This window comes from Thamnophis elegans, chromosome 2 (assembly GCF_009769535.1).
Source record: "Thamnophis elegans isolate rThaEle1 chromosome 2, rThaEle1.pri, whole genome shotgun sequence".
NCBI classification, from domain to species: domain Eukaryota; kingdom Metazoa; phylum Chordata; class Lepidosauria; order Squamata; family Colubridae; genus Thamnophis; species Thamnophis elegans.
In genome coordinates, this window is record NC_045542.1 from 27464846 (window position 1) to 27609024 (window position 144179).

The 144179-nt window shown below is 41.3% G+C and overlaps 2 protein-coding genes and 1 pseudogene across 2 annotated transcripts; 1 reads left to right on the top strand and 2 right to left on the bottom strand.

Annotated features, from left to right (window-relative positions):
* The first annotated feature begins 13262 nt into the window (after positions 1–13262).
* ANKRD52 (ankyrin repeat domain 52) lies at positions 13263–77860 on the top strand. Its single transcript, XM_032209870.1, has 28 exons — positions 13263–13409; positions 27032–27115; positions 31785–31863; positions 33880–33950; positions 38152–38352; positions 39896–39983; positions 44835–44977; positions 47351–47563; positions 47704–47782; positions 48517–48631; positions 49237–49319; positions 50241–50358; positions 51785–51853; positions 52516–52656; positions 53654–53731; positions 54363–54474; positions 58956–59027; positions 59214–59415; positions 59568–59655; positions 62449–62566; positions 63948–64167; positions 66063–66150; positions 68042–68125; positions 69173–69318; positions 71094–71176; positions 72836–72918; positions 73630–73721; positions 75799–77860. Exons 1-28 carry the CDS (start codon positions 13383–13385, stop codon positions 76041–76043), a joined length of 3222 nt encoding a protein of 1073 aa, XP_032065761.1. The 5' UTR covers positions 13263–13382; the 3' UTR covers positions 76044–77860.
* Positions 77861–93679: 15819 nt separating this feature from the next.
* LOC116504472 (zinc transporter ZIP10-like) lies at positions 93680–106279 on the bottom strand. The gene is given in 14 exon segments (XM_032211485.1): positions 93680–94052; positions 94055–94103; positions 95546–95736; positions 96177–96257; positions 96565–96831; positions 98484–98852; positions 98959–98981; positions 99108–99532; positions 100018–100186; positions 101998–102149; positions 102152–102214; positions 103635–103793; positions 103840–103855; positions 105696–106279. Coding segments are annotated over 14 exon segments (2484 nt in total). The 5' UTR covers positions 106118–106279; the 3' UTR covers positions 93680–93954.
* A 31164-nt stretch (positions 106280–137443) lies between these two features.
* Positions 137444–144179, bottom strand: part of LOC116504475 — a 14484-nt pseudogene continuing 7748 nt past the window's right edge.

Genomic DNA, 144179 nt, shown 5'->3' on the forward strand with positions numbered 1-144179 from the left:
TTAATTTCTGACCTACCACTTATTAGATCGGTTTGAATAGCAACAGCCATCTCCCAGACATTCCCATCTACTGGATGACATAACTGTGTGTTTAGCTAATCTGCCATGCCTAAAACAGAGGTGGGTTGCTCCCAGTTCAGCTGGACCAGTAGTGGAATTCAGGCCTGGGTGGCAGAACCGGCAGCAACCCAGGCCTGCCATGCATGCCCCCCAACTGGTTTCCTCGCCATTGCTGGGCCGCCACTATTTTGGTTTTTAGTGACTGCGCAGTTCACTGTAAATTGTTCTGCGCATGCGCGAAGAACAATTTACATTGAAGAGCGTGTGTGCGCACATTGCGCACGGGTTGCGAACCAGTAGTAAAACCAGCAGCAACCCACCTCTAGCCTACTGCTTACTGCTGTAGGAAGTTAGCACCCACCCCTCTCCTAGGAAAATGAGATATTTTAGGAAATATTAAAAGGACAGAATATTTCCCCTAAAAGGGAGGCAGAAACTCACCCTCCCACCTTTGTCAATGGGCCATTAAGGCCTGGGCCGGTCTATTCTATATAACAAAGATCTACATCATTCAGGAAAAGCCATAATAGGAATTGCCCAAAGCCTTTTCATTACATCATCACCAGCAAGAGTCAACCAAGCTTGGGACTCAGGAGAGCCTACAGAGTCGCCCCTGCATGGCCCCATGGGAGTTTACAACCAATCAGAATACAAACTCACATTCAAAGCCCAACAGAGGGTATACAAAATCTCTCTCTCACCCATGTTCCTTTTTGCCAGGACCTCAAGCCAGGTGGTCCTGTTCACCATTAAACCTTCTTTCCAAGCAACTTCCATGAACCCAGTGTTTTTCCCCACTTGGAACTGAACCCAGATTGACATTTCTTCCAACACTACAAAAGAAGGACATCTCTTTTTTGAGGATATGAATACACAATTCCATCCGCAACCCCAGCACATTGTTAAGGAAATCTCTGCTTATATTTTCTTGATCTGCATTCTCAAAAAAACAAAAACAAAAAAAAACCCCAAAACAAAGGTGCTTTCCAGGTTCAGATCCAGTCATTTGAGTTGTACTGTACCAAGAGAAAGTTAAGAGTGGGAGCTCTGCTCTGTTCCCATAGACATCTGAGACTGCTGGCACACATACAAGAGGGCAACAAAGAGAATCAAAATGAACACAAATAAGCATAAATAGCAACCCATCGTCAACCCTACTACAGATTCCCCGCCAAAGCCTTGATGCTACATAACAACTTTGTAGTATGTTGTATAAAAGATCTGATCAGCAAGCAGAGAATCAATATGGGAATTGTCTGATTGTCCAGAGTTTGCTGCTAAAAGAGAACAAAAAAAAAAAACGCTGCACCATGGAATAATATTGGTGACTCTACTTCTTGTGAGGCCAGAGGAGGGGCCTTGGGCTTTTGAGAGATCTGCTCTGATACTGTACAAAACAAGGGTCTTACAAAAGCCTAGCAGTAGTTTGAGTAAATTGGGGAGTAAATAGAGAGCTACGCCTCTTGGAAAAGTTGAAGCTCTTGGCTTTGATAACAGAAAAGCTGGGCAGTCAATTCAAATTATACTGCAGCTCAATTTTGTGTAATGGTTGGGGAGATCAGGTTTTTAGCCGGAGACCACCCAGGTTTACAGAAAATGATTTGAAAAAGGCCATATGAATGGAGCTTCTGCTTAAGAGACGTCTGCCAAGTGGGCTGGAAAATATCATTTAAAATAGAATAGAGCAGTCAAGTGGGATGATCATCATGATTTGTGCTAGAAGGACCACTATGAGAATTCATTCACATAACTCCCAGCCTAGCCTGCTTAGCATCTGAACCAAAGATTCTTTAAAGTGCAATAAAAAATGCCAAGATGTTGGCCATAAAGGTGCAATGCATAAAAGCAACAACATTGCGACTATCACTTGACATTTTTGACAATCCCCTGCAAACATTTCTAATCTGAGACATTGTCACCTGCTTGTACAAAAGGTGAAACAACAAGGAGGAAAACCATTGAGAAATTCCAAAACTGTAAACTGCATAGGAAATTAACTGAGCAGGAGCAAATCTCCAGAAAGCCAATGGAAGTAATTTATACCAGCAGACTGCACAGAAATATCAAGGAGATTCTCGGGAATCAAATTCAACCTAAGGTGTAGACATACTTTTTTCTTAGAGCAAGGAACATTTTGGTCCAAGTATTCTCTACCATAAGGTTTTCTGGTGGGGGGAAAGCGGTAGTTTTGGCAGTCTCCAGCCAGATGCTGCTGCTTGGGAAGCAGCCGGCAAAGAAGCCAATGGCCACAAAAGGTATTTAAAGGGGATACGTGGTGAAGAAAAAGTTGGGAACTATTTCCTTAACATATTGAGCTGATGAAAGAAATGTCCTTCGGGAAGGGAAAGGAGAGGAGGGTGAAAGGGAGAGAAAGAGAGATAGTAGGAAGGGAAGAGGAAGAGTGGAGGAGAGGTAAGGGAAGAAGAAAGAGGTAAGGAGAGGTGAGTGGAATGGAGAGAAAGAGAAGGCGAGGAGGGCGGAAGGGAGAGAAAGAGAAGGAGAGAGGGCAGGAAGGGGAAGAGAGAGGGTAGGAGTAGGGGAGAGGTAAGGGAAGAAGGAAGGGGAAGGAGAGGAGGAAGGAAGGTAGTAGAGAAGGAAGTGAGGGAGAAAAGAAAGGGAAAATAAGGTGGTGTTACAACAGGCGCTAGGGATGGTAAACAAAGCAACTCAAACTGTATATTATAACTTTTTAAATGGAATAACAAAAGTATAAGAATGGCAAAGAAAAAGAATAACTATGTGAATGTATACCTATAATTGTATGTAAGAATATAAAGCACAATATAGGTAAACAATATTTCGTTATAAATACCTAAGTATAAATAAATATAGAATTGTACATAAAAATGGATAACAAATAAGGGGACCATGAATGCAAGATAGAAATGTATAGAAGGGAAAACACTAACTGTAAAGAAACCGATACGGAACTGCTGTATGATATACGATGGAACTTCTTGTTCCTATATTGTTTTAAGTCATGTGTTCGTTTTTGTTGATGTGTTTATGTGTTTAAAATAAAAATTAAAAAAAGAAAGAAAGAAATGTCCTTCAGGGTTCGGCTCCAAGTGGGGAAAAAGACACTGGAGACATGGAGGCTGCTTGGAAAGATGGTTTATTGTTGGACAGGACCACATAGTTTGAGTCCTGAACAGAAAAGGTGATCACATGCTTCAATGTTGGTGGAGAAGAAGAGAAGGGCTGAGGGAGGGGCTTACTAGGCTTTTTATAACCTGTTCATTCCCACCTCTCTGTTTCCTGTTCCTGTGTAAGAAATGTATTCTGATTGGTTGTCAGACTCCCATGGGGCCATGGAGAAGCAACTCTCTGGGCTGTGTTTTGAATCCAGGTGTGGTTGAGTTCTCAGATGCCATGTGCTCAGTTGGGGCCAATATTATCATGCTTTCCTGTAGCTGAAGTGGAGAAGTCTTTATTATGTAAAGTGGACTAGCTTGGCCTTCTTAATGGCCCATTAACAGAGTGGGAATGGGCAGGAAGCTACAGGCATCTATTCTGTCTTTTAAAACATGTTTCTTTCTTTTCACATCCAGAGAAATATCCTGCCTTTTTAATATTTCCTAGGATATTTCATTTTTCTGGGAGAGGGCTGGGTGATAACTTCCTACAGAGCCATAGAGTCTATTTGGGTTTATTCAATAAACTCAGGTTACCATGATATGCAATCTCAGCCTAACATTCTTTCTCTTAAACAGATATGTACCGCAACTGGATTAATGTTGGTTATTAGACTTTTCATATTTCCAGACAAGGCTTTTGATGCACAATTGTTCCCCCGTATGCATAAATATTTTCTATTACTTTTTTCCCTTTAAAGACCATGTTTTTCCACCATTAGAGAGCAGACAGATCTTGAAAAGCTAAGTAGGGTTGACTGTTGTTAGTACTTGGATAGAAAACAAGAGGAAATGCCAGATGGAAGACTAATCTGGGAAGAAAAATGTGGAATAAGACAATAAAGAGCCATATCTCTATTGTTGCCAAAAATCTATATGGCCATAATGAAGCCATAGGAATTGAGTGGTATGCATGTCTATGGTATGCATTAATACTTAACCTTGTCATTCACTTGAAAGTCTGAAAATGAGAAAATCAAGAATAAAGTTTTATGTTCACTGTGACATTGATCACAAATACCTGCACTAAATATGCATTCAGAGTAGTGGTGAAATTCAAATGGTTTTACTACCGGTTCTATGGACGTGGCTTGGTGGGTGTGGTGTGGCTTGGTGGGCATGGCAGGGAAAGGATACTGCAAAATCTCCATTCCCACCCCACTCTGGGGCAAAGCCACAGGTGGCATTTGCCGGTTCTCTGAACTACTCAATATTTCCACTATCAGTTCTCCAAACTACTCAAAATTTTTGCTACCGGTTCTCCAGAACCTGTCAGAACCTGCTGGATTTCAACCCTGATTCAGAGGCAGGATGTTCCTTAATTCTTAGATCGGAGTATGAATTTGTATTATGAACTAACTTTGTTCATCTCTATTGATCAAATGCATCAATCTTACCTCAGGTGCATAAATACTTGGGTGGACAGGATAGGATTAGACATCCATACAGAAGTGAAGTGGCAAAATCATAGAGAATAATATTACATTGATCTTGTATTACAGTATATTCAAATTGAACATAGTGACCTTTTCCAAGTGTATTGTAGAATCGTCTTAGTCTACTTGTGTTTGTGTACCTTTGTATCAGTGTTGACTCCTGGTCACTGCCTGGAAAAGTCCTGCAGTTTTCTTGGCAAGATTTCAGAAGAGGTTTCCCATTGCCTGTTTCCGAGAGCTGAGGGAGAATGATTGGCCTAAGTCAACCAATGTCTTTGTGCTTAAAGCAGGACTAACATTCAGTCTCCTGGTTTCTAGCCTGATACCTTAACCAGGAGATCAGGGCTCGGCAACCTTAAACACTCAAAGAGCCACAAAGAGCCTAACTGGAAGTCCCCTGTTCAATTCTGTAGCCAACCAGCAGTCCGGTTCCCCTATCATAGGGTCTCCTCCTAGTGCAGCATCTTTTTTCCTCTCCAACCAGAAGTCTGGTCCGTTGCCCCCCCTAGAGTCTCCTTCTAGCACGGTGTTCTTTTTTCTCTACCTGTCCTAACTGGAAGCCATATCAATTGTGGACCTGACTGGTGATAGGGAGCTGCAGCAGAGGGATGAAAGAGCCACATGCGGCTCCAGAGCCAGGGGTTGCCAACCCTTGCATTAGACCAAACTGGCTCTAGTGTTAGTGCATGGTAACTCCACACCAGGAATCAGCAATCTATAGTGCTAGTGCATGGTAACTCCACACCAGGAATCGGCAATCTATAGTGCTTTTTCAGACTAATGATGTTATACTGTTTTATTTAAAAGCATACATCTCTATAGTATGAAATGAACTGCCGTGAGTGAAAACTTATGACTTTAAATAAAATGTTTGAATCCAAAAAAGGTGCTACCAGACTTCATTTCAACAAAGAAGTCTGCCAGCCTCCAAAGTTGTCTGATATGCATATTATATGAAAGATGCAGTATTGGTATCAAATACACCATCTGGTTTAGAACGAGCCTTTGCCCTTTAACTACGTATCATCAACAGAAAGGTCTGAAAACAAATTATTCTAAAACTAAAATTTTCATACTTGTCCAATGCCATAGAATCTGTGCTTGGTGGGTGATAAACACCTAAAGAATGTTTCAAATGTTAAATATTTGGGGATAATACTTTACTATTCTAGTAAATATAGGGCACATTGAGTGCAACTTCAAAATTCCCCCCAAATTATCAATACCCTGCATTTTTTCTGTTATTCTACGTGAGCATTATTTATGCTGGGTATTCTTTACGTATTTGAAGCAAAAATTCATCTATGTCTTATTTTGTGATCCATTTAGATCCTTTAGGTTCTTTTGCCTCCTTGAGCAAAGCACAATCTAAATTCCCAAGGGCTTTTCCAAATGGCAGGAAATGTGCCTAATGTGATCTTTTGTCATGATTCTGGGTATGATTAGAGAAAGGGTGTCAAACTCAGGTTGTCACAGCGTCATCACGTGATGTATCATAACTTTTTTCCTGTTCGCTAAACCGGGCATGGCCAGCACGTGACGCATCTGTCCCACGGGCTGGGAGTTGGCAGCCCTGCATTAGAGTGAAAACCAGCATTCAGTTATACATATTTTGGTTGAAAGTATTGTTTTTCCTGTGACGCATCTGAATCCTCTTCAGTTGTGTTTCAGGCCAGTGGTGAAATTCATTTTTTTTTACTACTGATTCTGTGAGCGTGGCTTGGTGAACATGGCAGGGGAAAGATACTGGGTTCACCCACAAAAGGGTGAACGACAAAAGCGCGCCTGACTAACCCGCGGTGACAAAACCGCAAGTTCTAAAGCACGCCGACGAATGAGCGCTGAAGCGCGCCAACAACAGCACGCCGACAGAAGCATGCTATAACCCTAACCCTAACCCTAACCCTAACTCTAAACCTAACCCTAACCCTAACCCTAACCCTAACCCTAAACCTAAACCTAAACCTAAACCTAACCCTTACCTTAACTTAAATCACGCTTCTGTTGGCGCGCTGTTGTCGGCGTGCTGTTGTCGGCGCGTTGATGACATCGCGGTTTTAGCGACGCGGTTTAGTCGGCGCGGTTTTGTCGTTCGCCCTTTTGCCGGGTCACGAGGATACTGCAAAATCCCCATTCCCTCTCCACTCCTGGGGAAAGAACATTGCAAAATCTTTATTCCCACCCCATTCTTGGTCCAGCCAGAGGTGGTATTTTCCGGTTCTCCGAACTACTCAAAATTTCCACTACCAGTTCTCCAGAACCTGTCAGAACCTGCTGAATTTCACCCCTGGTTCAGGCCTAGTCATAGGTCATAGAAAGCACTAGTCACTTTAAAGCACTGTTTCTCAACCTAGGCCCGTGATGGAGAACCTATGGCACACATGCCACAGGTGGCATGTGGAGTCATTTGTTAGGGCATGTGAGGCGTTGCCTTATCAGCTCCAGCGCGCATGCGCATGCTGGCCAGCTAACTTGGCCTTCTTTTTCTGCCATTTTCGCCCTCTGGAGACTTTCCTAAAGCTTCTGGAGGGCGAAAAACCACCCAATGCGCAAAATGGAAATTCGGGAATGGACTTCTGGTTTGCCCGTAGGGCCATTTTTCGCCCTCCAGAGCCTTCAGTTCCCGAACTTCCGGTTTGCGTAGGGTGGTTTTTTTGCCTTATGGAGCCTTCAGGAGGCTTCCTTCAAGCCTCAGGAGGGCGAAAAACGGCCCTATGGGCAACCTGGAAGTTTGGGAAAGGTGACTTCTGGTTTGCCCATAGGACCATTTTTTGCCATTGGAGGCTTCAGGAGGCTTCCTTGAAGCCTCAGGACGAAAAACGGCCCTATGGGCAACCTAGAAGTTTAGGAATGATGACTTCAGGTTTGCCCATAGGGCCATTTTTCACCCTCCGGAGGCTTCAGGGAAGCCTCCTGAAGCCTCTGGAATGCCTCCAAGGGGACAGGGGGGTTGTTTTCACCCTCCCCAGGCTCCTAGAAAGCCTCTGGAGCCTGGGGAGGGAGAAAAATGGGTCCATCGCACACCAAAAGTGGAGGGGGTCGCATGCGGGGTCACGCTTGCATGTACGGGGGGGTTGCACACATAGCATTATGGGTGGGGGCACACCTGGGCACACCTGCGCATGACCTCCCCCCCCGCACTACCCCCCGCTTTTGGCACATGATCTGAAAAAGCCATCACTGACGTAGGCCATTTGAAAATGCATGAACTTAAATTCCCAGAATTCTGGGAATAGAAGTCCACTCATCTTTAAGCAGCTAAGGTTGAGGTTATCTATAACTAGGTCCTGAAAGGAGGAATATCTGCCTCTCCTGATCATTTCTCGATTGTATTCAGGTACCTTTCTGGACTGTCTGCAAGGTTGGGAAATAGAGACCCTGATTTGGCCTTATTCCAAAATCTCAGAGCTCTTTTACCAAGCAATGGTAAACAACAGCATTTCTCCCTTCCTCCCTCTATTTTTCATCAATGATCTAATTATGGAAGCAGAACAAAGTAGGAAAAAGGTCATGCTAGAAATGGCCAAGAGCAACAATGCTTGACTTGAGCTAGAACTCAGGCTTTTGTATACTCTCTATATTTAATGAAGGGCACAAATCACGTGAGCCTCCAATAGGGCTGCTTTGCCGTTTGAATAAATCAAGAGGCTTTCCTCCGCTGCTGTAGAAGCATAGGTTGTCCAATCCAGGAAACCTAGTTGAGCATTCCACCCATGAGTTTTGAAAGCAGAAGGATAAAACAATATGTTTATGTTTTTAACAGTGATTGCTGAACGACATCATTTGGAGAGGGCTACTACTCTCTAATCCAAGCTTATTAAGTTCCTAAAAGCATCCAGCTGGCTTTGGAGTGACACAGATTGTTAAACTAGATGGGGTTGTGGTTTGATTCAGCATGGGCTCTTGTCTCAAAGTATATAACTCTTTCTAGCACAATATTTTAGGCAGATACCGTGTTTAAAATAAACATTTGATTTTTAATAACTTGTTTTTAAAACAGGTGGAGACAGACTTTCCAAAATGAGACCACCTTTGTTCATCTCCCAGAGATATAATATGGCCATGAGAACTGGCTATATATTGTTGGAAGAAATATCCTTCTGGGTAGAATTCCAAGTGGGGAAAAAGACACTGGAAGCATGGTGGCTGCTTGGAAAGATGGTTTTTAATGGTGGACAGGATCACATGCCTTGAAGATCTTGGGTGAAGAAAAAAGGGAAGAGATGCTGAGAGTGCCTGCCGGGGTTTTATGCCTTCTCTGGGCTTTTGAATTTGAGCTTGTATTCTGATTGGTTGTCAGACTCCCATGGGGCCATGCAGGGGCAACTCTGTAGGCTGCCCTGAGTCCCAAGCTTGGTTGACTCTTGCTGGGTGATGATGTAATGAAAGAGCTTCGGGCAATTCCTATTATGGCTTTTCCTGAAGGAGGTAGATCTTTGTTATGTAGAATAGACTGGCCCAGGCCTTAATGGCCCTTTGACAAAGGGGGAGGGGATGTGTTTCTACCTCCCTTTTAGGGGAAATATTCTGTCCTTTTAATATTTCCTAAAATATTTCATTTTCCTAGGAGAGGGGTGAGTGCTAAATTCTCACAATATTAAATAGCAGTAATTGCTACTGTATACTAATCTAATCTATCAGTAGCTTTATTAGCACAAATTAATGGATGAAACTTTTACAGTATGAAGATAAAGCATCATTACCTGGACACATCTGCTTATTCAACAAGCATGAAAGGTAAACTAATAGGAGTGGATTTAAGAAAGATAACTATAAAACTAGTAATTATATGGGACACTTTTGATCCATGATGCTGGAAGTAAACAAAGAATGGACAGTGCCCTCTACTGCATTCTGCACAACACTTCACAACCTTGAAAAAACAGCCCCTTTAGTCCCCATAATCCTTAATCAAAATAGTGCTGTCAGTGCTAAATGGGAATTATGAAAACTAATCTAACATTGTAAAAGGCATTAGTGGCAATTTTTACCATTTATTGTACTAAGATCCATTTAGAACAGCAATTGCTCTCCTTTCATATAACACTTGAAGTTTGGATATTAACCATCAGTAACAGGCAACCACAAGCTACAAGGCTTTAGATAAGATGTACAATGAAGATCAAGTCTTACCTGCATTGTAGGACTTCAAAGGAGTAATACCCTGTTTCCCTGAAAATAAGACCTCCCCGATAATAAGCCCAATCAGGCTTTTGAGTGCATCTATTAAAATAAGCCCTTCCCTGAAAATAAACTCTCCCCTAAAATATTTAAACACATGAGCAGCCGGTCCCTGCCATTTCCTGGGAGGAGAAGGGTGGAAAACATGCCCCACATGCACCTGCCATCTACGTGGAACGGCCTTGTGGAGGGCACTACCATAAATTCTAGCTACCGTGCCCCTTCTTTTAGTGGCGGGCACAAAAAGAGCAGCAGGTCCAACAATGCTAGGGCTGGCAAGAGTGTGCCAGAAACAGAGACAGAACCTCTGGCTCTCTCTGGATCAGCTGATCTGCGGGCCGTAGGCCAAGGTTAAGGGGCCTCCTGCACCTCAAAAATAAGATCTCCCCGAAAATATTGCAACACAGCAGCAGCCATGAGGTGACCACGCTTGCTGTCTCCTGCACTTCAAAAATAATAAGACCCCCCAAAAAATAAGACCAAGTGCTTATTTTTTGGGGGGGGGTGTCAAAAGAAAATAAGACCTTGTCTTATTTTGGGGGAAACGTACATTCTCCAACCTTTCTAAAACATTGTTAAGTATCAATAGCCAATAATGAAAGGCACACCAAATTTTATTCAAAATTCCAATAAATCAAAATGAAATAAAAACAAACATTCTACATTGTTTTTAATAATGCAGTATGAAACAACTCTAATGTTATTAAAGTTTAATAAAGACAGCAACTCGGTATTTTTTAACTTGAATCTCCACAAGTATGGAATGCAGTGATAAATGGACAGAAGATCAAAGACTCTTAAAACATGTTGAGCAGAGGCCTATCCTTAAGAAACACAAGGGAAGTCTATAATTTTATATTTGGGCAACAGTCATAAACATTTGTCTGTCATTGGCTGACTTGGTTATAATTATATGCTTACACAGAGTTAAACAGAAATTACAAAGGGAAGTTCTTAATTTCTTGAATAATTATGAAACTTTTTATGAGTTGTGGATAGCATTTGAGACCTTTTATCTGTATCAGCATAACTTTTCACTTGAATGTAGGCCTGACTGAACACAATTCCAGTAAAATGCAAAGGATTAATATATATCTGGCATTTTCCCATCTGCATTTGTGCAACACATTCCAGGCAATTTTTTTTTCAATCTTGAAGATGTATGGTATTTTTGTCATATATATTTTAAAGATATATGGACAGAGAGCAGAGAAAAAGTATACTCTTTAACATAAATTATCCACTCTACAGCTTCCAAATCCTAATCTGTCCTTATCAACACAAAACAGATTAGGGGGAAAAATCATTTTTATGGTTTCTGGTAGTTTTAGGAAGCACCTAATGCGTATTGTGTCTTAATGTAAGGAAGATTCTCACAGATCAAGTAGCAAAGATCACAGATGATCTTAATAACCATTCTCCAGTTCAGAGAAAAGAGCTACACATATATTAAAACACCTAATGATCTAAAAAAGCATTGCATGCAACACCATTTTATGAAGAAATCAATATTGTGGGCAGGGATAAGCAATGAAACTGCTTACTTAAATGATACATGGAAGTGTGTGTGTGTGTGTGTGTTCAAATGCATTTTATAAATCACATAAAGCACTCTAAAGGGACCAAGTCTCAGATGAAGTTAATCCCATAAATGTTAAAATTTGGAGCTCTGAATATTTTAAACTCTCATCCATCTATCAACACTCCACTTTAGCCTAAACCAATGGTGTGTGGAGATACCACATTCTCATTTTTCTCAGTGGAAACTACTAAAGCCACTTTAACTAGTGATTCATATTTCTACAACTCATGACTACAAATTTGTGTTTGTACATTATGCTTGAAGGCGAACTCTTGAAAGGGAAATGAGGTAAAGCAACAGTTAAATAGAGGAGCTTGTCCCAGGTGTGGAAGTGCCCATGTGCTGATTCTAGGGTGACACTTGAGATATGTGTATATTCTTATGAACATTCAGTTGCACTGGAAGCCTAATTTAATTAACTCTATTTGTGTTTGTAAACCTTATCCTTTGAAATGTAGATTAGGTCTGGGTAACCTATTTGGGAGTTTGAAAAATTTTGGGTAAAGGATTTTCCCTGTTTGCTATTTTTATTTGATTAATTTCGTTTTATCTTGACTATCAATCTAGCGGAGACACTGATTCCAGACCATTGTGGATTCTGTTAATGTTCTAAAAAGGGAGATGGTGTAGGACATTGATGTCAAACTGGATTGTGTCACGTGATATATCTTGACTTTTTTTTTTTTTTTGCTTTTGTGGAGCCAAGGTGGGCATGGCCTGCATGTGGGCCACCAGTTTGACACCCATGGTGTAGGAAGAAAGAAAAGATCCACCTGGTTCAGTTCCAAGATGGGAGAAAGGTGCTAGAAATAAAATGGTGGCTGAGTGGAAAGGATTCCATTTATTGATGAACAGAACCACAGCATGCAGTTCTGGAGCAGCTGACAAATTAGCTGGATGAGTGCAAGGATTTTTATAGTTTCTGAAATGCTTCAGGGATTGTGCAATATAATGAGCCTGGTGTCTTTCTTATTCTAATGATGGTGGGTTAATCCTATTATGTCTTTAAAAGGTTATTATGTCCTAAAAGGTCCTGTCCTTAGAATCTGGGTGGGAGAAGGATGTAAATTTTAATCCTATCACTGGAGGTGAAGGTGTTTTGTTTGTGAATAGGCTGGCCCACGATTTCTTAATGGGCATTAGCTGTAGGCGCTTAAGAAAGATTGCGGGCTGCTTTCTGTTTCTCCATTTCTTTTGGGGAAATATAATATTTTACCTCTTTTAATATTCCCCAAAATATTTCATTCTCCAGGAGGGCAGGGGGGCTTCCCACAATGGAAACAGCATAAAACTTCACACAAGGTAAACTGCAGGAACTTCACAGAAAACTATTATAGCTGTAGTTTTCTGTCAATATACTGGTATGGGAATTTTTTTGCTACTGGCTTTGCTTCGAAATGTTATTAAACTTTTAAAAACTTCCCATTCTACCCCGGTCTGTCATCCAAGCACTATCCACAACCGACCCGGCTTAACTTTTCGAGGCCAAACATCAACCCAATGTAGCTGGTGCAGCGCATAGCCACGCGGCGTTTTTTTTTATTTGCCCGGGTTTGGATCCGCAGATGTTGCACGGCACACGTGCGTGGCCATGCTTCCCGGAATCAGGCTTGGCTCAACCCCGTCTCTTGGATTTCACGCCCCAGGAGTCACTGGCTAACCACGCAAGCCCGGCGGGTGAAAAAGCGACCCACAGGGGAGCCGGTGGAGACAGGATCACAGCCTGCAAGGGAGAGCCGGTTTCAGGGGCTCCCCGCGGCCTGGTCCCCAGGGGCTGGGAGGAGCGGCTGGGCGGGCTTCCCCGGCAGGGGTCGCTACGTCGGCACGGCCGGCCTGCTTTCCTCCCTCCGGTGGGCGGGCTGAGTTCTTCCCCGTCCGCCGCCCCACAAGCAGCCGGAGGGCGCCGCGGCAGCCGAAGTGCGATCGATGCCGGGAGCGCGGAGGAGAAGGCGGCGGCGCTGCTGAGAGGGGGGGCGGCCCCGCCCGGAGATGGGGATTCTCAGCATCACGGACCAGGTATGGCGGGCGTGGGGAGAAGACGCCTCTGCCTGACCCTTTTCCTGGCGCCCAGCTCTGGCCTCCTCCCTCCCTCCCTCCCTCCCTCCCTCCCTCTCTGCCTCGCTCGCTGGCCCGCCGCGTCCGCTACGCCAGCCGGAGGATGCACGGCCTAGTTGCAGAGCCGCCCACTTGGCTTCAGCAGGAGCAAGGTCTGGCTTCTCCCTCCGGCGTGCAGCGGCTGGGGCCTGGAGATGGAGCTGGGGCCAAGCGAGAGTCGGCAGGGCTGGCCTAATCCCGGCCAAACGCCACACCAACCTCCGAAGAAGGGCGGCGGCGGCGGTGGCCGGGTTGAGAGCCCGGCTGTTTCCCGCCTAAGAAGCAAGAGTTCTTGCCGCCCTTTTCGCCGGCGCGCCTCGCCTGCTTTTCCCGTTCCCCCAGGCAGCCCTTTCCCCCACCGCCTGCCACTGTTTTGGGCCCTCGTTTCTGCCTGCGGACTCTCCTCCTCCTCTCCGTCCCTCTTTCCCTCCTTGCTCCCTTCTCCCCCACTCCGGTTTCTGGAGCGCAAGGACTTCTCCCCAACCTAGGCAAGTCCTCGTCTTAGCAGCGGCCCCCAAAAGGGAGATTTGTTTTTTTGCAAGCCGTGTAATTTTTTTCTCCTAGCATCACACTGGAGGGGAAAAGAGGATTTGGGCCTAGTGGGGCTTAAAGTATTCTGCATTAGTTCTTAAAGACACAGAATCCTTCTCAGCTCGTTTATTTTATGCCTTCCCTTCCCTTCAGGAGCTGGAGGTGGCATATATAGAGGACTGGTGGTGGCATAATAGAGGACTCGCTCCTCCAGTTTCCCCCCTCGGCAATAACCCTCTTGTGTGTTTGTCCATGCGCCCGTGCATCTGCGTGTATTTTGCGTCCAGCAAATTTGTCGTTTTATCCTTATTCTCTCCATCGCTGCATCCCTTCGACTGCTACATTCCTTTTTTTGATACTCTTAGTACTTTGTTCACATGGGTCAGGATACCACTACAAGATTCAAGCTTTTTACTTGTCCCCAAATACATGTTTAAATCAGCAGATGAGGTCAAATAATTTGTTTTTTGGTTAAATATTTAGTCATACTTTGGGTGAAGCTGTATGATTCAGCCGGTTAGAGAAGTATGTTTTGGTGGCCCTTTCTGTTTTGGAACACTTTTGGAAGATACAACTTAACTCTTTTCTTTCTCATTAGGCTGCTGCCATGTTTGTGATTTTCTTGGTACATTACTGGTATGGTTTCCTGTCCCTTTGTTTCTCTCATAATCTGCATTTCTTTTCATTTGCATTTTTCCTGGGAGTTTATTCACATGGTTTCTTCTGCAATATCCATATATCTGTAGCACTTTGGGCTGTGGTAGTACCTGAATGTTAACCATTTCCTTTCATGGTCTTAAATGGAACTCTTTGACTGTCTTTTGTGGGTTCCTTTGAAAGTTGTAACTTGTCTAGTTTTTATCATAGTCTTGATTGTATGTAGTCTTCAGTTGTTCATCTTTCAGGATTCAAATGAATCTTCCAAGTAGTATGATTTCATATTCACATCCTATACTACTACTCTTTCTTAATGCAGAAGACCATGGCTTGATTTTAGCTTAACATGTTATGTGAAGGCAGCCATTTATCCACTAAACTACAAGTCATGTTCATCTTCTCCAGTGTTCTGCTACTTTGTGCATAATAGAAACATTTTAATATCAACCCAGTTTCAGGGTCTTTTTCTTTTTCTTGGATGGACATTTTTGCTACAAAGTGGTTTTATTACAGTGTACTGAGTTTTAAGATATGCTTCATATAACTATGTTTTAATTAGGATTGTGATGAAGGGATTTCTTGTCCTGGTCACCAGTGGGTTTAAGGTTCTCCTGACTTGTTTTCCTACATTATATAATGGAAAATATTTAAATGGAATTTTAACAGAAACACATGTAGACCTCTTCATCTAGATAAAAGAAGTTTGATATTCAAAAAAATATAATAGAAGAGACTTGTTTTGGAGTGGTAGTTGAATATATAATAATATGTGACAAATATGAGTCAGCAGTGTGGTACAAAAAGACAGGCGTAATTTTCAGCTGCATCAGTAGAAGTATAATTTCCAAAACACAGAAAATAATGTAATGCGCTCTGCACTTGTCAGACCCAATACTGTGCTTCTGGGAATTACACTAAGAAGGATCAGAGAAGAGTAAACAACATGGTAATGAAGCACGGAACTTAAATCTGACAAGAAGAATTTAAAGGAAATAAGTATGAGTTGGATTGTTGCACCAGAAGGGCCTTGCTCTGTGTTGTCATCCCAACATGCAGGATACAAAGTAATTGTAATAAAGCTATAACAGATTCAACAGTAAAAAAAAAATATGTTCAGGCAATGTTGAGCTCTGTTTGGTGAACGTGTTTAAATAGAGGCTGCATGATCATCTGTGGAGACTGCTTTATATCTGCTGGACTCCTGCAAAGAGGAGGTTGGATTCAGTGTTATAAAGTCCCTTTGAACTTTCTGATTCTACTTCTTTGGATCCCATGGCCCCCAGCAGATGGAAGCAAAGTCTCAGTTTATATCTATCTTGTATGAGTATTGATATTATTTTGTGTCCTGCCTTTCCTGTCCCCAAAATCTGGAAGGCAGCAGGTTATCTACCCTATATGTAGAGATTAGGTATTTCCCTTATATCAGCTAGTTATATTGTGTTTCCTCGAAAATAAGACAGGGTCCTATTTTCTTTTGTCCCCTAAAATTAGCACCTTGCCTTATTTTCGGGGAGGTCTTATTATTTTTGAGATGCAGGAGGCGGCGTGTGTGGTCACCTCATGGCTGCTGCTGTGTTGCAATATTTTCAGGGAGGTCTTATTTTTTGGGGAAGGCTTATTTTAGCACATGCGCTCAAAAGCCCAATTGGGCTTATTATTCGGAGAGGTCTTATTTTTGGGGAAACAAGTAGATCATCCTTGACTTACGGCCACAATTGAGACTAATGTTTTTGTTGCTAACAACTGTGTAACAAGGTAGTTGCTGTGAGCTGTGCCTCATTTATGATCTTTTTGCCACAGTTGTTAAGTGAATCACTGCAGTTGTTCAGTGAATCTGGCTTCCTCTATTGGCTTTGATTGTTGGTAGCAGGCTGGGAAGATTACAAATGGTGATCACATGACTCCCAGACAGTGCGGTTGTCTCATATACATGCCATTTTGCCAAGCACCGGAATTTTGATCATGTGACCACGGGGATGCTGCAAAAGTCATAAGTATGAAATATGGTTGTGACGTTCTCAGTACTGTTGTAACTGGTCACTAAATGATTGGTTGTGATGAATACTTGTATACAGTATAGCATTCATGAGGGGCTTTTTATGCACAAACAGAAATATCGCCTCGTCCATTTCTTTGAGCTGGAAGTCAGAAAGTGGCTTTCTAAAACACAGATTGCATTGACTAATAATCTCCACAGTATAATTAGAAAGCGTGTTACAATAATTCTAATTTAGCTACATGCCAATTTTTTTGAGTTAATTTTTAATTCTCAGTCCTGGAAAATCCTAGGTTTCTAAATTATATTGTCATTAGATTCTCCACCCCACCCCACCCCACCAACATGCACTTTCTGGCTGTCTGGTTTAAAACATCAGTCTAGAGTTTAAAATATTTTATTCCATTAACCTGATTTATATAGATGGAGATTTAATGTGAAGGTTTCAAGGTTTAGCATATCTGATAAAACATATGCATTTAATTTAGTTTTTTTGCGGCCAGCATTTATCTTAAGGACAGTGGGCAGTACATCATACCAGTTGCTCCAGGAACTACATGGCCCAAGATTGTAGGGCATAATGGGCTCTATTATAAAAAGAGACATATTTTTTTTAAAAAATAAGATGAATATTGAGTCCACTGCATTCCATATGGATGACTCATCTTTCCCCCTTTATCCTCCCTCCTTTTGCCATTGTGTCCAAGGACTTGGAGGGAAGTATACCTGAGGTTAGTGGAATTGAAAGATTTTTCTGAAAAGAGATGTAGAAGAGGCTGAAGGTTTTCCTCTGGAAGACAAGATGAACAGATGGGATTAGATCTGCCTTGTACTAGCCTGTGCTGAGCGTGTAGGAGGACCAGGAGGGTATTCAGTACAGTTCTCTGTTGTATATGTTTTTTTCTCTTTTTTGTGTGGAGGATTGAAGTTAGAGGGATGCCAGGAAGATAAGGGAGTTGTCTTGTTTGTGTTCTTTGATTGCATTTCTCTTTGGTGTAGGATATGCATACAGTAAAGTATTTCTTTGTTGTTGTTGATGATGATGATTTTTAAATCACCACAGTAACACAACTCTTACCGGTAATGGTGTATAGAGATTATATGCATAACATCATAATGTAACAATTACAAACATTAAAAATATGGTAAACAAACAAACACACACACACACACACACACACAACCCATTCCCAATAAATTGCATTTTAAAGCCCTCAAGAATAATTTTTCTTTTAGAAGGACAACAACACCTTCCTTCTTGGATGAGACTGTTCCATAATATGAAGCCATTAGTTAAAAAAACCCACAGCTCTCCTGGCAAATACACCGCACCCCCCACCAAAATCAATTGCAACTGAGTGCCAAGCCATATAGGACTTTATGAGATAAAAGCAGCTCTTTAAACTGCCCCCAGAAATCTATTGCCAACCAACGTATTGCTTGTAGCATAGGTGTAATGTACTCAGGGTATCTAGTGCTGATTAACCTACAGGTGGTTCCATTTTGTACTAGTTGCATTTTGAATGATCTTTGAGGCCTCTTCATACAGTATTGCACCTTGCAGTAATCTAAGCAGGCCATAATTGGGAGCATTATATCACTGATACAGGGCCCTCTTATTCCATATAGGGCTACAGTTGGTTCATTAACCAAAGCTAGGCCCAAATGTCCACCTGGTCAGTACTCCCACCTCCCTTTCCATATGCCGTATTTTTCAGAGGATAAGATGCACCTTTGCCCCCCCCCAAAAAAAGAGGGTGAAAATCTGGATGCATCTTATACACCGAATACAGCATTTTTGGAATCTCGAAACTCCGCCCCCTTTGCCAAATGGATGTGCAGGGAGTTTGGGAGGCCTGCAAAGTGCTCCTGGGGGCTGGGGAAGGCAAAAATGAGTGAAAAACAGGAGATTTTTTTGCTCATTTTTGCACCCCCAGCCCCCAGGAGCACTCTACAAGCCTCCCAAAGCCTCTGCATGCCCTGTTTTTTGCAAAAAACAAGACATGCAGAGGATTTGGGAGGCCTGCAGAATGCAAAAACTTTTCTTTTAAATTTACCTCTTCAAAATCTTGGTGTGTCTTATACTCCGGTGCATCTTATAGTTCAAAAAATATGGTGGTTTTGCAATAAAACATCCAAGCTGATGGAGATATATATGAATAAGCCCCCTCCTGGCTTTTTATCTATATTGTTGGACTCCACAGGGGAAAGGAAGTGCAGGTTAGCATGGCCATATTTATTTTCTACTTTAGTCTCTATCTGTGCAGAGTCAAAAGTTTGATAAATCTGGGTGACTATTGGCAAAATGCTGGGGATGAGTAAAGCATATTTATGGATCAGCACCTCTTTCTCAAGGCTTAGTGTTAATGAAGAACCCAAAACCCAGGAGGGCAGATTGCTGAGAGTGTGGCATTAGTATCTTGCCCAATCATATCTCAGTGTTATAGTGTATATCTGATCCAACTGCTCATCTTCCATCAAATTCTGGATAAGCGTCATGTTGTTATATCAGATTCTGGCATTTACTATCACCAAACATTTCTGTACAGTGTAGTGTGGTTTGTATTTTGTCTGTAACAGGTTACACTGAGTGGACATATGTAGCAGTGGTGGGATTCAATTTTTTTAAATATTGTTTCTGTAGCCATGGCTTTGTGGTGTGGCAGGGGAAGAACACTGCAAAATCCCCATTCCCTCCCCACCCCCCTAACCTCCTTTCCAGCTCCGTTCTCCTGTTGAGGGCAACAAAATAAGATCAGCTGGGAGGCAGCAGGGGCAGGGCCAGCCTATTTGCCGGTTCTCCGAACTACTCAAAATTTCTGCTACCGGTTCTCCAGAATTGGCTGAATACCACCTTTGATTATAGTCATAATAAAATATAAAAGCAACAGGGTTCTGTCTGAGAATAATATTAAAAGATGCTAAACCAGGTATTGCATTTTGAAATCTGTGCACATCAAGACAATTGAATAATATCTTTAGACCAGTTTTGGGCCATTTCTGAAAATGTTGGCATTTGAAGATTGTCAAGATTATTTAGAAGAAGCAGCTAGAACAGAATCCAGTGTTTTAAGTATTACATATTAATGGAATTCAACTTGCTATTAAGATGTGTCAATACCCAAAACTAATGCATGAGATACAGGCTGGTGATATCTCAGCCACAAAATTTATAATGCTGTAAGCAGATAGAACTATTCTGCTACCTTTCTGCAGTTTTCGACTATAGAACATAATAACTTACCTTAATTGTCATTAAACAAAAAAGCTTATTGCCTTGCCTGAATTTATTTTGAGAAAGCATAAATGATAAATCTTTACTAGAGGACTGTAGAGGCCTTTTTCTTTGGGCATTTGTCTGAAGCCTAATCAGCATCTAACAGATTTGGCTCTTCATACAGAAACTAAGGTGTGTAAATCCTCACAAATTGCCACAGCTATGTTTTGGATAGGCTACTGACTTTTGGGAAGGTTCCAGACACTCAGTTTTTAAAAATTCCCCCAAGCACTATCTGAAAACCTAGATGTTCTTGTGAACATACCGTATTTTTGGAGTATAAGACGCTCTGAAGTATAAGACGCACCTAATTTTTGGGGAGGAAAACAAAGGGGGAAAAAAACTGCCGTCTCCCTCCCAGCAATTTGCCTCCTTGCAACAAACAGCAAACAGTACAGAAGATATACACTGTTTGTAGTATTACATTTCAGACTATACTTGGCTCTCTTCAGATCAAGCATTTATTTTAAAAAGCTTCTTCATTTTGTTAAGTTGTCTAGAACAATAATAAAGCAGTCTTAAAAAATATAATTATAATTTGAACATTCTATAGGCATTTATAGTTATTGACTTACCTCCTTGCAGCCTGATTAGCACAAGAAAAAAAAATCTGCCTGCCTCCCAGCAATTTGCCTCCTGCAGCAAACATCAAGTTTCACTTTCAATTTCAACATTCTCCATCATCAGCTGTTTCAGGCTGCAGGGATTGCCATAGCCTATTGCCGCCTCCGCAATTCCCATTTTCCCTGTTTGCTGCAAGGAGGTAAATTGCTGGGAGGCAGAGGCCAAAGGGTGGGGGCCGGTGGGTGGGTGGGTCTACATTTGGTATATAAGATGCACCCAAATTTTCACCCTCTTTTAGCAGGGGGGGAGGTGTGTCATATTCTGAAAAAATATGGTATTTGGCTACTTGGTTTTACTGAAACCTTCTCAGAAATGAAACATCAGGAATGATACCTGGAGCACTGGTAGAGAAAGATAAAAAGCAAGCCCAATCAAGAATCGGTAGGTATGTGCCTGCATTCAGACCTCCACAAACCATCTTCACTTCTCCTTTCTTACTGCACTGGCTGATTGTCATCCAGCAGATTTGCTTAGGGTGACTAATAGAGAAGAATTATCATTGGAATCTCCTGCCTGGCTGCTGCTTATCAGCACTTTGCCGATAAAATCATTTAGTTTCACCAAGATGTTGAATCCTCCTGGATCTAATCAGCATCTATGATGCTGATTAGATCAATGTTTCTCAACCGTTTCTTCACCACTGACCCCCTTTAAACAATTTTGTGACCATGGACCACCAAGACTTAACTCAAGATTTAAATCATAACTTTTCTTCAAATCTTCTGTGACAGTGTTGCAGCCCTTTGGGTCCACGTACCGTAGGTTGAGATCCACTAGATTAGATAATTACTGTAGATAATCTTTCCATATTATGTGGAACTTCTCTTGTCCTATGAGGATAAGGAAGTGGGTAAGGTGCATTTAGGTTATCTTTTGTGACTTGTAGCTTGACTCTTTGCCTGTCCTGACTTTTGGAGTACAAGTAGTCCTTGATTTAGAACTCTCCCTTTAAGGACTGCACAAAGGCACAGAAAAAAGTGACTCATGACCATTTTTCACACTACTGTTGCGGCATCCCCATGGCCACATGATGAAAATTTGGACACTTGGCAACTGGCATGTATTTATGATGGTTACAGTATCCCAGGGTCCTGTGATCACCTTTTGCAACCTTCTGAGAAGCAAAGCCAATGGAGAAGACAGATTCACTTAATAGCTGCAGGGATTCACTTAACCACTGTGGCAAGAAAGCTTGTAAAATGGGGCAAAACTCAAGTGTCTTGCTTAGCAACTGAAATTTGGGCTCAATCGTGGTCGTAAATCGAAGACTACTGTAATGGAGATACATATAGCTACCTAGATCTGTGAAATTCCCATTGGGTTTTTATGGGAGGGGAGCTGCTAATGTTTTGAAAGAAGCTGTGGTGTGCCCCTTAAACAGGCCACCCCTGGATCTGATACACTCGGACAATTACTACCCAATCTCTCACTTCAATTTGTGGGGGAAGGTACCGAATTTTTTGGAATATAAGACACTCCAAAGTATAAGACACATCTAGCTTTTGGGGAGGAAAACAAGAGAAAAAAAGTCTGCCTTTGCCTCCTTGCACCAAACAGCAAACAGTACCGAAGATACACACTGTTTGTGGTGTTACATTTCAGACTATACTTGTGCAGATGCTGTTAAAATTGATGTGCCTTTCTGGAAGTATACATTATTCTCTGCTATTTAAAAGAAAATACAATAGTGCTAGGCCTCTTCAGATCAAGCATTTATTTTAAAAAGCTCATTTTGTTAAGTTGTGTAGAACAATAATAAAGCAGTCTTTAAAAAATAAGTCTAATAATTGTAAATTGTATAGGCATTTATAATTATTAACCAGGGGGCTCCTCATGATCATCTGTTTCAGGCTGCAGGGATTGCCATAGCCCCGGGATGGCGAACCTATGGCACACATGCCGCAGGTGGCACGCGGAGCCATTTGTCAGGGCACGCGAGGTGCTGCCTTGACAACTGAGTTCACCCTTTTTGAAAGCCATTTTTCGCCCTCCCCAGGCTCCAGAGGCCCTCCGGAGTCTTCATGAGGTTCCCTGAAGCCTCCGGAGTGCAAAAAAACAGCCCTATGGGCAAACTGGAAGTTTTGGGAACAGACTTCCGGTTTGTTCGGAGGGTCGTTTTGAGCGCTCTGAAGGCTTCAGGGAAGCCTCCTGAAGGTCTCTGAAGCCTTCGGAGAGCTTAAAACGACACTCCGAGCCGGAGGGCCTCCGGGGGGGGGGCTGTTTTCGCCCTCCCCAGGCTCCTATAAAGCCTCTGGAGCCTGGAGAGGGCGAAAAAAGTATACAAAAAATGGGGGGGAGCACCTGTAGTGCACGCATGCGCATGGGGGGGTCCTGCATTGCATTATGGGTGCGCCATGCCCGCACATGACCCCCCCCTGCGCTCCCCCCACTTATGGCACGTGAGCCAAAAAAGGTTCGCCATCACTGCCATAGCCTATTGCCGCCTCTGGAATCCCCATTTTTCCCGTTTGCTGCAAGGAAGTAAATTGCTGGGCGGCAAAGTCCAAAGGGTGGGGCTAATTCAGTGTATAAGATGCACCCAAATTTTCACCCTCTTTTAGCGGGGGGGGGGGGAGGTGTGTCTTATACTCCGAAAAATACAGTAGTTGAGATAATGGTGACAGATCAGTTACACAGCATCCTTGAAAAAGTGGATTATCTGGACCCTTTTGAATCTGGATTTAAGCTTCAGTGCAGGTCCTAAGATAGTATTTCTCACACTCTTGGATGATTTGGGCTTGGATAATATAGTGTGCCTCTTATGGTTGGAAGAAAAGGGAAGATAAGTGAAGACAGAAAAGAGTTTTGGTAGAAAAATGTTCAAGTTGTTATATTGGTTAAAAGTATTTGCTGCTTCCCAAATCTTGGTGCAAATTGTGCTGTCACAAATCATACTATTTTTTCACTTAAAGGAAGTTTTGGACCTCTAAAGCTTCTTTTTTGATTGCTGTCTAAGTAGGCCTACTCCGCTTTGAATTGTCCTAACTTGTTAGATCATCTAGGAAGAAAATTGCCACAGTTCCATATTTCCAAGAAGCAAGAGGAATGGAAGATAGAGATGCTGCTTTGGAACAGCCTTCCAACAGAGATCAGGCTGACCTGCTCCTTAATTATTTTCAGCAGCAGGTTAAAAACTGGGTTGTTGTTGTTTGTTTGTTTGAAGAGCATTGCCTATCAGTCAAGTGAATTTTTCCATCTTTTTATTTTTCTTGTTCTCATTCACAGTTTTTATTTGGTTTAGTGTTATGATGTATTTTGTCTTATATTTGTTTTAAACTTCGGTGGTTTTCATCTTTTTCATAATGATGTTAGCCATTGTATGGTGGGATGTAATTAAATTAATATAATAGAATAGAACTTTTATATTAATAGTTTTAGTAGTAAACACACTGTCATGTGTTTCTTTGATATGCAAATATACCCATTGTGGCATAGCATTATGTGCAATCATTTGCTCTTTGTGTGTGAATGTAGCCATTCATTTTGTCTGTGTCCAACATTTCCCCAGGATCAAGAATGCAGAATGAGGCCTTCCAGTGACATGTCTCCAAAGTTTAGGATGAGACTTTATTTATAAAAGTTGTTGCTGAATTGTAGTTTTTAAAGTGACTAAAAATGATGATACACATGAAGAGTAATCATATAATGCAATGAGTACATATGATTTATTGATAATTATGTATTATTCTGTATTTGTTTAATACTTCTTCCATCACATAGTTCCATTGAGACTTGTCCAGATATCTTTCACTTGGTGTATAACTTGTTTGCAATTGCATAACCAAGTGTGCAGTCTATCAGAAAAAAAACATTGAGCATCATTAGGTTAGTTTGTACCTAGGAAGAAAATGAAGTATATAATCAGGCTGCTGTGTGTTGCTGGCATATGTCTGCCATCATGAAGAAAAGCCAACAATCACATGGAAGATGTAGTTGTGGATATAAACCACTAATTATTCTACTGCATTTGTCAAGTTTGGTAGCCTATAGTCTGCATAGGTATTGCGTGTGGGCTGTTGTATAGGATAGAAGACCTTGTGTTCACTGCCCACATAAATATTCATATTCCTGGAAGGAGGCTACAACAGTGAAGTAAGCAGTTGCAAGAGGATAGAAGTTGAAACTGATGAATCTTCACTATGTTTTGCATCAGAGGTATTAAAAAGAGCTTGAGGGTGTTATCTTACGCCATAATATTTGTTTAATTTTTACTTAGAGTGTTGTGTAAACCTCACTATGGTGATTTAGAAACCGTGATATAACTTTATGTGATTATTTAAAATATTTCATGGAAAGTTGCAATTCATAAAAAAATATAACACCTTAAATTGCAGTATACTTAAGAAACAAGCTGATTCTAGGGTTTGTGCATGGTGGAATTGATAGTAAGAAGTAAGAAAGGAAGTCTCCATTTTAACTAAAAGGTTTTACTGGCAATTTGACCCATTTGGCTTTCTGATTCATAAACTGAGGGGATAAGAGGCCAAGTAAGGTTGATTTGAGCCCAAAATTTCTGTTGCTAAATGAGATGGTTGTGAGTTTTGCCCCACTTTACGAACTTTCTTGCCACAGTTGTTAAGTGAATCACTGTAGTTGTTAAGTTATTAACATGTCCATCAAGTAAATCTGGCCTTCCTATTGACTTTGCTTCTTAGAATGGACTGCTAAATTGGCAAAGCCCAGCCAGTCACATGCCCACCTAGCCACACCCACCCAGTTACATTACCGCCTAGCCATGCTTACCCAGCCGGTCCAGCCCCTCAACAGTCTGAGGGATCATAAATTGGCCCCCTGTTTAAAAAGTTTGAGGACCCCTGCATTAACAGATTGTTGCATGACTGAAACTATTTCTTCTTTCCCTTTCTGGAAAACTAGGGGGAGTTTCTTTTGAAACATTTCCCATGCTATTCCCTCTTCTATAGCTGAGACATCTTTTACATGCAGTTGTCTTGTCTGTGGCTCTCTTTCCTTTCTCCCAGCATCATTCCTGCATACCATTATAGATCTTGATGATGCAGACCAACAGATGCAAAATCCTACCTTACCATCCCATGGTCTTGGCAAGTTGCACAAGGAAAGTCTATGCCGAAATATCTGTCTGCTTCAAAGATCCGCATGACATACAGCTTCCGTTTTCTCTTTCTTTTCTCTTTTGGCTTGAAGGAAGGATTGAGGCCTTTTATTGCAGCATAATCCGTTGCTTTTGCGTGCTACAACACATTTATTCCTTCTGCACTCTTTGCAGGCAGGTTATTAGAAAAGAGCAGAATACATAGTTGCCGGAAATAATGAGATTGCCAAAATGATCGTGAACCCTTGCATCTATAGTGGGAAAAAGACCAAAAAGATCTACAATAGTTTTCTCTTCTGCCATCATCTTAAAGGAACTTGTGCATACGCTACTTCATCTACTGTACTCTCTTCATCAAATGGTGGTATAGGTTATTTTGTGACTAGAGGAATACAAGCAAAGATGATCAGAAAAGACTGGCAGATTTGCTTTCCGGTGCATTTGGAAGTGGAATTTTGATTGTAAGTCGTGATGGCTATAAGTCGAGGCACCCATGTGATTGGACCCAATTTTACAATTGCAAATCACATAGATATAAGTGCGAAGGCATTCTCCCAAATGGGTATCTTTTGTGGAAACTGGTCATGTGAACACAAGATGCAGCAATCAGTCATAAAATGTGAGCCAGTGGCCAAGTGCTTGAAGTATGGTCATATGACTGGAGGAGGGAGGGGGGGGTGTCTGACATTTTAGGATAGCCAAAAGTGTTTTGCAGAAGGTAGAGCACCCTTTCTGAGGCTATCCTAACTCTGAATGGTCTTTAAACAATCAGTGGTAAGGAACATATCCAGAATTCCAGTTATTTCGTGTGAGCAGCTATGACAGTGATGGTGAACCTTTTCGGCACTGAGTGCCAAAAAGGGAACACTTTGCATGTGCTTGTCTGAGCTGCAGAACGGAAGAGGAGCTGGCCAGGGGGCATGCGCGCACCGGAAAATGAACTTTGGTTTCCGGCACATGCATGTGCACCGACCAACAAGTCTTCCAGTTACTGTCATGCATGCACATACACCGATCAGCTGGCCGGCACGCATGCTTATGCCGGAAAACGGAAGACCAGCTCTTCCAGTTTCTGGCACTGCCGCACGGACAAAAGCCAGCTGATCGTCGTGTGCGCATGTGCTCCAGAAACCCAGAAGAGGAACGGACGATGCTGCATGTGCCAGGCAACATGGCTCCGTGTGCCACTTTGGGCACAGGTTCCCCATCATGGAGTTATGAGATTAAAAGTCAGTAGCTGAGGATTCAATCACATCACTCCTTCTGCCTAAGGATACAGTGGATTTTTGAAAATTCTTTGCTCAGATTTGTGGGTTTCTGCTATTAATGGTTGATTTTTCTTTCTTCACCATTCTTTATTCAATCTTCCTGTTTTGTGTCTTTTGCAGCCTCCTCTGGTCCAAGCCATTTTTAACCGTGATATAGAGGAGGTACGGTCATTACTGAGTCAGAAGGAGAATATCAATGTGTTGGTAAGTCTTTCTGTAAGTGTTTCTGCTTCTCTTGGCTATGCGCACACAGTATATTTTCCCAAAATTGGCCTTTCCTTCCAGCTGGCTATTTTATGTCGTCTTTATTGCCTAAAGATCACATGTAGGACATTAGATATGACATTCCCACATCTTAAGAGAGTCTGGGTTTGGGTGGGTTTTCAGTGGGCCTTTTTCAAACCGTTTTTCATATCTTGGCATTGGTTCCAGATTTGTAAAACTATTATAATCATTAAATAATTCTAAGGTTGTGGTAGTTATAAATAGATAAGGATAGCAAAGCACTTTGTATATTCAGAATTAGTGCATAGCAGAGGGGATTGTTCATTATTGGTAAATAGCGACTTTGTTGGGAATTGGCTGCACAGTACCAGATGTATTGGTCTAGTTGTACTGAGCAGTGGGTGGTACCGGAATTAGCAGTTGTGTTTGGCATGAAGTGTGTTCTGGATTAGTCTTGTGGTCTCTGAGTGAGAACAGCTTGTGTTATAGGTTTTTAAATTTTATTCTTGTACATCCCATGAAGCTGCATTTGGCTTTTCATTTCATTCTGGCTCACTTAGTGGAAGCAGATACACAATACATGCTTATTTAATACATAAATCTTGCCACAAATTGTGCTACTTATGAGCTGCTTTGACCTTGGAACAGATGAAGAGTGATATTTGGAGAGCCCAAATCCATCTGTATTGCATCTACTTTGAATAAAATTCTTTTAATTGGCATTGAATTTTCAAACCTTGGTTGCATTTGCTTCTTAGGGACACAGGTAATCCTTCACTTACGACCACGGTTGGGATCAGAACATTGGTTGCTGGGTGAAGCAGTAGTTAAGCAAGGTGCCATGGATTGCTTTATTCAACCACTGCAACCCCAGCAGTTTCCTGGGTTGTTAAGTGGAGAGAGTGAAAGAGCTGCCTATCAAAGAATTTCAGCTCAAAAGCCTGCAGGGAGAATTCCAATTCTGTTTCTGCAGCCTGCCAAAGGATGTCCCCTCCCCTCCATGCACAAAGCAGAAATCTTTCCTGGGCTAAAGGGACAGAGATTTCTGCAACCCACGGAAGGACTTCAGCCCCTTCTTTTCCAATCTTTCCTGCCTGCTTCCTAACCAATTTCTCTGGGGAAGTCTGCAGAGAAGATTGCAATTGACCAGATTGCAAGTGGTTGAGGGACACTTGGCAGTCTGTCGCTCTGGTTGGCAGTCTGGTTGCCAAGCAGTAAATCTAGTTTGCAGTCTGGTTACCAAGCACTTGTAATGCGGCTATGTAATTAAGGCGGGTGAGGGGGGGGGATGCAGTGCTTTGTGGTCCGTAAAGCAGCCTTTACAGCTGGTCGTAATTTTGAATGGTCTTTAAATGACCCGTGGCAAATTGAGGACTATCTGTAATGAAAGCTAGAGTTACTGAAGTAACTGCCAATTACAGATAGTCCTCTATTTACAACCATAAGAGACCAACATTTCTGTTTCTAAGCAAGGCAGTTGTTAAGTAAGTCATGCCCCATTTTACGGCCCTTTGCCACGGTTATTAAGCAAATCACTACAGCTATTAAGTGAATCGTGCAATATTAGGCAAATCTGGCTTGCCACATTGGACTTAACTTGTTAGAAGCTGCCTAGGAAGGTCGCAAATGACAACTCCAGGACCCTAGAACACTGCAACCATTATAAATACACGCCAGTTGCCAAGCACCTGGAGTTTGTTCATGTGACTCGGGATGCTGCACATAACTGTGAAAACATCTTATAAGTCATTTTTTCATTGCCCTTGTTATTTAACAGTCATTACGTTAGTGATTGTAAGTCAAGGACTACCTTTGGATGGTCTGTCACGAGTTCAGACAACTAGTAAGCAGCCACATGTTAATTCAAGGCCTACCTGTACACACTTGTAATATTGCATGTTGAACAGTTGCATTGTTATTTAACACAGTGGGATTGACTGTAATTTTCACTACTTGGCTGGCTAGTTAGATGTTGATTTAGATACGTCAGAGAGGAAAGCAGAGATGTGAGTGGAAATGTTTTCTGCAGAAGGTTTTCCAGAGCTAAAGTTCCCTACTGAAAGCTTTCTAATTCAGGTGAATTTGGGTATTCAGAATTGTATGAGGTTTTGTTGTTTCCTTGTCTATTGCTCAATATTCTTTCCAACATTGCAATAAAGGTATTGTTCACTGTACGTTAAAAAGTTTTAGAGCTCTTTAAAGCTATGATTGCACTGTTAGTTGCCTTACATTTAATTGTATTTTCCATTCTGAAGTGAGCAAACTGAGATTAACCATCTTGCTACCAGTACACTTGCATACGTGTTTTATAATATGTACTATTCTGCTTTCTGGGAAATTTGTGTATATAATCCTGGCACATTGACAGAATGTCACTGTATTGCTAAGGATTTAAAAGTATATACTTAACTAATATCAGGGATTGAACACTTGTTAAGCTTACTCTTATTTTCTTTGAATAACACGCAGTTGAGGTTAAATCATGATTGTGCAAAAATGTCAGTAGTTGTAGACTAATTGGCTTTTACAAAAAACATGTTCACAGTTACTGAGTTTTATTCACTGATGAGCCATTGGTAAGTGTTAAGAAACCCTAGAATTTGCAGGAACAATTTGAAAATACTTCGAGACCTTTACTCAATTCTTGGTAGTTAATTTTTTCTTGAAAGTCATCAGGAAGAAAGCATCCTAATAAAAGGTAAGATTACATATTCATGACAAAACCCCTTCCTTCTAATTAAGCTCATTGAACTTGGCTAAGTTAAAATGAATAACTGGATTCAAAAGCGGCCCAAAAAAGCCAACTTGACATATGAGTTGAAAGAAGAGGTCATGATGACTAGATAGTGAGGGGCAGTTGGATTAATTTGTACTTTATGTCATCACAGGAGAAAAACAAGAATAGTTGGGTATACATATAGGTAGGCCTCGACTTACAACCATTCATTTAGTGATTGTTCAAAGTTACTATAAAAAAAGTGACATGGCCATTTTTCACACTTAGGACCTTCGTAACTACCCCAAGATCATGTGGTCAAAATTTAGATGCTTGGTAACAGGCATGTATTTATGATGGTTATGGAGTGATACGATCACCTTTTGCAACCTTCTGACAAGCATAGTCAATGGGGAAGCCAGAGTCACATAACAACCGTGTTTTTAAACAATTAATACAATAGCAGAGTTGGAAGGGACCTTGGAGGTCTTCTAGTCCAACTCCCTGCCTAGGCAGGAAACCCTATACTGTTTCAGACAAATGGCTATCCAACATCTTCTTAAAGATTTCCAGTGTTGTGGCATTCACAACTTCTGAAGGAAAGTTGTTCCACTGATCAATTGTTCTAACTGTCAGGAAATTTCTCCTCAGTTCTAAGTTGCTTCTTTCCTTGATTAGTTTCCACCCATTGCTTCTTGTTCTACCCTCAAGTGCCTTAGAGAATAGCTTGACTCCCTCTTTGTGGCAACCCCTGAGATATTGGAACACTGCTGTCATGTCTCCCCTAGTCCTTCTTTTCATTCAACTAGACATACCCAGTTCCTGCAACCGTTCTTCATATGTTTTAGCCTCCAGTCCCCTAATCATCTTTGTTGCTCTTCTCTGCACTCTTTCTAGAGCCTCCACATCTTTTCTACATTGTGGCGACCAAAACTGAATGCAGTATTCCAACCCTAACCCTAACCCTCTGTTTATGTAGCCTAGAACTGTGTGTTGGTTTTTTTTTTAATTGCAGTGATTCACTTAACAACTGTGGAAAGAAAGGTCACAAAATGGGGCAAAATTCACTTCACAACTGCCTTGCTTAGCAACAGAAATTTTGGGGTCAATTATGATAGTAAATCAAAGACTACCTGTATAAGATTTACTGTTATTAAAGTTGTATAATGCAGTTTATATTCTGTCTACTCAAAGGATCCTCAGTTATTCCTGACTTGAAGCAAATTATTTAACTAATCAAACGTTACTGGCTTTTGGCAGATACATTGAGTATATATGGAAGATATGTTTACTTGTAGGCAGATGAGTTTAATATGTTTGCTACCTAGTATCTAGCATGTTGGATAAAAATAACTTCAAAAAACCCCTCATATAAATTGTGGAAATATACAGTTAGTTCTTGACTTAAGACTGTAATTGGAACCGGAATTTCCATTGCTGAGTGATGCAATTAAGTGAGTAGCAGATGATATGACAACATTTTTGCCATAGTCATTAAGTGAACCACCATGCTTGTTAAGTGAATCACATGTTTGTTATGTGAATCTGGCTTTCCCCATAGACTTTGCTTGTTGGAGCCACAAATGGTGATCATGTGACCCTGGGATGCCACCACTGCTATTAATACATGCCAGTTACCAAATGCCCAAATTTTGTTCATGTGATCATGGGGATGCTGTGATGGTAAATTGTGAGGACAAGTTATAGCAACTTTTTTCAGTGTTGTCATTAAATGAATGGTTGTAGGGTAGGGACTACCTGAATTGCAGATTTAAGCACAAGATGATTGTAACCACTCAGAGTCACTCTTGATAGCAAGGGTGGAATAGATATTTAGTCAATAAATAAATATTCTTAGATTATGCAGAATATAGAATGCACAAATTTGTGTGTGTGTATGTATATATTGATTATTTTGTTTTCCCAAATCAGGACCAAGAGAGACGAACCCCTTTGCACGCAGCTGCATACTTAGGGGACACCTCTATTGTTGAACTCCTAATACTATCAGGTAAGGATGGGGAAATGGTCCCATTTTTTTATTTTATTTTGGACACACTTATTTTATCATTGGCCAAACTGTCAGGGATTTAATATTGGAATGGTAATCATGTTTCTATAGATGTGGTGGCTCAGTGGCTAAGACACTGAGTTTGTCGATCAAAAAGGTTGGCAGTTCAAATCCCTAGGAAATAGGAACCACCTTTGGTGGGAAGGTAACAGCGTTCTGTGCATTTAGTCATGCTGGCCATGGAGATTTGTTTGGACAGCGCTGGCTCTTTGGCTTTGAAACGGAGATGAGCACCGCCCACTAGAGTTGGAAATGAGTAGCACATATGTGCGAGGTGAACCTTTACCTTTATAGAGTCCTATTGTTGGCTTTGAGTAGGGGAGATCCAGAGCCAGACTTCGGCAAAGCCTCTGGCAATCTTTTTAAGACAGGAAATATAACTATCTGTGCCTCGGGTGTCACAAAGAATGAATGAGAGAGAGAGAGCTCATAAAGCGTTTTTGTGTTTTCTACCTTAAAAGTGCTGTAGCCAGCAGATTGCTGTTAGTAATATTCTTATTGCTAGTCATGATTCTCAAGCAGCGGAGATTTATGAAAATGTTCTCATTCTGTTCAGTGAAGCTATTTTAAAACTGACAGCCCTGTATACTGTAACTCTTCCTGTGTAGGTTGCAGGGCTGAATTAGCCTTCTGGACAGCAGAGCCAACACAGATGGTTTTTGATCCATGTGCTAAATCTTTCCAAATTAACAGCCATAAAAAAACACTGGCTCATGATAACCTAAAGCAAGTGATAGTCTTTGAAGTTGCCCACATCGTTTTTCTCTTTTTTTAAAAAATCTGCATGAAGATTGGAATGAGCTTTGATCCTCTCAGTCCCTTTATTAGCCTGGTTTTCTAGTTACTGATGCTTACTAAATGTTGAGACTCTGGAAAGAATGCCGAAAAGAGCAACAAAGATAATTAGGGGGCTGGAGTCTAAAACATTTGCAGGAATTGGAGTTGTCTAGTCTAGCGAAAAGAGCTAGAGGTAACATGATAGCAGTGTTCTAATATTTGAGGGCTGCCACCAAGAAGAGAGGGGGGGGTCAATTTATTTTCCAAAGCACCTGAAGACAGGACAAGAAACAATGGATGGAAACTAATCAAGGAGAGAAGCAACCTGGAACCAAAAGAAATTTCCTGTCAGTGACAACAATTAACCAGTGGAACAGCTTGCCTTCTGAAGTTGCCAGTGCTTCATCACTGGAGACTTTTAAGAAGAGACTGTGCAGTCACTTGTCTTCAATGGAATAGGGTCTCCTGCTTGAGCAGGGGATTAGACTAGAAGACCTCCAAGATCCCTTCCAACTCTTATGATTCTATAAGAGGAATTGTGTGGAAATCTATGGAAGTTAATTCTGGAGATTACATCTTTTTCAGATGTGATTCACACAACTCCTCCCCCCCCCAACATTTGAAATAAATAGCAATGACACTTCTATACTGCTTCACAATCTCAATAGCCCTCTCTAAGCTGTTTTCAGAGTCAGCCTATTGCCCCCAACAATCTGGGTCCTCATTTTACTGACCTCGAAAGGATGGAAAGCTGGGTCAACCTTGAGCCTGATGAGATTTGAACTGCCAAATTGCAGGCAGCCGACAGTCAGCAGAAGTAGCTTGCAGTACTGCACTTTAACCACTGTGCCACTGCAACTCATGGCGCTGATTTAGCATATAGAATGTTTGGCAGGTAATGGGACAATTGTTTTAATTTTCAACCACATTTTTAAAAGACGGATGCCTCTTAAATGCAGTACTAATGTTCTTTCCTTATTAATCAGTTGGCAGTTTCCTTGGGAAACAGCTGTTTGCTAAATAAGAACTGGGATTAAAAATTAAAAATGGTCTTATTGTTAAGATGAAAGTCTAAGGAATGCCTTGCTATTCAACCAGTTTAATATAATGTTTGTTTTCTTCTCTTAATCAATCATGCTTGAGAGAACTTGCTTCATCCCCTTTCTTTTCTTTGGATAGGTGCTAACGTCAATGCAAAGGACACTCTTTGGCTAACCCCGTTACACCGTGCTGCAGCTTCTCGTAATGAGGTAAATGTCAGGCCTTTCACAGCGTGCCATAGTCATGCTGCTAGTAAAGTGACAAAGTAAATTCCAGGCACTGAACACAATAAACTGCCATGTTTAGGGCCAAGTTCATTTCCCCTCTTGTCTTTTTATTCTTCGTTGTACTAAATATTTTGAGAATCTTGTAGAACGGTCTTTATCTCCTTGGACATATTGGGTAGCAACACCTTTTCGGAGGGTAGAGTTGAAAGAACTGCAAAAAGGCTTGCAGGCTGTTACTAGCAGTACATTTTCCCGTGGGACAAAGGTGTGAGGCAGGAGTATAATGGTGAGTGGCTCATTCCTGAGCCTTCTGGTTTACTGAGGAAGCTTTGTGTCTGCATTGTCACTGTATGAAATGTAAAAGAAGATAGACTTGTTTGTTGTATCATAGACTGCCCAATCACAAATTCTATGTGGCTTATACAGTTAAAAAACAACAAAACACCTTCCTTAAATATTAGCAACACTGTGATTAAAAAATCATACCTTTCAAATACCCTAAAAGATATTATGTGTGTATGTATATATGTGTATGTGTGTGTATGCGCGCGTGCGATATATGTATGTATGTGTACACACACACACACACACACACACACACACGGTCCAAAACCAAAATAACAAATGCCTAATTAGAGCAGAAAGTAGCAAAGCAACAAAACTCCGCCACTTATTGTGTCTGCAGACAGCTTTCTGGTGGCCTTGTTACAGGTGGCCCACAATTTGGGATAAAGGGACTTTGGAGAACCCCCCTACAAAGCCATGTAGAAAAAAATTGATAAGCATTTGTCAAAGTATTTCAAATTAATTCTCAATTGGACATGGGGCTTGTTGTAGATCCTGAGTAGATGCCTGGGATAGTCTTGCCTTGCTATCTGGGAATGGTTTGAACTGGTTGGGCCTGAGGAAGTGTACAGGTTCCATATGACTGTGAGTTTTGCCACTTGTTCTTATGATCCATACCCATCCTGGCTATCTAAAGCTGCCTTTGGGATGTTGTGGGAGTGAATTCTACAGGTGGACAATTCTTCCTTGAGTGAGGAGGTTGTTCCTCTGGTTCTTAAGGAGGAGCTAGTCTGCCCCTCCTCAAGAAACCCTCGCTGGATCTCATCATACTGGACAATTTTCTAAGAAGGGGAGGAGGTGATTAAGGTGGTTGCAGAGGCCTATGGATGGAGAGTAATATGTGGACCCCTTTCAGTCAGGATTTAGGCCCGGATACAGGATGAAAATGCCATTGGTGACATTTTTAGGGGATCTCACAGACCCACAGCTGATCTTACAACATCATTTGTCAGCTGTGACCAGGGGGGCCTTTGCCCACGTTCACCTGGTGCACCTGGTGCACCAATTGCGACCCTATTTGGACCGGGAGGCCCTTCAGATAGTCACTCGTCACCTCAAGACTGGATTACTGTAACTCGCTCTACTTGGGGCTGCCCTTGAAGAGTGTTCGAAGACTTCAGTTAGTCCAGAATGCAGCCGTGCGAGCGATTGTGGGTGCACCTAGGTACACCCACGTTACACCTATCCTCCGCGAGCTGCACTGGCTTCCCATTGGTCTCCGAACACGCTTCAAAGTGCTAGTCGTTACTTTTAAAGCCCTACATGGCATCGGACCTGGCTACCTGAGAGACCGCCTTCTGCCAATTACCTCCTTAAGACCAATTAGAACGCACAGACTAGGCCTTCTCCAGATCCCATCTGCCAGCCAATGTCGGCTGGCGACACCCCGGGGGAGGTCCTTCTCTGTTGCAGCTCCGGCCCTCTGGAATGAGCTCCCCATTGAGATCCGGACCCTTACTACCCTTCCGGCCTTCCGCAAAGCGACTAAGATCTGGCAGGCCTGGGGCTGTTGAGTTGTCCAGCCCCACTTCAGGTTTGTGACTGTTGTGCAGTTTTAAACTGTTGTTCTTATTTTATTTTTTATCAACCCCCCCCCCCTTTTTTTTTTACTGTAAGCCGCCTTGAGTCTCTTTTGAGAGTGGGCGGCATACAAAATTTAATAAATAAATAAATAAATAAATAAATCTCTGGCAAGAGCAGGACGAATGCGTGGCACGACAAAACTGCGCTCGTCAAAATCGCGGTGATAAAATCGCGGCGCTAAAGCCGCGACGTCATCAGCGCCACGACAACAGCGCGGCAACAGAAGGGCGCTTTAAAACGGCGCCACGGCAGAAAGCCGACTTCAATTAAGGTAAGGGTTAGGATTAGGTTTAGGGGTTAGGTTTAGGGTTAGGTTTAGAGTTAGGGTTAGGTTTAGGGTTAGGTTTAGGGTTAGGTTTAGGGTACTGAGTGCTTGGGAATGTGCGAATTTGCCCTCCGCGATTATGTCATCGCGGTAGGGTCACGTTTTTCCTTAGCGCTTAGAACGGCGCGAATTAGTCTTCACGCTTATGTCTCCGCGGATAAGGGCTTCGCGGATTTGTGGTGGAACCGGACGAATGTTGTGTATCTGTCTTTGCTGTCCTTGATTTCTCAATGGCTTTCAGTATCATCAACCATAGTATCCTTCTGGATTTAATCTGTTAATTGTGGGTGGGCAGCACTGAACTGTGCTAGTTCTGCTCCTTTCATCGAGGTCAATAGCAGTAAGCATAGATTGGGGTTGAGAGATTTTGTGCTTGGGCTACTATAAGGAGTGCTGCTGGGTTTGATGCTTTCTCTCCACTTCTATTTAACACCTGCATGAAACCACTGAATGAGATCATCTATTAACATGGGGTAAATTGCCATCAGTACATTGATGATCCCCAATTAAATGTTTTCTCTCATGGAGAATTAGCCCAGGCTGCTGATATCCTACCCCAGTCCTAGAGCCTGTGGGGGCCTGGATGGGAAACAACAGGCTGTAGCTAAACTGTGGCAAGACTGACTGGCTTTGGGTTTGGGGGCCTTCCATTTCTGGGACTTTCCCATGTTTGAGACTGGATGGGGTTGCACTTTCCCTAGCAGACCCAGTGTGCAAATCTGTGGATCCTCCTGGACTTACAATTCCTATTCAAGTATTGTGTGCCATTGCACTCATTCCTGAAATTGGAGGCTCTTCTCACAGTCACTCTTGCTCTGATTACCTCCCAGGTGGACTGTTGCAATAAGCTTTTTATGGGGCTACCTTGAAGAGTATTTGGAAGCTTCAGTTGGTACAGAATGTGGTGGGGCAGACAGTTATGTGTGCCCCTAGATTGGTTCACATGACACTTCTACTCCACAAGCTGCATTGTTTGCCAGTTTGCTTCTGGATCCAATTGAAAGTGCAAGGTTTTTACCGTTAATTGGGACTGCCCTCTTCCCAATTATATGTGCCTATGCCATCCATCCTGCAAAAAGGGTATCTTGCAGATCCCATCTATTAAGAAGTTATATTTGGGGTGGGGGGGATGACGACAGGGACTCTGGATGCCCTCCCTGTGAAAGATCATTGCTCTTAAGGTGAGATTGACCCCATCTCTGCCAAATCTTCCCAAGGTCTCTCAAGACAAGGTTATGTCAGCAGGCTTGGGGATCTCAGGTGGAGAACTGGCGAGATGGCTACACAGTGTTTACCATTGAAGATGCTCCCTCCTAGTCTTCTAAAATAATGGTTTTTACTATGAAATTATTTTTACCATTTGTATCTTTGATGGTCTGTTTTTATTGTACTCTGCCCGGAGTCATGTTCATGAAACAGGCAACTATACAGATGAAAAGAATAAATAAATAAATCAAAGAGAAGCCAACGAGATTCAACTAACTTATTACAAACCTAGCTGTTTGCAACTTAATTGGAAGGTTTTGTTAATTGGGGTTTCACCATTCTAATAACCCATGCCTCCAAATGTGGGACTGCAGCATCAATTATTCTTCATGAACCTGTCCAAATTTCAGGATATCTGAAACTTTAGGGAGAGGTACTCTTAATATAATTTGAGTCTGTAATTGAGGCTACTGTATTGCCCTATATGAAGTTGTTCACTGTTCTTTCTTGGAATTGCTAGATTACTCTAAATTGTAGCATTTTATCTCTTCTCAGTACTTTCCGCATTATGTTACCTATTCTCTCAGGTTTTGCAGACTTTCTTTATATTTAAACTCCTCCTGTTCATAACACAGTGCTATCTCCTCACTTCTTAGTGCTTACTTCTTTTGTAATAGTACTTCATCCAGGCTTAATAGCTGTCTTATGTTCTTTCCTTGGCAGAAAGCACTTAACCTCCTCCTAAAGCACTCGGCAGACATCAATGCTCGTGACAAGTATTGGCAAACACCACTGCATGTTGCTGCTGCCAACAGAGCAACCAAGTGTGCTGAGACCATCATCCCACTGCTTAGTAATGTTAATGTGGCAGACCGCACTGGCCGCACAGCATTGCACCATGCTGTACACAGTGGGCACCTTGAGGTAAAGGACGTCTTCATCCTTCCAGAGACGTTTATCCATGACTTCTGCATGGGGTAGAGATGAGATGTAATGGAGCAATGATGGACATTTGTTTTGTTGCAAACAATATTTTCCCATACAAAAACCACTCAAGAGTCTTTTGTTAGACAAATAGTTACACTCAAACTCACATAATAGAGTCTCCATCTGCTATGGTTAATGTGGGGTCCTTGGTACTCTCTGAGCTTAGTTGTTTTCTTGCAGACGTTTCATTACCCAAAATAGGTAACAGTATCAGAGTAACACTGGGTAAAGAAATGTCTGCAAGAATATAGCCAAGCTCTGAGAACACCAAGGACCCTTCATTTCAACACTGAGCTACAAATATTTCCCCTATATTGGTGCTATGGTTAAGGCAAAGCCCTTTGGAGCAGTCCTTCATGGCAATGTATTTGAAGCAAAGAAAGAAGAAGAGGATTTTCTCATTTTCTTTTAATGGATTTCAATTTTATTACAATATTTTATTTTATTTTACTTAATTTCATTTTATTTCATTTTACTTAATTTTATTTTAAAACTGCTCATCTCGCCCACAGAGTAACTCTGGACAGTGTGCAAATAGTTCTTACTGCCGCCTTTCTGCTACTTTTCCATGTTAGAAACATGGACATATTGCATATGATGTGAATGAAGCGTTGGCTTTTAGGATACTGTAACAGTTGGACGAGGGATGTGTTGGCTCAGTGGCTAAGACGCTGAACTTGTTGATCAAAAAGGTCGTCAGTTTGGCGGTTCGAATCCCTAGCTCTGTGTAACGGAGTGAGCTCCTGTTACTTGTCCCACTTCTGCCAACCTAGCAGTTCGAAAGCACATAAAAATACAAGTAGAAAAATAGGGGCCACCTTGGATGCCGGCTACATAACCACGGAGACATCTTTGGACAGAGCTGGCTCTTTGGATTTGAAATGGAGATGCACACTGCCCCCTAGAGTCGGGAACGACTAGCACATATGTGTGAGGGGAACCTTTACCTTAACAGTTGGACAGAAGTCTTTGCTCTTCTAGTAGTAAAATATTTTCTTTCCCTTCGACTTTTAAGCTAGTAAATATGAGACTATTGGAGAATCATGGAGGGGTTGAGTTTCTTTTTGGGTAAAGAACACATGGTGTGAAACAGACCATTGGATGCATGTGAACTTGTTTTTTCAGACTGTACATCAGAATATAACTAACATACAAATAACATACTGATGAATGATTCATTAATTAATATGAATAATAACAATATCCAACAGCCATGGGCTATTTTGTTTTCCATAGCAAAGTTTAATATACAAATAGGTAACATCTGATTTGCAGGCAAGGTAAGGTTTTGTTATATTATAAGAATGGACTTCCAGATTATCTGTATCTATATCTCGTTCCATTTCTTTGTGAAGCGTAGATCCAATATTTTACATAAATAAAGTGAACCAAAGCATCCATAGGGGAAAGTGGCAGGAAAGACCAAGTTGATTGCCTTGTGTTTTTATTTTAGATTATTTAATGTCTATCTTCTTTCTAGATGGTAAACTTGCTCTTAAATAGAGGGGCCAATCTGAGCACATGTGACAAGAAGGAGAGACAGCCAATACATTGGGCAGCCTTTCTGGGTAAGTCCCCCTCCCACGTTTTGCATATCCCCTCTATTATGCTTGATATATTTGATACGTAGGGCTTTCACAGAAACTATATATAAAAACATACACCCAGGATATTTGCCTAGTAAGAACAAAGGATGCCCAATAGTAGTGAGCCAGAGGTAGCACATTGCGGTTGGCATAGGGCTATTTCCCCTCTCCCATTTTGTTTATTAACATTTTTATATATTGCTGTACCTCAGTTAACATTAATAAGATCCAGAAACCAGTCAAGAATCTGTAATTAATGGTAACAAGTCAAAATCTTTATGAAATGTTTCCATCTTGACAGCCTTCTTAAATGGGAGGGTGCTGTCTGAATGTCTGCTGTTTCAAAAGGAGTTTAGAACCTGTAGATAAGTGAGTTAGGAGGTTAGGACCTCCCAACTCACCTATCCTTCACCTACCACAACTGCCACACCAGCGGAAGCTGGCCAAAGGCTTCTCAACTTGTGAGTCCAGAAGAATCCTGCTCTGTTCCTTTGGGGGCAGTGCAACCCCGTCTAGGGTCAGAACTGGACCTGGCAGGGAACAAGGCAGTGGTGGGTTCCGGATCCCGTTGCAACTGGTACGGTGCAACGGAGCCCGATGTCCTCCACATGAACGCACGCAGCGCGCACATGCATCCTTGCCTCCTGCGACCTTCCACGACGCTCCAGCTGCTCTTGTGCAGGCGTCGTACACTGCGTGCGCGGAAGCACCAAAGAGCTCAAATACTGGTAAGGAGTGCGGGTGGGCCCTCCGGAGCACCGTACCAGAATGGTACCCGGTGCTCCTGGCAGGCACCGGTACACCCGTGTTGGGGGGTACCAATCGTAACCCACCACTGGAACAAGGGTTCTGGACCAACGAGACCACCTTCGGTCAAGACTTACACTACATCTCTGGTTTGGCCAATGAGGAGGCATATATCTAATGCATACTAATAAGTATAAGTATAATTTTTATTGTCATTGTACTTAAATACAACGAAATGATACCTCGCTCAAACCAGGGGTGGGATCCTACCAGCTTCACTACCAATTCACTGAGAGTGCTGCACACATGTGCACAGTTAAGAGAAAATTGAACTCAGCATTGAAAACAAGAAAAGGAGCAAGGAAAACAGCTGAGGATCATCAATATAGCAGTAGACTTATATACCGCTTCATAGGCCTTTCAGGCCTCTCTAAGCGGTTTACAGAGAGTCAGCATATTGCCCCCAACAATCTGGGTCCTCATTTTACCCACCTCGGAAAGATGGAAGGCTGAGTCAACCCTGAGCCGGTGAGATTTGAACCGCTGACCTGCTGATCTAGCAGTAGCCTGCAGTGCTGCATTTAACCACTGCGCCACCTTGGCTGCCCCGATCAGCTGGGCTTCAGAAGCAGAAATAAAGGTTTGTATAACGCAGGGACAGGCGGGTGGGCCCATTTTCACAGAAACAGAGAACTGGTTCACTCTTGGCTTGAAGTCAGAGCTACCTGTTTGGGTGAACCTGTCCAAACCGGTAGAATACCACCTCTGACTCAAAATAACTGATGATTTCATCCAGGGATTTCACATAGAGGCCATCAATACTAGTCCAGGGGTTCTTAATCCATGGGCTGCAACCTGGTACCAGGCCATGGTCCACTGGGAACCAGGCCACGCAAGTGGCAGGTGAGTGTATAAAACTCCATTTGCGCAAGCAGTGGGCATGGGCACTCGACTCCATTTGCACAACAGTGCCTACTGCTTGCACAAATGGAGCTTTGCATGTGAACCTGCCCACTGCTTGCGTGGAACCAACCCTCTCTCACACACCGCCACTGCCGCCACCACTACCAATCCACAGAACCGGAAAGATTGGGGACCACTGCAGTAGTGCGGGTGTCGGCAGCCCACGGCTCCAGACCCGCATGTGGCTCTTTCATCCCTCTGCTGCGGCTCCCTGTTGCCCTGTCGCGACAGAGGAATGAAAGAGCTGTTGCAACAGTGACGATGGCCAGAGCCTTAGTGTTTCTTTTCTGTGGGAAATGGGTCCAAATGAGTGTTTTAAGGCTGCAGACCCCTGCACTAGTGGTAAGAGAACCAAAGACTCTGGAACCACCCAGGAGTAACCACAGATCACAAACCACATGTTTGCTAGTGGTATGCAAAATTATCTTCCCAGAAAGGTTAATGGAAGATACATTAGTAGGAGCAGAGATCCAAGGCACAACCAGGGTGGCCCACATAGGCAGGAGCCCAGTGAATCTGCCTCATATCAGAACAGTTGTCCCAGTTAAGTAACTCTGACTACCACTTTGTAACTGGCACCAGAGACAGAATTACCTCATAGGAATCTCTTTTACCTTCAGCAAGGTGTAGAATGTCACACTAAGGTAATTACTACTGTTATTAGATCTGCTACTTTTTATCAGATCCATCTTTTAATTCCTATCACCTGTTGATTTCATTACTCTTGCCACATTCGGTCTGCAATCAGTAATGAATTATATAATCCCCTCCAGTTGGATGGAATTTAATTATACACCGAGGCATTAAGATAACACAAGCAGCTGTTAAACTGCTATTTGGATCCATTAACTCCCCAGTAATCTCGTTTTATACTTCAGCTGAGAAGCAAAAATTTGGGACAGGAAAAGTTGCCTTTTTAAAAAAAATGTCAGGGAACAAACTTGTCTTTTGTATTGTAATTTCTTATTGGAAGCAAACTCCACATCTAATGGAGTTTGATATATATTGAAAGTGGGGCATCAAATTAAAGTACCTTTCCCTCATGAGCATGTCTCTCTCTTGGGACCTTTGCTTCATGTGAATATGTTTATGGGAAATATAATATGTAATACCTGTCCATCTCCTATTACAGGTTTTCTATGCTTATTCAGTGAAATGATTTCATTCTACAGCAGTAATGGGTGGCATTAATCTTGCTCTGTTTAGCAAGATATTTATTAGATTTGAATGCCACCCATCTCATCTAGAGGTGACTGCTATAGCAAATGCTATATACTATCACAGACCTCAGCCTTATTTTCCAGAGGCAGTTTCCATAAATGTATTGCAGAAATTTGTGTTACTTGATGTTTTCACTCTTTATATCCCGTGACATTCTTTTAGAATTTTGCTTCATTTACTCCTACCTTGTTTTCTTACTATTTTATTATAGTTGGGACTATAGAGACATCCCTAATAGAAAATATGTGATGATTCTCCCTATCTGTCACATATATGTTATACCTTTCTAAGACTTAATTCAAAACATTCACCTTTTATGGTCTAGTTCAGGGGTCAGCAACCTGTCGTTCTGGAGCCGCATGTGGCTCTTTCATCCCTCTGCTGCGGCTCCCTGTCGCCGGTCAGCTCCACAATTGATAGGGCTTTCAGTTAGGACAGGTAGAGGAAAAAGGATGCCGCGCTAGGAGGGGAAGAACCGAACTTTGGGTTGATTCCAGAATTGAACAGGGGGCTTCCAGTTAGGACCTGTGTGGCTCTTTGAATGTTTAAGGTTGCCGACCCCTGGTCTAGTTATCTTATACACAGCTTTGGTTACTTAAAAAAAACAAAAACATTAACAATGCAACTTGGAAGTCAGTAGAACAATTCACTTTTTAAATTCAACGGATGAATAAACTGGGTACACAATAAAGCATATTCTTTAAAAATATTCTTTAAACAAGGTTATTCTCTTTTCAGCTGTGTATTTATTTCATATATGAGGCTGCCAATGGCTTCTGAATTTTGAACAGAAAACATTAGGTTTTCAGGTCGCAACCTAGGACAGAGTAAACCAGCACACTTACTTCTTAAATGTTACACTTGCAAACTTTTGATCATGACATCTTTTTGAACTCTCAACTACCAGTATTTGGTTGGATGGAATTGACGGTCAGAAAGCAAAAAAAAATAGTAACAAAGGACTGTAACAGATGTGTGTACTTTGTGCAATAGACAAAATCTAATTTGCATGATGAATGCAGTCGACTGGAGCTAAATTAATCCACTTGGCCTTGGGAAAACTACATTTTCTAGTTAGTCAGTCTGAGTGGGAGTAGCTCTACTGACTTTGTGCAAAGTAACATTGAACTTAATAAGTATTTCCTCATATGCACACATACAGACACACACACACACTGAAATTATACATTTCCACACACGTACAACTTTTAAAACAATAAAACAGCAGACCTATAAAAGAATTATAGATCCTTTAAAGCTAACCAATATCTTTTATGTGGAATAAATCAAAAGAAGGTGAAATATCAATGCTGTAAACATATTAAATGCAGGATGCTAAAGTTGGACCACAGTGTTAAGTTGTTTCCAGAAAGGTTAATGCTGCTTAAATTCTTGTCTTGGTTAAGAGAGTCATTGGGCTGCTGGAAAACATGTTGCTACTCTTCAGGGGGGGGGATCTTGACTCCCTCCACCAATTAAATAATTTGAATATTGTTGCCATTAAACTAATTAAGTTTTAACCCCAAGTATTATTGATCCTCATTTAATGTTGCACTGTGATTAATAGGATAGCCGAAATTCATGCTAAAGCAGAATCTTGTTGGGGGGAGAGAATTTACATGCTTGCATGCTACTCATCTTCTATTCTATCCTGCTTGAATAATTTTATAGTAATGTATTTGGCATTCAGAATTTGAACCTTGCTTCTACTGCATTCTGTATCATGCTCCACATATGAAAAATGGAATTCCCAAACCTTGCAAAAATATATGATCATTTCATATATTCATAAGATTTGAGTAATCCTTTCAGACTCTTTTCTTATCTATACTATTGTAAGCCCATTTGCTATAGCGTGGAAGCATTTGAACGGTTTCAGTCTTCTGCATTGTCTTTTCTTAGGGCATTTGGAAGTGTTGAAGCTACTGGTAGCCCGTGGAGCTGACATCACGTGCAAGGACAAAAAGGGTTACACACTGCTACACACAGCAGCAGCCAGCGGCCAGATTGAAGTTGTGAAACATCTGCTGAGGCTTGGAGTTGAGGCAAGTGTGATGATAGTACCAGTTTTAGTGCACGCTGGGTTGCTCTGTAGTGTGCTATCCTCTTTTCAGGCTTGTTCCCTTCAGATGTGCACGTATATAATGTCTGGCAAATTAGGTTTACTGTAATGAAACATATGTGAGTTTAGATTCAGCTCATGAGTCAATTTTGTATGCTGTTTGTTTTAAGTAACTGATAGTCCTTGGGTTACTACAGCTCATTCAGTGACTTGCAATCATGCTAAACAAGGGGTGCTTATAATGTGTCTTGGGGAATTCTGGCTGTCACACTGTCTCTGTAATCATGTGAGCACAATTTCTGGCATTCTCTGCTAGCCTTCTGTGAACAAAGTCAATAAGAAAGGTGGCAGGAAGTTGCAGTCACATGAGCTCCTTGCTGAACTATTGCAACCCAGGTTCTTGTCGCTAGGTGACACGGTCATATGATGATGTGCTTTACAACTGCATCTCTTAGCAATAGCAATTTCCTGTCCCAAATGCTACCTGTAGTGGTTAAAAATTGAGAGTAGCTTCCAACAGCAAATATTTTAATCTAAGTTAAGATGCAGTATACAGATTTTGTAAGTATTACAGCTTTTCAGATACAGTAATGCAAATCAAGGGAGTTTTATAGTATAATCCTATATATAATTTAAGATTAAGACAGTTTTTTTTAATGGCGTTGTTGAGAATGTAGGTTGCAGAATTAGCCATTAATGGTTCTTGATTATATACAGAGTCTCTTTACCCAGTTCCTTCCTCTGAGGGAGATTTTAAAAAATACTTGATTCTTTTAAAATCAAGGGGGAAACTGGGCAACAACTGGAAACAGAGTTAAATCCATCAAAGAGCTGGGTGAGCACGAGACTAACTTGCGCAAAATGAGAGCACCAAAATCTGGAATGGCAGAATATTTTTTTGGCAAGCATGCTCTGGGAGAAAGTGACAGTGTATATGTATAAAATATATATACACATGTATGTATGTGTGTGTATGTATGTATGTATGTATGTATATATGATTGTGCGTGTGTATGTTCCAGCATAACTCTGGAACGCCTTTAGCGATTTCAATCAAACTTGGTACACAGATGGCTTACTCTCTGGAAAAAAGTACTGTGGGGGTAAGACACCCCTAACACCCTTCAGAGTGTGTGTTTTGTTAAGATACAGCCTGTTGTGCCTTAAAATGGCTTCTACTGTACAGTGCACTGGAGTTGCCATGGTAATGGCTTTCCAGTACTCCACAAGAGGGCTCCCTCTGTTAATGAGGCGGGGGGGAATCCAACATTAGAAATTACGTTTGATCCGGACATTTTCCCCCTATAAATAAATACCCGGAGAATGCCGGGTTATCATCTAGTGAGAACTAAAAACCGCTTGTGAATAGCAGTCTCTGAATTATTATTTTTGAATCCCAAAGAAACTGGAGAATTCCAGGAAGTTAAGAGCCTTGCTATTTCCATAGAAATAGATAATATATCTAGCCAGAAATTTGTGCTAAATCTTGATCTCTAACTAATTCTCTATTATTTTATGTAAGTTAGAGAATTAAGGGCAATAGCGTCTATTCATTCTTCAGACTATGTTCAAAGAGAAATGTTTTTCTTTATGATCCCCTTGTGATAAGAATAAAAAGAGGAATGCTATGAAACATCTCTTGCCTTTGCTTGGATAAAGAGCTCTCAGTTTGTAGCTGAACAGCTGCTGTCTTGGACCATTGTATTTTCTTGTAAATCATGATCTGGGCAGTTCTGTAATGCAATCTTTAACATAACTGTAACATTTTTTGGTTGGCTTATTGCCAAGATAAGATAGCCTGTCTTATCAACTTATCTCCTAAAAAGAGGGAAAGAAAGGTTACAGGAAGTGGGCATGGCTAGTATAGTGAAGAGAAGGACCAGGGGAGGCATGATAGCCGTGTTCCAATATTTGAGAGGCTGCCACAGAGAGGAGGGAGTCAAGCTATTTTCCAAAGCACCTGAAGGCCAGACAAGGAATAATGGATGGAAACTGAACAAGGAGAGATTTAACCTGGAAATAAGGATTTTTTTTCTGACATTGAGAACAAACAACCAATAGAACAGCTTGCCTTCAGGAACTTTATCACTGGAAGCTTTTAAGAAGAGATTGGACTGCCATTTGTCACAAATGATGTAGGGTCTCCTGCTTGGGCAGGGGGTTGGACTAGATGACCTATAAGGTCTCTTCCAACTCTGTTAATCTGTTAAGATTTTTTGGAGAGAAGATGTGTTGAATATAACTGGTTGGGCTGTCAGACAGCAATAGCATATGAACTTTTATCCCCTTTGGCCAAACCCTGTGCTCAACCTGATCTCAGCCTATTCGAATGCTACCTTCCTGTCTTTTCTTACAGATTGATGAACCAAATTCCTTTGGCAACACTGCACTTCACATTGCCTGTTACATGGGCCAGGATGCCGTGGCGAATGAACTGGTCAACTACGGCGCCAATGTCAATCAGCCCAATGAAAAGGGCTTTACCCCCCTGCACTTTGCTGCCGTCTCCACCAACGGAGCCCTGTGCCTGGAACTTCTTGTCAATAATGGAGCTGATGTGAACTTTCAGGTATGGCCAGAGGTGCTGCATTGAATAAATAGAGCCACGGGAAAAATGAAAATGACTTAAGTATTCTTGGGGCAGCAGTGTAGGATTAAAAGCAAATGGACCTCCTTGTTGTTGGCTGACTAAAGCTTTGATGTTTGCAGAGTAAAGAAGGGAAGAGTCCTTTGCACATGGCTGCCATTCATGGACGGTTTACACGCTCTCAGATTCTTATACAAAATGGTAAGTTGTCAGTTATTTCCTGTTAAGGAAACCATCCTAATATTTTACAGTATTGTTTTCTCAGCCTGAGATCTTACAAGACTGAGGCATCATATAATTTTTGGGGATCCTATTCAAGATTTCAGTTGTTTATTTGTTGACACTCATTGCCTTAACAAAGTTACCAGTCCCTGCAGGTATTCGAACTTACTTGTATTTATTACTTTCAGTATTTTGTTTTTGTCATTTTGAATTACAGCAACTTTGATTTCCTCCAAATTAATTTCTTTTGATTGTTCTGAAAGTTAGGCACAAAGGGAAATATATGTAAAGTGATTAAAGAGTTACTCTCTGTGGATCCTGCACTGAACAAAGGGTTGGATTAGGTGACCTCTATGATCACTTCCAACTCTTATGACTTGGTCAATAGTTTTGTATCAGACCTGGGCATTTTATGGGCTGTGCACCACATCCGGCCCATGAGTGGTCCAATCCAGCCCGTGACAATGGTGTGTGTGGGTGTGGGTGTGGGTGTGGTGTTGGCAGCATCGGGGGCAGGGCGGTGGGGCAAGGGCAGCGATGGGATGGCAGCCCTCCACAGCAGATCCAGTTTCTCATGTAGCCCCATGTAAAAACAAATCTCATAACCCTGTTCTATATCGTACATTCTCATCTCTTGGTGGCTAAAGTGGAGTCACCTGTTGCCTCTGAGGGAATTGAAGAGAAAATATTGATGCAATCTGTTTGTTTCTCAGGCAGTGAGATTGACTGCGCTGATAAATATGGCAATACCCCCCTTCATGTTGCTGCTAGATATGGCCACGAGCTGCTAATTAGTACTTTGATGACGAATGGTGCTGACACTGCAAGGTGAGGGCATATTTCTCATCCAAATTAATGTTAAGGTCACAGATCTAGAATTCTGACTTATTTCCCTCCTAACTGATTAGAATTGTCAGGGCAGAATAAACCACACTTGGCTTAAAATAATGTTCAGCCAAATGTGTACTCTGCTAGTTAACCACGACCAGGTTGAAATGTGTCATTATTGGACTCTGTAGTAGAGCAGTGACTGACTGACAGTAGAGTATACCAGCATATAGTTAAGGATGAGGGTAGTTTAGAATTGAGGGTATGCAAGTTGTAAATCGCAATAGCACTTAGACATATACTGCTTCACAGTGCTTTACAGCCCTCTCTAAGCAGTTTACAGAGTCGGCATATGGTCCCCAACAAACTCAGTCCTTATTTTACCAACCTTGGAAAAATGGAGAGCTGAGTCAACCTTGAAATGGTCAGGGTCGAACTGCTGGCAGCTGGTAGAATTAGCCTATAATATTGCACTCTGACCACTGTGCCACCAAGGCTCTAAATGAAGTCAGTGTGCCCATGTGAGGGTGGAGATCACTTTGTTCCTGCCCTGTTTGCAGCCTTGGCCTTGTGTACTATCATGTTTTGATCTTTTATTCTTTCAGGCGTGGGATCCATGACATGTTCCCTCTGCACTTAGCTGTTCTCTTTGGATTCTCAGACTGTTGTCGTAAGCTACTTTCCTCAGGTAAGTTTTCTGTTGGACTGGGGGAGTGGGTTCATAAGGAAACAGTTGATTTTGTACATGTGGCTGAATTCAGAGCAAGCCAACTGTGTGAATGCTTAGAAAAATAGAGGAATTGTCTGAACGTATTACCTAGTAGTTGACAAATATGAAGAATTTTAAGAAAGAATCTAAATTCAAGGTGTAAGCCTGTGGCTTCAAGGCTGCCACAGGGTCTCTAGCTTTGGCAAATGACCAGCAAAATCCCTAGTCAAAATTGCATCCAAATTTGTAGTGTTTCATATGATGGAAGGGGTAAATTAGTAAGTACATAGTTAACTGCATTTATTAAAATTAATAATTAAAATTAAGTATAAATAGGCATTAAACGATATTCACTTTTTTATCCGAGCTTGATACTTTTTACAGTCCAGCGTATAATTTATCATTTAAGGGTCAGATGTATTGTAGGAGATAAGAAAAGGAAATATAAATGATCTAATTTCTACCAACCTTGTAGGTTGTGATGATCTCATAAATTCTATCCAATCAGATTTTTTTCCATCTTCCTCTTCCTCTCAATCTATTTCTGTTTTTTTATTCAATCCTCATTTAATTTCTCCACATAAACAAATCACTTTTATCTATTTCATTTGGCACTGATTAAAATCAACACAACCTTTCTTTTAGGATACTTTTTTTTTTACACTGAAGATTTTTTTTAGCTTATTATACCTCTCTATGCTTTCTGTTTTACATTTTTCTATCCCCAAAGGGACTAGCATAATATGTACCCATGAAGTGTGGTTTTCCTCTACGTAGAAGAGGTTGGTTGGTTGATAATTTCAGTAAATCCCAGAATCATAATTTCCATGGTATCTGCCACAGAGTCATGGTAAATTAATCCCATTTCCCAGTCACCCTTCACTTTCTTCTGATTCTCAGGTCAGTTGTACAGCATTGTCTCCTCACTCAGCAACGAGCATGTGCTGTCTGCAGGCTTTGATATCAATACGCCAGATAACCTCGGGAGGACCTGCCTCCATGCTGCTGCTTCCGGAGGGTGAGCAATTCATTTACTCTTAATGTGGCAAGACATTCCTTGGGATAACTCTGAAAGAAAGATTCCCAATCTTACTATCTTTAGATTAAGAGAAAGGACGGTTAAATTTCAGGTAGTCCTTGACTTAACGACTGGTTGCTTAGCCACCGCTTAGACTTATGACAAACTTCCCCAGAGGGGTACTTAAGACCCAGTTTCAAAGTTCTGACCGCTGCGTTCCCCATCACATGACCTCACTTCAGCCACTTGACCACCGGCTCACATTCATGGCTGTTTGCAGCATCTTACAGAAACATTACCAATTACAACATTTTCTGCAAAACCAATCTACAGCAAACATTTGGTTGGCTTAACAACTGCAAAAAAAAAAAAAAAAAAGGTTGTAAAATTGGGTCAGTCACATGGGTGACCAGTTTTATGACCACCAAGTAATATCTGTATGCAGTTGACCACTTCTGTCCAGTTGGAGAAAAATAGGCTTGGAGAATAACCAGTTCTTGGAATACTACTGTAGTCAGGTGGAGACAATTCTCTGATCAATGCAAATATTAGGCTAATCTTAATTAATATTAATTAATACAGCATTGCCTTTTGCAGAGGTAGGTTGATTTCTCCATGCCACATCATCTTCCGCTGTTACTGCATCATGCAGTAAAAGACTAAGAAATAGTTGTGGCCTGCCAGAGGCCAGTGGAGCTGGCAGCAGATTTGGACAGTGAAGAGGAACATGGGCCAGTCTTGGAGTCTGGGAAAGACTCTGATGAGGGCTCTGTGTTGGAGGCAGAGAGGGGGCCAGGGCCGTCTGACAGTCATCAGTTGCTGTTGGAGTCTGACATCAGTGAGGCAGATGAACAGCTGGAGCCTGTTCCCAGTGTGCGGATACTTAGAGTTGCTAGACGAAAAGAACAGTTAAAAAACAGGTGTTGATTTGGGAGTAAGACCATAGGTGGACAATGAATGGCCCCTCCCAGAGGAAATAAAAGAGGAGCAAAAGGAGTGGAGATGCAGGAGACAATTAGTTTGCTTAATTGGTTTGTGACTCTCCAAGACTCTTTGCCAAGTTTTGCAGATATTGGCCTGTCAGCTTTCCAAGCCAGATAAGGTCTGTGTAAATCCTCCCTCAAAAGACTTTACTGGATGTGAATGAGCAGAATTCACAGCAAATTAATAAAAGGGTTTTTTGTTGGGACAAGGAGCTTGCGTCATGGTCTTGGGAAGCCTAGGTCAGAACAGAAATAAAGCTGGCATCTTTCTCCATCCCCACCTTTCCCTTCTAGACTGGGCATCACTGGTACAAGGAGGGCATCTGTTGGGTTAACATTCTACGTTTGGAACTGAGACAGATTCTCAGCCTGTTCTTTCATCTGGAAAAGAAACCCACAATGTTATTCAGAGATATATTCTTTACCCTTTGGCTTCTCTGCAGGAATGTTGAATGTCTTAACTTGCTGTTGAGCAGCGGAGCTGACTTGAGGAGGAGAGATAAGTTTGGAAGGTAAATATAGAACACTGTATCTTTGAGACCTTGGGTGAGAAAGAAATGTCCAAGATTAAAAGCCACATGCTGGGCCTCCTTGAGAATGGATTTAGAGGTATAAATGGTTTTGTTAAAATACTACCGAGATTGAGGCGCTCACTTGCATGTATTTTTCTACCTGGCTGATCCTCAATGCTCTGCTTTTGGGAGTTGGGTAGTTGAATTTGGGCAATATTTCATTGTATGTCGCTTTTCAGTTTGCTGATGTAACTCAGTGGTAGCAGTTCTGGGATGCAATATCTGCTTTAAAGGTGGCAGGACTGGAATTTAAGCCCCTCTCGTCTCATAGACTGAATTCTGGATCTGTTAAATTAGCATTTCGTAGAATAATCATTAAAGGTTGCTTTGAGAATGAAACTCTACAATTGAGCAGTGCTTCTTTTGTATCAGAGCAGTTTTAAAAACGACAAAGAGGATTCACACTTCTTATTCCTTCAATATATTACTTGACTAGACTTGGCTGAGTAGCTGCTTCAGTATGGCCCCGTGGCCTTTTAATCCCGATCAGTTTGCTACATGAACTTGCCATTGAGTTGATGAACTGGTGTAACCTCCTTATATATCACCTAGGAACATTATCTGAAACTTACTTTCCTTCTCCTTTTTTTTTTAAAATCCAGGACTCCTTTGCACTATGCAGCCGCGAATGGCAGCTATCAGTGTACAGTGACATTAGTCACTGCCGGAGCCAGTATTAATGAAGCTGACTGTAAAGGCTGCACCCCCTTACATTATGCTGCTGCTTCAGACACTTACAGGAGGTAGGAATAAAGAAAGAAAGAGTATGACTTAGTTGGGTACAATTGGTTTCAATTTTCTCATCAGAGAATCCTTCCATGGATCTTATTTAGTTTCCTGGCACCTGAAAATAAGATTGGGGAAACAATTCAGCACAAAAGCTCTTCCTAAGAAACACTGTGAATCAAGGAATCAGTGTCTCCATTCTTACTGAGCTATTTAGTACCTCTTCAGTTTTCTATCTGTCTGAAGTGTAATGCCTTTAGTCTCACTTGTTCATATGTTTAGATCTCTAAACTCTGACATCTAAACCAAGCTCTAAATTACTGCTGCTTAAAAATATAATGGGTTTGAAGCTGTTGTGACTAGGCTTCCTGCTTTTATGATACACTGATTCAAAGAAAGATCAGCTTTGATTATCACGGTGTTTCTTGGAGTGAATACATTACTTTAATGTCTATAAGCCTTTCCCCCCTGTATTGTAAGGAAGGCAGAAGCCAATGATAAGCTCTGTCTCATTGCCTGGGATTTAGTTTAATCTCATTTGGGTAACTGTTAATTTTTGGTGAGATTCATCTATGTGGAGTGTGCAGTTTAATAATCCATTAAACTGTTGTTGCCATCAGTCCTGATTTAGTACATGTTCCTTTTTTAACAAATTATCATATGTGATTATTATAAAATAATTTTTGTAAATAAGATTCTAAAATGCAGAGTTTTACTGGATAATATAGACCTGGGCATTTACGATCCATGAACCACATCCAGCCTGCAAGCAGCCATAATCCAGCCTGCTATGGCTGGGGTGGGGTATAGATGCAGTAGAGGGGTCGATAGGGCGGGGCAGCGGCAGCAGCAGGGTGGTGGCCCTCCACAACAGTCCCAGTTTCTCACAAGGCTTCTTGAGACAATCAGTTGTCCACCAGTGGGATAATGTGTATATACTATGTACATAATATGTACACACATTCTTTGTCTGCTGTATATTGGCAAAACTAATCTAGTTTTCTGCTCTTGCAGAGCTGAGACTCATTCAGGAAACAGCCATGACACTGATGAAGAGCCACTGAAAGAGTCACGACTGAAGGAGGCCATCTTGTGAGTAGCTCATCCGAACACTCTTTGTTATCTCTTGAATAAACTTGGCTATCTTTTTTCTCCACACTACTTTTAATGTAACCCAGTTGATATTTTAGAGAACATGCATCTTCTCGAGATTCCATTAAAGTAACTCATATTGTTCAGCATTCAGCTTGCGTTAAACAGGGGTAGAAAATGAACTCTTCAGATGTTCTTTTGCTTTTCCTGCCTCAGCTTATAAAACAACCCTAAAGGGATTTTTTAAAATAAATATAAAAATAAATAAATAACTAAAAATAAATGCTCAATTAGTGTGCACACACACCTCAATTTTCTCTTCAATGGATTTTTGTTAAATGCCCAAGTATTAATTTGCTATGAAACAGGAAATCATTTGCGTTTTATATGTGGCGTGGTAATGATACAAGTTTCTTTTCTGGGAGCTTCCTATGGACTACAGCTACTTTTTGTTGTTGTTAAGCTGTATATCTCCCTACTACATGGAAGGAGCTACTGTATCTTCTTTACTGTGGTTTATGTGAACTGGTTTTATGATTTAGTGACCGTAACCAAATCTGGATTTCCACAGAATTTTTATAATTTTTATATGCATCTAATGCTTGGGTTCATTGAATTATATTTATTCCAGTTGTTTAGAGTTCTTATTGGATAATGGTGCTGACCCCTCTCTCCGAGACAAACAGGGATACACTGCTGTCCATTACGCAGCTGCCTATGGCAACCGACAGAACCTTGAGTTGGTAAGTCTGAAGCTTGGACAATTGGGCTTTAAAAGTGAGAGGAAACGTCTGTGGACACTTGAAAGGGTCATAGTTTTCTTTGTTGATGACTATTATATGGTTCATTTCTTGGAGGGCATTAGGAAATGGCCAGATTAGAAACAAGTCAGGTTGAGATACAGAATTTGGGTGGCTAAATAAACTCTCATGAGCTAGACAGTAATCTCCAAGACTGCAGATAGACTCCTTTCCCCCCAGTTTCCAGATAAAGCATTATATCTATGCTTTAAATACAAAGATGTATACACTGCTGTGTATTTTATTGTTCTTCTTGGTCTTCATTTTAGATGTGCTTCTGCATACATTTCTGTTCCTTCATTGTTATACTACTTTCTGTACCCAGCCACGCGTTGCTGTGGCCCAGTCTGGGCCTAGTGGGGTGGCGGGTGGATGCTGCCATTGGTCAGGACTCAGGGATGCTGGGCCAGGCGAGGCTGGTTGGGGGAGATGGCGCTGGGGCTGTCGGCCTTGTGGAAATTGTCGAGCATCTCCTCGGAGGAGCTGCACTCGGGCTCCCCCAAGTTGGTGGCCCGGGAGAGTGAGACATCCAGGATCTCGGAGGAGGAGAAGTCCTCGGTGTGCCACCTCACGAGGCACCCAGGGGCCGCCCCAGCCCCGCTGCCCCTCAGGCTGACACCGCTGCCGCCACCCCGTCAGAGCCGCCTTGGCGAGGTGGTAGCTGGCTCGCTGTGAGGGGGGGGGATGGAGAGCACACGCAGCCGGCCGGGCTGAGGAGACGCTCCGCCTCCTCTGGAACTCTGCTGGGCTGGCTGGGGGTAGGCCGGCTTAAGGGCGGGAGTATGCAGCCGAGGGATGGTGCAGGTAGCGCCCCACCGCAGACAGCAAAGGCCCAGCGGGAGGGAAGGGGGAGGCTGAAGGGCTTCAGCTTGGTGGAAATGGCCGAAGCTCATCAGAGGAGAGGCGGAAAGGGGAAAGGGTGTGGCCGCAGCCCAGCCACACATATAAAGGGACTGTTGGGACGAAGCTGGAGAGAGGCCGAACAGTTCTGAATATACTATACTCACTAAATGAATGCTATGGTAAATGACACAGCTCAATTCCAACGCAATGTCACATGAAATAATTAAATCAAAATGAAAATAAATCGAAATCTATGAAAATTCAATATAACAATACAATCGTATTGTATTGAAATGGAATCATGAAATATTTAGTATAGCGTGTGTTGCTTTTGCGTGCACCAGATGGCGCTGGAAACATTGGAATTGGATCATGAAACATTTAGTATAGCGTGTGTTGCTTTTACACCCACCAGATGGCGCTGGAAACAGTGAAATGGAATCATGAAATATTTAGCATTGCATGTGTTGCTTTTACGTCCACCAGATGGCGCTGGTTTTCAAAAAAGTATTTTTTACAAAAAATCATGTTTTTAACCTGTCACAGGTGTGACATCTATGTAATATACGTATATAAAAACATTCGCGTATTCGAATGCAACATTGTGTCAAAATTTCAAAGCAATCGGTGAAGCACTTTCGGAGATTAGCGATTTTGAACAAACAACCATTACATTTTTATTTATATAGAATTTGTATGCTTATTCGATACTCTGTCTTTACTTGCTCCCAGCATTATAAAATTAGTAACATTATTAGTACTTCATAAGATGCTTGTTAAGCCACTAAAGCATTCTTCATACTTATGCATCCTAAGAAATATAAGAAATATACTTAATTCTTCTTTTCTCTCATCTGAAATAGCTTGTGTTTTCTTTGCCTTTTTTAAAAATTGTACTTTATTAAATTTCTACAAAGAATAAAAATATTTTTTTAAATATAAAATTTAGGATAAAAAGATAGGGAAGAGCAAAGTATAAGGGATAAATGGAGAGCCCCCCTGAAAGAAAATGGGGGGGGGGGAATCCCAACTTTCTTTAATACAATTATAAATATAGAATACAGGTAGTTCTTGACTTAAAACCACTGAGGCCAAAATTCTGTTAAGTGAAACATTTGTTAAGTGACTTACGTCCCATTTTATGACCTTCCTTGCCACAGTTGTTTTAGTGCTGTTGTAACTTTGAACGGTCACTAAATAAACTGTTTTAAGTTGAGGACTACCTGTACATTAACCTTTTGATCTGAAATTCAATATTACCACACCATTTCTGTAATCATAATTCTGATAATCAAATTACAGAATTACTATAGCGTTTCTTTTGGTGTCAAGCAAAAAGTAGTTTTCATGTAGAAACAAAGCTAGACAATCTTTTCATAATTAGTTTTGTCACCTCACCACTTCCATTAATTCCAACATTTATTCCTCCATTGTGGGAATTTGTAGATCTTTCCATCCCTATGCATGCAAATGTCTCGCTGCTGTTACGATATGTAAAAACAAAGTCCCCTGTTTTTCCCCAACAGCTTATCCAACATGCCTAGAAGAAAATAAAACCTCTGATTTCAATTGTACACATATTTTAAAAATGTTCTGAATTAAAATATATATCTGATCTCAATAACTCTTATTTTTTTAATATGTCCATCAAAAGTGATAAAAGTTCCCTTTGGATTGATTACATTTCCAACATCTTGTATATTTGACACACCATTTATACCAGTTTTAAATTTTTAAAACCATTATTTTCCCTTTTGGATCCAGAAAGAATGTTGACTCACCAGGTTGAATCCTCCTATCCTGTTACTCAGAAAATCTCTCTTTAGATATACATTAATTACGTCCAAAAGTGCTTAAGAAGGCTTGTGCAAATGTTGTGTCCACAGAGGCTGCATCATAGCTGTGAGCTAGATTGGGAACTCTCAATTCCCAAGCATTTAACTCACCAGTTGACCGCATGAACCTTAGTTCCTACAGCATTCTGGAGTGCAAATGGGCAATCTCTTGTCTCTCCTTTGTATCTGGAAAGACAGTGCGAGCCAGAATTCATCCTCTGGCTGCTGATCATTACCACATTGCAATCCCCACCCCTGCAGGGAAATCTGGTTCACCAGAGATCTTCATTTGCAAGCCCCAGCGTGGATACTTGCAATGGAAAAACACTTCCTGCAGTTTGTATATTAAGGGATTTGAAAAATATACAGGTAGTGCTCAATTTACGCCCTCCATTGGACCAAAACTCCTGTTGGCTAAGCAAGACATTTGCAAAGTGATTTCTGCCCCATTTTACTATTTTTCTTGCCACATTTAAGTGAATCAGTGCAGTTGTTAAGTTAGTCTGGCTCCCCCAATGACTTTGCTTGTCAGAATGTTGCAAAACCCTTCAATCGTCATAAATATATGGCAGTGGCTAAACATCTGCATTTTGTTCATATAAACATGGGGAATCTGCAACATTCATAAGTGTGAAAAATGGTCACAAGTCACTTTTTTCAATGCTATTGTAACTTCAAATGGTCACTAAATGAACTGTTGCAAGTTGAGGACTACCTGTATTAAGTTTTTCCTAGGCAACAATTATTTTTACAGTGTAATGGTTTATATATTAAAATGCCTTCAGAAATATAGCCAAGTACTATAGTTGTAATGTGCTATTGAAGTACATTTGGAAAATGCTTTCATGGTCTGGGATTAAATTTAAGGTACTTAGAAACAAGTTTATTGTTGTCAGAAGCTTTGGGCCTTGTTCCTAAATTAAAAACCTATCTCATCATTTCTTAATACATATTATTTTAATAATAATTACCGTATTTTTTGGACTATGACAACTTTTTTGTCTCCCAAAAGGGGGTGAAAATGTCTGTGCATCTTAGACTGAATATTGCCGAAGCCCCGCCCACCCGCCAGCCATTTTTTGGCCTCCGCACACCCTCTTTTTGGACCTATTTTTGGCCTTTTTCAGCCCATTTTTTAGGCTTTTCTCAGTTCATTTTTTAGGCTTTTTTTGGCCCATTTGTTTTTGAAAAAATGGACCAAAGTAAGTCTCGAAAATGGGCCAAGAAAAGCCCCCAAAATGGGCCACAAAAAGCTTTGAAAACAGGTCCCAAAAGCCTAGAAAATGAACTGAGAAAAGCCTCAAAAATGGCCAAAAAAGTATCAAAAAATGGGCCAAAAGCCCCCCAAATGGGCCAAAAAATCCCTCAAAAATGGGCCAAAAAGCCTCTAAAGGGGTTGAAAAAAAGCCCTGAAAATGGGTAGAAAAAAGGCTGGAAAAGGGCAGAAAAGAGGCCTCAAAAAAAGGTCTGAAAATTGGGTGCGTGGTGGCTCAAAACCTTTTTTTGTTGTTGGTTTCCTCTTCTAAATTTAATGCTTCTTATATTCAGGTGCGTCTTATAATCTGAAAAATATGGTAAATTTTGGGGAACACATACTGTATAATTCCTAGACTAGGTGAAATGATAGAACTATTCATTATTCACAGAGGTTCTTCCCATACGCTAAATAAATCTCAGGGGTTACAAGAGTTAGACTGTTGAAGTGTTTGTATGGTTGGAATTAGATTCCAAGCTTTTTCATTTCAGCTCCTGGAAATGTCGTTTAACTGCCTGGACGATGTGGAAAGCACCATTCCAGTCAGCCCTTTGCACTTAGCTGTAAGTCTCATTATTATAAAACCATATTGGGTACAGTTGGGTCAAATTTAATTACACTAATTACCATTTGAATGCCAATGTTTCATTTGCTTCGGTGAGGAAAGTGGACCTAAGCTGTAGGTCTGCATCATTACATTAAATCCCTCTTGATCCCTATATCAATCTATCTGTTGATTGTGCTTTCAGGCCTATAATGGTCACTGTGAAGCCCTGAAGACGCTTGCCGAAACCCTGGTGAACCTGGATGTGCGGGACCACAAAGGGCGGACGGCTTTGTATCTTGCCACGGAGAGGGGCTCTACGGAGTGCGTGGAGGTGCTCACCAGCCATGGTGCTTCTGCTCTTGTGAAGGAGAAAAAGAAGAAGTGGACACCCCTCCATGCTGCTGGTATGAGCACGTCTTATTTCCTGTTGAGATGCTGGAATTCCTTCTCTTAGTTGCTCTTGCAAAACAGACTTGGGGCATCCACTGGGTCTTTAAAGAAACGACAGTTATTAAGAAGCAGGAAATCCTGTTCATTGTCATTTTATTTCTTACAGCTGCCTATGGGAACACAGATTCCCTGCATCTTCTCATTGATAGTGGGGAGAGAGTCGACATCACTGATGTCATGGACATCCATGGACAGTAAGTCTCCAGCTATTTTTATATATATAGTAGCCGATAACCTGGCATTGCCTGGGTATTTATTTATAGAGGGAAAATGTCCAGACCAAACATAATTTGTAATGTTGGATTTTCCCCCTTACCAGAGGGAGCCCCCTTGTGGAGTACTGTGAAGCGGTAACTCCACTGGACTGTACAGTAGAAGCCATTTTATGGCAGTACAGTAGAAGCCATTTTAAGGTACAACAGGCCGTATCCTAACAGAACACCCCCCCCAAGAGGTTTTTGGGGTTTCTTACCTCACAGTATTTGCTTCCAGAGAGTAAGTCATCTGTGTACCAAGTTTGGTTATAATTGCTCGAGGTGTTCCACAGTTATGCTGGAACATACACACCACAGCTATTTTTATATATAGAAGAAGGGTGGGGGAAGGAGGAAGAAGGCAGGAAGAAGATGATATATGTATTTATTTGGCCTATAAGTCATTCCAATGGCAAACAGGAATGGGCTTGTTCCTTACAAATTCCAGTTTACTATACAAATCCGAAGCAGGACCACATGTATTGCCAGCTGGGCTCTGAATGCGTCTGGGCAATAAAGGGCCGGAGAGGCAGATGAACCCCAGTACCGACAAGAGAGAGTTCTTACTCATTTGGGAGTGACTTCTATGTTGAGGGAGAAACACCTGAGATACATTTTCCCTTAAAGATTTGATGTTCAGTTGGCAAGTCTTTCTAAGCATTGAAATTGGAGAGTCGAGAAGCATCAGTGAAAAGGAGAATATTTTTTAAAAAATACTTCTGCTAGTAAATTCCCTTTCTTAGAGGGGAGACAGGTGACTTTGGTGATTTATGTGCTTGGGTAACCGCAGTGGTTTATTATTATGATATGGTTTTTATGGAACCAATCCTTCAAGCTATTCAAAAAATTTCATCTGGTCCGGGATACAGAGCACAGGTTAGGGTTAGCTCAGTGACGCCTCCATATTCAAACAGTTTCACAATTTCCAGTAATTAATTCAAAATTTCTGTAAGGGTGTATGTTTTATGTGGTCAAAGACTAAAAAACTGATAAGGCTGCCTCCTCTTATATGGCCTGCTCAACACTCTGTGATCACCAAGAGGCAGATTTTGTGCATCCTCCCATAGAGACATCAGATCTTTATAATATAATTTTCTATCTCCATGATGGGGCCCATATGTTATGGCAAAAACTGTTAGCAGACTTTTCCATTTTACTGTTAATTTATTATTAATTTATTATTAAATTAACTTGCTTTATTTTATTTTATGAGTTTTATTTTCTAATTATTTTAAAACATCCTATTTTGTTGTTTTAATCATTTTCACAAAATCTATTTTAAAATTGTATTTCTTTAAGGAGCAGATGGCATACAAAATATTCTGAATAAATTAAAATATTTCTTTGTAACATACATACATATATATATATATATTTACGAATAGAACATCATTAAAACCTCAAAAGTAGCTCTGTACAAACTGGCCCCAAGCCTAACTCCAAATTGTAGAAGTTAAACCTCTGTTTTTACAGCCTTTCAAAAAGATTCACGTGTACAGGGCACTAAACTAAATGTATTGGAGCACCAGAAGGGTGTTTAAAAAATGGCCAAAAGAATGTTTAGCTTTCTGAAAACCTCAGGGAAGAATAAATTACAGGGAAAATTATATGAGCAGATGATGGAGGTAATCTTAAGCCATGTCCCTCTGTTTGATCTACAAGGAGGTGTCCTAATGAATTCAAATATGTGCAGTTCTTTTTTTAGAGTTTTGAGGTTGGTTCGTTCTGCTAATCATCATTTTTAAATGCAAACTCCTTTCCTTCTACTTGCTATCTGTAATGAAAAAATCCTTAGAACTGAGAACCTTGTTTCTATAGAAGAAGATGCACTGAAATAAGCTTCCTTGAGTGCAAAGCTACAGCTAGAATCTTTCTCACTATATTCCACCCAATGGCTTTTTCATTTCTGCTACTTCTTCTTTTCAAAAAATGGCAATAGCACCTAGAAGCGTGATGGTGAACCTATGGCACGCATACCAGAGGTGGCACACAGAGCCCTCTGTGTGGGCATGCATGCCATCGGGAGCTGCTCTTCTGGTTCAAAAAACAGGTCATTTTCCGAACCATTTTCAGGTCCTTTTTTGCCCCAAAACCTGCCAAAAAACAGGCATGCGTATACTGGCCAGCTTGTCTTCGGGTTTCCGGTGCTCCAGCACACGTGCACAGGCATGCACATGCACACGCTTTCCGGTTTGGACACTCAGTGCCGAAAAGATTCGCAGTCACTGACCTAGAAGTTCTAACTCCTTTTGACCTTGATTTCTACGTGACACATTGAATAAGAATGCTCGATTTAAATTTGTAGACTTCTTACAATTTTAATGTGACTACTAAAAAAGGGAGAGTAACCATAGCAATAGTATTGAATTACATTTTAATCAGAATTAAATATATGACGTCAAATTTAGTTTAGACATATTGCCACACACTTTCTGAATTACAGTCCCTGGCATGATGTTTGCCAGTCCGCAGATTTATTATTATTTTTTAAAGTATGACCATCACCTCATTTTTCAGCCCTCAGGAGTAATCAGAACGGATTAATGAAACTGTAATTGTTTTTTAGAAACTTGGAATTAAAGATTTTTATTTTTGAGTTTCCCTCTTAGTTTAACATCTGGGGTACTCTCGGTCCATTCTGCCCTTCATAAAGAGAATGCTTATTTTCTAAATTAGGGATAAGCCAAATTAGTAAATCAGTAGGTAGCTGACCTATTCTTGATTTTCTCACAGGACCCCATTGATGTTGGCAATCATGAATGGCCATGTAGATTGTGTCCATCTCTTACTAGAGAAGGGATCCACAGTGGACGCAGCAGACAGAAGAGGCAGGACCGCACTGCACCGAGGGGTAAGTGGAGGAATAGCTCTATATTGAATTGAATGAACAAGATCGTGAAATAGTCTTGTAGTTTTGGATGTGGAAAATTAAACATTTAAGTGTTCCACATTTTAAGCCAATTGGAGCATAGTGAATAGATCGTTGTCTGTTCCTCATCTTTGAATTGTCGCACTTGCCATTGATTCCAGAGAGTGCTTTGAATTTGGTGTACTTTACAGGTACACTTTCCCATCATTTGTTCTGTGACCAAAGTTGCAACATTGCTGGGGGGGAAAAAAGCTTCACAGGCCATTTGCAACCTTTGCAACATCCTTCAGTCATGCAACTGCCATTATAGTCAGTGCAGGTAGTCTTGTATCTGACCTGTGTGTTTTTTCCTCCATTATTCCCTTCTTGCAGAGCAGAGAGATTGGAGACAAATCTCTTCTTGAAACAGATTTCAAGAGAGTACACTTCTATCCATCAAAAGTAGTGCAATCACACTGGCAGCAAAAAAAAAAAGAGTCAAACAAAGGAGAGATGGTCTACCAAAATAGGTTGCTTTTTTTGCCTCCCCTTTCTCTTGTAACAAAGTGAAGCGACTGGAGCAAAAAGGATTTCAAGAGCATGAGTGGGTTGCATACTGCATCCATGGCTCCCTGCCTCAGCAGTGGCACAATCGCATTGCTTTTTATGTGTGTAAGACTGGAAGCAGGCATTCCAAAGGGCGGGATGGTGGTGGTGGTTAGAAACCAACAAGAATCAAATGTGTGAAACAACAGTAATCTTGTCTCTTGTGCCAGAAAGAACAGTTGCGGTCATGTGATTTCCTACTTCCAGTAGCTATTGCTTTGTTTAATGGTGGAGTTGCCAATCCCAGTTAAGGTTGTTAAGCAAGGATTACCTGTATGAATACTGTAAACATGCTTGTGCTGGAAAGGAATATTTAGGCAAAAGAAAAGCTAGTTCGAGCAGCATCAGTTTTAATGCGAAAATAAAAGTTTCTATTGTTTATAGTGCAAGATTTATTGTTGTTATTGTTACATGGTACTTGGATTACAAGATTGGTTTACTTTGACCATGTCATGAGTGCAAATTCATTGGAGAGGTTAATGATGCTAAGAATGGTTAGTGAAACAAGGAGGAGAAAGCAAAGAGCATGCTGGTTTGATAACATCAACACTGATACAAAGATGAATTTCCAACAACTGGAAAAAGCCATGTTTGACAGGGTAGCATGGACAGCACTTACCTATGAAGTCCCCAAGAGTCAGATAGAACCGAATGATTAAAACAACAACTTGGTATTATTATTGAATAAATAGAATATTTCGAGTGCCTGCTTTGCAAGACTTATTTCTATTTGTAATAGGTAATTTTTTTTTCATTGCTTGCTTTTCTTTTTTTATAGGCTGTTACTGGCTGTGAAGACTGCCTTGCAGCACTGCTGGACCATGATGCCTTTGTATTGTGTCGGGATTTCAAGGGCCGGACCCCGATTCATTTTGCCTCGGTGTGTGGGCATTCTGAAATCCTGAGGACCTTGCTGCAGGCAGCGCTTTCTACTGACCCTCTGGACTCTGTAGTGGACTATAGTGGCTATTCACCAATGCACTGGGCTTCATACAGTGGTAAGAATGTAGAGATTCATGCACACCTTCTTTCATTATTTTCTTGCCCCAGGGAGAGACTACCATATCTGTCCTGTTAAATCACTGCTACAACACTGAGCAAAGTTAATTACTATAATATGACATGATGGTTGCAGCAGAAGGCTGTGATGGCTAAAACTATGGATGTTCAATAATTTATGCAGCCGTTTTACCTGAAAGGCGATTACGTCTCCAGCAGATTCAGTGGGTCAATAGATTGTAGGACAGACCTTTCCTTCTCCAAGTCATCTGTCAAGATCCTTTAGATTACTTGTGGCAAATATCTTATGGCTGGAAAGTGCAGTTTCATTTCATTGGATTCCCAGGTGCTGTGTATTGTATAGGAGATTGCCATCATGGTTGGTGTCCACATTTTCTGCCTACTGGAGGGATTTTGGTGGGTAAAATAGAGAGTTCCAAAGCCTCTCCATGCCTTCCAAAAATTCTTCTTAAAAGCTGCTCTCAGGCCCAAAAGGAATCCTGTGGTTCACATATGGTTGATAGAATAGTTTGTCCACTCTTGTTCTAGATCAGTGTTGGCGAATGCACCAGAAACCAGAAGAGCAGCCGTCTGGTGCCCATGTGCATGCTGGGAAGATGATCTTCCAGTTTCCGGTGTGCGCATGTGCACTGGCCACCTGATCTCCTGGTTTCTGGCACACATGTGCATGGGCAGACCAGCTGACCAGTGCACATGCATGCGCCAGAAACCAGAATGTCATCAGGCATGCACACTGGGCGACTGCTTTTCTGGTTTCCGGTGCTCATGGAGACCACCTGGCCAGCGCACCGGAACCTGGAACAGCAACGGGCGATGGCTCTACATGCCACTTCCGGAACTCGTGTCATAGGTTCACCATCACGGTTCTAGATTGTATCTTGTTCATACTGGCTTTAGTGGATGAAAATTGAAGACTGCTCCTCTTCCGTATCCTGATCTTTTCAGCTGTTTTATTGCAGGAGAATTCAGTGGTGGTGGGCAATTGTCTTTCTGGCAAGCATATCTGCTATCACTGATTTCTCATTGTGGATCATCTGATAAATATCTCCGAAAACTCTATGGATCCTTTGAAAACATAACATTCTTGTGAGGGAATAGCAGTAGATGCTTTATTATGATCAGGAACTTTATTTTATTGCAATAAATCATGGGATTCATGTACTGATTTTGATTAATTTGTATTTCCTTCAATTTTGGGGGGGGGCGGAATTCTTGTTCTGGGGTACTATTCTGAAAGGTATCTTACCTTTTCTTTGAACTTTTATTTGTCAGGATTTGTATATCATGTTAAATCTTGCCTTAAAGAAAGAGGGGGAGGCATGCAGCTACCCTATGTGAACAAATCCAACAATATTGATTTCTCCATTTCAGTGTCATTTAAATAGCTGGTATGGCTAAATGCTTGCAAAGAAGCCAAGACTCATAAGGCAACTCTAAACTTCAATTAAAATCTGACTTCTAATCCTACCCGGCCATTTAGAAGCTCTTCACCATAATTCTGAGTTGAATGGTGTTGAAGTGTCAAGTTCCTGATTATTGTAATGCTTAGGTGGAAGAAGGAACAGTGCTTCATGAACGAGCCTGTGTGTTTTTTCGTGCATGTCTTGCATTCAAACTTGAATTCATTAACCCATTTTTTCCTGTTACGATACGCAAACACTGCCTTTGTTACAGACTGGCTCATTTAAATCAAGTCTCAAATAGAGTGTGGCTATTAAACTTCCAATTTCAGCCTGCGTTAAAGCTGCCTAAGCATCTGAAAGGTTTAAAAAACAGCTCATACATTGATTTTGCCTGTCATACCCTTGATTTTGCCTATAAAAATGCCATGGGATTAGAAGGTGATCTAATAAATTCCCTTCTCTCTTTCCAGGGCATGAAGATTGTCTTGAATTGTTACTTGAACACAATCCATTTGCATACCTAGAAGGAAACCCCTTTACTCCATTGCACTGTGCAGTGTAAGTCATGGTAGACTCTGGAGAACAAAGTGTGTGTTTGTGCAAATGCATTAGGGATAAGCTATTCCAAGCAAAATGAGATGTGGATTTTGCTTTTCAAGTAGGGTTAACCCTAACCCTGCTTTGGATAACCCTTATGCCAGAGTATACCTCTCTTGATATCTCCCCCAACTTTTAAATTGTTAAGATATTATAATTTAGAGATAGCAGAATGAATTCTGCAAAGCAAAATGCCAGCTTCAAATATGAGTTCTCTTTTCTCTTGGCATCAAGTGGACTACAGTGGAAGTCTTTAAAAATAAATTAGCTATTACATGCAGCCCAGACCTATCACAAGAAATGCACATGCCCCACAAAAGAAAGAAAAGATAAAGAAACAATTTACCACTTGGCTTTCTAGGAAATAAGTGATTTCTTGCCTATTAATGATAGCCCTACTGTGTTTTTTGTAATTTTATATTCAGTAGAAATGCTGTCTGCATTTCCTAACCTGGGTATGCATACGCTGCTAGCTACAGTTCCAATCTATTCCAATAGCTAGCATAGCCAGAAGCTGGAAATTTTAGTCCAACCAGTATTAGGAAAAAATACAGACAGTACATTTTTGTTGCTAAATGAGACAGTTGTTAAGTGAATTTTACCCCATTTTACGACCTTTCTTGACACAGTTAAGTGAATCACTGCAGTTAAATTAGTAACACGGTTATTTAGTGAATCTGGCTTCCCCATAGACTTTGCTTGTCAGAAGGTCGCAAAACGGGGACACTGCAACCGTTATAAATATAAACCAGTTGCCAAGCATCTGAATTTTGATCATGTGACCATGGGGATGTTGAGTTCTAAGTGTGAAAAACGGCCATCAATGACTTTTCAGTGCTGTTGTAACTTCAAAACAGTCACTAAATGAAATGCTGTAAGTCAGTGGTTCCCAAACTTGGCAACTTTAAGACTTGTGGACTTCAACTCCCAGAATTCTCCAGCTAGCTCTTCTGGCTGGAGAACTCTGGGAGGTGAAGTCCACAAGTCTTAAAGTTGCCAAGTTTGGGAAACACTGCTGTAAGTTGAGAACTACCTGTATTTGACTTAACACCATTTATTTAGTGATTTTTTGAAGTTACAACTACACCAAAAATAATGACTGAAAACCACTCCTCACACTTATGACCATTGAAGCATCCTCATAGAGACATAATCAAAATTTGGGTGCTTGCTGGCATATTTTTTACAGTGGTTGCCAAATCCCAGGGTCATGTAATTTCCATTTGCAACCTTCCCAGCTGGCTTCCCCATAAGCAACACAATTGGGGGAAGCCAGGTTCCCTTAACAGTTGCATGATTCACTTAGTAATTGCAGTGATAACAATTGTGGCAGAAAATAGATTGTAAAATTTGAGTGTGACTCATAACAGCTGCCTTCAATAGCAATGGAAATTCTGGTCCTAAATGAAGTAATTAGATGAGGACTGCCTATATTTTGGAACCTACAACTTAGCTTATTTCTAGAATTAGCTTATTTTTGGAATACTTATTTCACATCACTAGCAAAGCATTGACATCGTTTTATTCCCCAAACCTACAAATTCAACAGGGAGTTGCTGGGCAGGACTGAACAGCAGATCCCTCTGGTGGCTTACGCCTTAGCTTTTATTATTTTTTTTCCACCCAAAAAGAAAGATAACGTATCATTAAAGTTAGTAGTGGGTTTACTTGAAGGAATTGTCCAAAATTTGGAGCATCTTGACTGGTGGGAATTTTCCCTACCTATTTTGGACCTCTGAAACCCAGATTCAGTAGAGAGATTTTGAAATGCCATTCTACTTGTTTTGTTACCCTGGAATAAATAAAATCAACCCGATGCTTGCTTGCTTCTCACACTTTATTTCTTCTCTAGAATTAACAACCAGGATGGCACTGCTGAGATGCTTGTTGAAGCATTGGGTGCCAAGATTGTTAATAGCAGAGATGCCAAAGGAAGGTAAGTGATTGTGTCTTCCTGTCTTGGTGAACGCACTAGTTATATTACTCGGTATCATTGATTGGACCATCATTTGAAATGGGAGATATCCCTTCAAGTTACACCAAAGAGGCTAAAGAAATTCAGCAGCATGAATTTTGGTGCCTTAACTCCCATAGTTTCTGTCTTACATAACCCAGATACCCAGGCTCCATGAAGTTGTAGGATCTGAGATTCAAGACAGCTTAAATCTGAATCGCCATTGTGTGTATCAAATGCAAGACAAATGAATTTCGATCTGATATGCTCTAGCATCCTTATATGTGAGTGGCAGGGATCACTCACTTTTTCCAGGCTTTGACCTGCTCACAAAATCCTCTGCGATTGCCTTTACACTCCCTTAATTTACTGAAATCTCACAAGTTGGAAGTCAGGCAATTATTGGGAGTCCGGCAGGCATTTCATTAATTAAATACAATTTGTCAACCCTGGCCTTGCACTTTCAAATAGTGCTTTAAAAAACCCTATTGCTACTAATTGTTGTTCAAGGGACCTACATTCAAGTTTACGATCAGTTTCTCAACATGTGTTTGTATTTATTATGGGAAATACGTGTCAATAGCAATGTGGTAATCTATAGTAAACAGATTTATGTCCTGCCATTTATTCTTATTATTGTTTTTCTACCTCTTTAATCAGTATTCAGTTAAGTTTCATTAGGGCGTGGCAATTGAGAGTGAGTTTTAATTTGGGTTTTACTATGCACTATTGGGCAAGAGAGAGAAGATACACAGAATGTTTGCTTTCAGTGTGGATACTACGCGCCTTCTAAAAATATAGAGTTGAGAGATCATCCAATGAGAAACTACCAAGCTTCTAAAGAAATTGAATGATATCAAAACACATTGTAGGAATGTGTATGCATCTTTAAAATGCCGAAATAAATGAAGTATGTAGAATAAAATTTAAAAAACTAAAAACAATGCTGTATGATTTTACAATTATGCATCTAAAAAACAGAGTTCTTTCTGAAAGCATGTCAAGTCCATTCTTTCCTCTTCTTCCAAGGACCCCCCTTCACGCTGCTGCCTTTGCAGACAACATCCATGGTTTACAATTGCTTTTGCAACACCAGGCTGAGGTAGATGGAACTGACCAATTGGGGAGGACCCCTCTTATGATGGCTGCTGAAAATGGCCAGACGGCAGCAGTTGGTAAGTGGTGCATTTTCTGTATTTATGCTTTTCTCTTTTTTGTTTTTCCCCAATTATCCTATCATATTAGCTTAAGAGAATCCATAAAAATAGGTATATATCTCTTGTCTTCTCTTGGTCCAGCATAGATCCGATACTGTCTGGTTCAGTTTCCTGCTAAGATCATTTCTGATAATATATATTGACTAATTTTCCCAAAGGTGCTTTTTCAAGAGGCAACTGGATTTTCTGGTTTTTCGTTGACGATGTTTCGCTTCTCATCCAACTCATACTGAGCTGAAGAAGCATCTTGGATGAGAAGCAAAACATCGTCAAAGAGATACCATAAAGTCCAGTTGCCTCTTGAAAAAGCACCTTTGTGACAATCATGATTGAGAATCTCCATAGACATTTGACTAATTTGTTTTGTAAAGATCTAAATATTGTAGATATTCTCTTGGTTTTGGGAATAGCTTTCTGTATTTATTTGCAAATTATGTTTTCCTTCTTAGTCTACTGAAGGGTAGTCATCTTTCTGTCTATCATCATCCTAGGAAAGAATTAGGAGCAATACTTGTGCTCATGTGAGCACTTCCATGAATTTTGCATGATATTTTTGTGCCTGAGATCAATTTTTTTCTCCCACCATCCAGAAATAGAAACAATATGCTGTTTTCTTCCAGCATTTGTGACATAATATGAATAGCTACACTTTGCCTCACTCTAGACCAGGGGTCCCCAACCACTGGGCTGTGATCCGTTCAAAAACAGATTGTGCAAGCGAGCAAACATGTAAACACGCACAGCTCCACTTGCATGCCTGTTACTTGTGCGAATGCATTTGCATGTGTGAGTGCACTTATCCGCTGTTTGCATGGAAAGATTCCCTCTTCGTTCCCCGCCACCAGTGCCGGTTCACAAAGCCAGAAAGATTGGGGACCGCTGCTCCAGACTCAAGCCTGCTTTGGCTTGCAGGGGGAAGCAAGAAGGCCAGCTGAAGGGTCTCTGGTTATTTGAGTGCAGGATTCCTTCCAACCTAGAGGATGGTTGAGATGAGAGGAGCTAACTGCTACTTAAAGTCCACTCCTAGTTATTCTTAAGAAATCTAACTATCTCTTTACAATTTTGGAGTGACCTAATTATGCAAATCATTTGCAAACAGGTTTCAGGCATACTACAATTATGGAGGTCTATGGAGATTCTCCATAGAGAATTGTCTCAAAGGCGCTTTTCAAAAGGCAACTGGCTATGTCTTGGACGAGAAGCAAAATGTCTTCCTCCTCAAGGGAAAAAACATAGTCCAGTTGTCTTTTGAAAAAGCACCTTTGAGACAACCATTATGAAGCCTTCCACCATCACATTTTGTAACATGTAAAGGTTAGAATTGTGGAATGGTTTAATGTTATTTGAGGGTGAACATAAAAAGATAAGAGCAAAAAGAAATGTCACAAGCCAGTGTGTTGGCTCTCTATATCTTGAGATACAGAGTTTAACTTCAGTTCCTTTGCTTTCTGGTTCACCTTTCTGCCTTGATGGTGGAATTTTGAAATGCCTTCTCCAGTATGATTCCCTTTCTGGCAAAAGCCAAATTATTTCAGAGGACGGTGACATCAATCTAGTGGTATAGAAGTTATCTGTCTTCATATTTTGGATTAAGCTGCCCTGCTTTTTCATTTTTCTCATTTACCATTTTAATGTTGGAAGTTGGCTTCTATGATTTTGGGGTGAATGGCTTATAAGAATCTTTTAAATAAGTATAGGCACAATTTATCATGTTGCATTTCCACAATTTTCAGAGTTCCTGCTGTACAGAGCAAAAGCAGATCTAACTGTGCTGGATGTCAACAAGAACACAGCTCTTCACCTGGCCTGCAGTAAGGTACAATGGCCAAAAGTGGGACCTATAAATTGCTTTTGGGGGGGGGGATTATTTTCTGTAGAATTTTAATAAAATTGGAAGATTATGATGAAAGTGATGCCAGATGTTAAATGACTTTATTTCAAAATAATGAGTTTATGTAATTTGATTTTTATTGGGAAGAAAAATGACCCACTAGAGTTAAAAAAAAGGTTTATTAAGAATTTACAGAGTAAAAGACAAGGGAGGTGGGAGGAGGAAGGAAGGCAGATTATGAATTACAATGATTTTTCAATTAATTTTAATTGCAATAGTAAAAACTAATGCAAGTAAAAGAAAAGTATAAACACAGAAAGAATAAAACATGCAAATGGAAAAAAGAAAAGCTGTAAAGAAAAGAAAAAAGGTAATAAAAAGAAATAGAAGTGACTACCAGTCTTCATCACAAGTGATAACAATTTTAGTATTCTTTTACCTTCTTTTAAATCACAACAAATAATCTCTTTTTGCCACACTCAATTTCTTGATCTCTCTTTGTGCAGAGAAATGTGAAGAACTGGTCTACTCACTGGCTCTTCATTCATTGCTGTGATTATGAGTTCTGTTTTTTTGCAAAGCCATCTGTAGCCTTACCTTTTCTACAGAATGAATGAATATATGACTGCATGAATTAAAAAAATGAAGCTATCTAAAATTATGACTTCTGATCTTTTCAGTATATAATTACAATCTTACAACCTCCCCTTTAGATTTTATTTTATACAAGTCTGATCACCCCCTCATTTAATTCATATTTTTTTTAAAATCTTAAAACCCATATATCATTTTGTTTCTTCTTTCAGCAAAAATTCCATGTAAGTTTTCCATTCTTTCAGAAAAGTTACCCGGGAATGATTTTTTTGGTTGTAATAGAATGATAATTGAAGGCCAGAAATCTGCCCAAATTCTTGAGAAAACCCTTTTGATGATAGATGGACAGTATTGTTGGTTTCCTGTTTTATTGCTGAACTCACGCTAATAATAGAGCAAATGCAATCTTCATTTTCTCCCACTAGGAGACAGTGCAGCATACTTTCAAATAGAAATAATCCATCAGCATATAATATTTTCTAGCTCCTTTGTCATACTTTAACCAGGGGTGGGTTGCTCCTGGCATTATTGACGGTTCGATGCACGCAGAAATTTTGTGTGCGACACTTTTCTCATGCACACGTCAGACATGCGCCTGTGCACATGTGCAAAACATTAAAAAAAGGAAAAAAATGTGCATTTACGATTATTCTGTGCATGCACAGAACCGTAAATCAAAATGGCGGCCCTGTAGGAGAACCGGTTCAGGGGCGTGGCAGAACAGAGTCTCAGCCAGTTCCAGCAACCCAGGCCGCCAAACCACTACCGGTTCAGCTGAACCGGTCCAAATAAGTAGGAACCCACCTCTGACTTTAACCCCCTCTCCCCAAACCATTGTTTAAAGTTTAGAATTTTCCTATTGGGCTTACGTATTCCTGTTTCTGTTAATTCTGTGCTTTATATCCAGGCTTACTTTATTGTAGCCCATTGTGGCAAAACACATTGACTTGCATGAAAAGGCCATGATAAGAAACCCGTGACATATTCCTTATCAGAATTAAACTGCACAGCTGAGTTCAATTTCGGACTTCTTTTATCTTTTCTTTCCAGGGTCATGAAAAGTGTGCCTTGTTGATTCTGGGGGAAACCCAAGACCTTGGCCTTATCAATGCAACAAACAGTGCTCTACAGATGTAAGTACTCACACAGCCTATGGAAACCAGCAAATGTTTCCCTACACTTTGTTTCCTATCAATTATTACTAATGAGTTGGGAAAATCATCTTCTTAGTTGATTGTAATGTGGGAAAAACACATTTTATCTTTAAAAAAAAAATTTGTATGGCCACCCATCTTAGACAATTCTGGGTGACTCACACATCGATCCTTAGGCTGACAAGAGTTGCAGTGAAGCTCCATATATGTAGAACAGGCTGAGGGCAGCTGTACATTGAGCCACAAAGTACACTTAGTTTTTCTGAGCCATTTTTTTCCCTTCACAAATCCTCTCAGTGCCAAATGTTCTTGTTGCTACATGGTCTATGTCCATGAAACAGACTTAAAACAAGATGGATTGACAGCATCAGCAAGTATTGTGAGCCCTATTGACAAAAGAAAGCTCAGAACCATATAGGTTGGAAACATGCAGAAGAGGCCTTCATCCTGCAGTGGATATACAATGGTTAAGATGATAATGATGATGATATGGCGTATATATTTTTGAGGCCATACAAAAGTGAGCTGTGGAGAAGGTCCTGTTAGTGCAATGGCAGTGGAATTTGAGAATCTAAGTAAATATTAAATGTTCCTCTTTGCAAGGAGGAGAGCAGTGAAGTGAGATTGGGATGCAAGAGTCTTGAATTTGGCCAATAGCATAACCATCCTTTCTCTTTCCACTGCACACAGGCCACTCCATATTGCAGCTCGAAACGGATTGGCCTCTGTTGTCCAGGCTCTGCTGAGCAGAGGTGCCACTGTGCTTGCTGTGGATGAAGAAGGTATGCATCATTCACATCTGGAAGCTCAAGGCAAGAGTTCGTTTAGTATGGGGGGGGGTGGATGGGACGACAACAAAGTTTGATGCAGTAAAGATACCTGTCAAGGCAGGAAGTCAAGAGTCCAGGCAGTTCAAATGAATACATAGGTTTATTATATGCGAAAACTGTACAAGAATCTGAACTACTAACAATCAAAGCAAATTGGTAGCAGATAAGAGTCAATAGAATTCAAGATGGTCTGGACTTAGATCTCTTGTTGGAAGTGAATGGACTCGAGACTGATAGCATGTTTGACTCCCTCATTCAGATTCAGCCTGGTCAACTCCTGCAATATCTATCTTGATCTGTCTAAGACAGCTTTCCAATCTGACACTCTCCAGATGTGTTGTAACTATCATAGAAATTCCAGTCCTCACAGCCAGTGGAATTATGAGAGTTCCAGTTGTAAAGATGGAAGTTTGGTGTAGTGATTCTTTTGTCAAGACAGAATTCAATATTGTGAACTATTGTGTATAGAGAGATTCAGATTCCTCAGAAATAATATTGTAGAATTGGATTTTCCTCCAGCCCTTTGATTAAGGTGGATGATGGGCTCCATGGTGAAATGTTTATCTAACAGAGTATTATTTTGCTAATGCTATGTACACTTTTTTTCCCCCCTAGTGGTTGTTGTTCTTATCTATTTTTAGTATTGTATGCCTCCCAGAGTCAATATGAAGCCAGAAGGCTTTTATAAAGGACCTGCATATTATAAAAATGTGGATATAGAGATGATTTTTTTACATACCCCACGAAAATTAAACTCAGTGACTGGTGTTAAGGACAAGAAGATTTCTGAGAAGTTAAAAATAATTTGCACAGCACTTGGTTAAACTGTGGTGTTTGTTGCTGTGAGTTAGTTTACAGATGTTCCACTTAGATTATTTGAAAAGGGGGTGAAACAGATTCATGGCTCTCAGAGCAAGAAGTCCTGAACTTAGGACCACAATTGGGAGCAGAATCTTAGTTATTGAGCAAAGCAGTCATTAAGTGAGATGTCACATGACTGCTTCGCTTAGCGACTGCAGTCTGGTAGTCCAGTTGTAGCTGTTGAGCAGTCTCATTCATTAAGAGGATGGAGTCCCAGGTAGGGAGAATGGAGTGCTTGGTGGTGGTGGGGGAGCAACACTGGGAGGCCTGGCAGAGGCTGTGCATGAGGATCTGTCCTCTTAGGAGCAGAAAATCCTACCTGCCAAAACCCAAGCAGCATTTTCAGCCCATAGGTTGGAGAGACACTTGTATGTAATCTATGCTGGGCCTCCGGCATCCCCCTGAAGCCCCCCACTTTCCTTATATTACCCCACTGCGTCTCATCCCTGGGGACTGGCTGAAAGAGCTCCCTCCTGAAGAGTTTCAGCTCTGTAGTCTGCTTGGGTTTCAGTAGGGAGCTCTTTCAGCCAGTCCTCCAGAGACAAGAGGGAGTCTCGTCAGCATGTGGCAGCCAGAGGCATGCAACCTTTCCAGCTGACTTCCCCATTGACTTTCTGGGGAAGGCAGCAGAAAAGATTGTAAATTGTGATCACATGATTGCAGGGTGCTTGGCAACCGGTCATAAGTGAATAGGTTGCCAAGCATCCAGATTGCAATCACATGACGTGTGTGTGTGAGAGAGAGAGTGGGGGGGAGAGAAAGAGAGAGGCAGGGAGGGAGAGAGAGAGGGGGGGGATTTTGCAATAGTCTGATGTACTTTACAAGTTATAAAGTGCCTTTTCTGAGGCCATTGTTAATTTTAACCATTGCTAAGTGAACTTTCAGGTGATAACTCAAGGACTACCAGTACCTCTCAGCCTTAATGCCTGCTATCTCCTGAATTTTAGGCAGGATGCTTTTTCTTTCTAATTAAATAGAAACAGTGTCATCTTAAAATGCCTGCTTCTGTTGAAAGTATATATTCCATATTTAATGGAAGGAATTCTGAACAGATAGTCCAAACTGGCCCTTTAATTTATAATCTGCTGGGCCCCTTTTCCCAGGAATGGTTCTGCTTTTGTTGTTGTTGCTGTTGTTGCGTGGAACTGAACTTGCTTGTCTTTTCTAGGCCATACCCCAGCCTTGGCTTGTGCCCCCAACAAAGACGTTGCTGACTGCCTGGCACTTATCCTTTCCACCATGAAGCCTTTTCCACCTAAAGACGCCATCAGCCCTTTCAGCTTCAACCTCCTCAAGAACTGCGGCATTGCTGCCAAGACAGCCGCCTGCAGCTCCCTGCCCAACGGGAACAGCTGCCCTTACACCAAGGATAGGCACAATGCCATCGGCTTAGATGGCTGTTATTCGGAATAGCTTAAAAAAAAAACAATGATGGGTGATCTAGTATCTCTTCTATTTATTTAGGAATTCTATCAATATAGGACACTTTAAAGGAGAACAAGACTGGGAACGGGCCTTGTAAAAGGTCCTAGGAACCAAAAAAAAAGGAAAGAGAGAGAGAGAAAAAAAAAAACCTAGAGAAAATGATCTCAGCTTCTGCATCCTACCTAGATACTTGCTTTGACCACTAGCATTTCTTTTGCTATCACAATTAACAAAAAGAAGTGTGGGTTTTCGAACAGATTTGCCCTCTTAAGGCGGTTTTTTTGTTGTTGTTCAAAATTACTCTGTGAAGCTTTAAAACAAAATCTGCTTGCATTCTTCTTTCCCTTGCTGTTTGCCAAAGGGTATATTGCCCGGTTCTTCGGCGTTCCAATGTTTTTAAACAACCCACCTTTTTCAGTCCAATTCCTCAAGGCTTGATGCTCCAAGTGAAGAGCCAATTAAATTTACTTTAAAATTTACTTTAAATGCATGGGGTTGTGGCAGCAGCCAAAGGACCCAAATTTGATCATCTGGATCAGCTTAACTGTGTCTCCCACACTTCCCCTCTGTCAGGCCACCTTATCATTTGGCATCATTTTTCTCTGGGCGCCTCAAGAGCATAAAAAAATAATTCCGAGGGTCCCAGCAGTATAGGCAGGGAGCAGAAGCCTGAATTGCTGCTGCTGTTGCTTTTTATTTTGCATTTTGAAATGAGGACAGGGAGGTTGATCAAGGAGGGACCGCCAAGAAGGGCAGCAGCTGCTGGCAAAGTGCCACTATCATTGCTTCTTCCCCCAGGGTAACTTTTGTTTGTTCGTTAGTTTGTTGTGCTCGCCCTTTTTGATTCCAGTGAAAAACACTTGAACTGAGAACTACTGTACCTGGCTACTCTGATACTTTAGGCAGCTCATAGTCCCCAAATGCTGTTGCCCAACCAACGTGGTTCCTCTTTAAAAAAAAAAAACTTGTGTATGCGCTGCCAGAATTACCCCAACCACATCAGGCACTTTAGGGATCTTCTGTTTTTGGAGGCTGGGTTTTTTTGTTTTGTTTTGTTTTGGGGGGAGACGGAAGGTTATCGGGGTTGCAAAATGTCGGATCCCCAAAAAGAATTTCTTTTGTGGTTCCCCCTGCCCCCCTCCCGTCTCTGTGTTCTGCAGTGTTTCCCATTAGACAAGTCAGTGTTGCCTAAAAAAGTTATTGATAAAGAAGCAAGCATTTTATCTTTTGAAAAATAGCAAAAAGGAAAGAAAAAAGAAAAAAAAGCTTTCTGCAAGGAGAACAATGCACTTCAGAATCTTACAATCCTACATTTGTATTTATAATTTTTCCCACTAGAATAACATCCAGAAGATTTCATTAGAGTGTGTGTGTGTGTATGTCTCTGTCCATCCATCCATAGGTGAGACTAGTATGAGTGTGTATTTTTTAATTTTAAAATTCCTATTTATTACACATTTGAGCATGTGCACTGTTTTTTTTTCTTTTTGTATTGTAAACTGTATCATGTGTAGAAACTAACAAAAAAAAGATTACCATATTGCAAAGTATGTTCAAAGCCAAAGATTGGGATGTAGCAATCAGATGAAAGCTGCTGGGGCAAAACGTTTATGACCTAATAATCTTTCCCATCACTTTCCCAGTCCTGCAGAGCTGCGGTAGGCTTGGGACTGCGTCTAGCAGAACATTTGAATTTTCAGAATGAACTATTCCAAGGCATAGTGTGTTTGGACCAGCCAGCTTTAAAGGCTAGTAACCCTGGGGGGAAAAAAACCTGTCTTTTATTTTCCCCCAGGGTATCTTCTTACAGACTGTCTTTGATTGTTAAGGAGAATATATGAGCCAGCTGTAGACTTGAATTCTTTTGCATCATGGTGCATTTTACACTTTTGAACAATGTATAAGAATTTAAAACCCAAGATTTAAATGGACTGGCAAAAACTATTCCTCCTCTGCCCTGGTCTTTTCATTACCAGATTTATGATGCAGAGTGGACACCAATGCAAATACTAGAGCCTTATTTATTTGCATTGACTGGTTTTCCAAAATTAAAAAAAGAATAATAATCAAGAAACAGCCAATTTAGAGAGGTGGCTAATGGCTAGATCTTTCAAAGAGAAGAGTTGAATCGGAAGTGAGAAAAGATAATGATGAAATAATAAGTGTAGACAAGAGACAAATCCCTTCCTTTTGGCACTGTTTGAATTTACCAAAGCCAAATTCCTACAGCCAAATGACACAGCCACTATCTTGCCCCTTGCCAAACAGTGCATTTTTTAAATGATATGATCACTTTATTTTTCCTCTCTTTTTATGGAGCCTTCCTCTGCCCCTATCCCCCCCCCACACCCAGCCTCCCTCCCCCCTTACGGCTTTCTCAGAGATTTATTACATGCCATTTGAGATCAGTTATTCTAAGCATTTGCTGAATTATATTGTTTGTTTCCTGCATATGGATAGATTACAAAAATAAAATAAAAATTGGGGGCCTTAAAAGGTAGTGAATTCTAGTCTTCAAACAAACCTAACAATGTCCTTTGACTAAGCCTTCTGCAGAGACTAGGGCACTACTAGCTTAGCTGTTTCTTCTTTCTTTGATGCCCAAGGAATCTTAATAAATCTTTTCATTTTGCAGCTGCAGGGTAATGAGCGTATTAAAAGTTTCAATGCACTTGCCAAAAAAGCACAGCGGACAGCCTGTTGCAGATTGGCCATTAATGTTTTCACTGCACTATGGTTGGGTTACTTTTCTCTGCCCTCAGTTACTCCACATTCTCTACCTTGAAAGAAAGTGTTAACCTTTCTACACCAAATACCTCACTGTTGGAATAGAAATGAACAAAACTTGAATTAAAGATTCCTCTTCTCCCCCGTCCCCCACTTTTTGACGAGAAAGGTCCTTTTCAGCATCCTGTAGGTGGAGAGCTGAAAACAAAACAAAACAAAAAACAAACCAACCACTTGTTTACATTTTATTAGGTACTAGCAATTTACTTCTTTCAAATTGCCTAATTTTATTTTTGGCCTTCTAAGCGCAACCCACCCACCCACCCCCAATAGAAGGGCAAAGAGGGCATAAGTTGGGAGGGCCAAAGTAAGTGGTGAAGCCACTCTTGGTCATTGTTTGATTTCTTTTCAAGGGCTAAATGAATAATCCTCTAAAGGCAGAAACTGGACGGAGACATTTGTAGGAAAATGGGTGGGGGAAATCCAGTGTTCCTTGCAGTGCTGAGAACTAGGTAGCCTTCAGGTATTCTGTCTCTTTCCACAGGTGCAATGGTTTAAACCCGGGAGGGGTGGGGGCGGTGTCCAACCTTGGCAAACTTTTAAGACTTGTGGACTTCAACTCCCAGTATTCCTCAGCCAATTCTGGGAGTTGAAGTCCACAGGTCTGTATTCATCCCAAACCATGGCTTTGTGGCCTGGAGGAATGTGGGCTCATTTTGAAATCCTAGCAGTTTGTTCTTATAGGAGAGAAAAACCCATTCTCCTCCCTCCCCTTTTTTTTTACACTTAATGTGCATTGAATTATAGTTGCTTCTGTGGCAGTTTTTGGGAATGAATATAGCTTGAATGGTTTACAATTTCTACAAGTGGTCTTGAACTATGGAGGTGAACTTCCATGGACCACAGTCCTTAGAGAGCAGAGATGCTCCCTTTTCAGTTTTTCAGTTTTATTGTTTTTTAAAAAGCAGGAATGAAATTTGAAGGAAGGAGCAGAAGCTGAGATACAATCAGCTTTCTGAGATAAGTTTTAGAATAAGAGAATTTCCTAACCCTATTGCCAGATGAATTGGGCTGGCATCAATTTTATTTCTTACGTTACCTCCTTATATTAGAACTGTCATGGGTTTGTGCAGGACTTCTTTTGCTGAACTGATGAAAAATAATCAGGCAGGATCAACTTTTTAATTGCATTCTTGCAAAAAAAAAAAAAAAGGCATTCCCTTTCTTACATTTCACGCTAAAAATGGAAGATATGACAATCAATGTGATCTTTTTAAGGGCTTCAGCTCTGTAGCATCGCACATTATTATATTTCTAGTGTTCCATTTAACTTTTTCCTTAACGATGACAAAAAAAATGGAGTGGAAACAATTCCAGCAGCGCATATCTAAATTGATATATTTTGTTGCTTTTTAAAAAAAACAAAGAAGTGGAGGCAGCAGTTGGGTTGGGTATGAAGAAATGTGGCCAGCTCTATTTTAGTTGCCAGTCTTGTTCTCCTTTAATGCTGTAACATGTACATTTTGACAGCACAGCTTGACAGTTTTAAGTAATAATTCAAATGTTTGGTGGTAATAACTTGCATTATTGTGCTAAGATGAGAATTGGTTTTCCCTGGTGCATTGTAAAAGAGGGCTGGAGGCAAACTTCCTTTTTTACTTCCTCTCTTTTCTCCCACCACCCCTTCCCCTCCAGTATTCTGCAAGCACATTTGACTTTCTGGTGTGCAGTATTTTACACAGGGTTGGGGGAAAATGGGGAGTGGGGGCAGAAGAGGATCTTGGCTTACAGCTTCTTCCTGTTGCCATCTGGTGTAAAATCTATTTTAACTGTGCATCCTTTGCATCTTAGAAGACCTTGCTCCTAATATTTCCGGATGTTTTTTTTCCCTTTTCACTTGTCTCAAAAAAGCAATCATGGGGCTTCCCTTCTTAACCAATCCAAATAAGGAAGTTTTTCTCCAACCACCTTTCTCTGAAGCACTTGCTTTACAAGTTTTTAAAAAGCACTTTTGTTTAAAAGCATGAGGGTCTGATTCCCCCTTTTATAGCCACCTATAGGAGAAAGGCCAGCAAGGGAATACGGGATCAGGAAAAGCCTATTTTCCTTTTTGTCCCTCCCCCCAATTTTTTAAAAAAATATTATTTTGGTCTGTGTTGGGTGGGAGGTGGGTGATAATTCTTTTAATTTACTTCAGGGCTCTAGAATCATGGTTCTAGGGTTCAGAGAATTAAAACAAAGGGAAGTTGTGTTTTAAAAAATAAACAGCACAAATACATTTCAGCTTGACAAGTGTATTTGCACTGCCATTGTTAGATAAGTGGGCCTTCCGCTGGGAGCCCAGCTGAGCCATATAACTATTGACAAACACTGAATGTAAATGTCCTTGTAGTGGGCAAGTACTGAGAAGCGATAAATTGATCATATATTCCTAAGTGGGCACTTCAGTGAATTTAAAATAATTGATCCTGATAAAATGATGCTGTTCCTTTTTTTTTTTCTAAAAATGACTTTATTTTGTTTACTTTTCCCCAGAGGTTGCTGGAGCTTAAGAAAACCCATTTGTAGCATTGTTATTGTTTATTACTTATACATTTTCTTTGTCCTCTTTCCCCCACCTTGCCCAAGGAGTTCAAAATCATGGGATATAGACATCCCCCTCTAATATTTCTAAAAAGCTGTAATGTAAAAAATGAACTTACAGGATTGGAATCTGTGTCCCTGAAAGTGTTTTGTAGATTAGCACCCACAACCCTTGTATATTATCTAGTCTGGTTTCTTGGTTTGGTACAGTGGATTACCAAAGGGGCCTGTCTCTGGCCAGCTTCTGTACAGACTAAATGTGCAAGAGACTTTGAATCTCATTTAGGGCTAATGCTCACTTTGTGTTGAGAGCTAGATCCAAACATTTTGGCTTCCTTCTGATAGGAATGCGATAGTCAATCCAAGGACATGCCAGAAAACCTTACAGGTAGGCAAATTGGAGGGAAAGATTCCTCTAAAGACAGGAATTTTTAAACTCCAGCCAGTATAAAGTATTCTGGCATAGCTATGAACCTTAATGTGAGCAATCTTTTTCTTTAAAAAAATCAGTTATTAAAACAGATATCCAAGCAAGTAACCTTCCCTCCTCTCCTTGCTGAGTCTTGGAAAGTATATTTATATATCCCATATTTAACTCTCCCCATTACTCCATGTATTTTTCTCAAACACATTTCCATATCAAATTGTGTAATTCCGTTCTGATTAGCTATTCGCCCAATAGTGCCAAAGAGATTACAAGATTAGGAAGGTGGTGTAGAGAGATTCGGTGATCTTCATAGCATACTTGGCTTTTTAAAAACAATTATTTAACCTGTGAGCTCAATTCAGCTTGGTCTTGAGCATATTTTTTATGTGCAGGAAAATGGTGGTGGTGGGGAACCACCATCCGTATTGGAAATGTAAATGTGAAAACCTTGAATTATTTCATTACTTTAAAATCTTCTCTTGGTGGATTTTGTTTTTTAAATGGGTGCTTCAATATCAAGCATGTAGCATTTGAGAAAAAAATGTGACTTCAGCATTGCTTAACTCCTACAAAGTCCATGTTAAAGAAGAGATGGGGATATATAGATTATTTTTTCCCAACTGAAGCAAGGAGGAATGTTAATTGCAATTGGGATTCTGTGAACTTGGAAGCAATGATTTCATTCGAATCATGAATTTGGGGGACAAAGAAAAAGCTGTTAATGTTGCAAATAGGTAGAAAATATTTTGGGCTGGGTTGGGAGGGGGATAGATCTCTAAAGTCTCCCGTAAGGCATCTGTAGCAAGTTCTTAGTGTCTTTCAGTGATCTATGTGTAAATGCTGCACCGATGTATATTATGCACATAAAAACATTTCTTTGAATAAGATAGGACAGACCTCATCTCCAGTCAGGTATAAACTATTCTTCCTCTTTTGTGTGTTGGTTTCTCTCTCTCTCTCTCTCCCTCTGTGTGTGTGTGTGTGTGTTTGTGTGTTTGTGTGTATACCTGTATGCGATGAGCATCTTTTCAAATTCACTTTTGGTGCAAAAACAAAAGGGATGAAAAAGAAAAGAAAGAAAAATAGCCTTACTTTTAATTCCAATCCTATCTTAGTTTGTCAACTTGAATATAATAAAGCAGAATTGCATGGAAGTCTTTGAAACTAGCTGAGCCTCGTGTGCACGGTGAGTGGCAGTAAACTTTTTTTCTAAACAAAAAATTAGTATGCAATTTCAGCCACACAGCTTTTGGAAAAAATCCCTACGTTTTGTTTTTGTTTTTGTGTTTTTAAGAATGGCGCGCGAGGGGGTTGATTATACCAGCTTGTGCCTGCTTTGCCTTCTGAAAAACTTGGGAATTTGTTCCCACTTGTTCACCCTTCATGCTGACCAGAAGAGAGATTTCATAAAGAACCTTACATTGTATTTTTTTTTTCCTCATGAAACCAGTGTTTTCCAGATGGTAGTAAGACCTTAGATAACCTCTTTGGACATCAGGGGTACTGACAGTATAGATTAACAGCATGTTTAGTTATTGGCGATGATATCATGGGGGTGGGTGGGTTAGGGAGGAGAATAAGGATAGATAAATCAACAGATGGTTCAGATTATCTGCTTACTAAGGTAATGCCCTAGGGTTGCATCCTGTTTGGCCTGCATAAATGATTGCTACATTTTAGATACACCTGCATTTTGCACTTCTATCAGCAGTAGGGAAAAAGGCCAAAAAATGACCGGAAGGGTAGAAATTACTCTAGTTCAGGGCTGTCAAACTCGCAGCCTGTAGGCCAGATACATCACAAATTTGACAACCCTGCTCTAGTTGGCCTTTTGACCTGCGCAGTGCATATATGAATCTATTGGGTAATTTTTGTCCCAGGCATTTGGTTGCAGCACTGTAAATCTTGGATCCCTTCTTTCAACTTGATTATGAAGAGAAAGAGAAAGGTTAGTTTCAAGTTCCGCCTCTTTAATTAGGGTTTGTCAATGTACAGCTGTCCCCCTCTAAATTTACTATTCTTAACAAGCAATCCTCTATGATCATTTATTTGGTATCTGAAATTTGCACTAATCAATTGAAGATCTCTTAGGCAAAATTGGAAATAGAGGCATTAACCAGCAGAGCACACTTAAAGAGATGAGAAGTTGGAGATAAAGATCAAAACCAAAGGGAAAATTGGTACTGTGGGTTTTTGGAGACTTCTATAATGTGTTGGGCATCTTGTAGACAACATTGAGTGGTTTGGGCTCACTTTTTTAGAATCCCGCAGTGTACCAAAGTAAACTCTTTTTATACTGACAAAAACAGAGGCTCTCACTTTAAAATGAGAGAACCAGAAGAGATCATGGTCAAAGGTAAGATTTGGAAACATAGCTTTATGGACTAAAGGTCACTAGGGCATTATTGGATTGTGTTAGTTGCCAGTTATTAATATTTTGAAAGGCATTTTTCGTTGGTCCACTTGAAGATATTTATTGAAATGGCTGCTGATCGTTTTGTATGCATGTCTTTACTTGAATGTTTTGGAAAAATAATAGTGAAAGGAAGTTCCTGGAATACAATTGCAGTTAACCTAGGTGTTATTTCAGCATCTCTGGCTTGCTGACATTGGAGTAGGGAATGAGTAAACTGAAGGAAATGCATTTAAAGGCAGCCTGCCGGCATTTCTCTCTTTCCCTGCTTCTCTATCTTGAGATTACTCTTTTGGCACTATCAAACTGACTTCTGATTCTTTTAGAAAGGGAGAATGTTAATCCAGGCAGCTAGATTTCAAGGTAGAAACTGAAACATATATTGTATTGAAAGAATACTCTTTAAAATGTTAACCATTCCAGACGCCTTAGCTACCTGACATGAATGTAGCTTTTGAGAAGAAGCACCTTACAATGTTCTTCTATCTTCCTTGTAGTGAAAAGGCTAATTTAACATTGGTAGGTTACATACGAAGCCCATTTTGATAGGAAGGATTTGCACTGAATAAGGGGAGTATGATGGTAGTTGGGTCAGGTCCTTCTCAAGTATGAACTCTAAATTGGCTACCCCCCCACCCCCGTCTCATTTATTATTTTGCCTAAGGTCACTTAACTTTTTATCCATGTCATAAAGAAAAGCAGGCAGTCGATTTAGGATATATTTTTTTCATTTCCCCTTCTCTCAATTTTTTCTTATATACCAAGGTGACAGATTTCTTGGTGTTTTCTTTCCTAAAGTGAGCAATGCTTAGTCATAAAGCCTTATGAAATATGCCAGTTTAGTCCGTGTAAAAGTTGGAGGATATTGGATCTCAGGTGGAGTGGGATGATGCAGGACGTTAATTTAGCTTCTTCAAACCTAACATTGCCTTCTTTCTGTTTCTGCAATCCATACATATTACTCTAGTACCTTAAAAATTAGTTGCGGGTATGGTGACTCCATTCTTTGTATGTTTGGGTTTTGAGATTTATAATCCCACTTTTCTGGGGTGAGAACACCAGCTTTGATAAAGCTGAACTAAAACTGTGTGTTAATTCTTGCTAGGGTAGTTTTCTTTCTGCCCTGCTGTAATTTGATGCTATGTTGTATAGATTCAGAGCTTTTAAAAATTGCACTAAATATGTATGTGGCAATTTCTGATTTTTCATTTAATTCTGTTCCCCCGCCCCCCGGCCGCCCCAAATCAAGCAGTTTCTTCGGTTAGTAGGGAATGACATAAGTTATTTGCCATATCTGTTACTCTTTTTGGCTTTCTAATGGATCTTGCTTCATTTGCCACTAAAGAAGCACTGTATCAAACCCAATGCTGAATTATTTAGTTTCATTATTTTTTTTTTAATCCTTGTGATATTTTATTTTACAAATTAATAATCCCCCCTCCTATTAATACATTTTATCAATTAGTGCTGTTATCTGTTTTCACTTCTAATATTTGCAAGTGATTTCAATGTATAGGAACAGGGCCTCACTGCAAGACTTCAGTCCCAGAGCTTTGGGCCTTCCAGACTTCTACCAAAACAGATGGAGGTTTATATTTACAAGCAGAAATTAAGAAGACTTTCTCTCCACCATCACCAGCCTTTCCCCACCTGCTAGCTTTTCACATGGGAAAAAAGGATACAAGCTATAGCTGAGATTTCACCCTCTCCTTTTCTAACTTTCCAAAAGTCCAAGAAGAACATGTGTTTTTCCCCAAAAGTAATGGCTAAGTAGAACCTAATTTTGTGCTCAAGAATTGTAGAAAAGGGGAGTTACTGGTCATATACCTCTGGCTAAAGGGCCTGGCCCTTTTCCCCTTCAGCACTTGGCCTTTGAGGCTGAACTAATTTGGGGTGAGAATAGGGCCTCCTTCTGTTTTTCTTAAATATCCATGTTCATAGAATAAAGCACAAACAGGGTAGTATTTCTGTAGTAGATTAATTAGCAGAAGAAATCGGCAATAAAAACTCAGCAAGTGCCCAAGCGCTTGCTTAATAAAGAAATGAGAATTATAAGCAGCCATGCAACTTTCTAGATATAAATCCTATAAACTATTACTATCCTTATAGTAGCAGTCTCAAAGTGATGTTAAGAGCTACTATCCTCATAGTAGCAGTCCTTATCACTTTTGAGACCTATGTTGCAGTGAGAGCACACATATATAAAGAACACCCACTTTGATGATTTGTTGAGAACGTGTTGAGGCAAATATGCCCAACTATAAGTGGAAGTGGCTTGAACTCTTAGCTTTTCGCAAGTTTCATTCTTAGTTCTTTTCACAAGAACCTGCCAAAAGCTCTCAAGTTGCATTCTTACGTAAGAAGTAATTGTGTTATACACCCGCCTTTAGACTGTTTACCTTCCAAATTAAGAAAACACAGGAGAAATGTTACACTGGTGCTGATTGGCTAAGATGTGCTTAGATATTTTATGCTAACATTGCAAATGCACGTCTCATAAAAAATCTTCATAACATTATTTTCCCACTGCTACTTACCCAAATCCCATCTTAGCATCCTCCAGGTATTCTGGGTGCCAGCATTCATCATCCTCAACCAGTGTGGCCATTGGCCCACAAACCAGAAATTAGAGAGTTGGCGCAAGAAATTAGAGGGCACCAACATAGAGAGAAGACTTATCATCTTGTGTAAATTTTAGATCTAAGCTCTGCTTTAATTGATATTATGATGAGGAATATCTAGAGTAGCTCATATTTCCCGCCTCCCCAGAAAAAGTAGGGGACATCACATTCACAACTTCCTAAAGTCTAATATGAATGTTAGAACTTTCAAACCCACTCAGGTGCGAGAAAACAGTATGTCCTGCAGGTTGCTCAGAGGGAATAAGTTACATCAATGAGACTTGCAGATTGCCCTTAATTTTTCTTCCCCCTGTCCCCCTCCCAAGCAGTCTATTTTGAACCTAGGATTGGGAGACCATGTTGACAATCTAACTAGAGCGTGCCTGCCTTTGTTTTCTTGAAGTAGAACTGTGGACATAACTATTATTACTGTTAGCATTCCTGTTGCATGTTTGTTTTGAATTACTGGGTCATGCCTTCTCTGCAATTTGGAAGTCATGAACTGGGATGAAATTGGAAGCTCGGGGCGCTTTTCCTTTGAAGACCCTGGAAGAGTTGCTTTCTTTTCTTCCCATTGGGTTCATGACAGACGCAGTGCACGCCCCTGTAACAGCCAACCTGCTGTTTGTTTGTTTTTTTACTAGTCGTGGGCTTGTCTTATAGCAATACTTGTTGGCTGTGAGCTTGCGGGCAACTTAAAAAGTTACCTGTGCTTGAAATAGATTTCTTCTATGGGAGCAGCAATAAAGGGATAGAAAAATGGGAGTGAGAATAAAACTGATTGCTGTGTTGAGGGTTTGTAGTCCATTCTTATAGTTTGTACTATTGGGTGTTTCGTGTTCTGTTTTATTTTTTAAAAATGGGGGGAGGGTGCATTATAATGATAAATAGAAGGATTTTTAAGTATTGTGGTAAGATTCTTTATAAGCACTGATTTTCAGCCCCAATTGGAGCTTTCTGCTTGAAAGCTTCGATGACTCTCACGTACTGTACCTTCCCCATAGTTGCCCTCGTTGCTTTTACTAGTTCTTTCCTTCTCCATTGGTTTCTTTACCCTGAGATGCACAAATGGTATGTACCTTTTAAGGGGTCACCCTAATTGTGTTTTGTTTGGTTGTTGTTCTCTGTGTAAGGTAGATGCAGCCATATTTTGTGAACGTGTTTGTTAGGGGTGACTTAAATGATATATTCTGTCTGCATGAGCCGCAAACTGTACTTCCCCCCCCCCACCTTCTTACTCTGTCTTCTCTTTCCAGCCATAGCTGCAAGTATGCAACAAAGAGTTGGGGAGGAAAGTGTGAGGGCATTGCACACATTGTACACTTTCCTTGTTTTATCTAGGGAGGGCAGTCTAATTTACACATGTGTATTTTCCAGCCTGTTTTCTAAGGATTGACAAAGATATCCTAACTGTCGATGCTAACTTTTAGTAGATTGTGGGAATAATGGTGCAACTGTTTCCATCCTTGTATAAATAATATAAAATCTTAGAATATGAATCCATTCAAACACCCCCTTTGCCTAGCTAGCTTCTTTTTCTTGGCCGCTGAGCACTTCTCAGTTTCTTGCATTTCAGTCTGGGACCAAAAAAACCTTACAACGTAGCCCATAATAGCTAAGAGAACCACAATATACCATTAAAGGAAATCTTGTCACATCCACTGAAAATGGAGACAGAGCATTGAAGCAGCCTTTTCCAACTGCTGCTGGCTAGAGGCGCTGGATTTTAACTTGACCATCCCTTCGGCTGTGCTGGCTTGGGTCCTGTGGAAGTTAAAGTCCGACCAGCTGAAGCCCAAAGGTGGAAAGGGGTTCACTACCGTATTTCCCCCCCCCCCCCCCCCGCGCGCTTAACCTGTAACTGCTGCTTTTATAAGTGGAAGGCTTTTCGTCTTCCATGTTGAATCATTTGGTCCAAAGGCATTCAGAGAAGAGTGTCTATTCTGACACCATGTCAGTTTAAGCATTCTGTTAGCTTTATCTGCACATTCAGGGCAAGGTTTTTAATCCTTGGGTAGAATTACCATAGTATTTTCTCTTAATTGCATGGAGGACAGTGTGCTTCTCATTTTGGCTTCGGCGTCAGTTCTCAAGGGAGCGGAGCGAGAAATAGCGCCAGTTTAGAAGTTGTTTTACTAGACTTTTCTTTTCCTTTTGTCTGTTATGGCCAGCTGCAGGAATGCAGGACGCTTGAGGAGCCCTTGGCTCTACAGTAAAAATGGTTCTCCTCCTTTGATTAAGCTCTCGGGGCTCATCTGGGGTCAGAGCCATAGATTCTGACTAGAGCAGGTCAAGGATTTCCACTTAATCTATGTGGAAAAAATGGATTTGGAGAAGAGGAATGGATCTTAGGATTTCTCTTTAAAGTTGCCTGCCCTTCGTGCAAGCACTTCACATGGTGTGCATGGGCTTTTGCATGCAGAGTCTTCACATATATTCATGACAGGTGGTGTTAAAGATTGGCTAAAGTGGTAAGTGGAATCTTGTTTTATTTCTTTCATATTTAAATTAGGAGTTTAGGTTCCCTCTGATAAATAAAACATTTAGTTCTGGAAAGAATTCCAGGAATCCAGCTTCCATGACAAGAGTTTTCTGAAACAAAATCATCCTAGGTTACCTTTACCACTTTAGGTGAGATCTCAATGCTAATCTGCATAAAGTTTTATATTTGGGATATTTTATCTCCCATTCCTTCTCCTCCTGCCAGAGTGGAAAAGCTCTCTAGGATGATAGAGATGCCTGTACTATATTAAAAAGAGGATGGGTGTCTTAATATGGAAGTCAGTCCATATTTCAATAGTTTGGGGGTATGGAGAAAAAATGGGTCGTCTTACCTAATTCTTACAGTAAAAACCTGAGCAGATCAGGGTACACAAAACCCCTTCTTGCTCTTAAGATGTTTCCCATCTTAAAACACCAGGCAAGGAGGGGAAATCTATAGGGTGGAAATCTGTATTCCCCATGAAACCTTTAGCAAGCATTAACGTGGGAGGAGGAACGGAAGGCAGTACTTAAATCAACACCTCATATTAACTGTACCTGTTTTGTATTTGGTCTTTTGTATTCAATAGGGTAGACTTGGTATTGGGAAATAATATTGTGTTTTCACCTTCAGAGCACTGAATCTACAACCTGCTGATCAAGACCAGCATGCAACCATGTTGACCTCCTCTGAGGCAGGGGCCTTACTTGGGATGGTTTAGTTAAGCAGATATTTTTAAATTAGATGCGTCTGTGTGTGTGTGCGTGTGTGTGTGTGCATTAGTGTGTGTATACGTTGTAATGGGTGAGTGAAGATGGGAGTATTGTTCGAATGGTAATATTTTGGGTTTGGGGGGGGTGAATGATGGGTTATTGGAGCAAGAATGGAAGTGCTGCCTATGAAGCATCGCCCTTCTCCATTCCTTGTACCTTTGGAACCATAATGATTGTGGGGAAGTTTAACTTTGCCCCCCTTATCTTGCTAGTTTTGGGAAGCTTGGACCAATGTTTAGAAGAGATTATTAAAAAAAAACATTCAAATCAGCTCACAGGCCTGCCTTCTTACTTGCAGACACATGATCTTCCTTCAAACACTGGTTTAAAGCACACACAAAAAATACATATATGTCCTAATGCTCACTCTGGGCGTATCGGAGGGGGTTGTTTGATTACAAGGCAGGAGTTGCCAAGATCCGTTCACATTCCTCGAAGTCTGCTTTTAAGCTCAATGCAAAGGAAAATTCTGATATGCAATCAGAGTGTTGCTCTTTTGAGACTGATTGGCAGTCTCCCTTTTTTATGGATCCCCTTGCCCTCTTTTATTTTTCACTTGGAAGCAGTCCCTTCCAATTTTGTTTTGTTTTTAAACAAAGTAATTATGTTTCCCCTCAAGAGTTTTATTCTTAGAAAGGCAGATCTGTCAAACCAACCATCAGCTATTCTTCCTTTTCTTCCCCACCCCGACCCCAGCCTGGTTGTTCCATGAAATGAAAACATTATGTTACAAAGAGATCTTATGTAAAATCATATTGAAATAACAATGCAGTGAGGTATCACAAGCCATCCATCCCCTTTCTACACATCTCAGTCTTGCGCACAGTGTGGAAGCCACCTTGTATAAGCCCTTTACATGAATTCAGTGAATGGTTAACCTTTTTTTTGTCTCAGATGATAATATATGCATTTCAAAATTTCTGCATTACCTTGGGGAGGGGGAGGTTGGGGAAAAGGGGTTAACAAGAACTTAAAACTAAAATAAAAAAAAAACAAAGCATTCAGACTTGATCTATTTTCTACAATGTATGCTGCGACCAGGTCCTGTTATTCATATTGTGGCTTTGAATCAATTATGTTGATTAAAATGCTGTTGCTTCTATTTGCCTTGCTTTTTTTGTGTATATCTCCAGATACAACAATGTAAGTAAAAATACAAGAAATAACAGGTGAGAATTCTTGATGACATGACTAATTTTGTAATCTGAGTCAAAAATACATTTTCAAACCACAGGTAATTTTACACTTCCCTCCTTCCACATCAATATCCTTTTATACCAGTTGGCTTGTGGCCAGGCAGGGCAATTCTATTAATCAACCTTGAGGTACAGAAATGTTTTTTAAAAAATCCACCCTATGCAGGAGATCTGTTTTGAACTGTGTGAATTCAAGATATTTCTATAGAGCTGTGATGGCGAACCTATCTGTGGGCATGCTTGCCATCGCCAGCTGATCTTCTGGTTTCCGGCACGCACATGCACACTGGCCAGTTGGTCTTGCAGATACCAGAGCACCAGAAAACGCCTGAAAACCGTTTTCAGGGCCACTTTTCAGGCCATTTTTCGGGCTGTTTTTCAGGGCTGAAAAACAGCCAGAAATGGGCCAAAAAACAGGCATACGTGCTCCAGCCAGCTGGTTTTTGGATTTCCGGCACGTACATGCACGCATGTTCCGGTTTGGGCACTTGGTGCCAAAAAGGTTTGCCATCACTGCTATAGAGGTACATGCCTATTCAGTGTGGTTTACTTCTAGGTAAGAAGGTAACTACCTTTGGGCTAAGAGTTACCTTGAATAGGGCGAAAGAGGGGAGGGGATTGGAGTATTTTTGCTACTTGAGAAATAAATTCAACTCAAGTGATAACCATATCTCAGAATGTAGTATACCGCAAACTACTCTCTAACTTAAAACAGCCATAGAACAACACATGAGAAAATTATATGACAGTCTATTTGTGGCTGTTGCATGCCCTGCTAGAAACAACCTACTTGGAATTCAAATGACTGATCGGTAAAACTGAAGTTGATGGCAGCTCAGTTTCCCAAAACCCACACCCAGACGGCACCAGGAAATAAATAGGGAAGATTTGACCACAGTGTGTTTTAACAATTGCCTATTTCCACGCCAGTTATGGATTCCCAGAAACAAAGACAACCAGCAAGAAAATAATCTTGTGGACTTCAACTCCCAGCATTCTTGAGCCAGCCATGCAACTCCCAGAATTCTGGAAGTTGAATTCCACAAGTCATTCCCCACCTCTCTTTAGAATATGATGTCCTCCCAAAACCGAAGACCATTAACAATGTTCTGGCTGTGGCTATCAGAAAAGTTTCCCCTCTCTAAATGGGCCACTTGGATAGTCCTCCACTTGTACCTCAGCTGCTTTCCTTCCCATGTAGTTTGTTAGTTTGTTGGTTTTCCTTTATTTGTATGCCGTCCTTTCCCTGGGGGGACTCAGGGCGGCTTCACAATTCAGAAGGGTAGGGGGGCAAGACAAACATTATTCCAAACATGGAGACATACAACATATTAAAAGAAGGCACAACAGTCACACAATTCGGTGGGGACAGCCAGATCTTTAAAGCGGCGCGGAAAGATTGGAGGGTGGCGAGGGTCCGAATCTCCATGGGGAGTTCGTTCCAGAGGGTCGGAGCAGCCACCGAGAAGGCTCTCCTCCGGGTAGTTGCCAGTCTGCACTGGCTGGAAGATGGAATTCGGAGGAGGCCTAATCGATGCGATCAGATCGGTCTAGTGGAGGTAATTGGCAGTAGGCGGTCTCTCAAGTACAATGTATTATCTTTCATGCCTTTTGCAGTATTTATTCCGACACTGCTGGCCCCTTCCTTGACATCTTAGAAGTCTTGTTCTTTACAATTTGTGCTGGAGACTTTGGAAGTTTCCCCGATTTAAGAGATGGAGATTCTTTCCCGTTGCCTCCAGCAACCTTAACGCAGTGTATGATGAAGTGTCCCCCAGCAGAAACATTTATCAGATATTCTTATCGGTAGTGTCAAGGAATGCCGGTAGTGTCAAGGAATGCCGCTGAAAAATAAAACTGAAAGACAAGTTTCATCTGCACTTTAGCAAGGGCTTTTATTGCTTCTCCTGCTGGGACTTTCTTAGATTCCTTCAGAAGAGACATTAATGCAGGGTTGGTGTCCGAGCATCTTCCTGTTTTCTGCCTCTTGTAGCTGGAAAAAGGTGGCCCTTATCTAGCTTCTCTGTTCTATATTTGTCCTATGCATATACCTACAGGAGTCCTCCCTTCTCATCACAGACAACTACTCTCAAGCTCCTCTTGGATGCTGCCTCAGGTTTAACTGGGTGTTTGTGTCTTTGAAGACCCAGATTTCTAACCTGGGATAACTGCTGCTTTTAAAACCCTTATTTACCAAAATGCAGTAGGAACCATGAGTACCTGGTACCGTACTAGAACCAACCTAGAATAGGTACGGTTTTTAAAATAATTTACATTATGTTAAAACAATACATTTAAATTAGCTCCATTCTCTCCTAAGACAACTTGCCCCTCTTCCATTCAACAAATATAATGGGTTTTCAGCATGCTAATTTTAGTGGCAACCTGCTTTATTTTTTAAACGTCAAGCAGGCTGAATCAAGACATAAATTTTCATGGCACAAAGTTTTACTGCCACCATACTCATGAACACAGGATCGGGGCAGTCAGCAAAAGAGTTTGTCCCACTCTCCCAAACTTTCTTTGTTCGCCTCTCCAACTTCCTTGGATTACTCAATTGCAGTGAAGGATTTTACAGCTGCCTTTTCAGCTCCAGGAAAGAAGACAGTCATAACTGACAATGGAGCCGGGAGTGCTTTTTGCCTTGCAGCTGGGAATTCCTTTTGAAATGCCCTACTCATTCATGCGGACACTGATGTGGTTCTTCGAAGAGAGCAATGCAGAGCATAAGGCCACCTCCACTGATAAATCCTAGGTTCTGGAGAAGGAAGTGTCTGCAGATCTTTTTTTGCTGCTGGTAGAATGCCGCTGCAACATTTCAGGTAGCTAGAGAAAAACAACCAGCTGTTATCACTTGGCAGCATTCAGAGTCTAGTACAAACTGACAGGATCTTTGCCCGTAAGAAGTCAGCCACAGCAAATGCAAAACAAAACATTGAAATTTTGGGCTACTTGCGTCTTTAAGCAATTTGGTACCGGGTGTTTTCCTCGTGGAAAACATTCATAGGGCCACTCATGCGCCAGGAGATTTTCAAGATGTTTTCTAAGGAAATTGCCATGTAGGTTGGGAGGCATGTTTCTGAAATTTACCTGCAGTTTGGATTTTAGAGTCACAAGCCCTAATTCCTCACAGATGCCCTACATATCCTTTTAGATTTATTCTCATTCCCTATAGTCTATAAAGGGTGGAAGGGGATGCAGTGGCTCAGTGGGTAAGACTCTGAGCTTGTTGATCAGAAGGTCAGCAGTTCAGTGGTTTGAATCCCTAGCGCTGCATAATGGAGTGAGCTCCCGTTACTTGTCCCAGCTTCTGCCAACCTAGCAATTCAAAAGCATGTAAAAATACAAGTAGAAAAATAGGAACCACCTTTGGTGGGAAGGTAACAGTGTTCCGTGCACCTTCAACGTTTAATCATGCTGGCCACATGAGCACAGAGACGTCTTTGGACAGCGGTGGCTCTTCAGCTTTGAAATGGAGATGAGCACCACCCCCTAGACCCGGAAACAACTAGCATGCATGTGCGGGGGAATCTTTACCTTTACCTTTATAAGGAAGGAACAATAAGAAGCAAAGTGTCTGAAGTACAGATCTACCTTTCTGTTCTATTACAAGCACCCAGATTCTGTTTTCTACCCAAAAGCTTTGGTAATCACTTCTATAGTATTTGGGGGATAGGAGGAAACATTAATATTCCAATAAATGGTTTAAAATCTCAGAGAGAAGATGCTATGAATTCAGAGGGAAACTTGACCTCATATTTCCCTTGATCTTGAAAAGCTACAGCAGATGGAAGTAGGTAGGAATCAGCATCAGATGCACCAAGGATCAAAAAAACCCTCAAATTGTGCATGTCCCCTTCCCATTGCTTCGTTGAGGCTAAAGCTTTAGATTTGAAAAACATTTAATCCCCCTGCAATTTGGACATCATTTTCTCTCTCCCAATTTAAGTATAGGATTGTTAGACTAAAACACCAATTTGTGCTTTCCATAAAGAAGGGTAAGGAAGGAAGGCAATAAGTAAGAAGGAACATTTAACATTCTCTGATCCTCCAAGTGTCATTGTGATGGTTGGACTTGGAGTAGAGAGGCTTACAAAGTTCAGTGGGTACCCTTAAGCCCTCTGGTGCCAACCACTCTTTCTTCATTACTACCATAAACGTAAATTAGGGAAGACTCACGCATATACCCACCACTCAAGAAAAGTTCAGGTCGAAATAAATAAATTAAGACTTGTACCATACAGAGAGAAATGAAACATGGTCCTTACCATATCAACCAGAGCTACATAAAGAAAAACACCAGCTGTGATGGCAAAGATCCAGGGAGTGACTTGGGAAGTGCTCTGACTGACAATTGTCCCTAACACCATGCCCCAATAAGCCAGGAAAGCAGACAGCAGGTTAAACAACAGCACCCATCGGAGTGGCATGCCCGCCCGGATTAGGACAGCACAGTCTCCTGCCAAAGAGAGAGAACGTTACGGCTACCTCAACTCCTCTAAAAGCCAGCAATGTCTAGGCATGAACCTGTCATGGCAGGGATGATTACCCTATTTCCCTGAGAATAAGACCTCCCCAAATAATAAGCCCAATCAGGCTTTTGAGTGCATGCGCTAAAATAAGCCCTCCCCTGAAAATAAGCCATTCCTGAAAATATTGCAACACAGCAGCAGCCATGAGGTGACCACCCTCGCTGCCTCCTGTACCTCAAAAATAATAAGACTTCCCCAAAAATAAGGCCAAGGACTTATTTCGGGGGTCAAAAGAAAATAAGTCCCCTGTCTTATTTTCGGGGAAACACGGTACTTTTACTTCCATGGTGCTTTGAGCCAGCTTGAAAACAAGACATGCAAAAAGATCGGATAGCCCTGAAGCAGGATTATCCCCCTGTTCACTCACCCAGTTCATGGGGAAGTTCATGGCAGAGGACTGCCAACATAGTGCTTAAGCCACTGGAGAGTCCATCCGAGAAGGCAGCCCCTAGAGAAGAAGGACAGTGTAGCATGGCATGTAAGTCAAAAAGAACCTACGTGGTGTAGCAGTGTGGGCTAGGAGGGAGAAGTTCCAGGTTCTAGGTCACCCTCAGCCATAGAAGTTCCCTGGTGACTGTGGGATGGTCACTTCCTCTCACCCCAGCCTCCCTCATACGGTTGTGGAGGAGAGGAAAAGCAGGAAGTGGGAGTGCTAAGTATGCCACCTTAAGGTCCTGAGAAAAGGTTCTGCGAGAAGGAGATATTTTGCATTTCTGTCGCAAGATGGGAGCAAGGCGTGCTTAGAAATCACTGACCTATTGCCAATCCATCTGTGAAATTGTGTACCCCATCCCCAAGGATAACCATCCAAGCGATGTCAGCTATCCCAGCCTTGAGAGTCCCAGCTGGGCTGTGGGAGTGACCATGGTGATCTATCTCTTCTCTTTGCTTCTCCAGGCTTGTCCTGTGATCTTCTGAGTTGCGAATTTGAATGGAGCAGTCTTGGACTTCGCCATATACATTTCCAGTGTCCTCTTCTGGCACTCTCAGACTCTGCAATTCAGCACCTGAAAAGTTTAGACCAAATTAAAAGAAAAAAAAAGAAGCTGTTTAACTTGCCTCTTTAACGTCTTAAGATCTTAGAACGTGTGACTGAGAGCCTAGGAAACTGAGAACATGCCAAACAATGCACATTCTCTAGAGCAAGGGGGTCAAAATCAAGGCCTGGGGGCCGAATCCAGCCAGTGGGGCACTTAGATCTGGCCCACAGGCTCACGTGGCCATCCCAATCTCTGTTTTCGCTTGGCAGAGGCCGTTGCAGCCAAAAACGTAGCTTGGGAGCCCATTTTCACTGGCAGAGCGCTCAGGCCGCCATTGGCACTCCTGAATAAAGGCACTTAAGTTTCAGGGAAACATGTTAGACCTTTGATCCACCTAGCAATCCATTAGGACCTAGAGAGACTGAGCAAAGACACAGGTCAGATTCTTGCCATTTTGCTGGTGAAGAACAGTATTCTCCCTTGATTGTACTTGATGGCAATTGATCATTTTAGAGATTCTGGACTACAACAGATGCTGCCTGTCCTCTACCACTAGCTCCACTCTCTGGCCATCTTGTTTTATTAAACATTTATATGGTCACCATCTTTCAGCCAACTCTGGGTGGCTCCCAATCAAAGATTAAAAAACATATTAAATGATTTTTAGAACTATAAACATAACCAGTTAAAACAGAAAACATTTTTTTTTTAATGTGGCACCAATCTGTGTTAATGTGCTATCATCTAATCTTCTTCCAAAGCCTGGGGGGAAATCCAGGTCTTTAAGACATTACAAAAGATTAAAAGGTGGAGGCCTGCCAAACTTCAGGTGGAAGGATGTTCCATAGGGCAAGGGTTGCCATGAAAAGTCATGCTTCCTAGTTCCCATTAGATGACAATATTTGAGGGAAGGAACCAATGGACTGTGCCCATACTATTTGACCTGGTAGATGGATAAATATCCTTAGGGAAAGGCAATACCGTAGGTTGTCTGGTCCTGTGCCATATTCAGTACTTCTATCTACCGAATGAAAATGGCCCTTCACAATTATGGGATGCATTCTATAATAATCCCTGATCATTTGTGGAATACAGGAAACATATTACCTACTAGTGTCTTCGTGTTACAAAATCATTTTTGTTTCTTCTCTCAGTTCTAAATATATTTATTGCTGTTCCTTGCTCTATGTCTTTGAATTCACAGATTCGCTTCTAAAAACCTCCTCAAACCTAACTATTTATTTATTTGGCTTTTTGTTTATCAAATTTATTTACTGCCCATCTCACAATTTAGGCAACTTTATCTAAAACTAACAGCTTCTTGTCAGGTACATGATGTCAGCTAGATACAAAACTGAATCACAATTCCGAAGGGACAACTAGTAACAGTGCTTATGCTAGATACTGATTGCTGAGACAATTTTCAGCTATCTATCCAATAGCCGGACAGAAGGAAGAAAGAGGTCTTAGAAAAGACCTTCCACTCAAATACATATTTTTATATATTTAAAATGCATTTAAATTGCATTTATTCAAGTGGGCTCAAAGTTTTATAATCATTGAACCATGGCACATAAATTCATTTGAAACCAGATTTCTAGGAGACACACATCTTCCCTGCTAAAATAGAATGTAAAGCATACCAAAATACTAATATGGATTTGAAGTACTGTACTAAGTAATTCACAACTCACTATGCAATGTCCTCTCTGCGTCATTCTCATCCACCTTAGTAGACGATTGCTCAGGTTGCTTTCCAGCGGTACGTTTCTGTCCAGTAAAAGCAAAACTTTTTTTTAAACCATATTGAGATTTGAACCCCATCCTAATGATGCCAGAGGATATAGTCTCCTTGTAATGGAGGCCAGAAGTATAACATGGCCATAGTTCAGAGATGTATTTTCTCGTTCCAGGGCGGTGATGGCTAACCTTTTTGTCATCGCGTGCCAAAAGCACGCATGTATGTGAGAGCATGCACCCGCACCCATAATGCAATGTGCATGCGACACTCACTGCTCCCTGCGCATGTGTGTGTGATCTCCGTATGACCCCCCCTCGCTCCCCTTGCATGTGTGTGCAACCCTCCCCACACCCCATTTTGGGCCTAGGAGGCCTCCCTGCAGCCTCCTGGGACCAAAAATGGGCCATGGGGAGGGGGAGGCACCTCACCTTCCTTGCACCCTGTTTTAGGCCTAGTAGGCCTCCCTGCAGCTTCCTGGGACTACAAACAGGCTACATCGGGTGCCACCCCCCCATGCTGCCCTCGCCCCCGCACACATACTATCCCCCCACTGCCCCCATACATGTGCGTGCATCACCCACATGCACTCCGCCCCCTACACATGCATGGCAGAGACCCAAAAATCAGCTGGGCGACGGGAGGTGCGCACATATGTGTGGTGGAGCTGAGTTGGGGCAACGGCTTGTGTGCCCACCACCTGTGGCACGCATGCCATAGGCTTGCCATCATGGTTCTAGGGGAAACCTTAGCATATAAGACATTTTTGCTTGTTTGACTTGGATTAGGCATATGAATATGATATATTTGAATATATATGAATCTTTTCCTGCCCTGAGGAGTGTTATAATCCAGTGCACCTCTTACCCACTTTGCACGAATTTGGTTGAGGGTTCCCATGAGATTCTCAGTGAGGAAGAGAAAGTAAATGCCTCCTAGGACACATAGACCCTTCAGAATGCCATCTTCTTCTGAGGACAGCAAGCCGTGGGAGCTCACTTGTGCCTGAATGAAAACAATTGTTTTGAGCAGAGAAAGGAAGAATTCAGAACAGGGATTAATCCTTTTAAACCACCTTAAAATAGGACTGGAAAGATCTGAGCAAAAATCCCCACATTTGTTCTTCATGGAACATGACAGGAGTTCAGCTCTACTGTTTGTTCTGGCATCACTTTGATCCTAATCACCTGGGAGCAAGTCCCGCTGAGTTTAACAATAGCATTAATGATGGGAAATTCTGTTGTCAAGAAAACAACTAAAAGAGAGGCAACCAGCAAGTCCCAAGGAGTATTCACTGAGTTGAAATATAGGAGATACTTCATTAAAAACAGCGGATCAAGAGGACAAGATATTGTTGAGAATGGTGTGAAGAGGACAGAAACCCAACATCTTAGGTGGGCTTCCCTGTATGAGGTTGAGATGGTTGGATGGTACCCCACTTACCTCTGGACAATTGTACCCCAAATGGAAGAAAGAGAGATGGTACATACGTGTGGCCAGAGGTGCAGCAAAGCATCCCCACACAATGTCCCACAGCCAACGCCACCAGAAAAGTCAGGAGGAACTGGAAGATTTCTCCACTGAGTAGGGGCAACCAAGATGATGGCCAGTGCTGAGGGCAAGCTGGTCAGGGTGATAGCCAAAAATCCCCAGCCCAGCCTGTGGAAAGCATAGAGAATGACAGGAATAAGAACACAGCTCTAAAACTAGCACGTTGCACATAATTGTGACCCTATTAGCTAGACTTCCCTGGGATGCAAGGACTAGAATACTTTCTCTCTACAGATTACAATTGATAGGTTTCTTCACAAGAGAGAAGTGAAGGCACAAGTAATTACCTGTATTTTTTGAAGTATAAGACATACTCCCCCCCCCCAAAAAAAGTGGGTGAAATTTCAGTGCGCCTTATAGACCGAATATGGACTCATTTTTTGCCTCCTGAACCTTCTTTGCGTCGCATTTTTTTGCCCTCCCCAGCCCCAGAAGCACTCTGCAGCCCAAAACTGGGCACATTTGTGGCGAAAATGGGATGCGTGGAAGGTTCAGGAGGCCAAAAATGGGCCTGGTTTTGGCCTGTAGTGCTTCTGGGGGCCAGCAACGACAAAAACATGATGTGCAGAAGCCGAAAACTATTTTTTTTCCTTGTTGTCTTCCTCTAAGTCTTCTAGTCCAGTGCGTCTCATAGTCTGAAAAATATCTTCTTAAAATAACTCCTAGAAAATAGGTTGGAGGCTGAGGATGTTGGGAAAAAAACCAGTTTGGTGAAAGAAAGTTGAATCAAGAAGTAATGAATAAAGACTTGGGCACAATGGAGACTTGAGTATGATTTTGGGAGACGTTTTCTCTTATATTCCATAAGGATTTTCTGAGGAACAATTTGAGTGGCCTTGAATGGAGGGTGTAGATATTGTTTTACCTATTTTAAATAAGTATGCAGCAGTGTGGGCTTCCCAAAGAAATTGGAGTTATTTACAAGACTAGAGAGAACGGTAAAAAAGAAGGAAAGAATGAAAGCTGAAAGGAAGCCATGCTGAATGATGGAGGGAGTTGTGGCCTGGGAAAAGGGAGGGATAAAAAAGCAGAGCACAAACTAACATTACTACTGCATTTATATAGCAGTAAATTGAACCTTCTGCAATGTCTACCCTGTGTTCAAATTTATAATATATTACTCATTTTGTTTATTTTTCTAACAAAATATACTCTCTTGAGAAGGTTGTGTGACCACCCCGTGACGTGCCCCTCCCACAGCACCCAATTTACGATTTGCCCCACCCAGAATCTTCAGCTACTCCTTTTGATAAATTTAAGGTAGAAGTGGAAGTAGGAAACCAACTGCAACCTCACACCTTTCCTCAAACTACAAACAACAATAATAAACATCCTGCCTCAAAAATCACATCATTGATTGAGCCACCCAAAATGAATGCCCCAACTTGGGTGTCTTCAAGGTTGGGCCTGGAAACATTTTGCTTTCCCCACCCTCCTATTCCCCTTTCAAGCTGTACAGGTAGTCCTTGACTTAGGACAAGAACTGAGCCCCAAAATTCTGTTGCTAAGCGAGACATTTGCTGAGTGAATTTTGCCTTATTTTACTGCCTTTCATGCCACAGTTGTTAAGCGAATCACTGCATTTGTTAAATTAGTGACACGGTTGTTCAAGTGAATCTGGCTTCCCATTGACTTTGCTTGTCAGAGGATGGAAAAGATGATCGCGTGACCTTGGGACACAGCAACTGTTATAAATATGAGTCAGTTGCCAAGCACCGGAATGTTGACCATGTGATCAGGGGGTGCTGGAACAGTCCTAAGTGTGAAAACAGTCATGTCCACTTTTTTCAGTGCCGTTGTAAATTGAAATGAACTGTTATAAGTTTGAGGACTACCAGTAAAATGGAGGGGGACAATTTTGACCATGCCTCCTCCCGTGCATCACTAACTCCGCCTCTTGCTTCTCAATCCAGGCCCACCTCACTGGAGACGTGATTTGAGAAGGGCGGAAGGGCTTACAATCCAGAGGGAACTTCCCGGCTGTGTCAAAAGTCACATCGTCCAAGTGCTGGATGCAAACACGGCTATCGATCTGGTAGAGCAGGGCTGGGCACAGCAGGGTGAACTGTTTTCTGGAGTGATTTTGGAAACGGTATTCATGCCAAAATTGACAAGTAGCTGAGACACATTGAGGCACTGGATAGAGAAGAAGAACCCAGAAGGCTGTTTATTGTGAGTAATGAGTAAATGAGTAATGGGACTAAAATGGTCTTGTGGCCCTTCTCCAACCGAGGACAAAACACACTTCCACTACAATTATCCATTATCCAATTTTTTGTTTATGGGGGAGAGACTCCTGAGCAGAGGGGGAAAAAAAAAACCATTGCCCAGCTTGGGAGAGGAATTACAGTAACAGAAATAGTGTGGGAAATCAGAAATATGTTGTGCTTTCTCTGGGAGCTACAGAAAAACTCAGCATTCCTGAAAAGCAGAGGTAGGATTCTACGCCAGTTGTGCAACATTGTGTTTTTGTACGTGAGTGTGGTGGTGTCTGTATGTGACTATAAGGATGGGCACATAGCTGTTTTATAGGATGGCTTTTGAAAACAGAGTTCTGGTTGCATTGGTGTGACTAGCCATCTATTTTGGGGGATAGCTGGTGATAACCAAGTTTCTGTCAATCATTAGCTTGAAGACCAGATTGCAGCCCTAAAGGTCATGTATGAGGTTACCATCAGACGTGGTATTCAGCAGGTTCTGATCAGTTCTGGAGAACCACTAGTGGACATTTGAGTAGTTTGGAGAACCAGTAAATTCCACCTCTGACTCACCCCACCCCCACCTATTCTCTGCCTCCTGAGTCCCAGCTATCGGGAGGAAATGGGGATTTGCAGTATCCTTCCTTTGGAGTGGGAAGGGAATGGAGATTTTACAGTATTCTTCCTCTGGAGTGGGGAGGGAATGGAGATTTTACAGTATCCTTCCCCTGGAGTGGGGAGGGAGGGAATGGAGATTTTACTGTATCCTTCCCCTGGAGGTGGGGAGGGAACAGAGATTTTACAGTATCCTTCCCTGGAGTGGGGAGGGAACAGAGATTTTACAGTATCCTTCCCCTGGAACAGGGAGGGAACAGGATTTTACAGTATTATTCCTCTGGAGTGGGGAGGGAATGGAGATTTTACAGTATCCTTCCCCTGGAGTGGGGAGGGAATGGGGAATTTTGCAATAACCTTCCCCTGGAGTGGGGAGGGAATGGGGATTTTGCAGTAACCTTCCTTTAGAGTGAGGAGGGAATGGAGATTTCACAGTATCCTTCCCCTGCAATGCCCACCAAGCCACGCCCATTGAACTGGTAGTAAAAAAAATTGAATCCCACCACTGGCTACCATCCATAGGTGTTGAGCTGTGAGTGCCCCATTTCAAGCACATATATGAGTTCTTTCCAAATGGAACATGTGCCCAGTATAACAAAGAATCTTGACTAATTTTCTATCTTTCAGTCTATAAAATACAACTTGTAATCTCCCTACTCCCACCAACACTTATCCCTTAAAGCATAATTGCTTCCCCTGCCAGCCCAAGATGGTCAGTATACTTGCTGCTCTCCAATTCTTACATCTTCATGCAGGTGATTGAAGACAGAATGATCCAAGGAAATACTCCCTCCAGAAAGTTCAGCTTTGAATGTCCATGGGGAGACATGAAATTTTCCCTCTTTCTCCTTGTCAGATTTCCCTCGGCCTTGCCCAAAGCTGGGCTTGAGGACATGGCTGACCTCATGGATGGTAGGAGAAACCGGGGTATGGTGTTCAGGATCCAGCGGGAGAGAATCCTGGGCTGAAGGACACGTGAAATCATCACCAACTCAACAGGGAAAGATTTCACTGAAAGGTTAAGAAAGCTTTCTGATACTGTAAGGCTAACTAAATCTCCCTGAAGATAATCAGAAGAAGAAAAATGAACTAAGAGAAATAGAACTAAAACACACAAAGCTGCAGGTTTGAAGATAATTATTATTTTCAATGTATACCTCACTTTCATTCCTGGAGTTTATCATGATGTACATAGCTCTCCCTCCTTCTGTTCTTCCCCACAGCTATCCTGTGGGGCAGTTTGGACTAAGAGTTAGCAAATGTCTGTGGCTAACAGACATTAGAGATTTCCTAGTCGAAAGCAGAATCAGTGCATTGCATTCCTTTCATGACATTTCTTAATTATTATTATAAAATCTAACCAAATAATACATATGTGGTCCTTGTTTAGACTGCTGTACAGCAGCTTTGGCAGTTACAAGGGTGGTGAAAATATAACCTTGTGACCAGTTCTCTCCTTCACAGACTACAGAGGTCTGTAAAGCCAAAAAAACCACTGAAGTAAGATCATAAGCACGATAGCAGTTTTGTTTAGTGACTGCGTTGCTTAATGACTGAGTTGCTAACTCCAGTTGTGGTTGCTAAATGAGGACTACCTCTATCTTTTCTGAATTTATCTCTCTCCCCCCAATGTAATGTTAGCCCAAATTGTTTGAATCAATGGCTGACAGAGGAGCTGCTGGTTCACTTCCTTTTTCTCTTGCAGTGGTTGAAGCAGGCCTATTACTATTGCTAGCTCTCGGCTTCTTGAAAGACAAAAATATTTCAACAGCCCCATTTCAGCAGGTTGCCTGGTTCAGCAAGATCAGAATGCTGAGGCTAGCAATATGTTTATTTTGCTTGGACTTAGAAGCTGTGCAAGATGTTAGCTGCCAATCAAGAACACAAACAAACACCATGCTTTAATTAATTCATTCTTCAATGGAAATATGCGCTGGCAATTTCCCATTGTGTACAAGCGAAAGGATCTTTCCCTTACGCTGTCGGAATCAGGGTGGCTGATTTGTCACAGACCTCGCTTGGCACTTGCCAGGTTGGGTCTCTGCCCCACCTGATTTTAACATGTTATCCAGATTCTTTCCTTGAGAATAAATAAAGCAGCGGGAAATAAAGAACCAACCCTTAGCACCAGCTTGATTTATCTCTGGGCGCCACAGAGGTATTCTTAGCAAACAAACAAGGTCCAGATGCTTTGTTTGGAAGTACATCCAACCTGCCCAGAACAACAAGGCAAAGCTACCCTGAAAATTCCAGGGGTGGGCGTTCAAAAAATTTAGCAAGGGATTCTCTGCCCGGTTGCTGGGTGGAAATGGCCATGGTGGGCGTGGCCTAGTCAGCCACCTGCACCACAGCTAGGAGGGGGCGTTTTTGCCCTCCCTGGGCTTTGGAGGCCTTCTGGAGAAGGCTCTCTTCCTAAACGTCCGATAGGCCTGTTTGTTGCCCTCCCCGAGACACTGCACACGGCCCTGCACTTACCTGCATCCAAAATGGGCCGCATGGTGACTCCTGGGAGGGGTAGGGTGGGCGGGGCCAGCTAGGAGTGGGATTCAGGGCTTCTCCGAACTGCACAGAATCTTAGCTAGAGGTTCTCCCGAACCCCTGCGAATCCCCAGCAGCCCACCCCTGCCTGAAATCCTTTGGAAAGGCTACGGGGGAGGGAAAGAACCCTCCCATTTACTTTCCAACAAATGGATCTTTGGGGACTGCCCATGCTAACTTGGAAAGGTATTTTATCAATGGACAAGCCCTCCCCAGTGCAGCCATTTTTGCCCGCTAGATGTTTCCAGTCTTTAAAATGGTCCCACCTGGTGGTGGTGACAGTCTCCACTTGAGTCTTGGCCCCGTGCTCTGTCTTGCTGATGTGATCCAGTGCCGAGTGGGAGTGCAGGTGCTTGTTCTCCTGCACCTCAAGGATGTCCAGATGGGAGACATGACCGTGTCCCAGTTCCTCGTGTTCAATCTCCACCACCTGCACCTTCCCCAGCCCCAGGCTTAGCAGGAGGCGGGTCAGGCCCTCGAAGGACAAAGTGCCGTTCTCACCATATTGCCGAAACAATTGCTGCAGGTAGTAACCATGCTCTTGGGTGGCGTCTTCCAGCGGAGGCCCAGCAACTTCGCTAGCCAGCAAGTCACGCGGCTCACCCTGGACAAAACGGCATATGGCCTGCAGGGAGAGCCAAGCCACGCAGAATCTGGCCAGAGGGGATCTCAGAATCCGCTGGTCCATCAACAGGGGCCTGCACTGAAAGAGAAAAAAAACTCTGAGCCCTGAGGGAGAATCACAGTCTCAGAGCTGTGGCATTTATCCACAGATCTTAACAGATTAGCAGAGTTAGAAGGGACCTTGTAGGTCACCTAGTCCAACCCCCTGCCCAAGCAGGAGACCCTACACCATTTGTGGCAAATGGCAGTCCAATCTCTTCTTAAAAGCTTCCAGTTAAAATCTTAAAATCTCTTCTTGAAGGCAACTTCTGTTCCATTGGTTGATTGTTCTCAGTGTCAGAAAAATTATTCTTATTTCTAGGTTGAATCTCTCCTTGGTGAGTTTCCATCCATTATTCCTTGTCTGGCCTTCAGGTGCTTTGGAAAATAGCTTGACCCCCCCCCCCTCCTCTCTGTGGCAGCCCCTCAAATATTGGAACACGGCTATCATGTCTCCCCTGGTCCTTCTTCTCAGTAGACTAGGCATGCCCAGTTTCTGTAACCGTTCTTCATATGTTTTAGTCTCCAGTCTCCTAATCATCCTGTTTGCTCTTCTCTGCACTTTATCTAGTGTCTCAACATCTTTTTTATAGAGACCAAAATTGGATGCAGTACTCTAGGTGTGGTCTTACTAAGGCTAATAGGGCTTCATAAGAAACAGATGGCTATTTGCTAACATCTGTTAGGGTAGAGAAATCCTTGCCATGACCGGTTAAGAAGAGAACTTGCAAGAGGACCTACATCCTGTCCTCTTCTCAACCAGTGCAGTAGGAGAGACCTTCTAAGCATCTGTTCTGGACAGGATTTCTTGAAGGATCTCAAAGGCTTTGGGCTTGCACAACAAACATCTCAATTATTTCCTCAAAGTTCATATCCATTTTTGCTTGTAACTAAATCTTGATAATTATTTGTCTATTTTACACGTTTCTATGCTGCCACAATCAAAAAAGCTATCCAAGGCTCCATATGGAAAATACAGGTAGTCGTCGACTTATAACAATAATCGAGCCCAACATTTCTGTTGCTAAGTGAAACATTTGTTAAGTGAATTTTGCCATATTTTACACTCTTTCTTGCCACAGTTGTTAAATTAATCACCACAGTTGCTATGTTAGTAACACAATTGTTAAGTGAATCTGATTTCCCCAGAGGTGGGTTCCTACCAGTTTGGACCGGTTCGGCCAAGTAGGTAGTAACTCAGCCGGCCACACCCCGAACCGGTTCTATCGGCAGCACCTATAGCAGCGCCATCTTGTTTTTTGCTTCAGCGTATGCACAGAAGCAATTTTTTACTATTGTGCATGTGCGGGCAGCACGCATCAAGCAAGCGCGTGCCTGAAGCGCATGACTGAGCGAACCAGCAGTAACAGAACATGGAACCCACCTCTGGATTTTCCCATTGACTTTGCTTGTCAAAATGTCACAAAACATGGCCACGTGACCCTGGAACACTGCAACCATCATAAATATGAGTCAGATGCCAAGTGCCAAATTTTGATCACATGACCATGGAGATGTTGCATTGGTCATAAGTGTGAAAAAAGGCCGTAACTCATTTTTTTCACTGCCATCGTAACTTTGAATGGTCACTAAATAACTGTTGCAAATCGAGGGCTATCTGTGTGACGATGAAGATAAAGGCTTCCCTTGTGCAGTCATTTCTGATTTAAAAGGGGTGCTCATCTCCGATTCCTACCGAGGGAGTGAGGATTGTCCGAAGACATTTCTGTCATCATGTGGCCAGCATAACTGTACACCGAGGTGCACAGAATGCTGTTACCTTCCCACTGAAATGGTACCTATTTATTTACTCAGATTTGCATGCTTTTGAACTGCTAGGTGGGCAGGAACTGGGGGCAAGTGATGGGAAGATGATTTGAAAGTATCCTGGTGCTAAGCCATGAAGGATTTCATAAGTTAAAACTAGCCTGATATTGGATCTAGAATTGTCTTCAAGCAAAGTTTTTTTTTTGTTACATATTTTAACTTCTTTTATTATCAAAGTGTTGTCCTGATCCTCCCCACCTTTTACATCTTCTATTATGCATAGTACACTTTGCATCATATTTCCATTTTACATTTCAGTCATCTTATTTTTATTCCATATCCTCCCACTTAATTTTTAATTTTTTCTTAATATATAGACAATATCATTATTTGCCTCTCAAAATTAATCAAATTTAACATATCATTTTCATCTATTATTTTGTTTTACTATTGATAACACATATCCTCAAGTTTAATTTTATATAATAAACATTTCATTTAAGTAGTTATCCACAAGTAATCTATATTACAGATAAAAAAACTATTTTAATCTATATCCCTGACATTGTATTGAATATATACTGGTGGCTATATTTATTAAATTTCATTCTATTTCTACATAATAAATCCTTTCTTTCTTTCCTCCTTTCAACCATTTTCTCTTAGTCTCTCAGGAACTTCATTTCTGTTGTATTCTCTTCTCTCTACCATTTGCTTAGTTTTTTTCTTTTTCTTGATCTTAAAATTCCTGTATTTTCCCTTTCCAATCTTTTTTCTCCTTTTTATTTTTGTTGTTTTAGTATCCCCCTCTTTCCCCATTGATCCCACCTTTGCTATTTCCCTTTTTTTGGGCCACTTCCCCCTTGTCTCTTTTGGGTATATAACTGTAAATCCCAGTATAATCATCTTTTTTTTTCTTTTTTCAATTCTTTTTGAATTATCAAGTAATGCAGAGTCTGGTGTAAGGTGTTCCTAATATTGCATATAATATTCCTATGTAGCACTACATGGAGAATTTTAGAAATTTATATTCATTTATTATTATTTATTAAATTTATGTGCCGCCTCTCACAGAGTGACTCTACATCACTACCCTGACCTGATTTCTCCAACTTTAAATTAAAAATCCAATTTCCTTTGATCTGATTTGGGGGGTGTCACCAATTTAACCGGCTGAGACCTTGAACCTCTCTGCCTCTTTTTGATTAGTATACAAAATTAATGACTAATTTACAGAATTCAAGTTTTGAATTTTTGAAAGGAGGATATAGCCAATCAATAAAGTAACTTATTCAATTAGACATGAGAACAGGGTATAAAAATAATGTTTTGCTTCTTTTAATCCCCCCCCCCCCCACAAATCACATATATTCAAAGTGGTCATATGAGCTGACCTATATTTACACGTGTCTGATATTTAGTCAACCTGCAACCATAGAGTTTTCCTCCCCACAAGGTCATGTTTATGAAAGTTGATTTAATACATCTCAATGGGATTCCCTTCGCAGACCAGGTTAAGCCAAATGAAACTACAATCATATGGCTTGGTGCAGTATAAGAAGCCATACATTGGATTGCAAAGTCAAAGCGGAGGTAAAGACTGATTTTTAAATGGAGACCTTTTCCTCGTGCATCAATGTCTTGGCTACATTATAACCAAAAATAAGTAAGGGGACAGTACTTTGTACAATCCTTTGTGATCTAGAGATTTCAATGAGTCTTCTAGCAAACAGCTACAAAGTTGTAAAGCAACATAAAAACGCCCAAAGCAAACATTTAAGAAGGTAATCAAAGTACCTGACCCTTTCACGATGCCCAGGCTAGGATAAAATTGGAATTGCTGACCAGCCTTCGACCGTTTTGAATATCTTGAGTAATGGAGATCCAGAGAGATGCTTGTAGATAAATTGCACGTCTTGGTTGGTGCCATGCTTCTTCCGGCTGCCTTGAGCACCAAGTCAAACAGCAACCCTAGAGCAAATAATATATCTGATTTTAAGAGACAGAGGCAGGTATCAGACCTTTTAATTGGAGCAATTTTGCTTTCGTCTGGGTTTGGATCTGCCTGATGGATGGGTGGACTATTTTGGAGCAGAGTAGGTGGGCCTGCATTGGCCCTCCTTCTGTAAAAACACAGGTGGGAACTGGGGGCATTAGAGGATTTTTGGACTTTCCCCAGAAATGTAGAGAGATAAGTAGGAACCAATACCTTATTTGTGGATCTGGCACTGACAAGGAGTGGGAAAAGAATTGAGCAATCAGTCAAAATGTAAATATGCATCTCTGTCCATGTGTACAGCTACCCTTTCAGTTTTTCCAACAGATACAGGGCTCTCTGACCAATTAGGGAAAATGGCTTTGCTCCAGCCAATGGATCCCAGATGTGTTAATTCTGGGCCACTGTTCCAGAGAGGCTGTATGTCTGTAGCCCACAGGACTTTATGTGGTAGATAGCAGGCTAGAAAATGAGGTAGCCAGCTTTATTCATTTCCAAAGGCAGGTTCATATAAAATAAATGTGGATGGCTGTTTGTATGACAGCCAATTGTGGCTGAGTCTGTTTTATATATATCCCCCTTTTCAATTGCTCAGAGAAACTACCTGTTTGATAAAGAGTGATAGGATTAAGGGGCGGGGGTGAAATTCAGCAGGTTTTGAGTAGTTCGGAGAACTGGTAAATACCACCTCTGGCTGGCCCCATCCCCATCTATTCTCTGCCTCCCGAGTCCCAGCTGATCTGGGAGGAACTGGAGATTTTGCAGTATCCTTCCCCCAGGAGGGGGGAGTTTTTCTCAACCTCAGCAGCCTTAATATGTATGGACTTCAACTCCAGCAAACATCAGACATCTTAAAATTGCAGTGATTGAGAAACGCTGCTTTAAGGCATGGAAATACTTCCCAATAAACTATTGGTAATTTGCAGTTCTCATTATGCCTAAGGACATTATCCCTTAGTACAGTGGTTCCCAAACTTGGCAACTTAAGACTTGTGGACTCTGCTGGCTGGAGAATTCTGGGAGTTGAAGTCCACAAGTCTTAAAGTTGCCAAGTTTGGGAACCACTCCCTTAGTAGATGGATAAGAAAATGATGGGAGTTGTAGTCCAAAATTCTTTGGAGGGCTGCAAGTTCCTTCCGTTCTAAGGTGTCTGTTCCATGGAGCCAAACAATAACTTTCAAAGTGGGGAGGGGGGGGATATTGTTTGTTTCTAGTCTTGCAAGCCACTAATTGATTTATCTGGAGGAGTTAATGGTTCATCTGCAACCCAGCAGGCCACTCAAAAAAATTCAGATAGCTCTGTTTGTGGCAAACAGATGTATTAAAGGTCAGTTTTTATTGCATAAGTATGTTTTATAAAAGGCTTGGGAACAAGCAGATTGGTTTCTTCTATTGTTTGGCAACATTTGTCCTCCCGTTGTGATATTTCTAGCATTCCGGCAACAGTGGAAATAAAGTTTCCAATTGAAGTGATATCAAGATTTTGTTGGGAGCCTGCTTCAGGGTATTATTATGCTCATTTAAACATAATGCGCAATAAAACAGCTCAACGCAGAGGGATCTCCAGGTGGAACTGACTATTGTATTGAACTTAACCATTTATCAAACATTAAGCTAAATTAAAATAAATATTTTATAGCATATTAGCCAGATTAAAATTCATATATTTTTGTGTGTAGGGAAGATTAAAAGCAGCTGGCAACTCCTAGCCTGCAGGTGCCAGTTCTTAACAATTGTCACATTGAATGTGAATCTTTAAAAAGGAAAGTAACAGCTGTTGGGAACACAGAGTAACTATTAGGAAGTTTTTTGCAGGTCTCTTAGAACAAATAAGGGATGTGGTGGCTCAGTGGCTAAGACACTGAGCTTGTAGATTAGAAAGGTGGCAGTTGGAATCCCTAGCGCCGCATAACAGAGTGAGCTCCTGTTACTTGTCCCAGCTTCTGCCAACCTAGCAGTTGAAAGCATGTAAAAATGCAAGTAGAAAATAGGGACCACCTTGGTGGGAAAGGTAACAGCATTCTGTGTGCCTTCTGTGTTTAGTTGTGCCGGCCACATGACCACAGAGAGGTCCTTCGGACAGCGCTGGTTCTTCGGCTTTGAAACAGAGATGAGCACTGCCCCCTAGATTGGGAATGACTAACACATATGTGCAAGGGGAACTTTACCTTTACCTTTAGCTTTTCTGGACCTGTTCCAGGCTGTTTTCAGGCTGTTTTTTGGGCTGTTTTCAGGCTGTTTTGTGGATTATTTTTTGGGCCATTTTTGGACCCCCAAATAACCTGAAAACAGTCCAAAAAGCAGCCCAAAACGGCATACATGAGCTGGCCAGCTGGTCTTTGGGTTTCCGGCACTCGGGTGTGCACATATGCAGAGGCATGCACATGTGTTCCGGTTTGGGCACTCAGTGCCAAAAAGGTTTGCCATTACCAATATAGTACCTTCAATTTCCTAATGGTAAGAGCAGATCAGCAATGGAAGAATAACAGAAGTAGAAGGGATTTTAGAGATCTTCTAGTCCAATCCCTTGCTCAAGCAGGATCCCTATACCATTTCAGGTAAATGGTTGTCCAATCTCTTCTTAAAAACCTCCAGTGTTGGAGCACCCACAACTTCTGGAGGCAAGTCGTTCTACTGATTAATTGTTCTAACTATCAGGAAATTTCTCCTTAGTTCTAGGTTGCTTATCCCCTAGATTAGTTTCCATCACTGCTTCTTGTCCTGTCTTCAGGTGCTTTGGAGAATAGGTTGACTTCCTTATGACAGCCCCTTAGATATTGGAACACTGCTATCATATCACCCCTAGTCTTTCTTTTCATTACACTAGACATATACCCATTTCCTGTAACAGGTCTTCATTGTTTTAGCCTTCAGTCACCTTTGGGAAGCTTTAAGATAATAAGGAAGTTAAGAAACTGCAAGGACAGACTTTGTGACTTCTGGGTTCTGCTTCTTCCCAAATAGCTAACTAGATGCCTTTTTGGACACAGGAAGGCAGGACTTTTGTTTGTGATGCTGCATGAGCGATTTTACACATGCAGATCTTTGTGCCCCTTGTAGCAAAGTGGCATCTAGGGATCTAGGTACCCTCAGTCAGAAATTTGGAGCAATAAAGCCACATGCATATTCATTTTACTTCAACACTGGATTGGACTGGAATAGAATAGAGCCATGATGGCGAACCTATGGCACACGTTGCCACAGGTGGCACGCGGAGCCATTTTTAAGGGCATGCAAGGTGTTGTCCTCTTAGTTGGCCAGCACGCATGCACGCACTGGCCAGCTGAGTTCGACCTACTTTTGAAGCTGTTTTTCGCCCTCTGGAGGCTTCCTTGAAACCTCTGGATGGTGAAAAACAATTGTACGAGCAAACCGGAACTCCGTTCCCGAACTTCCGGTTTGCTCGTAGGACCATTTTTCCAGAGCTTTCAGGGAAGCCTCCTGAAGGCTCCAGAGGCGAAAAATGGACCTATAGAGAAACCAGAAGTCACCATTCTCAAACTTCTGGATTCCCCGTAGGTCCATTTTTCGCCCACTGGAGGCTTCAGGGAAGCTCCTGAGGCCTTTGGAGGGCGTCGGGGGGGGGAGGCTGTTTCCCAGGCTACTAGAAAGCCTCTGAAGCCTGGGGGGGCAAAAAAACCGTGGGGGCACTGGTCACAAGTGCATGACTGCAGAGGGGGGGTTGCATGCATAGTATTATGGGTGGTGGCACGCCTGCATACGACCCCCTTGTGCTCCCCCCTGCTTTTGGCACAGGAGCCAAAAAAGGTTCTCTGTCAGTGGAACAGAGAAAATGAATAGAGTAGAGTAGAGTAGAATAGGAAAATGAATAGAATAGAATAGAAAATAGAATAGAGTAGAATAGAATTTATTGACCAAGTGTGATTAAATCTACAAGAATTTGCCTTTGATGCAGAAGCTTTGATGCTGTACATGTATAACAACAGAGTAATAATAATCATAATAATGATGCAATAAGAGGGTAAGAGGTAACAGGTGCTGCAGGAAAGAATGAAAAATGAGGGTTGGGGGAAACATAAATGCCTTCACGGCAAGTCTTCTGATAAAAGCTCAATGGAAGCAGAGAACATGGGTCTTCCATGAGATCCTTAGGAGTTGTCAATCCTGATATGTTCAGGGTGGAACAAACCTGTCTAGACCTTCTACCTATCCAATGCAGAACATCTTGTACATGGAAGAGAAAACCCAGGACCCTTAACTAGATTCTTAAGGGATTATCCCTCATCAATGGGTCCCAGAGAAAGAACACTATCTACAGTAGGCAGACATGCTCGTGAGAGTTACCTTAGAAGTTTCAGCCTCCGAGAGTGGCAGAAGCTCTTGCTTCCAGGGATTGAAGGTCTGCCTGTCAGTCTGTCTATCTGTCTGACACCAGGAAGGGATAAAGGGCACTCTGGCTCTGCCCAAATGCTGCTCAATGACCTGGGAGTGGTAATGTGGAGGCAGGCAGGTGAGGAGAAGTGGGGAGGAGCTTGGAAATCAAGAGGTTACCTGGCTCTTGATAGCTACAGAGGAGATAATGAACATATTGTGTTGCCAGATTTTTATCTCCTTTTTTTTTCTCCTCCTACATTAAGCAACCAATGATGGGTTAAAATATCCTGGGCACAAAACAGAATACAAAATGATGGCCACCTTCTTCCTACCTCAAAGGATATTGAAAGCAGGGCAACATGATGAGGAATTAACACACCCTTAATATACATTCAGCATTTTCACTCCTGACTTGACGCCAAAGGCAGTTTTAGTAGCAAACCTACCAGCCCAGGTTTGTTAATGGCATTGGTCTCAGGAACAAGGAACGTCTGACTCTCCAAATCAGAGGTGGTATTCAGCAGGTTCTGACCAGTTCTGGAGAACTGGTAGCGGACATTTTGAGTAGTTTGGAGAACTGGTAGATACCACCTCTGCCTGGCCCCGCCCCCATCTATTCTCTGCCTCCTGAGTCCCAGTTGATTGGGAGGGAATGGGGATTTTGCAGTAACCTTCCCCTGCCACGCCCACCAAGCCACGCCCACCAAGCCAAGCCCACCAAGCCACACCACTCCCACAAAGCCATTCCCACAAAGCCACACCATGCTCACTAAGCCATGACCACAGAACAGGTAGTAAAAAAAATTTGAATCCCACCACTGCTCCAAATGTTTGACAGAAGTTCTAGCCATTGATGTCTGCACTAGTCGCAATTATGGCAAAATGAGGAAATGTGCGTTGTGGTGTCCCCCCAAAAGCCCCAACCTGCTATACTTGCGTTGCCATGACACATGCAAGTACACAAGGAGCAGAGTTTGTGTTATGCCATTGCAAACATGTTATGTTAACTACTTGAGGGACACAAGGAAAGCCGCTTAGTTCCTTCTGGAAGGCCACATACCATAGATACATAAAGACAGATTGTCCCAGCTTAGCTGCTCAGCTGGGTGGGTCTTGCTTTTATAAAGACAGGAATTGTTTATAATATCTTGTTATATACGCTCACTTTTAAATATATATGCAGATCTATCTTTCTGTTTCCTTCTGAGGTAAGCAGCACTGGGCAAAGAGCAGAAAAAAGGAAGTGGTTGGCAAAAGAAATTGAAGATAAGAGATTAAAGAAAAAGAAATGTCTAGTTTAATGAAAAGAAGGACTAGGTGAGACAAAATAGCAGTCTTCCAATATCTCAGGGGTTGCCACAAAGAAGAGGGAGTCAAGTTATTCTCCAAGGCACTTGAGGGTAGAACAAGAAGCAATGGGTGGAAACTAATCAAGGAGAGAAGCAACTTTCCTGACAGTTAGAACAATTAATCAGTGGAACAATTTACCTCCAGAAGTTGTGAATGCCCCAACACTGGAAGCCTTTAAGAAAATGTTGGATAGCCATTTATCTGGAACGGTATAGGGTTTCCTGCCTAGGCAAGGGGTTGGACTAGAAGACCTCCAAGGTCCCTTCCAACTCTGCTATTGTATTGTATTGTATTGAAATACTTTAAAGCTAAATGCAGTATACAGGTCCTCGACTTACAACCACAATTGAGGCCAACATTTATGTTGTTAAGTGAGATATTTGCCCCCCCATTTTACAACTTTTCTTGCTACGGTTGTTAAGTGAATCACTGCAGCTGTTAAGTTAGTAACAAGGTTGTTAAGTAAATCTGGCTTCCCTGTTAACTTTTCTTGTCAAACGGTCACAAAAGGAGATCAGGTGACCCAGGGACACTGAAACTGTCATAAATATGAATCAGTTGCCAAGCGTCTAAATTTTGATCATGTGACCACAGGGATGCTGCAGCAGTTGTAACAGGGGTGGGTTCTGGCAGCTGCTACTGCCAGCTCGCTTAGGGACGCACCACAGGCATATATGCGCTGTACAACAAAGATTGCTATGCACAGAAGCAAAAAACAACAACATGGTAGTGTCTGTGGCGCCATCAGGAGAACTGGTTTAGGGGCATGGCATGCCTTGGTCACTGCCAATTCCAGCGATCCAGGCCACCAAGTTACTACTGGTTCAGCCGAACCAGTAGAAACCCACCACTGAGTTGTAAGTGTGAAAAACATTCATTAGTCACTTTTTTCAGTGCTGTTGTAACATTGAATGGTCATTAAACAAACTGTTGTAGATCAAGAACTATCTGTACAATAAAGCTAAATATATGATATACATATACATATACATATACATATACATATACATATACATATACACATACATACATACATACATACATACACACACACACACAGACACACACACACATACATGGTGGTAAAGATGCAGTATGTTTACGGAAAAGTTATAGTATTTATATTGTATAAGTACTGTAAAGCTAAATATATATGCAATAGATGCATATTTCTCTCTAAAGCAAACTAGAACCAAGAATAACAGGTAGAAGTTGCAGCTTTCTTGATTTTACTTAAATATCAGGACATTTTTCCTGATCATCATAACACTGAAACAGTCCATATATTGAGGTTGCTGATTTTTAAGAAGAGGTTAGGAGATTAGAGGCTAGATTTTCATGAATGTAAATGATCCTTATGGTTCCTTCACAATTCTATAATTCTATAATTTTTATCTTGTTCCCGAAACCCTGTAAATGTTTCGTATCCATTATTTTGGTCATTTTTCATGCCAGAATTAAAAGAAGAGTAAGATGATTTGTTTGGAACAGGTTGTGAGCTCTCCATGATGTGTCTGCAGGTGGCTGGTAAAGCCTATACGGGCACGAAGCTCTGGCTTTGCGAAGTGCTTCACAAAGCGGTGTATGGGTTGTTCAGGGAAGCATAGCACCTATGGTGTAGGGGCATGTTTTGTCCTTTTAGGGCAACTCATTTTAGGGCAGCTTTTAGGGCATCTCATCCTTCTTTGGTCCCTACCTAACACTCAGCTCTCACCTGTGGCTCCTAGTAGTTGTAGCATGCGCAGCGGCCACACCCCAGGCAACAGCTTTGACAGGCTGGCCAAACCAGGTTGAGAGTAGCTGTTGGGTCATTGACTTTTGATGACATAGGGACTTGTCTACCCCAAGCATGTGAAGACAGATTCTGGCAGATTGAGTGGATGAAACCTACTAGAATAGGACAACAGTTATTAAGCCGGTCTCTGCAAGCAACGTGCTATGCTAAGAGCACACCAAAACATGAAAGATGCCCTGGTCAACCACTGCGCCCAGCCCATCTTCAACTGTCTCAATTCTTGTCCTGCTATTGGAGTAAGATGGAATCTGGGAAGAGAGAGTGAGGTTGACTATGAACTCCCTCACTTTAATCCAGTTCATGCACAAGTCTTTTGGGGGGATTACAATTATAGGCAATGTAGGAGTTCGAGACTGTGGCGGAATTTTTTTTCTTCTGGCATGTGGTTCAAACTCTGTCATTTCCAAATAAGGTAAGGAGTAGTTGTACTTGATATCCCAAAGTCCCACGGATGGACTATTTGGCAGGTCTGGAATAGAAGACTGGAACATTCTCTCTCTGCTCCAAGACAACTTTCAATCTTCCCAAGAGACAGAAAGAAGACAACTCACTGAACGCTAGTTCAGTCAGTGAATTTGCAAAAGAGATAACATTTAAAGAGGCACTTCCTGGTTCATATCTCAGTTCTTACACCACCACCCTCTTTCACCATCCTGCATTTCCAGCCCTTACTTCCCATGTAATTTGGCACAGGAATGTGCAAGGTCAGTGGAAAAATCAACAGCTACCTCTTGATCTTTGGAAATCTTGCTCCATCCTTCCTTGGGGGATTTTTCTTAGTGAAGTCTGCTGGAGGGCTAGAAACTTGCTCAGTTCTGTGCTGGCTCTTGGGGCACGACAAATGCTGCTGAGAGGAGTTGGCACTGCATAGAAAAAAACCAAGAGATATTGGTATCTGGTGGTCTTTTAGGATGTCCCACTATGAAAAGTCCTCATTTTCTCATTTAGTAAGTTGATGGTTCTACCTTGAGTCCTTGAGTCCACCTTAAAAAAAGGAAGAGAAGTTCTAGAAAGGCAGCATGACTTGGCATCCTTTTGGCCCAGTATCTGTTAGGTGACTTTTCACAATAAGAGGTAAGATGTACTGTAGCTCAACATCTGAAAGGTCTTTTCCAACTGGATCAGAGCTGATGTAATGAGCTACTGTTCACAAAAGCACATTCCTTTTAATAAAGTACATTATCTGAAACTAATGACCTCCTGGGTGGGCGTGGCCATAGTGGGAGTGGCCAGGGGTGTGACAGGCAACACTCGGCCTCTTGCACCCCTCTCGGAGCAAAAACAGACCGTAGAGGGGGCGCCCCCCCTGCCCCATTTTGGGCCTAGTAGGCCTCCCTGCATTTACCTGTGAGGCAAAATGGGGCGTGTGGGGACTCCTTGAAGGGGCAGGGCAAGAAGGGATGGTGCGGAGCCAGCCAGCACTTTAACAACCGGTTTGCCCGAACCGGCCCGAACCGGCTGAATCTCACCCCTGGATACTACCAAACTCCTCCAGAACAGTGTTAGGCCCCATTCTCAAAAGAGGATTGCTTTCATCTTCTTCCAAAGGCTGAGAGAACATATAATCATCCAATGATTTCCATGCCTACCACAAGCTAAAATTCATCTTACCCTGCTCCTCAGCCAGCCCTGAGCAACTAGATGTCCAAACTGGCTGTTACTGGCATTTTAAAATCCTTTATATATTTAGCTGGCAGGAAAAGCAGAGCAAAATGGAATCTAGCTGACAAAGAAGGGGAAAGACTGCATTCCAGTTGCTTGAACCCCCAATTGCCTGATACGAGAGGTGAAATAAGAGGGTTGCAGCTTTAAACCTCTTGCTGTATTTTGATTTTGTAATACCTTTTTTTTTAATGAATGGATTTTTATTACAAACTCCTTCAAGGTTTCTGTTGTGCCTCTTTTAGTTTTTTTTCTCTGTTGATCGCTATCGTCCTGCGTATCAGGTGGGTGGACTCTTTCCACCCAGGATACACAGTCTGACCAACATGGCCCTTTCAGTATGAGGAATTCTGATCCTCTTCCCTGGGCCATGCGTCAAAAATGAGTTGCGATTCCTACATGAGTGAGCAATCAATTAAAAGGGCCAACCGGGGAGAACCTCACAAGTGGCTTCCAGATGATTGCAGTCACACTGTTTGGTAAGCACTGACCCTGACAGCCACAGGATAAGATTACCATCTGTAATAATACCCATAGCATAGCCAGGTCAAATAAATGGGCAGTATTTACCACAGGTAGCATGAAGATAGCATTAACGCCATGCTAATGAAAACTCACTATGGAAGAAGAGGAAGCCCCGGTTCTAGTTAACCCTTCTGCTGCTCCAATGAAAGTTTCCAAATCAAGCAAATGTTCCTAGGCAGGACAGAGTATCTGGCAAAGTTCAGATTTCCTGAAGGTTTCCGGCTAAGGTCGTCTCGCAGCTGAAGATTACTGAAGAAGACGCAAATGCTGCTTCTGCCCCAGAGGGTTTAACTGGAACCTGTACAGGACTGTGTAGCTCAGTCTGGATGGGCAGCTCTGTTACTGCACCATATAGAAGATCAAATGGAGGATCTTAGTTTTGTGGAGCTTCCAAGCAATTTTCTTTGAAGCAGGGGTGGCTGCTACGGGCTTTCCCAGCTTCAGGAGAACCCGTAGCTAACGTTATGGCCGGTTTGGAGAACCTTCAAATCCCACCCCTGGCTGACCCTGTCCACCCCACCCTGCCTACCGCATCCCTCCCAAGAGTTTCCATGCAGCCCGTTTTGGATGCAAAGTAAGTGCAGGGCCCATGCAGAGGCTTAGGAAGCGGGGAGGAATGGGCCTCCCGGAAGGCCTCCGAAGCCCGGGTGAGGCAGTTTTTGCCCTCCCAGAGGCTCAAATAAAGCCTCCAGAGCCTGGGGAGGACAAAAAGGCCCCCCCATGGGGCAGGAGGTGGACTAGGCCACGCCCAACATGGCCACGCCCACCCAGCAACCAGGCAGAGAACCCATTGCTGAAATTTTTGAAGTCCACAACTGCGTTGAAAATATTGTGATCATGATAAAATAATTCAAAACAGGTGTGGGTCTATAAGCAAATAGGGATAAGCTTATGAATCAGTGGTGGGTTGCAGGCAGTACGCCCCGGTCCGGGCATACCGGAGCCTGCCCGGAGCACCGGGTACGGTTCCGGTACGGTGCTCCAGAGGGCCTGCCCGCGCTCCTTACCGTGTTTTAAAGCTGCCGGCGCTTCTGCGCACGAGCATGGCACATACAGTGCCTGTGCGACGCTCCACTGAGCAGCTGGAGCATCGCAGAGGCTTGCGGAAGCATCATTTGATGCTACAACACATGCGTGCGCCATGCCCATGTGCATGTGGGTGACGATGGGGAATCCGGAACCCACAACTGTTATGAATCTAAATCAAATCTATTCCTGAGGTAGAGGATTATGACAACAGTCTTGAAGAAGATATGGAGAAACTATTACAAAAATATCAGTTTAGCCCAGAAAGGCAGAAGCAGGTGAGGAGGAAACTGAAAACTGGGTCACCTTAGTGCTCTTTTGCATAGAGCAATGTTTTTCAAACTTGGCAACTTTAAGAAGTGTGGACTTCAAATCCCATAATTCCACAGCTGCTGACTTTAAAGACTTTTAATAGAGAGTCCATAATGTCTTGAGCCAAATAGGAATAAAAATAAGAATAATAAATAAGGCTGTTATTTGTATTCCCCTCTGATTTAGTAAAACTTAATTTCCTTGTAACTGCCACCAATTTTCCTGCTCTGGAGCAACAAAAATTACTCTCCCTCATCTTTCCTACCTGAAAATCCTTCAGATCTTTGCAAAGATTACAAGATTGTTCCAAATCTTTTCTTCCTCACCAGGGGAAATATTCTCAAGACGAATTCCAACTCCACATTCCAGCCATCTCTTATTGGAGAAAATGGGGATTTTCAACAAAGCATGTTCAAATTCAGAGAAGATTTATTTTTTATTTTAGTTTGTTGAACATATAAAAGAAAACAGGTATAAGTATAAACATAAATATGAACACAGTAAATGGGTATGAATGAATGGAGACAGTAGGACAGGGACGGTAGGCTTGCTTATGCATGCGCCCTTTACGGACCTCTTAGGAATGGGGTGAGGTCAACAGTAGACAATCTTAGGTTAAAATTATGGGGGTTTTGGGATGTAACAACAGAGTCAGGTAGTGCATTCCAAGCATTGACCACTGTTGCTGAAGCTCTATTTTCTGCAATCGTGTTTGGTTTACCTTGAGTTTGTATCTATTGTTTGCTTGTGTATTATTGTGGTTGAAGCTGAAGTACTCATTGGCAGGTAGGACATTGTAGTGGCTAATTTTGTGTACTATGCTTAGGTCAGACTGTAGGCAGAGTAGTTCTAGGTGTAAAACAAAAGTGGGCAATCCATAGTCCAAGATTCACATATGACTATGTGTCCTATTTCTGCATCCTACAGTACCTGACTCAACTCAACCATGATGTTTAATTAACAACAAAGAGCAAAAGTTGCTGGCATAATTTTAGGCTCTCTTAAAAATCCAATTTTCTAAACAGACGACCCTAGGGAAATAGGAGGAAAGCTTTGAGTAATGTCCCTGCATCACGATAGTGCCCTCTACAGAAGCTTATAAAGAGGGGAAACAAAATGAGGCAAAAGAATCACTTGCCCAATGGAGAATATTCTTGAGATAGTTCCTAACAATTTGATCCGAGGCTGTTTGGAGTTTTATTAACCAAATAAAAATAACCTCTGAGTTCTTGTATGAGATTTCATGATTTGATCATGGTTGGGGATAAGTAGATTAACCCTCGCTAAGACGCAGAATTTGTCGATCAGAAAAGTTGGCCGTTTGGCGGTTCGAATCCCTAACACCACATAATGGAATGAGCTCCTGTTATTTGTCCCAGCTTCTGCCAACCTAGCAGTTCGAAAGCATGTAAAAATGCAAGTAGGAAAAATAGGGACCACCTTTGGTGGAAGGTAACAGTGTTCCGTGTGCCTTCGATGTTTAGTCATGCCGGCCACATGACCACGGAGATGTCTTTGGATAGTCCTGGCTCTTCGGCTTTGAAATGGAGATGAGCACCGCCCCCTAGATTCGAGACCGATTAGCACATATGTGCAAGAGGAACTTTTACCTTTACCTAATCCCATAAGTAGTATCTTGATCCTCAAAATACAAATGTCCTGCAGCAATTGAAACACTAACCAATTTCCTATGCTATCGGATTTTGTGGACTATTGCTTATTTCATCAAGTTGCAGTCTGCACAATCCAAGACAGCAACACAATGCTTAGTCTTTCAGATGCCACAAGTTTTGCTGGTTTATACTGGTTTCCCTTTTGATGCTCAGCAGCCTTTAATTTCACTGCAAATTCATTCATCCCTGGCAGAGATTAAAAATTGGCCCTTATTGGCAAGGCAATTGTGTTAATGGAGGATCTTCATTGCTGGCAGTGCTGTTGATATATGGTGTTCCGAAGATGGGCATACAGTCATATGGTAGTCATTTGGAATGCTACTGCCACCTTGTGTTGAACTGACATATATAACATGCCAACCACGCTAATGCACAATTGCTTACTGCCGTTATAGTTAATCTTTGATTTCTCCTCTATGTTTTAATACTATGTTTTAAACAAGATTTGTGGTCTCCAAAACCCCCAAAGTTTGCAATTTGGGGTTTGTGACAGATTTAAGTTACAAATCCTAATTTGCAGGAATCTCAGCCTGCAGCCTTTTCAGCTCCAAATTCAGCTCAGGTCTCAAACCTCGAAATAGGAAGTGACGTGGCAGCAAACAAAGGTTCATTAATGTGGTGTTTCCCCATCCTTTCCAGGGAATTGGAATTGGGACCTGCCTCAGCACTGAGTTAGTCAGATACATTTTGATGATAATTGGATTAAGCAATTCCATGGTTCACACTGTGTGATTCATCTATCTTTATACCTATTGTGAACATAGTATGAAGTTACTATAGGGTGGAACAGGGCCAGAGAAGAACTGTAGTACATAGCTTTGTTATCCTTTATTCAATGTATGAATTCATACTTTTCTTCAAACTTAAATTATGAGACCCCTTCGGAGAACTTCCAAGGCAAACTGCAGCACACAAATTAGATACTTCAACACTGATATAGTTTACTTTTTTACATAGCACAGGTATGTAATATATAGTATATACAGTGATATATAGTCCTGCTATCCAGTGAACTTGAATAGCTGTATAGACAAAAATATGGGACGTGGTGGCTCAGTGTAAGATGCTGAGCTTGTTGATCAGAAAGGTCGGCAGTTTGGTGGTTTGAATCCCTAGTGCCGATTAACTGAGTAAGCTCCCATTACTTGTCCCAGCTTCTGCCAACCTAGCAGTTCGAAAGCATGTAAAAATGGAAGTAGGAAAAATAGGGACTACCTTTGGTGGGAAGGTAACAGTGTTCCATGCGCCTTTGGTTTTTAGTCATGCCGGCCACATGACCATGGAGACATCTTTGGACAGCATTGGCTCTTCGGCTTTGAAACAGAGATGAGCACCGCCCCTAGAGTCAGGAACAACTAGTATATATGTGCAAGGGGAAACTTTACCTTTACCTTATAGACAAGAATAGCAACAGCACTTAGACATATACCGCTTCACGACCCTTTCTAAGTGGTTTATAGAGTCAGCATATTGCCCCCAACAATCTGGCTCCTTATTGAATGAATGAATGAATGAATGAATGAATGAATGATTGATTGAATGAATGAATGAATGAATGAAGTTGTGATTGCCATGCAATTTGTGGATAGTTATTTCCTTAAAAGAAGTTTGAGGAGGACTAGGCAAATTTGTAGAACATTGAAATACTAGTCACAATGACTGTAGATAACTGCCAGATTCAGACCATGTTCCTTGGTACTGATATAAGCAATCATGATGGGAGCATAGAACGCTCATGTTCACCTTCAAATCTTCCTTTAATGCTTTAGTACAGAATGTTGAATTACACCGACCTCTGGCCTATTTCAATATATATATATATATATATATATATATATATATATATATATATATATATATATATATATATATATATGATATTTGTTTATTTTTTTTATATATTCCATATATACATGGAAAATCATACATCTTATCTTGAAGATACTAAGGTAAAGGGTCCCCTTGCAACTATGTACTAGTCATTCCCGACTCTAGGGGGCGGTACTCATCTGAAGAGCCAGCGCTGTCCGAAGACGTCTCTGTGGTCATGTGGCCAGCATGATTAAACACTGAAGGTGCACGGAAAGCTGTTACCTTCCCACCAAAGGTGGTTTCTATTTTTTTATTTGCATTTTTACATGCTTTCATACTGCTAGGTTGGAAGAAGCTGGGACAAGTAACAGGAGCTCACTCCGTTACATGGCACTAGGAATTTGAACTGCTGAACTGCCGACCTTTCTGATCCACAAGCTCAGCATCTTAGCCACTGAGCCACTGTGTCCCTGTTTGAAGGTACTAGAGCTAATAAATATAGCTCTGCCCATGTTATATTGGTAGAAATGGTTGGATGAATAACATTGATACCATTCAATCCGTACCAAGAAAATAGGACAATCATCCCATCTATGGATTTTTGTGCTCTATAATTTTATAATGCAAGTGAATTTAACCAATTTCAGCACTACCTGTCCTTTCCATTTTTTATTGATGATATAAATTATGACCTGCTAGTATCTGCTGCAAATTTGTATCTTTCAGTGCTGCATAGCTCTTAAGCCATGTAAACCAAGACATACAAACTAAGCCCAGTAGGAAATAAAAACCAATAAAAACAAGAATAACATCAACCAATTAAATTAAATAGTCCCTGAATCAAATAATTTTCCATTAGCCCTCTGGAATAACTCTTTTTTTAAATAACAATTTTTATTAAAAATTTAAAATAGGAAGCTAATACAAAGAAAATTATGAAAAAGAAAAAAGTACAGGAAGGAAAAAAAAGGAGGAAGGGAAAATATAAAGAAAAAGATATTGAAAGAAATGACTTCTCTTTTCATCAAGGGAACTAAAAACAATAATAAGGACGAAGATGTGACACAGGACATTAAAATGGAACTAACTGATGTTTTAATGACTAAAAGGAACATGCTGATAATAAATACAGTAACTTAGATATGTGGATTTCAACTCAGAAGAGTTGAAAGAGTGCCTTGGACAACTTTCTTATCTTAGACATACAAAACAGATGTGTTGTACTGTACTTATGAAGGACTTCCCAAGAAAAGATAAAGAAATAAAATCAACTTTTAAGGCTTTTTTTCCCTTTATCATCAAGACTTTTGAAAGCAAAAGTAGGAATAGAGAGTTGGCTTATTTGATCAAGACTAAAACTATCTGGAATCTTTACTGCATATCAGACATTAATACAACCGAGTAAGTTTGGAGATATTTACAAGAAAAGTTCTTGCATTCTTCTGTCCATAATAGAATACCTTATCCCAAATTCTTGGTTTGGATAGTTTAGAACTGTGACACTTGCGGTCAGGCTTAAGTATTGCATACCAAATTGTACACGGTAACGTTTACTTGTAAATGGCTTTTATATCTTTAATTGTAATGTAACACGTTCAAAGAACCACTTTAAACTTAATATAAACTGCTCTAAACTCGATTTTAAACAATTCCATTTTTGTAACAGAATTGTCAAAGTCTGGAATATCTTACCTGAGTCAGTTGTCTCAGATATTAATTTTCACAGTTTTAATTCTAACAACTTCTGTGGATGTCCTCACTCCATGTCTAAGAAGTCCCTAAGGGGGGGAGGGCATGTGTGCTCAAGAGCATTGGAGTGCCTATCATCCCAATCATATTTTGATTTTCTTATTTTATTTGTTCAAATTTGTAATTTTTGTTTGACATTTTAATGGGTTTTTCATGACCAGAACTTAATGATGAGACTTTAAATATTTGCTTATAGGTAAGTTATGGGAAAGGGTGATTTTTGTTCTATGTTTTAAAGCAGTGTTTCTCAACCTTGGCGACTTTAAGTCCTGTGGACTTTAACTCCCAGAATCCCCCAGCCAGCTGGCTGGGGGATTCTGGGAGTTAAGTCCACAGGACTTAAAGTCGCCAAGGTTGAGAAACACTGTTTTAGAGTGATAAGTTATAATGTTACAATTGAAACAAAGTGTAAAACTTGTGAAGGAGTTTCTGAGGGACGATAAAGAGAAAATAATAAGAAATGAATTTATAAGTCACTATGTGAAGGGATTAAAGATTTTCAAAATATTTTATTTCTGGGAGATTTTAATGTTATTTTTCTTGATTAATTAAATGACACAGTTTTAAAGATTTGTATATAGATATCCGGGTAGAAGAGACGTTTTTGTTGTATCTTTACAGAAAACGATAAACAAATAAAACAAATATGAAATCGATTTGTTTAAGGCTAAAAGGCACAGATTGTTATTTCTGGTAATGGGCTTTTGCTGATTAAGATGAAACATTGAGGCTTTATTATTTGTTTAAAGATGAGATATGGAATGAAGAGATCTTGAAATATTAGAGAAGATGTTCACTAACCTTTCCAAATGTTTACAGAAACTTATTTTTAAGAATAGCTAAAGTTACGGCTCTAAAATCATTTAATAAATTTAAGCCTATATAGTAGCTACTGTATATCTTAGCCTAGTATCTAATAAAATTATAGTATTTTCTTTCCTTTTTAACAGTAAGTAAAATAGCTTCTTAGCTTAGTTTCTGAATTGGGTTTTTTTTTTTTTTGGTCTTGTTCCAGAAAATACCTCATTTTACTCAGAAGTAACTTTATGTTATCCTCTATTGGGAAACATGCTGAAATGCAAATGAAACTCCCTGTGGTCAGTAAGGAGAAGAGAGTTGATTCCCACGCTAGCTTTACTTCTACAAAAATCCTTCTGAGCTCTAATGAGGTCAAGATTCTATTCTTAATCACACTCAGTAAGTTTCGAAGACTTCAGAGTGCTAATAAATAATTATTATAATCAGAAAATAAGCATCTCCTCTCCCAAAGGTATATATCTGTGATGGCGAACCTGTGGCACGCGAGCACGCAAGCCATTGGCCCAGCTCAGCTTCACCATGCATGCGCGTGCACCTCCCTCTGGCCAGTCGGTTTTCGGGTCTCTTCCGGGCATGTGGGAGTGCATGTGGGAGATGTGCGCACATGTACACAGTCACAAATGGGGTCATGTGCTCTTGCACGGAGGGGCATGGGGGCGTGCGGACACATTGCATTATGAGTGTGTGGGTGAGGCACGCAGCAATGCAAAGGTTAGACATCACTTACATATATCGTAGGCAGGGAAGGAAACTACTATTGCTACTAACAGATAGATTTACTTTGAAATGAAAACACACAATTCAAAGGTGGAATCTTAGTTAGAAATCACAGCAGCTGTACAATGGAAGAAACACAAACAGCTGTAATTTGCAGAATATCTAACTTGCTCTTGAGATGAGGGACATGAGGGACATTTATGCAATTTTTCCCAACAGCTGCAATCCAAATTCTAATTTTCTCAATTAGCTCAGCCAGTGACTATGGTTAGCCAAGAAAAATGGTAGTTATAGATCGGGGGGGGGGGTGTTTCACGTTTTTGTCACATGACCTATCTCGACTTTTTTGCCCTTCACTAAAACGGAGGTGTCCAGAGCGTGATGCATCTTGCTCGCAGGCCACAAGTTTGACATTCCTGTTATAGATCAACACATCTGGAGGATAGATTGTAAGTCCTCATTAATCTTTAAATGAACTAAAATTTATATACTAGATTTGTTTGTGTCAAATGAGTCTTGTGAAACTGGATCATCTTGGTGTGAGACAATCTTCCCAGGTACTGATGTTATGCTGATTGGTCTGTAGTTTCCTGGGTCTGTCTCCCGCCACCTTTTTTTAAAGATGGGAACTACATCAGCTTTTTTCCAATCCTCAGGTAATTCCTCGATGTTCCAGGATTTTATATATATATATATATATATATATATATATATATATATATATATATATATATATATATATATATATATGTGCTATATTTATGCTGATAAATAAATAAAGGGAGACTAGTATAGATCTATTTCAAGCTATTTAGCTCTCATCAGCTAGCCATACCCAAGTTTGGGAATCGAACCTGTGCTCCATTGCCTCCCAGGCAGGGAGTTAACCATTTGAGCTACAGAGAACGACTCCTTATCAGCCAGCCAGGGTGGGAGGTATATACTTAAAGTCACAACCCCTGGTATGCCCAAGTATGGGAGGAAGGTCACACTTCCACTCTCTGTCATTAGGCTCGTCACAAGAGACCATCCAGACAGAAACCCAATATTTTTTACTGTTGCCTTTTTGTTACATTTGCTATATTTATGCTGATAAATAAATAAAGGGAGACTAGGGTTGTGACTTTAAGTATATACCTCCCACCCTGGCTGGCTGATAAGGAGTCGTTCTCTGTAGCTCAAATGGTTAACTCCCTGCCTGGGAGGCAATGGAGCACAGGTTCGATTCCCAAACTTGGGTATGGCTAGCTGATGAGAGCTAAATAGCTTGAAATAGATCTATACTAGTCTCCCTTTATTTATTTATCAGCATAAATATAGCAAATGTAACAAAAAGGCAACAGTAAAAAATATTGGGTTTCTGTCTGGATGGTCTCTTGTGACGAGCCTAATGACAGAGAGTGGAAGTGTGACCTTCCTCCCATACTTGGGCATACCAGGGGTTGTGACTTTAAGTATATATATATATGTTATATTTATGCTGATAAATAAATAAAGGGAGACTAGTATAGATCTATTTCAAGCTATTTAGTATAGATCTATACTAGTCTCCCTTTATTTATTTATCAGCATAAATATAACAAATGTAACAAAAAAAGGCAACAGTAAAAAATATTGGGTTTCTGTCTGGATGGTCTCTTGTGACGAGCCTAATGACAGAGAGTGGAAGTGTGACCTTCCTCCCATTCTTGGGCATACCAGGGGTTGTGACTTTAATATATATATAATTTTTTGAATAAACACAAACACCTTCCATCTTCCATTACAAATTGTAGAAAGTGTGTCAATTGGTTACACAGACCTTTCGTGCATTCCTTCCACAGTCATCACCTCTGATTCATATCAACTTATATATTTTACATCAAATATATTTATATATATTGCTATCATCATACCTCATTGTTCATATGACTATATTTGTTTTAACGTCCCTTTATAATAAACATTCCAAAATTTAAAACAAAACCACATAATGGCATTCCCTTATCTATTTTCAATATCATCCAGCCACATTATACCTTTGTAACACATTCAAAATAAAAATTAATTATGTTTTATAACAAAATTTTAGACCTCTTTTCTTAATCATTGTTTACAATTTATATCCAATTTCCCTTTTATCATGTCAATACAAATTATTACATTATTATCCTTATCAGTCATTTATTTAACAATAGTTTGACTAAGTTTAACTTACTTTTTCCCCTTTTTTCACCATTTAAAATTTATACCAAATTTCCTCTTATCAAACTAATACATAAGTATACATTGTTAGCATTATCAATTATTTATCTAACTTTATCCATTATCACTATATTTTTAACATAATGCTCTAATTTTAACTAAATTTAACTAGTGTTTTATTATTAATTTTCATATCTCAACCTGTGTCTTTCCAGTAATAGTGTAGTCCTATTTCATTTGCCATTTGTGGAATTAGTCTTCTGGTTATTTCCTTAATCAAATTTGTTTGAACTTCTCTTCGCAACTTGTTGCTTGTTACATATCTTGTAAAATCTCGAAACCCTCCATCAGCTTCTTTAATCAGCTTATCTTTGGTTATCAATAGTGTTTTTGTCAAAGTTTCTCTCCATCAATTCTTCTCTTTTTTCTTCTTTTATACCTTGAAATCTGGAATAAAGTACCTTTCCTTCTATCTTCCCTTTCCTTGTTCCACTCTTTCCATCTCCAACCACACCCAGTTCACTGTCAATATCCACGGTTATCTTGCCTCTTTGTTCATTTTTCCCTTGGGTTTTTAGGACTCTAGCCTCCATTTTTTCCATTTGCTGGATATCTTCCATTTTTCCATCAGGTTTTACCACATTACAAATTATATTTTCAATATTTTCCCAATTCTTCTCAATTCTCTCTGTTGTTTCTAATAATTTTTGAATTGCAAACATAATCTGTTGTAATGTTGTGGTTTCTTTTTGATGTCGTGCCATCCTTCCAATTAGTAAACACTGCCACTCTGGTTTAAAAAGAAATCTTTGTTTTCACTTCACTACCAACAAGCATACAAAGAGCATCTGTGTAAACAACCCATGCTCTTCTCCTTATTTCTTCTATAAACAAGCTGAAGCCTTTGAAGTGCAGAGTCAAACTGATCAAAGGGAAAAAAGAAAAAGCAATGTTTCCAGGTCTCAACCTCCAGCCTCCAAGTGACAGTGTAACTTCTTTCCCTCTAAGATTACTACCCTCTTTATATTCCTTTTATATCTTCTTTATGTTTCAGGCTTAGAAGAAACAAAATTCTTAAATGAAACAAAATAAAAAGAAAAATCCATCCCAATCAGTATTGTAGAAATAAAGGAAAAGATTTAATCTATAGGTAACAAAAGAAATAGAAGAAAACCCGATACTTTCACTTTAAAAAGTAAAAAATGTTTACAAAACTTCCATCCATAGAAAAAAGTAAAATTAAAAAAGATAACACTGTCTAATAATGCTTCATTTTGCTGCTTATTTCCTTTTCTTTACCAGTTTAATTTAACTTCAATCTTTTTTTGGGCAGTCTTTTATAAAAATAAGATTTCCTCACTAGATGGACACACTTTCTCTTTCCGCTTTCCTCCCGTTGCAGAGCTGTCCTGACTTCAGCAGCTTGAGGCTGTGCCTATTGTCGCTGGCAAGAAGAGATTCTCTTGGATCAATCAGGGACTTTGTGGTGTCCCTGAGATCAGCAAGACGTACTCTTCCCTGTCACCATCTTTTCAGGACAGTTTAGATCCGAATGGACCATTCAATGGCAAAAGTGTCGACTGCGATCTCAGAGCTCCAAGATCGCACGTCGTACCATTGTGACATCAGCTCTATTTCCACGATTTTTGAAAGATGTGGTACAATGGTTCTGAGATAACATCTGCCAGCTCTTTCAGAACGGGGATGTAATCCACCAGGTCCCAGTGATTTATATTTGTCAAGATCAGAGACGTGTTCTCTATCCATTTTCTTGCTTATTTTAATTTTTGTGTCTAGTCTGTCTTTTACAGTTATGTTTTTGGTAGGTTGGGCTATCGTTTCTTTTTGCGTTAAGGCTGATGCAAAGAATGAGTTAAGCAGCTCCGCTTTTTCTCTGCTGCCTGTTACTTCCTTGCCATCTTCTCTCTTAAGTGGACCTACTGTTTGACTTTTTTCTTGTTATTTACATATTGAAACTTTTTAAAAATTATCTTTGACTTATGGGAATCCCCTCCCCCCCAAAGAATGAAATATTTTGAGAAACATTAAAAAGGCAGGATAATATATTTCCCCTAAAGGAGAAGTAAAAAAAATCTTTAGGGAGACAGAAACTAGCACCAGTCTCCCTGCCCCCAAGCAGAAACTGAGGTGGCCAGCTTTTAGAAATGCAGATTTGGTAATCCATTCAATTCTGGATATTTCAAAACTCCTTGGAAGAATGGTAGGTTTAGAAAGCAGCCCCTCACCCAAGAACCAACACCAGACGAAAGCCATTAGCCACAATAGGAATTGCCCAACACCATTTCAGAACACAGGCCCCTTCATTGCACACACCCCAGAACAGTCCAAACCTGTGCCCAGAATCACATGAGGCTGGTGGCTGTTTCATCAATAAACCTTTCTTTCCAATCAGCCTCCATGTTTCCAGTGTCTTTCTCCCAGCTTGGAACTAAACCAGATGGATTTTCCTTCCAACAGATTTCTGTTGCAAGTCTTTGTTCATTCTGAGCCTTTTTCTTTCCTGACTTATCTTTTCAGATTCGGGCTATCTGCTGGCCCTCCTCCTTAGTGACCAAGTGAATCAGGCTTTCCCCACTGACTACTCATCGGAAGCCTCCTGGTGATCACATTATCCTGGAATGCTGTAACTATTGTAAACCAGTTGTAACTATTGTAACCAGTTGCAAAGTACTTGAATTTTGATTGCATAACTACTGGCATGCTGTGACAACTGTAATCGTGAGGACTAGTTTTAAGTACTTTTTTCAGTGCAGTTGTAACTTTGAATGGTCGTAGGTTGACTACCTGTACCAATATGTGGTTCCTATGGCTCTTGGCCTCTAATGTAAAGAATAATGAAGCATTTTATATATCTGCCAACTGGATAAGGGGGAAACCCCTACCTCAACACATGACTCAGAGAAGTGTCACTTTCAAGCTTTGAATGAGATGACAGTAATGTCATGGGGACACAGCCAAGAAAAAAAGGTTGCTGGGCTTATTTGTGTTACACTTGAGTGTAACTGGGAGGGCAGCTCTGTTTCTCCTGAGTAAAAACTGAAATAACAGATCTTCCCTAAAGCTGCCTTATACAGACTCAGAACTTTGGATAACTCCCCACCACCCCACCCTAATTTTTCACCGTCTACCTTTGGCTGACCTGGTGTTGGATTATAGCTGTATCATCCCTGACTGCTGGCAATACTTTCGGGAGCTACTGGAGTTGCAGTTCAACATCTTAAATGGCAACTATGCAGAATCCCCCCCCCCCCCCCAAGATTCAGGGTAGACTTTCCCATCTCTACTTGGTGATGCAACAAGAAACTGAGCGAACAATCTCAAGGGTTTAAAAGATGTAAGTTATCACTGAGCCACTTTAAGCCAGTGTTTGAAGCAGGGGTGGGTTCTGGCTGGCAATACAGTTGGTTTGCTCATGTGCGTGCTTCACATACACGCCCATGCGCAGTGCAATAGAAATTGTGCAATAAAAACTGAAAAACAAGATAGTGGCGACCGAGGAACCAGTTCAGGGGCATGGCAGGCCTGGGTCGCTGCTGGTTCCAGCAATCCAGGCCACCAAACCACTACCGGTTCGGCCGAACCAGTAGGAACTCACCACTGGTTTGTAGGGTTTCTTGCATTCTAAGACCTCTATGAAAAAAGGCAATACCAATATGTACCAACATATTCAATGCTCCTGTGAACTCAGTGGACCTAGCACTAGTCCACTGTGAAAACTGTCAAATCCATGTCAGTTGAGCCATATGTTCCTGAGGAAGACATGTCCTTTATTATATAGACAGACCCCAGGTGACAGAGAAATCCTGTGGTTGCTTTATAATATCCTGAGAGATTTCCAGGACCAATGGGGGGCAGCAGGGTAGACCAAGGAAAGGACCTCTGATTAAAGCAAATGTTTGAAAAGGAATTTCCAAGAAATACTTGAAGCAGAGCACTGCGTTTGCAGATTTTCCGTTCTTTATAAAAATGGGGAAAAATTATAAACTAAATTAAAATTGTTTTCTTTTTTTTTTTTCTATGCAATGATAACCACATTTCACCAAATTAAGAAACTGAATGTTTCCTATCCTGGACATCAGCTTTCTTTCACCTGTGCATGATGAATATTAAATTAGGATCTTCTTGGAATCTCTGTATTAATTCGGAATTTTCAAGTCTAGCCTTTGACACAGAACTGTAGTAGACCAGTACCCTCTTTTGGTCTACTTTGTATTTATTAGTTTGTCAAACATGTACAAGATGGCAGGTATAAATATAAACATGGATATGAATGAAAGAAATGAATACAAATAGATGGGGACAGTAGGACAGGGACGTTAGGCATGCTGGTGCGCTTATGCACGCCTCCTTTACGGACCTCTTAGGAATGGGGTGAGGTCCACAACAGACAGGTTGAAGCTGTGGGGAGGGGGTTTAACAATGTAACAACGGAGTCAGGTAGAGCATTCCAGGCGTTGACCACTCTATTGCTGAAGTATTTTCTGCAATCAAGTTTGGAGCGCTTTACTTTGAGTTTGTATCGATTGTTTGCCACTGTATTATTGAGGTTAAAGCTGAAGAAGTCGTTGACAGGTAAGACGTTGTAGCAGACAATTTTGTGTATTGTGCTTAGACTTGGGGCATCATTGATTTTATTTTAATCAAGCTTCTCTTGATCTATACTTGAACTCCTTCACCTCTAAATACTTGAATCTTACAGTAGTGGGAAGAGATTTTTGTTCTTTTTAATAAAGAAAATGATTTGATTACTGATTGCAAGACTAATTAACTTCTCAAAAGGTGAGTGGGACAGAAAGGGCTGAAAGCTCTAATCGTACGTTTTTGCCACACGCCCAGAAAGTTGTAATGTAGAAATGGTTGGATTATTCTCCACTTCACCTTTCAATTATCAGAAGAGCAACACATGTGGTAAGAACCCTCCTTTACTAATTGGAGTTAGGGAGAAATGCTAGGTAAGGCACCTGGAAGACAGACAGTGGAAGCAGTAACTCCATGCAGCTGGCTGAAAACAGGAAGCGGACGTAGCTGTATAAAATCAGAGGGGTCCATCCTTTCACCCTTTGGGCTCAATTGTTCAACTATCACGATGACATTCCATGATATATTATAGGGTGGAGGTGATCTGAAGGAAGAAGTACTACTTCCAGGTGAAATGTAACATACTGTGCCTATGCTGTGGCAGGATATGCCTGAGAATATGTGAAGTACGAGACAACATGAAGTAGCATCCTGAGGGTGTATGTTACTGAATTTTTATATATTACAATTTGTGCCACATCTAGTAAATAAGCAAGTTGATAGGACAGTCTCAATGGTAAGCAATGCAACAATATTCTGGCTTGATCGGCCAAATACCTACAAATGAAGGCAGAGGGGGGCTCTCTATCCCTTTCCTGTGGCTAAAAATACTAAACATTGTGTTTCAGTCAACAGAAGAAATTAATTTACTATTACAGAATTGATACCAAGCTATCACTATGTTGCAGATATTTAAGAATGAATTATTTTCCATGCATTGTGTTTGTGACTTTCAACCTATTTCACTGCAGAATTATTACAACTATTTATATTAAAATACCGTCTTGTTTGATAATTCTAGAGCATATCTCCTGTATTTTAGATCTGCATGAATTAGAGTCAATTCTCCAAGATATAGAAAATTGCTGAGCTAAAAAATGAGCAGTCACATCTTCAGATAACTTTCATCTTCCATCAAAACATCCTTCAGAAAGGGTCATCTCTTCCCCTGACTCAAACTTTTTTTTTAAGGGGAATTTTCCTTTGGGTGTCTTAACCAATTAGCTTGGGGGCTTGGTACTGCCAATTACAGGTATGCAACTGAGCAATAAGGATGTCAAGTATGTTGCCAGCTCTCCCTTGTATGCTATTAATTTATGAAAATAAATTAGGCAGGAAAGAAATGACAGAGAGAAGTCATTTGATTGTTCTGGAAATGACTATTATGATGAATGATGATGGCTGAATGGATTTAAACCAACTGTCCATTGCTGACTCATGTATCAGAAAGCAGAGATCCTTTTTAAATGACTAAGCAGATGCATATTAGATTCCTTGCATTTTTTTTTTAAAGGCAATAATCAATCGCAAGATGGATCAGTGCAGAAGCTCTCCTGACCATGGCTGCCATCTCTTTTTCTGGCAGGAGCAAAGAAGAAAACCTTTAAATTTTGCACCAATTCTTTCTGGGAGAGGATAAACCCATCCAGAACTGAAAGCAGATGGACCTCCAAATTCACAGCCACTCAGTCTTCCTTGGGTTGTGTAGGGAAAATGAGAGATGATCTTGAGAAAAACAACCAAGAACCATTGGTTAAATGGTTAAGGAGAAGGCTGAAATGTCTTTTAAGTCCTGGGAAACAAGGCAGTGTTCGGAAGAGGCGCATGCAGGCTCTTTGATGCTCAACAGGTTGTGCCAAAGTCTGATCTTTTCCATCCAGATCCTCACCACTTCCAGACCTTGACAAAGAACTTGATAGCATCACTTGAACACAGTAGTGTGGGGATGTGTTATTAAGTTATCACCAGCATGCTGATGATGCCGATCCCATATGGAAGCAGTTGCATGTAGATGATAAATGAGGAGAGCAAACAGGCCTGAGGAACCCACAAAGGAAGGCTTTCAGGTTAGATCTCCGCCCCTCACTGATTGGGGCTGGCCCCAGAGGAAGAAGGAAAACCACTGGAACACTGGGCCTTTTGCTCCTGAAACTTGAAACCAGTGGTATCAAAAACTGCTGAAAGATGAAGGAGATTGGGGTACATGCAGGTCCCGAAGTTTTCTGCAGGATAAACATCATCTATAATTTTTGTATTTCACATTACTGTTCAGCTTCTTCTCCAAATTACCAATTTGGCTAGATGAAATGTTTGGTTGTCTTCTAGAACAGTGGTGGGCTCCTATCGGTTTGGACCGGTTCAGTCGAACCAGTAGTGGTTTGGCGGCCAGGGTCGCTCGAACCGGAAGCGACCCAGGCCTCCCATGCCCCCATAGGCACCGCCATCTTGCTTTTTGCTTCTACGCATGCACAATTTTCATTGCACAAATTTAACTTTTTTCCATTTTTTAATGTTTTGCGCATGCGCAGACCTGTTTATCAGCAAATGAGCACGCACACCGAACCAAACCAGCAGTAATGCTGGGAGCAACCCACCCTGTTCTAGAAGATATTCTTCCTGAGATTGGATAGTTTTTTTAGGTTGCCGAAAGCTTAGTGTTTACACATTTCTATCTTCAAACCATTTTTTAAAATTTTATTTGATATTCCTGACATAAATAAAAATATTTTTTTGCTCTGGCAAAACATTACGGTTGTCAATCATGCGGTTACAGATTCGCATCAACTTTGCTCCTCTAAAGTTTAGGTTGTATAAAAGGGGTGGATCAACCTTGATATAAGATTATCTAATAAACCTGAACTTGCTCGGGTGACTTGTCCACCTGCAGGTCCAACTCCACTGAATTAAAACCAGGATATATATTAATGCTCCTCGGATTATTCTTAACAAGAGAGATGATGATGATGAAACAATATGGGATGTCTGTGTAATTAACAGGACAAAAAGCAAACAAAAGGCTGGATTGCAAAATAGCATTAGATGCACCAACATTTTTATAGAGTCTTTATGTAACCTTGATCACAATTTACATATAGAAAAGATTAAAAAGCCATGAAGCTTCCATGACCGTAAGAGCTCTGCAAGGTCTACGAACAACATTGACACCTATAGAAAGGGGCTTGAAACACTTCATCAGTTGCTTCTCACCATCTTTTTATCAAGAACAGCCTATTCCCTAAGCACCTAATAGATGCTGCACCATATACCTACTCTGTGAATGCACGCAGTCTCTGAAAGGAAGTGTGACCCTCTGTGGCCTGCATCATGTACTCTCTTGGCCATGGCTGTTTAAAATGGGACCTCAGATCCAAGAGACTTATTGGGAAAGCCAAAAGAAATCCTCTGAACCCTGAAATTCATGTTGACTCTGCATTAATGATAGTGCCTTCCTGTCTTAATACACCCACACTATCTTTCAGCCCATCTATATCCATATTCCAGGGAGCAGGCTTGGAGTGGTCCTCTTCTCAAGGGACGTTGGAAATGGTAGGGTTACGTGGATCAGAGAGACAACACACTTGAGAACACTGCAGCATCTGCCAAAGAAAGACAGCACAGTCCTGTGAATTATGGAGAAAGCATGATGAGCAAGGCTACACCTAAGAGAGGATTTAAAGTCACATTCCCAGGACCAGAAATCAGAATAAGGGCAAAAGGAAACCAAGGCCAAGGCGAACAGTTTTTGCTGGAAGATTGTAATAAGCTTAACATGCAGTTGTACAATGTCCCTTGGTCTCTGGAGGACAGGTTTCATACTCCCCAAAGCAGGCAGAATCGGTTTCTTTTGGAAGGAGGGGAAGGGAGGAGTTTACAGGGGAACCCTCCAAAGGAGAGGGCACTTATGGTATCTTGCTCCTTAAAGGTAAAGGTAAAAGATTCCCCTCGCACATATGTGTTAGTTGTTCCTGACTCTAGGGGGCAGTGCTCATCTCCGTTTCAAAGCCAAAGGCTTCTCACTGGTCATGTGACCGTCATGACACAACGCCAAAGGCGCACAGAACACTGTTACCTTCCCACCAAAGGGAGTCCCTATTTTTCTATTTGCATTTTTTACATGCTTTCGAACTGCTAGGTTGGCAGAAACTGGGACAAGTAATGGGAGCTCACTTCATTACGCGGCACTAGGGATTCGAACCACCGAACTGCTGACCTTTCTGATCGACAAGCTCAGCATCTTAGCCACTGAGCCACTGCTTCTTTGCTCCTTAAAGCCTCCCAAATTGGAAAGGAAGCAGACAACATGCAGCCTGCAGGCCATACTTTTTATACCCTTAAAAATTAAGGGCTTCCTGTCTGCATAAATGTAGCCTAAGAAGCCTTTCCAGGAAACAATACACCTTTTTATCTTTGTTGCAAAGGAACCTCTCTGTAAGACGTTAATTTCCAGCATCTTTTAAGCAAATTCTGCTATGCAGGTGAAATGAGGACTGGAGGCTTGGTCTTTCTATTTGAAGGCATAAACATGATCACGATCCATGTATTTAAATATTCTGAAAGTACACACTTTTATAGGTTCAAGTGGTGGGATTCTATTTTTTTACTACCGGTTCTGTGGGCGAGATTTGGTGGGCGTGGCATGGCTTGGTGGGCATGGCAGGGGAAGGATACTGCAAAATCCCATTTCCTCCCGATCAGCTGGGACTTGGGAGGCAGAGAATAGATGGGGGCGGGGGTGGTCAGAGGTGGTATTTACTGGTTCTACAAACTACTCAAAATTTCCACTACCAGTTCTCCAGAACTGGTCAGAACCTGCTGAAGACAACCTCTGGTTCAAAGGCAGGTATGAAGCCATTTATTTGCAGCTATCACACTTGAAACACAGCTAACAGAGGTATGCCAAAATGCACTCTCCTGCACGTGGTCACGAGCCTTTGTAAATCTTGTAGAATCTTTATACAGAACCACCGAAGTGAATCACTGAATTGTGAGGATCCTTGAAGCTCATCTATCTCAAGTCCATCTTTAGGGCAGGAATCTCCTAACGAAACGGAACCATCTCACTATGGAGGTCTAGACCATCCCATTGATTAAAAACTCTCATCATGAGGTATTTCCTCCTAATATTCAGCCAATATCTAATTTCTTTTAATTTTAGCTGGTTGGTTCTCATTCCAATCCCAATTTCAGCAAAGAAACAGGCTTATATTCTTTTGCACATTGCAGCATTAGCTGTCCACACATCTGCTTGCAAAGTCTCTTCTCCTATTGTGAAAAGGTGGCCTTCCTCCTTCCTTTCTTCTATATGGGACTTGATTTCCAGGTCATTTTATTTTAATTGCATTTGTAATAGTTATTAGTCACCCACCTTATTGTCTGATAACTCTGTGTGGCTTACAATTTATTATGTACTAGCTGATAATCCAGCATTCCCCATGTATATACAGTATTTATAGGGGGGAAGTGTCTAAGCCAAACATAATTTCTAATGTGGGATTTTCCCCCTTACCAGAGGGACCCCCCTTGTGGAGTACTGTGAAGCCATTACCATGACAACTCCACTGTGCTGTACAGTAGAAGCCATTTTACAGCAGCACAGTAGAAGCCATTTTAAGGCACAATAGGCCGTATCTTAACAGAACAGACACCCCAAGGGGTTTTAGGGGTGTCTTACCCCCCACAGTATTGTTTCCAGAGAGTAAGTCATCTGCGTACCAAATTTGGTAGAAATTGCTCGAGGCGTTCCAGAGTTATGCTGGAACATACACACATATGGCCATTTTTTATATGTATAGATTGCCTTTTATTCTGGTAGCCTTTCACTGCAGTTTCTCTATGAAATATTATTTTCCATAATCTGGTCATGTTTCCATTAATCCAGGCAAAGACTGGCCTGGCTTTTTAAGAGGCTGTAATAGTCTGTATTCCATTGATTGCTCACATTCAGCTGACACTTTCTCCCAATGCACTTTTGGCAAGCCTTATCTCCCCAGGTCCTTTATCAATGAACTTTGTTTTTTTCCTCCCAAGATTCAGAATCTTCCATTTATCTGAGGGTCACCAAACACTAATACTCAACAAGCCGAGCAGCAGAAACTTACTCTTGGGGCTGCTCTGGCCATCAGGTTCTGGGACCTTCCAGTCCATTTTTCTCCCTTTTTCATAGAGGCCCTTCAGCACCTTCCGGAACTCCTCAGGTTCCAAGCCTCCAGTGCTCAGTTCCATGTATTTCCGGTACAGCTGAAGTGCTGTTCGTGCATCTTCAATGCTGTCATGAGTCTCTCCTTGAATTTTCAGGTCTGAGCAAAAGAAAAAAGAGAGAGAAAATCCAACCAATAGCAAAAGTTGCCTTGCCTACTTCCTTTGGTTTCAAGAAAAGAGGAAATCTCTTTAGGCTTAGGTTAGCGGCAAAATTTATTTTTGTCAGGGTTGAAAATGAACTCAACTGTCAAGACTTTAACATGAAGCTAATCTGGAAGGCCTTCCCCTACTCCCGTCTCTACATCCCAATTGCAATGCAGGCTTTGAGAAACTGTAAAACTCATGAGGGCAGCCAGCCTTACTAGATAGGCTGGACCAGGAAATCAACTCCGCAGGAAGACATAAAACTACTTTTATTGCATTTGGACTTTAATACCAACCGTGCAAAGCTGGTTGTGCGGCCCCTCCTCCCCAGTTTTAAAAGTGCAGTGAATTAGGGAGGCCCCTGCCTGAGCAGTTTCCAAGTTGTTATCTCCTTATTCTGCATTTAAAGTTTCAGCTTCTTTTTCTGAGATATCAGTTCCTCCACATTTTCCTTAGTATCAGTATCTTCCTGAGAACTGTACCTGAGGAATTATTTAGCAACTGTTATTGTTCTTTCATGCACGGTGGTGTGGCTGACTGGAAGAGGGGCACAGCTTAACACTGCCCACAGGATGATTGTACTGACCCAAAAAATACCAGGCAAGGAAGCGCAGGGAGATCATCCTCTTCCTGGGCATGTGGAACAAATACACGGTGTCGATTACTTGATCTCTGGGAACCTGTAAGAGGCAGGTATAGCCCTATTAGCATACAACAGCATGATCATTCTTTGAAGAGATCTCAGTCTACAAGATCTTCTTAACCTTAGATCAAAACTAGACTTGGTCTAAGGTCCACCTTGCTCCAGTAGCGATCAGAACTAAATCTGGTAATTAATATAACTGAAAGCAAATTAGTTGAATGTCTTCGATTACTCCTGATGTATTTAATAATTTTTGCTTTCCATATTAAAAAGTAGAGTCTGATAGCAATTTCTGGGTGGTTTCAGGAGCTGACCCGGGCAGAAGCTTCTCCAGCTCTCAGAAGAAACTTCTTATCCAGTTGCCTCTTGAAAAAGCGCTTTTGGGAGAGGAAGGCGCTACTGCAATGCGCTCTACATGGGGCAGCCCTTGAAGAGCATTCAGAGACTTCAACTGGTCCAGAACGCGGGCCGCGCAAGCGATGGTGGGTGTACCCTGATACACCCACGTTACACCTATCCTTCGCGAGCTGCACTGGCTTCCAATCGGTCTCCGGATGCGTTTCAAGGTGCTAGTTATTACTTATAAAGCCCTTCATGGTATTGGACCTGGGTACTTGAGAGACCGTCTGCTGCCAATTACCTCCCAAAGACCCATTAGATCGCACAGGGCGGCCTCTTCCGGGTTCCATCCACCAGCCAATGCCATCTGGCTACGACCCGGGGGAGGGCCTTCTCTGTTGCAGCTCCGGCCCTTTGGAATGAACTCCCCGCGGAGATTCAGACCCTCACCTCTCTCCCTGCTTTCCGAAAAGCCGTTTAAAACCTGGCTGTGTCGGCAGGCCTGGGGTTGATGAGCTCCCCTCCCCTCTCGACAGGTGTGGTTGTTGGTCATTTTAAATGTCTATTTGTACTTGTATGTTTCCCCTTCCCGTTTAAGTTGTTCGCCGCCCTGAGTCCCTTTTAGGGAATAGGGCGGCATATAAATAAAATAAAACTTAAACTTAAGGAAGCTAAGAAACTTCAAAGGCTGTGAAATGAGACGGGTCTGCAAACAATGACTGCAGATTCCTCAGTGACTTCAACAGTGATGTAGCTTCTGATGTAGTTGAAGAGTTCTTAAAAATTCAGAAATGCCTCTGCCTTGAAAAGTAGCCCATGTTGAATTGTATAGTTGACAAACTGCTAATGTTGTATTATGTCATAAAATACTTTTATGATAATTTTTATCATAAAATGTTTTATAAAATTTGCCATATTTCAATTCCAGAGGCATCATGAGTCCTGGACTTTGGACACAATCTCGAAATTAGACCATGTGGGGTACCTTGCTTCAGAAGGTTTTACCCTGTGATGTACTGTTTTGCCTAGTTAAAAATTACAGACACAAAAGTACTAGTAAGATCCTAGCCTTGCTCTCTTCTCCCTCTGTGTGCTGTCTTCTCTCTCACACATGCATTCCACTGCAACCCTTTTACACATGAGGATGATCGCACTGATCATCCTATCTGGTGAATCCCCAAGCACTGGGCGGGCCTGAGAAGCCAACTCACTGGGGTCATCTCTTACTCTACTACAGGAAATGCTGTAAATATTTCCCCACCCCCACCCCAGAAGTGCAGAAAACCCCATTTCTTTCCAGTGGATCTTGGCCCAAGTTGTGCGATTTCCAACCTACATCTCCTGTTATTGTTTCATGGTTTTTACATTGGCTGTCAATGTTGAATTGTGTTGTTGTTTTATTGTTTAACTGTTGTGGGCTTCCAGGGCTGCCGTGGTAGGATGGGTTAGGGTTAGGGTAAATTAAACAAATAATTCCAGATACAAGATAAGTGGCTATGTGGAATGCCTACAGAATTTCAGAACTGGAAAAACAATTTTGAGTCAGGGAATCTAAATTAAGGTATTAAGTCATTCACAATCAGGAGGTTGTGAGTTCAAGCCTAGGTAGAGGCAGATATAGGGTCTCCTGCTTGGGCAGGCGGTTGGACTAGATGACCTGCAAGGTCCCTTCCAATTCTGTTAACTTGTTAATACACATATCACTTGTGTTCGGTTACATCTCTGTTACTATACCTTCTTTACACATGCTCTATTCTCACTCACTATAAGCAGTTAACGAGAGAGAGGGAGGGAGGGAGGGAGGGAGGGAGAGGGAGAGGGAGAGGGAGAGGGAGAGGGAGAGGGAGAGAGAGAGAGAGAGAGAGAAGAGAGAGAGGAGAGACGAGAGAGAGAGAGAGAGAGAGTGTGTGTAGTTAGTTAGTTAGTTATAAGGAGACAGTCACCATGATATTGATAACCCGGAAGTCTTTTTGCAATCCATGGCCCACAAACTTGACTCCAACATCTATGAGGAAGCGTAGCTTTAAATAGGTGGATTGAGGGTTGTGAGATGTTTGGATGAATTTTGGCATCCAGATCTCCTGGCTTGATTCCCGAATACTGAGTAAGATAATCCACCACCTACAAGAACACATAAAATGGAATCATGATGTATTGAAGGGTCTTCCTGTCCCTTCTCATCTTCCAGGTCACTGGGTGGATCTACTTCCATTCAAGAACATACATTACCTGATAGGAAAAAGGAAGACAAATTCTGAATATGCTAGAAAATGAATAATAAAAAACAAAGCAAAATGGAAATAACAAGCTTCAGCTCACCATAGCAAGACTAAGTGATTTTGGGTGTTAGGCAGTGGTGGGATTCAATTTTTTTTTCTACCAGTTCTGTGGGTGTGGCTTGGTGGGCGTTGCAGGGGAAGGATACTGTAAATCTCCATTCCC

Coding starts and splice junctions, on each gene's coding strand:
- ANKRD52 (XM_032209870.1), top strand. CDS start 13,383: ATGGGGATTCTCAGCATCACGGACCAG. Junction 48,632..49,236: donor AATGGTGCTGACACTGCAAG/GTGAGGGCATAT, acceptor TTATTCTTTCAG/GCGTGGGATCCATGACATGT. Junction 71,177..72,835: donor TTCACCTGGCCTGCAGTAAG/GTACAATGGCCA, acceptor TTTTCTTTCCAG/GGTCATGAAAAGTGTGCCTT.